The sequence below is a fragment of the Danio aesculapii genome, chromosome 9, assembly GCF_903798145.1.
Source record: "Danio aesculapii chromosome 9, fDanAes4.1, whole genome shotgun sequence".
NCBI lineage: Eukaryota > Metazoa > Chordata > Actinopteri > Cypriniformes > Danionidae > Danio > Danio aesculapii.
Window position 1 is genome coordinate 45,378,938 of NC_079443.1, and position 144,179 is coordinate 45,523,116.

The 144,179-nt window shown below is 36.1% G+C and overlaps 2 protein-coding genes across 2 annotated transcripts; both read right to left on the reverse strand.

Annotated features, from left to right (window-relative positions):
• Positions 1-1,501: 1,501 nt before the first annotated feature.
• On the reverse strand, positions 1,502-87,369 carry LOC130235487 (ceramide kinase-like protein). Its single transcript, XM_056466077.1, has 6 exons — positions 87,123-87,369; positions 57,396-57,527; positions 41,961-42,024; positions 24,553-24,695; positions 4,486-4,560; positions 1,502-1,689 (listed from the first exon to the last, which is right to left on the reverse strand). The coding sequence occupies exons 1-6, from the start codon at positions 87,367-87,369 to the stop codon at positions 1,502-1,504; spliced, it is 849 nt and encodes a 282-aa protein (XP_056322052.1).
• Positions 87,370-131,777: 44,408 nt separating this feature from the next.
• On the reverse strand, positions 131,778-134,921 carry neurod1 (neuronal differentiation 1). The gene is made up of 2 exons (XM_056466111.1): positions 134,821-134,921; positions 131,778-133,880 (listed from the first exon to the last, which is right to left on the reverse strand). The coding sequence occupies exon 2, from the start codon at positions 133,869-133,871 to the stop codon at positions 132,816-132,818; it is 1,056 nt and encodes a 351-aa protein (XP_056322086.1). The 5' UTR covers positions 133,872-133,880; positions 134,821-134,921; the 3' UTR covers positions 131,778-132,815.
• Positions 134,922-144,179: the final 9,258 nt, after the last annotated feature.

The following is a 144,179-nucleotide window of genomic DNA, read 5'->3' on the forward strand; positions in this document are numbered from 1 at the left end:
TTTTGTTTCAACAGATAGACACTATATGAAGACCCCCTGAATTTTTCCACACATAACTAATCTGCAAGCAGAATTCTGGAAAAACTGGTGAGTACATTTTAAAAATATATTTCAAGGTGATTTCTCACTTTTTTTTTTTTTTTTTTTTGTCTTCCACTGGCCTATTTGATAAAAGTAATCTTAATTTTTTTGCTTTACGGCGCTAAAAAAAACAGCATGGAGATTTCAGGAAGGACATGAGGTGAGTAAATGGTGATAAGACAAAGTATGACTTGGAATCTAATGCCATCTCATCTAATTTTGTGGTGTTTTTAACTGTTACTAGAAAGATGTATGTAAATCTCCATTTGTTATCTACAGATGTAAATTAAATTGTACGGTTTTGTAGAATGACATAAGGATAAGTAAATCCTGCTTTTAAAGGGGTAGTTCACCCAAAAATGAAAATTTACTCACACTCAAGTGATTCCATACCTTTATAGGTTTTGTTTTACTGTTGAACACAAAAGAAGATAATTTGAAGAATGTTAGATACCATAGAAGTAAAAACAAATACTATAGAAGTCAACAGTTATAGTTCTCCAACATTTTTTTTATTCTTTTGTGTTCAACTGAGAAAAAAAATCCCTTAAAATTTGATTGATAAGATTTGTGACAAACGAAGTTTGAGTAAACGATGATAGAATTATCAGTTTTGGGTTAACTATCACTTTAATGCTGTTTTTGCACATTTGAAAGTCTAGAAAAAACTGATATATTATGTAGAAGTAAATAAGAGCATACAGCATTCTAGAGAAAGGCATGAAGATGACTAAATAATGCCAGGATTTAGCCTTTGGAATGTTTCTTTAACCAAATAAGGAACACTGTAAAAATGCTGGGTTCCAAGTGACCCCTTCATGTTGTCCTAACTCAAATCAAGTAAGTTAACTTAATGGCTTAACTTAAAGGTGAATGAACATAAAACAGTTAAACTGTCCCCCCAAAAATTCAGGAATTGTGTTGCTTCAGCTCATTATCAATAAGTAGTTAGAACAAGCAGCAAATATCTTTAATGAACCTTATATGAACCCTTGTTATTACAAAAAGAATATCACCACATAATAGCGTTCCACATACAGTAGAACAATCAGTGCCAACAAAGAACATCATTACATGATTCAGTTATTCTGTTGTGTGCTTCTGATTGTCTTCATCCCAATCCTAATTCAGCTGTAAAGCAGAATTTTTGCCAGTACGTGTTTTTTTTTTTTTTTTTTTTTTTTTTGTGGAGGATGCGAGCTTAGCTTGTGCGTGTAATCCCCTGACACAAGCCAAATCCGCTTGTCTGTTAAGCTAAGCCCAGGAGAGCTTGCACAGTCGACACAATGGCCCAGACATATTGGTGTAAACTTAAAAAAAAACGGACTGACAGACAGACAGACATAGAACATGCAGCACTAAAGCCAAAGAGAACAGTGCCAGCCAGAAGTAACACTTCCAGCGACGGCCCGAAGCCACGTCAAGAAAAAGCTCTGCGTTTGCGGCGGTGACCGTACGGGTGATCGACGACAGACGCATCTCCACCTCTCCCGGGACCGTCTCTCGTTCCATGGGACCTGTTAACCATGATCTCCAAAGCTGGAGAGGCAGAGCCCGCGTGGGGGGTTTGTCTTCTCTCTCGGCCCCCATAACAACAGCCTGTGCACTCTAATTAAACAACAGATTACAAATAGCCACCAATGCATTCGCTATTGGGATACGTGATAAAGAGAGAGAGAGGCTTCCATAGGGTGATAATGAAACCATTTTGCATTGCACACATAACTCGATGGAATTGAAATGTAAATATGAATTTCATTTACATGTTATTATCATGTATATCGGTACTCTATTGAGTCATAAGTAGTTTCTCAAGGCTTTGCTGTTAGTGTCTTAAAGGGAGCGTTCGTGCAAAAAATATTCAAATCATTTACTCAACAGTTTTACCTGTTTGAGTTTCGTTCTCTGTTGAACACAAATGATGTACTGAAGTATACTGAAAAAAAACAGCCATTAACTTCAATTACAGTGGCCAGGATGTTCAAACAACAGTACAAAGTGTGAAACACTTCAGCTACTGTACGTTCACACTGCAGCCAAATGTGGCCCGAATCTGATTTTTTTGCCAACATGTGACTCAGGTGATGACAGTGTGAACAACCCAAACCGCATGGAATCTGATCTTTTCAGGTCAGATCTGTGTCACTTTCAGATGTAGTCTTAAATCAGACAAAGATCTGATGTTTTGCAATGCGACTGCAGTGTGAACGGTTATGTCAAATTTCATGTGACTTTTACATAATCTTTGAGCGACATCATTCTGTGCTGCAAGCATCATCTACTCCTCAGCATCACAGTAGAATGGGACACATGGTGATTACTTTACCACATAAAGTTGGTTGTTTATTTTGAAAAAGATTTTGAACTGGTGCTTGTTAACGATTGGTGCACGGGTTGGAGGGAGAACTTTCTCTCAGAGAGAAAAAAGGGCAGGTGCTCGAGCACCCAAACCCTTCTGCACATGTCTCCTTTTTATAACGAAGTAAACTTAAAAGCAAACGGAGATAAAACAACTCCACCTTCACAGTTCAGTCTGTGGCTGCTCATTAACCCTTTGAGTTCACTACACCGGTGGACAAACAAACGCGCGCCGTGGATGTCATAAATCGCAAATGATCAGTGTTTTCAATCACAAGTGACTTATTTTAAATTTCAAATGCCGAAATACACATTATTATGTTCCTGATATGGATGGATGTTAATGGCTGCTTTTTCTTCAACATTCTTCAGAATATCTTGTTTTGTGTTTTACATAAAAATTTATAAAGCTTTAGAGCTACATGGGTAAATTTTCGTTTTTGAAACTTCTGTCATTTGTGTTTCAAGCCTGCTTGAGTTTCTTTTTTTCTGTTGAACACAAAAGAAGATATTCTGAAGAATGTTGTAAACCTGTTGACTTCCATGGTATTTGTTGTTCTTACTATTGAAGTCAATGTTTACAATTTTATTCTAAATATCTAAAGGTTATTGCATACTAAAATTTTGATTTGTAATTTTCGCACGTTAAAGAATAAATATGATGACGTGTTGGCGCAGTGGGTAGCACGATTGCCTCACACCAAGAAGGTCGCTGGTTCGAGCCCCGGCTGGGTCAGTTGGCATTTCTGTGTGGAGTTTGCATGTTTTCCCCGTGTTCGTGTGAGTTTCCTCCAGGTGCTCCGATTTCCCCCACAAGTCCAAAGACATGCGCTATAGGTAAATTGACTAGTTGAAAAACATCTGAACTTTCCTGAATGCCGTGAGTGCCGTGAGTGCACCGCGATTCAGGTGGGTAGAACTAACCAATCTGCTTCACACTTTGTATGAAACCTACACATTTCACTAACGGCAGACTAATTACCTCAGACAAACACAGCGTATCCAAACACTGCTGCACTATTGACTTATCTCCATAAATTTGCATCGGGGCTGCAGAAATTTGTCAGATTGTCATCCTCTGAGAAAACGGTTGATGGTCGCCTAGTTATGAGAGACGCCTTAGAAAATGGTGAAGCAAAGCACATGCACGCTTGTCACTTGCGAAAACAAGTGTCGTATAGCACCAGTGAAGAAATTGTCAATAAAAAAGGATGTAAGGATGTCGCCAGAGTGGCTTTTTGGTTTCTTTTCTTGTGCATCTCAGCCACTAGCTCCCCATCTAAAAGGGTTTTTTAGCAAAGGGGGTAATGTAGTCATTCAACATCAAAATGTGTAATGTTGCACAGCCATAGTGTGTCCATACATTTGGCATGCTCCGCTTTCATTCCATTGCTTCGACACGTCAACCACCATCTATTATAATGTCTATTTGTACTGCCAGTCTATGTTCAGGATTTGTTTACATACGTGAATGTGTGAGGTATCACAAGCAATGTATAAAAATTGCACTGATTTCTTGAAATAAACTCTGCATTTGGGGATAATCCAACACAGCTTTTTGATAGTGATCTGAAATCTTTCTGGCTATGCAGTATTGGATGAACACAACATGCAGCCTATTCCTCTTACTTTTTATAAAATGTCTCCAAAATGTTTTGCGTATTTTCGTAATGGATTAATTAATACGCATCTGACTCAGTGTGCAAGGTTTGTTTACTTGATGAATTTTTCGTATATGAATACAAAAAAAACGCATAGAAAAATTTTAGACTTAAGTGTGCAAAGACCTTAAAGAACCCTGTTAAGCTTTAGAACAATTTGAGGGTGAGTGCATTTTCATTTTTGAGTGAACTATCCCTTTAAAAGTGCAATCAGGAGGTTTTGCCTGTTTGTCGCTTCTCTGTTTAAAACCTGCAAATTCTGCCTGATTATGCTTGTGCTCAAAACTTCAATTAGGATCAAATTTAAGCCAAAAAAGTTACATACTGCAGCTTTAAGAATGGCTTGGGGTTAATGCATTTAAAAGAGAAAGACTGATGGACGTACCCATGATGATGTGCAAGGCCGCAGTCACAGCACGTCGTATTCCATGAAGTGAACATGCCACTACATCTGTAGAACCTGCGGAGGGAGAATAAAAAACGTCTTAATGAATATTTTGACAAGATTATAGTGATCAGGTTCTAAAGGAAACACACACACACACACACACACACACACACACACGCATACACACACACACACACACACACACACACACAAAAGGAACTAAAAAAAATTGGACTGTCTTCTACATGTAACATACTGTAAAATGTGCTATATTTTGAGACTAGTGAACAAAGATATTAATGCTGGTCTGTTTGACACAAATTGTATAGTGCAAGTTTGGAAGCTTCATACCTGTGGGCCATATTTGGCGAATTTTATTATCAAGAAAACATCCTATATTATATTATATTATATTATATTATATTATATTATATTATATTATATTATATTATATTATATTATATTATATTAAACTATTATATTATATTATATTATATTATATTATATTATATTAAACTATTATATTATATTATATATGCACAATCATCATGAAAATATTGTTAATACTGATAATGTGAAATGCACTTTATTCTAAGTCTTTTGAATGTTCTCTACATTAGTTTGTGTGATTATCAATAAAGAACAATCTGTTTTTCACAAAAGCTTATCATATGGCTTCTGAAGACTTGGAAAGTAGTGCATATCTTATTTATAGCACAAGGAGTGTTGCCAAAACTACTAAGACAGTCATGTTTTTCCCAATATATATATATATATATATATATATATATATATATATATATATGTATTAAAATGCATTGTGCTTTACGCAATCAGCACACTAATTTGGATTTGTATTATATGCGAACTATTTCTTTTCTTTAAATGAATGTTTGCATTTCATAAAGATGCAGCCTCTGTATTTGGATAAATGTTGTTCTCTGCACAGGTGATTTTGTGATAAAGCTTCCTCTCGTTAGACACACACTGATGCTGATGTTATGAGACCATCTGAATGCTGTGGCATATGGTCCCATGATGTTTGCTATAGTGTGTATCTCTGCACAGACACTGTTTACTCTCAGTGAGTGATGAGATTCCATTAAGAATGGCTACAGAAACGTGAAAAAATGTAGCTTTGCTTTATTATAGTAGACTCTCTTCCCTGCATATCAATGTTCTCCAGCACCTGCTGCAGGAGACAGAACGGGAACCTGTCCATTCAATTTCTCTTTGACCAATCACAGCTCACGTAAAGTCGTCAATAATTTATGTGCTGTATATGCTCTAATTGCACACAATTCTCTTTGTTTAGGATGTTTGCTTTTCAGAGCATAACAATATTATAATTTCAGTTTCAGTTTTGCATTAAATTGGCGGTTATGTTAAATCACTAAAACTCTGTATGTCAGGAATCCGCTTACTTATGAGTGTGCTGTGAGACAGTAAATACACCACTGTTGTGATATATTGAAAAATGGCCACTTTATTAGGTACACTTGTTTAACTGCTTGTTTCAAATACAGTATCTTATCGGCCAATGACACAGCAGTTATGTATATAGCATGGTTGTTGGTTCCAGTCAAGCTGGTTTGAGTAATTCAGGAATAGGATTTTAAACCACAGCCTTATCTAGGGTTTACAAAAAAAATAAATAAATAACTGGTAGTTTATAAGCACAAATGCATTGCTTTATTTTTATTGTCAGAAGTCAGAGGAGTCTGATTTAAAGACAACAGTAACTCAAATAACCACTTGTTACAACCAAAAGATGCAGAGGAACATCTCCAAAAATACAAGACATTGAACCTTGATGCACATGCCTTTTGAAAAAAAAACAAACAAACAGCATATGCTGGTAAGGTAGGTTTTGACACTTGCTTGCAAGTTTAAACTGGTTCTTGCCAACACAATCTCACGGCAATTCGTAACTTTTTGATTTAGTGGCTAATTCGTACGAATTCGTACGATCTAATTCGTACAATATGGTACGAATTGCTCATCCTCCAATGACGGTAGGGTTTAGGGGTGGGGTTAGGTGCCACGCCTCCTTTTTAAAATCGTACAATTTCCTACGACTGAACACGTACGAATTCGTACGAATTAGCCACTAAACTGTCAAAACGTAAAATACTTACGTTTTCTCGTGAGATCAGGCTGTTCTTGCTGATTCTTTCTGTTTATGAAGGTGCCTTCACATCTGTTGTTCGGTTCATTTGGTCCAGACCAAGGGCAACAATTGATACATCGTAGCATTTTTCTGCCATTTTTGCGTCCTTTCATACCACACTGATTGCTTTTGAGTTGAAAAGAACCAAAATGCAGTCATGTGACAAAATCCACATCACTCATTGGCCAGATGTTATTGAACGTATTTCCTGAACTGCTTTTCGATTTGGTCCAAATTAACGTGCTGGTAAATGACAGTGGAACTCCCACAAGTAAACAAACCGGCGGACACAAAATGTCACTTTTTACAATGGAGGGATGACTGCACTGGCTGGTTGTATCCCTAGTCATAGTATACTATATAGTTTATATACATCACTTTAGACAAACTATATATTTCAAAAATGAAGTGCGGCTGGAAAACAATGTTTTAATGCATTTCAAATGGCAAAGATGCATCGCATGTAACTTCAGGAAGAGGCGTGAATTAATTTAGCTAAACTGCGACATAGTCATCTACTGGAAATATTACCAACGATCCATCAGGTAATGCTTTTCCTTGGTACCGTTGTGTTATAGTAGGTATCCTTTGGAAAGGATGCCAAAAAAAAAAGGTTAGCTTTTTTAGTACCTTTTTTCCTTGGAAACATGCAAAAATGTGTACTGTACTGCACCGAACCGTACAGCTCAGTGGAAATGGGCCATAAATGGCAACTGGTTTCCAACATTCTTCTAAATATTCTTTTTTTGTGTTCAAATGAAACAAAGGATTTTGAATAAAAAGATCCCTTGAAATTAAAATAAAAAAGGTCGATGTTAGTTTCAGTCTGTTAGTTTTAAGGACATCTACAGTATATGTTGGTGTGCACCAAAACAGTGACAAAATTCGCCTTTAGGAGATATAAAGCTAATAAAAACATGTAAAGCGTCTGAATGGATCAATGGTTTTTTCACATCCACTCATACTTCAGTTTCTCATTAAAGCTTGACCAATCAAACCAAAGCCAATTTAAAGCAATTAAATTGTGAAAATTATTCCACTTGGCGGCCATCTTTAAAACGCCTTTTGGGCAGTATGCTCGGGCATTCTGTTTGAACGGGGAAGCATCAAATTCTCCAAAACTGCTTGCCAAGCTTATGATTGAATTTCATATTAGGAATCACCGATAAAATTAAACAACAACAGTCTCTTTAGTTTCATTTCTAAACGTCCGAATCACACAAAATCTGCAGAAACTCACGTCTGGTCTGAGCCCCTCCCCCAGAGTACTGTCAGTCTATATCGATCGATTATTGGCTCCTGTACTAGAAGGCAGGCTTTTTTAACCATATAGCGATCGATGTTTGGCTCCTGTCCTAGTGGGCGGGGTTTTATTCACCATATTGACAGTTAGGCTGCGTCCGAAACCGCATACTTCCATACTATACAGTATTCTAAAATCAGTATGCGAGCCGAGTAGTATGTCCGAATTCATTGTAGCCTTCCGAGATCTATACTTTTATTTAAATTTATTCTAATTTTCTCTAATGTACATTGCTCCTTTTTCATAAAAGAGCGGACATGTCTCCTTTTATATCTTGTATGCACCGTTGCTTCTCCCTGCTCTGCTGTTATTAGTTGTCCTTTTATCATGTGACTCAGTGGCGCCAAATCGCAAGCACTTTTGGCTGTTCAGAGATGACGGAAGAAAGAGGAGTGCTGTTTGGAGTTATTTTACTGCAGTAAACGAAAATATTTCAAACTGCGATGTTTGTTGAAAGTCTATTCGATACTGTGGTAACACTACAAATCTACACAAACACATAAAACAACACAAAAAAGAGAACTCCGAGCTGCAAAAAAGGAGAAAAGAGGAGGCAAATCTTCCAGACAGACCCCCAGCAGTGCCAGCTGGCACGTGTCGTTTAGGAGAGGCAATGAATATCCAGGTAGCTAGCTACAGTGGTGAAATTAATAATTCAGTAATATAGGACATTTAGTATTAGGTCATGCCAATTTAAAAAAATAATAAATAAATAAAATTAACTTTTACTTGGTCATATTTAAACTTTTTACTTTCATCATCAGGCTAACTAAATATCGCCTATATAGTCAGCATATATACTTGCTATTCATATGAACTATTTTGAAATTTAAAAATATACAGCGGTGGCCAAAATTATTAGAACAGTAGTTTTTTCACCAGCTATGAAAAAATGGTTTTACATCAGTTTTCTTTTGCTGTAGTGTTTTAGTAGGAAATAGCAAAAAAAAAAAAAAAACATTTAAAAACACTTAAAACATTTTTAGCTGGTGGGAATACAGGTGTTCAAATAATTCTGGCCACCTCTGTATACCATAAAGCTAAAATATGAAAATGTCAGAATATTCCTCATTATATACAAGCAACTGTTTGCACTTTGTTTATAAAATAAGGCAATGTTTAGTGTCTAATGAAAGAGAAACACTTTATTTTGTTATTTTGAACAAAACTGAAAAAAGTTTTAAAACACTTGATCACCAGTAATAATTTTGTGGTCTTTGTTTATTAAAAATGTATTTGAAATGCATATTTGTTTTACATTTATTTGTTTAAAGACATTGAAGAAGTGCTAAAAGAGAAATGGATTTGTTATTATATTGTTTCTGAACAAAAACCCCAGACTGAAGGAAAGTTAAAAAAAAATCATTGTTCTCTTGTAATAAATTTGTGTTTGCAAATCCAAATTAAAATTTGTCCTGGGTTTTAACAAATACATTTAATTATAGCTGCTTTGAGAGCATTCAACTCATAAATCATCACACACTGTTCTCCCTACAGAAAAGTACATTTACTGTAGGTTCAAGTGCATGCTTTTCAAAGTAAAAGTATCAGTATCGGTGATACTGGCCTTGTATTTATTTGGTATCTGATCAATACCAAATTTTGCAGTATTCCCCAGACCTAATGCCCAGCCCGCTTGAAGACGCCCTCTTTGCTTTTCATTTGATGCCTTTGAGCTCAGTCACTCTCACTGGCAGAGCTGAGATAAAAACAAAACACTATTGGCTACTTATTAAAAAGAGGAGGGGCTACTCTGTGTCCACCTTCTCTTCATTTTTCAGTTAAGATCATGTCAAACATCGAATAAAAATGCACATTTCTAAGCACCTCACGGGATCTTTAATGTTGAGTAAATGGTGCGCATATGTTCAGTTTTGGGCTAACAATTCATTTAAAACTCCCCCATAAGAAAATATCAACTGTAATATACTATTTCCAATGTTCTCTGATTTGAAACACACTCCCCTGCACGCTATTTAGACAACACTGTGATAGTTAAGAAGCAGCGCTGATTTAAAAATGGCAGCTGCTTCGCCTTTCTGATGAGTGAGGTAAAGTTAATCATTACAGGATGAGGACTTTGTTAAAGGACATTAATTTAAGTTAATATCACCTCATGCCAATTAAGGCGGTTTACCTTGCTGGCAGCGTGCGCGGGGAGAACAGGTGTGTGTATTTGTACTGATTACTAGCAGAGACAAACAGCAGAGAGAGGCTTGTCCTTGTCGGGTGAGTAGGCATTTCCTTTCATGCAGTTTATCTGGCCAGTGTGTTTGCTCAGATCAACAGGGTATGAAAGCAAATGTCTGTAAATGAGAACAGGACGGAGGTGTTGGATGAAAGCGTTCCCTCCCTTTTTTCCTGACAGTGCTGGACACAAACTCGCACTCCGACTGAATTTGGCTGCGAGTAAACTTGCCTCTTCCCACCTACCAGGTCACTGGTAATGCAGCCCTGCTTCTCAAACACATCCATGACGCTTCCTGGCCTCTCTGGGAGTTTCCATATGTTGTGATGATTTTAACACCAGAGCCAGGATCTCCTCAGTAAAGGTAACAGCGTCTGGTGGAGCAGCTTCCAAAACGAGTGAGCTTGCCTTGCTATCTGAAAGCTGCTAGAAGAGGCCCTTTTTGTTTGAGCACATATAAATCACATCGGTTTGGTATGGTGACATTCTGCTTTATGTTGTTATTAATGCACACTGTAAAAAAAATGCTGGGTTCCACACAATAGATTTGTGTTGGGACAACATGAAGAAATTAAGTTAAACAAAATATTTAAGTTGATCTAACATAAACAATGAAGTTGTTCCAAAAAAACCCCTCAAGAATTGTGTTGTTTCAGCTAATTTTTTAGAAGTAGTTTGAACAAACACCAAACGTCATTTTTTTTCTAAAGTGTATACTGCCATGAAGTAAAAACAATTCTTTATAAGGATTGGTATAATGTATAAACAAATATATATTTAGCCTATATTAAATTAATAAACATTTTCTATTTTATTGCTGTTCAAACAATGTTCATGGATAACTGTGGAAACGTGTCATGGTTATGACATTAACTTGATTTAATTATTAATGTTTATGATTTTCCATGACAACTAGGTTAGTTTTTATGTTGCCATTTTTTTTCTTAAGCTTTCATTGTTTAATTACATTGTCTGTATGAATGACTTATTCCAATTGCAATTATAAATAATAATTTTTAATAACTTTTTTAAATTATTTGTTTTATTTGATAATGTTTATTATATAATGTTTTATTTAATTTTATTCCATTCTGTGTATGAAGGACAACTATCCCAGTTGTTATTATTATTATTATTATTATTATTATTATTATTATTAGTAGTAGTAGTAGTAGTAGTCAGAGTCAACTTTATTATCCCGTTTAGGGAAACTAAAATTGCAGCAAGGTGCCGTATCACAGATGAAGTTCCATGTACACATTAACAAAATATTACCAAACAACATACAATGCATAATTTTGTAGGTGCATCTCCCTCCCCTCTGGACTCATGTAATGACCTAATGGCCACCATTACAAAATAATTTGTCCTGCAAATAAGAACTCTAAAACGACATCCTGATGGCAGCAGCTGAAATGCAGAGTACAATGGGTGATCCGGGGTGCATAGGATACCCTGAGCTCTCTTTAAAACATAATTATAGTAAATTACCATTGGACCAGTTTGGTTAAAACCGATGATCTTGTCCGCCACCTTCACCAGGCTACTCAACCTGTTCTTATTTGACACAGTAGTAGGAGGATTATTATTATATTATCATTAGTTATAGTAGTAGTAGTAGGATGATGATTCTTCTTATTATTAGTAGTAGTAGTAGTAGTAGGATGATTGATGATGACTATTATTAGAAGTAGTTGTAGGATAATGATTATTACTATTAGTAGGATGATGATGAATATTATTATTATTATTATTAGTAGTAGTAGTAGTATTAGGGTGATGATGATGATGATGATGATGATGATTATTATTAGTAGTAGTAGGATGGTTGTGATGATGATTATTATTAGTAGTAGTGGTGGTAGTAGGATGATGATGATGATTATTATTATTATTAGTAGTAGGATGGTTGTGATGATGATGATTATTATTAGTAGTAGTGGTGGTAGTAGGATGATGATGATTATTATTATTAGTAGTAGTAGTAGTAGTAGGATGATGATGATTATTTTTATTTAGTAGTAGGAGGAGGATGATAATTATTATTATTATTATTATTATTATTAGTAGTAGTAGTAGTAGTAGTAGTAGTAGGATGAGGATTATTATTAGTAGTAGTAGAAGGGTGATGGTTATTATTGTTATAAGTAGTAATAGTAGTAGTAGTATGATGATGATTATTACATTTATTATAACATGATAGGGCAGCATGTTCGCCTTACAGCAAGAAGGTCGCTGGTTTGAGCCTCGGCTGGGTCAGTTGGCATTTCTGTGTGTAGTTTGCATGTTCTCCCTATGTTCGCGTGGGTATCCTCCAGGTGCTCCGGCTTCCACCACCGTCCAAAGACATGCGCTCTACGTGAATTGGGTAAGCTAAATTGGCCATAGTGTATGTGTGTGAATGAGTGTACGGGTGTTTCCCAGTGTTGAGTTGCAGCTGGAAGGGCATTTACTGCGTTAAACATATGCTAGATAAGTTGGTGGTTTATTCATTCATTTTCTTTTCGGCTTAGTCCCTTTATTAATCCGGGGTCGCCACAGCGGAATGAACTGAAGTTGGTGGTTCAGGAAACAATAATAATAATAATAACATTAATGGATGAAACAATAATAGTAAATTGAACAGTTTTACATTTAATAAATGTTGGACTGTTGTTACTGTATTGAGCAAATTATATTTTACAGTGTAAAAACCTACTGATTTCCTTCTATGTTTAATTTGAATCAACTTCACCTTTTGTTTTATTTTAACTTAAAATACGTTAACCTGGCTTAAAACAGCTTGCATAATATAAAAAATAGCTGAAACATGATTAACTTAAGTTGGAGTAAACATAAAAACATATGTTGTCATGACTTTTTGATCAGATTTTTTCCACTGAGCTCATCACAAGCCATTAATCTTAATAATGCTTCAGAATTTTGCCAAAGCACATACAGCATCTTTCCTTTTGAAAAGCAGCCTTCTCCTCAGGAGTGTGCTTATCATACCTAAAAAATACTGCCTATGTAGGCAGCTTACTAGGTTTTGGAACAGAGCCGATATCACTCACCATTGTAAACGACAAGCTGTGGCTTTGCTGTGTAGTACATAGAAAGAGAGTCCTACAGGGATACAAATTGGTGACAAACTGTAATATAAGTGAATTATTAGTCTAACACATTAAAAGAAATTTAATTAATGCGGTTACTTAAGGCAAGAAAAGTAAAAAAAAAAAAAAAAAAAATTTTTCTACTAATGTTTTGCTCTTAGACTTTTACACACCTGAAACTTGTCTATAGCGCTTGTTCACTGCTGCTCTTATAGTTGTGTAAATTGCTTCCTTGTCCTCATTTGTAAGTCGCTTTGGATAAAAGCGTCTACTAAATGTAAATGTAAATGTAAACTAATCGTTTTCAGCATACTTTCCCAGTTGATTGATTTACGTTAATAATTGCAGACACTTTTTGTATTTTATATTTTATTTTAAAAGTTTTTTTTAAATGTTATGGAAATATGCAAATGACGCATAGTTTAGTTATCTACGGGGTACTTTGCATATTTGTAGCACCAAAATCTGAACATTGGATGAACTCATCTTCCTATTTTTTATTTCTGAGTCAAAGGTTTTAACAAAGGGGGTTTTGGAAATCTCTTTTAAAGCTCAACAATCCTGCAAATACAGTAAACAACCAGAAAATATAAATATTCACTTTTTTTGTTGTTGAATGAAAGGTTTTATTTAACCAGGCAAATTATGTATGAACAAATCCCTGTATTTTGTGGATCATCTGTTCATCAAACTGAAATGAAACCACTTTATGGAAACCTAAAAAGCTCAAAATCCTCAAAATTGAGAAGCACATGAAAAAAAAGCGCCTCTCGCCTTAACAGTCTCAGTGGGTGTGATATTAAAAACTCATTATCTGAAAGCTAAAATTACCATTTATTGCACAGATCTGATGAAGCTGGCTTGAGTTGCGTCAGTGCATGTGTATGTTATTCAATAGTTGTTGGTCAGTAATGGTGTTATTTTGTTGTGTGCTGATGTCTGTGGCACTACAACACTTTTAAACCCTGCTTTTCTGCCTCTCCTGCAAGAGAAAATTACTTATGAATTATAATTAATTAATTATTGACATTTTTATCATTTATTCACTCATTTTCATTTGACTTAGTCTCTGATTTATCAGAGGTCGCCACAGCAGAATGAACCGCCAACTATTCCAGCATATGTTTGTCGCAGTGGATGCTCTTACATACATTCTCGCATTCACACACACATACACTACGGCCAATTTAGTTAATCTAATGCACCTATAGCGCATGTCTTTTGGACTGGGGGAAACTGGAGCACCCAGAGGAATGGGGAGAACATGCAAGCTCAACACAGAAATGCCAACTGGCCCAGCCGGGACTCGAAGCAGTGACCTCCTTGCTGTAAGTGCTAACCACTGAGCCACCGTGCTGTCCGACATTTTTGACGATACATCATAATCAGTTATAGGATTCTTTTCATTTAAATTCCAATTTATAATATTTATTTTATTATTTATTGCAGTTGTTGGTTCATGTTTTTTTAAGGACTTCTGTACTTCACTCTCTAATAACCAAATTTTTTTTATGTATTAATTGAAGAATTTCTTAATTCATTTAATTTTATGAGTTTATTACATTATTTTTGTAAAAATTGTGAGAATAAAATAGTATTTGATATAATATACAATTAGACCAGAAACAGAAATTGTTTATTATTATTATTATTATTATTATTTGTCTATTTCTTTTTTGTTTGGTTGTAACTGAAGCACTACAAGCACTAACTGAACAAGTGCTATAATAGAAAACTATATGAAAGTGTTATTTGTTTAAATATATATATATATATATATATATATATATATATATATATATATATATATATATATATATATATATATATATATATATATATATATATATATATATATATATATATATATATATATATATATATATATAATAGATATATATATAATAGATAGATAGATAGATCTAAATAAATAAAAGCACAAGAATTGGGTTATATATTTTGCTTCCATTATGAAATTAAATTTTTTCTAGTGATTCAGACCTCAACATCAAAATACTTTCAATATGTTGTCTGTTATAATAGACTGCAAAGAGCAACATTATAACAGAAGCCTAAAATGTATTTATTATGAAAAATTAATACATTGGTGATTAACAGAAAAAAAAGTGAAATTATGCTGTTACTTAATAAATAACTTGAAACACTCAAAAGTGATGAATTAATTTTTTCTGTTATTGGACCGGGACAGCCCACGAAAATTTAGGTTGTGTAGATGTGATTTGTGATGTAGCAAAATGACCAGTGAACTGCCTGAAGATTCAGAAAATGAAAGGTGAGATGAGCTAACTTAAACTGAATAGCCTGAAGATGTAGATAAACAATTAACTAATTTTTAATGTCTCTTATAATTTCATAGTTTGCGATCTGTTTTTGTGTTTCCAAACTTCCCACCACTATACGAAGTAATTTCTCATTTTTTTTCCCTTTGGAGTTATGCTTGCGTCTTGATAATATCCCTTGCAGACCTTTTATATATGCTTCTGTCTAAAATCAGTACATAATTTTTTTTTCCAGAAATCATTCACTATTTCCCTAGGGGAGCACCTTGGCTGATACTGAACGCTTGTCTGACAGAGAGATGCATGGTGTTGCTTTGCGAATGGTCAATTGCTTTAGTGATCTCATTTCGATTGAATGGCTATCAGCCTTTCAGTGCGTAAATAGACACATCAAATTCACTGCACAATAGACGCATATTTGACACGCCCGGTGACTCTAGCTTCCTTGCTAATTGGCTAACATGGATTTTGAGATAGTAGCTGTGCTTTAGGTAGGCTGAAAAACAGGATAGATTAGTTCAGCGCCATGTCTGAGTCCACTAGATCCTTTCAGAAGTGCACCTAGCTCTGTGAGTTCATCAACTCCTCCAGAAACTATACCTGGATGATGGAGGCCTTCAGCAGTAAGCCGAGCCCAGTTTGATAAACTGTTGCCCGGTGTCAGCAGGAGGATTTCCCCTCAGGCCACCAAATGCAGGCGCTACATCATAATCATGCCCCTACAGGAGAAAGCTCCTGGCTGGTTAATGTGGCACGAATATTCGCTTAACTTCAGATTTTCCAACTAGAGCGCATCGCGTGATTCGCACTGCCTCATTTCTGCAGGAGTCCCTTAGAATATACTGAAGACCACAACTCCCATGATTCCACACTCAGTCACTGCATCATCAAACTACACCTTTGTTTGTTGCAAATATCTTCCCTCTAGAGGCTAAAGCTGCACATTGTGCCTTTAAAGATCTCAAATACTATGATATTAAAAACCCTTAATCCAAAATTTCTAACAATGCCAATTTGTTTATGCTAAAATGACCATTTATCGCACAGAACTGATGCATCCGGCTTGAGTTTCGTCAATGCGTATGTTGTCTACGTTATACAATGGTTGCTGGGCATTGTTGGTTTTGTTCTTTTGTTGTTCGCTGGTGTCTGTGGCACTGCAACACTATATTTCAAGCGTGCATCTGCTTCTCCTGCAAGGCTCAGAGCAACAGCCTGTGCCAACATCACCGGGACTTCCATATATTACCATCTCCATTCCAGAAGCGGGTGACGAATGGTGCCCGCGCCCACATATTAGAGCGGGGGGTGGGCGAATGGGAAGGAAGAAGGGGGCTTTTGAAAGGGGGAGAGAGAGAGAGAGAGAGAGAAAAAAATTGTCCTTGGAAGTGCGAGCACTTCTGCAGAACAATTAACTTAATTAAGCAGACAGCATGAATATTCATAAGGCAGTTAATGTCTCCCTCATCCAGGCAGATGAATGTGATGCAATGACTCGCTAGTCAAGCATGTCTAAGAGTCTCATGGAAACTGCACCAACATTTTGGTTCTTTGCCTGGAATATCAAAGAAATTAACAGTCCCCCTGAAACCCTTAAAAGCAGGCAAATTAATTAGAAGGCTGCAATTTATATGCTATACGTACCGAGGAGTATATACTGGAGGAAGCCTTTAATTGGGCAGTGGATGTTTATCCTGCTTCGTGTAAATAAGCTATACGAAACACTCTTTGTAATTAGAGTTTTCGTATTGTGTTATGAATATTGACAAATTAATGCGGTAAAAGAAACTATTGTAGGATAATTGGGGGTTGACGTAGCTAACATGTCATGTATATTTTATGATGTGTACATGGTAATTACTTTTTGGTTTTTTTTGTTTTAGTTTTTTGGTCTACGTCTGCTTTGAACACAGCTGTATGTTACTGTACTCTCATCAAAATGTTTCATTGATTGATTGGTTGATAGATTTGAAATATTTTTTTATGAAAAGTCAAAATTGGTTTCAAACTAATAATAAAATAAAATTAAATAAAATAGATTAATATGTTTTCTCTAGTATATTTTTCAGCTGTGGCAGCAGACTCTATTGGGCCTTTTGCACAGATCTACCAAATACTTGTGGCGTTATTTCATTGACAAATGTTGTGAGCGCAGTAATACAAGTCGAGATCGCATTCATGTAATACAAGCGTGTAAATCTCTGTCCTCGAGCTCGGATTTCCTCTGTTTGTGCACAACTTCTTGCAGGCCGTCAAATACACGTTGCTCAAGTGCAGATTTACTTGTGCGCTCTCAAATAAACGCTGCTGAAGTGTGATTTAGTGTGTTTAAGCAACGAGTATGTCTCCAACATTTATTAGATTTGCTAGGAATATTTGTGAATATCTCCAATAGACCTACCGAGCGGTATTAATGCATCCTGAAGTAAACTCCAGCAAGATAGTCATTGTATGTAGAGCCATAGACCTTTATCTATAAATAAAATATAATGATGGAAACTGTTACATCGTGTTTGCTGGTCTCACGATTCAGACACCTGTCAGTCAGTCAGTCAGCACGTCACCTTAAAGTGTTAAACAAATAATGCACAGCACTACTACGATTACAAAAAAGTTTGCGCTGTTATAATTCACTTGTCTTATACTTGTCTAATACGTTTTGGTGCTATTATAACCCGCTATTAAAAAAAACTGGCAGAGTGTTTTGAATGAGAAGCTGTAATGTGGCGGGATGAATTTTGGTGTGGCGCCCCGCCATGGAAGAATGAATGTAGCGGAAACCATAATATAATATAATATAATATAATATAATATAATATAATATAATATAATATAATATAATATAATATAATATACATACAATTACATCAAAACTAGTTTGTTCTATTATAAATATTATATTAAACATAAAATACACAAAAAGGATTTTATAAGATATTATCTTTGAACTAAAAGCTAAAAAAACAATGTATTGTATTCGTCCATTTATAAATTTTAAACAATGATATTATAATAAATGAAATAATAAGGGCATAGTAATCCATTGCATGGTAATGCATGGTAATTGTGTGCAGTAAATCACAGCAGTTGATGCAGTGCATGGCTGTTTTTGTGCAGCTCTAACAAAGAGAGTGATTTGACTCCATTTCCTCCGTCCCAAAGGATCAACCTGGATCACCAAATGACACATCCAGACCTGCTCTGGGACACGGCAGAGGCGGGGGGTCGTTTTTCCCCCCTCTGCGTTTGTGACAGGAAACTGTTTACAAATACTCCAGCGGGATTCGGCACTAATGAAGAGGAAGCGTGACCCCGGTACGGTCAGTTTGCAGCGGGTGCGGAGTTGGAGGGCTTCCATTGCTCCTAACAACAGCACTCCATTTTGCTGCGCCTGAAATGACAAGTGAAGGTCAATCTCTTGGCTGAAAAACTAGAGGCCGCTTCCGTCCCCTCCTCTTCCCGCCCCGCTTTGGCAGCTCTTTGGGGTTGGTTTGTGCCACAAAAAATATCGGATTTAGGCAGTACAATACGCAGGGCTCCAGGTAGGCACGGGTGATACGGACGTAAAACAATAGTTTGGGTTATTTTTTGCAGTAACAATACTAATGATGGTCATTTATATGTGTACATTGAGATACAAAAAAAAGTCCTTGAAGTAATATCACTTTCATTCATACTTGAAGCAAGGGGGCAAAACCACACGCAAACGTTACATACAAGTAAATGCATCACTGTAGCTCCTTAAAAAGATTGCTTCGTATGATATCCTTTAAATATATGCTAAAGATGAGCTTAAACTCCAGACACATTCTTATCAACACTCAGTGTTTCTGGGAAAACATCTTGCAATTATTAATGTGCTTCACTCAGGTGATTGGGCTTGACAAACCACCTGCAGATGACCCTTTATTACCCTGCATATGTTCTTGAAAAACAACCCACATAGCAAAATATCTCTGGCCCAGCTCTTGCCCACTTAATCAGCTTTTGCTTGGCCCACATGCCGCAGTGAATTACGGTACATTACTGGACTAAAAGGCATCGCACACTGGATGCGCTGCTCAGCGTTGCGACACGGCACGCATATGACAGTTGGAAGTATCGCACACCAGATGCACACATTCGCATGCTATTTAAAACGAAACCATTCAGATGCCGCTCTGTGGCGCGGCAGAAACCTATGTTTGGAATTTTAAAATGCATGGCACGACGCTGTGCGTCGCCAAGCGGCGCTTCTGGTGTGTGACCCCCTTAAGTCTGGCTTCCAGACAAGGGCCAAACATGGACTAAGTCTCAAGTTATTAAACCATAACTGGGCCAGATATGTTGGTGTGGCACGACTGCTATGAAACTGATACACCCATGAATCATTGTCCTGTAGACGTGCTATGGGCAAGCTTTTTCTCGAAGGTACTTGATTGGTAGATCTTTTTTTTTTTTTGAAAATAATAAAAATGTGTTTTAAATGTGGGTCAAGATAGGCCAAACTCACATGACCACATCAGTTATTAACATCTGGGCCAAATACTACATTTTACATTTGACCCAAGTATTGTGTGCCGCTTTAAAGACCAAACCAGGGCCATATTTGGCCCACATGCTGTATACCAGTGCCGGATAAATGCCTGCTGTACCAGATTTATGCCAAATCTGAGCCAGAATTCTATGCTAGCTGGGTGCAATTCTGAGTGTGCTCCACTCATTTTAATAAAATAAGTTAAAAAATTAAAATAAATTAGACTTGGCATTTTAACATCCTGTTCAAACTTGCCCACTCTCCTCTGTCCATCATGGCCTCCTAACCATCTTCAAATCAGCCAAATTCATCACTCGGTCTCCTGTCCACCAATTAGCTGTGTGTGGTAGTGTTGTCACGATTCTGGAATTAGGTACCAATCGATACTGAAATTTTCAAAACATCCATTTCCCGCTAACATTTGAGCACTGTCGAGCAAGTTCTTTAACACTGCTGATTTGCCATTGTGTTCACTTGCTCAACAGAAATGACTGTGATTGGCCATCAAGTTCATCAATTTACTGATCTCACTGCTGTTTACTGAGTGCAACCACAGATACAGAAACAATGGAGTGTTTCAAAGTCACATCAATCATCTGGTTTGTCTATAAGCTGACATACGAGCGATCCACTGATGAATCGTGGCTTTTAAACACTCTATACAAACGGTCACACTTTATTTTGATTGTTCGTTTGTTGAATATAAGTTACATTGCGTCTACATGCCAACTAATTCTCATTAGATTATAAGTAGACTTTTAGTTTGGGGCTTGTGTAAGTTGACATGTACTTGCAAAGTTTCCTATAGTCAGTTAAATGTCTGTTTAAGGAGCAGTATCAACAGATATTAAGCAGACAGTCTACTAATACTCAAATAAACCATCAAAATAAAGTGTTACCATATATATATATATATATATATATATATATATATATATATATATATATATATATATATATATATATATATATATATATATATATATATATATATATATATATATATATATATATATAAAATATATATATATATATATATACACCTGTAAGGTTACAGGTTTCCTGCTTTCTTCAAAATATTTTCTTTAGTGTTCAACAGAAGCAAGAAACTCAAAGGTTTGCAACCACTGTGTGAGTAAATAGTGCGTAAATTTCTATTTTTGAGGTGAATTCTCCCTTTAAATCGTGCAGTGTAAGATCAGCAATTAAAAAAAGAAAAGACATTGTTGCTTTTTGTTTTTCATTTTTGAGCCAAATCTGAAAACTGTCCTGCGCTGTGACAGTCTCAATCCTAGTTTAGTCAATTACAGCTCTTATAAATTAAAATTAAATCATTAAATCATTAATAAATACCACAGACCTGATTTTACAAGTGGCTATTTTGGTAAATGACAATAATGCGTTTTATCCATATATTTTTTTAAAAACATAAAATTAATTTTTGATATGTCACACCTTTATTTATGGTACAAAAAATTTAGTTATCGACCCGATACATACACTCAAAAATGACTCTTGCTGCTTGTTCAAACTACTTATTAAAAATTTGTTGAAGCAACACCATTCTTAAGGTTTTTTTTTTTTTATTATTATTTATTTTTATTTTTTAGGGGGGTTGGGGGGGGGGTAAAACTTAATTTATGTCTATTAAACATAATTTATGTTCAATCCACTTCCGTTTGCAAAAACAATTAAATTAACTAACTTGTGTTGGGAAAGAGAGCTTGAAGGAATTGTGTGCAACCCAGCATTTTCTACAGTGTAGATCAAACCTGGGCATTTTACAGCTCACTGGACTTTTTTTGATTGGCCCGCGTGAAGTATTTATTTAATTTTAAAGGGGACTTTCACATATAGCATATTTTGCGCGCTCAGTTTCGTTATTTCAAATGGAGATGCACGGGTTCAGCACGCAAATATGAAGGGATGCACATGCGGTATGCGTTAAGTTTTCCAGGCACTGCAAGTTGAAAAAAATCTAAACCTTTTAGAGTGCTGTGAGCGAATGACGAGTCATGTGACAGAAACCAACCAGGCAGCTTCACACTTTGTATGGAATTAATCCTGGAGGAGCTGAACAGTATTTATTCTGATTTCTTTTGGTCTCGCTGTACATTTCTGACCACACCAGCTCCAGATTGTAGATGCAGATTCCAGATTGCAGGTTTAATCATTATTATTGCTGGCAGAATTATTAGCGGTATATCACAAAACCGTATCAACCATCTTTACCTCCGGGCCACTGATCCAAGGCCAGCGAAGCCTGTTTCAAAGGCAAATGGAGAGAATGCTCTGTTTCAGACACTCTTGAAGGCAATTAACTGTGTGTAAGAGAGGGCCATTCAGAGGCCTGACTGTGATTAAATCAATTTGATAATGATACACTCGCTTGCTGCTGTTATGAGCTGCCTGTTTGTTTTCGCTAGAGGAGTTTCAGAACACAATCAAACTAAATCATTCTGACAGCGCAGAAACTAGAGACCCAAATTACTACAGGGTTCGATTTTTTTTTTTTTTAATTGGCAGCACGCCTCTGATTGTTTTAGTGCCGGGATGAAGCATTAAAAAGTCGCGCTGTTTACCCACAAGCCTGTTGTGGTACACTGTCACGTTTTACCACTAGTCATATTTTGACATGCTGTGATTATCAGTTAAAGGTTTTATTGTTTCGTCTTGTAAAAATACCTCTTGAAGTCAAAATTGTTTTGTGGTTTTTGACACGTCTATCCAATGTGTTACACTACTCTCTAATTAACATGTTGGTTTTTATGTAGTTATTTTGATTGGTTGATTGATTTATTGGTTGATTGGTTTTTATGTAGTTATATTGGTTTGTTGGTTGGTTAATTGATTGGTTGGTTTGCTTTTAATTGGTTAATTGGTTGGTTGGTTGATTAATTTGATTGATTGGTTGGTTGATTGGTTTTTATGTAGTTATTTTGATTGATTGGTTGATTGACTGGTTGGTTGGTTGGTTGGTTGATTTGGTTTTAATTTAGTTATTTTGGTTGGTTTGATTTGACCGATTGATTAATTAGTTGGTTGGTTTATGTAGTTATTTTGGTTGGTTGGTTGATTGGTTGAGTAATTTCAGTGATTGATTAGTTGGTTGATTTGGTTTTTATGTAGTTATGTTGATTGGTTAATTGACTGGTTGTTTGATTTGATTGATTGATTTGGTTGGTTGGTTTATTGGTTTTTATGTTTTGATTTGGATAATTGACTGGTTGATTGATTGGTTGGTTGATTGTTTTTTATGTAGTTATTTTGGTTGGTTGGTTGGTTGGTTTGATTTGATTGGTTGGTTCATCGGTTTTTATGTAGTTATGTTGGTTGGTTGGTTGGTTGATTGGTTTTTACGTAGTTATTTTGATTGATTGGTTAGTTTATTGGTTGATTGACTGGTTGCTTGGTTGGTTGGTTGATTGTTTTTTATGTAGTTATTTTGGTTGGTTGGTTGGTTGGTTGGTTTGATTTGATTGGTTGGTTCATTGGTTTTTATGTAGTTATGTTGGTTGGTTGGTTGATTGGTTTTTACGTAGGTATTTTGATTGATTGGTTAGTTTATCAGTTGATTGACTGGTTGCTTGGTTGGTTGGTTGATTGGTTTTTATGTAGTTATTTTGGTTGGTTGGTTGGTTGGTTGGTTGGTTGGTTGGATTTTATTTAGTTATTTTGGTTGGTTGGTTGGTTGGTTGGTTGATTGTTTTATGTAGTTCTTTTGGTTGGTTTGATTTGATCGATTGATTAAATAGTTGGTTAATTTATGTCGTTATTTTGATTGATTGGTTGAGTGATTGATTGGTTGATTGGTTGGTTGATTTGGTTTTTATGTAGTTATTTTGATTGATTGGTTAATTCACTTTGTTTTGATTTGGCTGGTTTGTTTATTGGTATTTATGTTTTGATTAGGTTGGTTGGTTGATTGATTGATTTGGTTGATTGATTGGTTGGTTGATTGGTTTTCATGTAGTTATTTTGATTGACTGGTTGGTTGGTAGGTTGGTTTTTATGTAGGTATTTTGATTACTTTATTGATTCGTTGATTGGTTTTTATATGTAGTCATTTTGATTGGTTGGTTGATTGGATTTTATTTAGTTATTTAGATTTTTTTAATTGATTGATTTGATTGGTTGATTGGTTTATTGGTTTTCATGTAGTTATTTTGATTGGTTGGTTGACTGGTTGCTTGGTTGATTGATTTTGGTTGGTCGATTGGTTTTTATGTAGTTATTTTGATTCGATTGATTGAATGATTGGTTGGTTGATTGGTTTTTGGGTGGATTGGTTATTTATTTATATATATATATATATATATTCGGAGAACTTGCCACAAAACAACCAAAAAGCATATAATAAATATAAACTGGGTCAATAGTGTAATCGCATTGACTCAGCGAGGACTAAACTCTCACTCTCACACACAGGATCTGGACTTTAGGCTGATCTGGGAACAGCTGCAGGAGAAAGAGACGCACCACCCCTGATCCTCACCTGCTGGTATTACGCCGAGAGGAAGTGCTGCTTGGACAGGCGTGAAGATGGAGTCTGTGTCCCTCCCAGCGTCCATCTGGGCCCGGAGAAGCAACCCGTGGGCCACCTCAGAAACAGAGCCGTCTCCCCCAACACACACCACACTGCGGAGAGAGATGGAGGATGGCGGTGAGTCGGGCATGGCCAACGGCTGGAGAACACACATCTAACAATCAGACTGTTGTTCACTCAGATGAGGATAAACGCAAGTCCATATGGACCAGTATTTGTGTGAATATACAGATTACACATGGCCAGAAAAAAGACACGTTATCACTTAACCCGCATAGTGCTTTCGTCTGTTTTGAACTGCATAAAATGTAATAATAATAATAACGCATAGTTTTTTATAAGGGAATGAAATGTCAAAACAAAAAGGTTTTTAGGAAATTTTTGATATACATTTCTAATAATATTTTATTAATGAATTGTTGTTGAGTAATCATGAGTTTAATTCAATAAATTTTAACTGTTGCTGAGCAATCATGAGTTATTAATTCAAATAATTTATTTAAATTACAAGTATTTTAAAGGGGTTATTATTGGTGCTCAAATTGCTCTTATACATTTACATACATGAAATATAAATTACATATACAATTATTAGCCCCCCTTAGATTTTTTTTATTTTATTTATTTTTTTATTTCCCAAATGATGTTTAGCAGAGCAAGGAAATTTTCCCAGTATGTCTGATAATATTTTTTCTTTTGGAGAAAGTCTTAGTTGTTTTATGTCGGCTAGAATAAAAGCAGTTTTTAATTTTTTAAAAACATTTTAAGGTCAAAATTATTAAGCTTTATTTTTTTTTTCAATAGTCTACAGAACAAACCATTGTTATACAATAACTTGCCTAATTACCCTAACCTGCCTAGTTAACCTGATTAACCTAGTTAAGCCTTTAAATGTCACTTTAAGCTGTATAGAAGTGTCTTGAAAAATATCTAGTCAAATATTATTTACTGTCATCATGGCAAAGAGAAAATAAATCAGTTATTAGAAATGAGTTATTAAAACTATTACGTTTAGAAATGTGTTGAAAAAAATCTTCTCTCCGTTAAGCAGAAAACAAAAAAAAAAATAAAGAGGGCTTATTCAGGGGGACTAACAATTCTTCAACTGTATGTATATATACAGTTGAAAATATGGATCATAATTATTAAACATTTTATCATTGTTATTGTTTTATTATTTACCATGTGTTGTATTTTATTATTATCATAGTATTTTATTATGTGTATTTTTATATTTCGAAGAATTATTATTTCTAATTAATACATTAGTGGTAAACACAATAATGCTTTATTTTCTTAGGAATCCCACCAGTTTATATAGACATGTTTTCATTTATATGTATTTATTTACAGTGCTCAGCATAATTGAGTACAGCCCATTTTAAAAACGAATATTTTATCCATTTCTCAGTGAATATAGTCAATGTATATTTACAATTTTTATTTATATATACTTATTTATTAAGTCTCTGGAAAAGTTTTGTGTTGTCAAATGATGTTACCGATTCACATAAATTTTGTTTAAGTACACCCCATTTTAAAAACAAATATTTTGATCCATTTCTCTGTGAATATAGGCAATGTATGTTGGTGCATTTACACAAAACTGATTTATTAAACAGATATATTTATTAAAACAATATTTTAGTCACCAAACATTTAGAAATTGAAGGATAATACAATTAAATTCAAGCAAAGAGTTGGAAAAATATAAATACAACATACAAAATGTCAACTAAATTGTTCAAATTTTTTGCTTCTTGATTTTTTTTATTTTTTACTTTTATTTTTTTATTTTTTTTATTTGTATTTAATATTTTTCTATAACCTATAAATTTTTGCTGTACTAGTTTTTGGACCGTTATTGTAAGTTATTTTGTTAGATGAGCTCCAGATTTGGCTTCAGCACTGACTAATCTAATATGCACAAATATAATATTGTATAGCTTCCTATGAAAAATATGAATTTAAAAGGGGTGTACTTATATATGCTGAGCACTGTATTAGGGTGTTCTTCATGTTTTAACAATTAAACAAATGTCTCTTTTTGATTATAAAAAAATCTATTAACAGTAATAACATGATACATGCATGCTAACATTTAATCCTTCTTTCACACTCCTAATAAAAAAGGTTGCAGATTCAATATAGTTTTTGTTAAAAATGTCATCTTCTGACAGTTTTTTAAAATACCAGATCATCCCCCCTAAATAGCATCCAGATATTAAATGATTATGAAGGTTAAATATGATTAAAAATTCCTGGCAAACCTTTATTAGAGGAATCCATTTCAATTAATGAAAATGATAATTCCCATCGAACAATAGATTAAACCATGGAAGTGTTGAGCGGGAGGCATGTATTCTAATTGGGAAATGTCCTTTTTTTTTTGTTTTTTTTTCAAGAATAGCGGAAAATCTGTCAGATCTCAGCAGCAAAATAAATCATTAAAAACGGCTGAGCCCACTAATCTGCTTTAAGCACATTACTAATAAATGAACACAGCCCAGTAAAGCTGATTACATTTAATTCAGAAATGCCCTTTAGCAATACTGTACAATCTCACAAATAGATTTGTTTAGCGGACACGGCCGCCACTAATAAGCAAGTAGTCATGCCACTCACAAAATGAGTTCTGTGACCTTGCAGTCGCAGGTGTTTGGGATAAATCTGCCCGCAATGTTTTGATCCGCCATATATGTTAAGCCTCGAAGGACGCTGCGAATCTGCCAAATCGGGATAGTAAATATTAAGCGATACATCTAAGTTCACCTATTCACCTCTTATGAAGGAGTGGGTCCGTGTTTAAATGGTTCTGCAGGTGTCAGAGACTGTGCCTTATCTTCATCTGCAGAGGTTAAAGCCTCAACCCAGAGGCCTCACCAAACACACTCACACATACACACAATGCACAGCTTTATGCCGATGATGGATGGGTCGAGATGAGCCTCATTTCACATTAACTAGGGTTTAGTGTTAAAGTGTTGCATACATTCCCGAACAGGCATCTCAGTGCTAAAGTAGTTGCAAGATTAACAGACTTCGAACTCAAAGAAACAATTATATTTAATATCAACTGATGTAAAAAATATAAGTATAAAACAGGTTACATAAAACACACTTTGTTTAAAAAGTCAACAGTAAGCTGTTTAATACATTCATGTCCATTTTGACAAAAAACAAGAGAGCTTTTGAGTGTTTTTGTGATGTTTTATAAACAAATTTCGGGAGGAGCACGCGCAGAAGTTTCAGTATCAAATACGTCATTGACAATTATTCTATTATCCAATCAGTTCTTGACCAAACCCCTATATATACCAAAGCTGTCTTACCTGCAGCATCTTACGACTTTAGCATCCCTCCACCACCCCGTCACCTCACCTCTTAAGCATTACAATCCCGGGGGGAGCGTTCTGGGGCCGGGCTAGATACTTCGCTCGAATCCCTATTCCTCTCTGTTTCCTGATAAGAGGAATAACTTGAGTTTGGGTGTTTTCCCCGAGCTCAGAGCCCTCTCCCCGGACAGCACGCCAAATACGCTTTATTCTGAAACTATTGCAAGTGTGAACTCGTGAAAGTGCTTTTACCCTCAAAGAAGGCATACGTTCATTTTTAATGCACCCTTTTCACAATTCTGGGTCTCAGCAATGGAAGTCGTCATAGTTGGATTAACTCAGAGTGCAGTGATGAGAGTACATTTTTTTTTTTTTTTTACAATCCCATTTACTGAAATAATAAAAGAAAAACTCAATGATGGTCTTCTCAGGACTTTCAGAAAAAGGAAAAAAAAATTGTGTGAGACTGATAACGACAGCCAGAAGAGAAAACAACAAAAAATGTATGGTATATAGCACATGTGTCAAAGCCAGTTCCTGGAGGCCCACAGCTCTGCACAGTTTAGTTCCAACCCTGCTTCAACGCACTTACCTTTAGGTTTCAAACAAGCCTGAAGAACGCAATTAGTTTTATCGGGTGTTTTTAATTAGGGTTGAAACTAAACTGTGCAAGCTGTGGCCCTCCAGGAATTGGCTTTGACACCTGTAGTACATGGTGTTAACACTGTATTGACCTAATCTGCGGAGAGAAAAAAAAAAGGTTACTTTAACAGGTATAATAACAGAAGATACTTACTGTTTTTTTTTTCTTAATTGTGTATAGAAATTCAAACTAAAATGTTTCAAACATATGAAAGAGATTACAAAAATTACAATTCTGTCATCATTTACCCGTTTGATTTATAATTTTTTTAAATTAATTTATTTATTTTTAACACAAAAGATGATATTTTGAAAAATGTTGGAAACCTGTAACCATCGACTTCCTTAGTATTTGTTTTTCCTACTATGAACTTTTCTTCCATTAGAGAAACTTTTTCATAGTTCAGAACTATTTGCAGAAATGCACAATTGCTGGCATGCTTGCACTACAGATGCAAATTAATTTAGTTTTAGGAATGACTTTTGGGGAAATAATTAGCTACTTAAAAACTACAGTAACATGAATGTACGGTAAATAAATGCCAAAGCACTGTACCAGTATTTTAAAGGTAAAACAACCCCCCCACACACCCCCTCGGACCATACACAAACATCACACGTTTTAGGGGAAGACATGTCAGATGAGAAGTAGCTTTTAGAAAGAGGAAATAAGATATATTAGGGAAGAGGGAGATGAAAAAATCCCCTCTCAGACTGACGTTGAAGTAGGGCAGTGTGAGATCATGGGGAAAAAAAGCCCCAGCACAAGCACATAAACACATAGACATAACATCGCAACAGGGAATGGGAACAGGGGATGTGGATATATGTGACGATAATATGCATTAGAGATGGCTCGGCTTGATTTTGTCATCAATATAATGTGGAAACCGCTTTCAACAGATGTAGATTAAGGTGTTTTGATAGAGTAAAAATGGTGTTAATTTAAACTACCATTGAGAAATTGAACCAAAGTAAGTTATAGACTTTTCATTAAGACTCACAAAGAATAATATCAACTTCTGTAAAATGGGCATCCAATATCACCTTTAAATCCAGGATTGATATTGCTGTCGCTATCTTGCATCCCTTTAGAGTTTCTAGTGATGGTACAAATGTTAAAAACTGTCATTGGGGAACCAGGAATTATGGCTAGTTCCTATAGCAATTTTTTTATTGCAACAACCCAGTGTGAAAGCCCCTAAAATGGACCAAAATCTTTGAGTAATACTTCCAGCAGCTTATTGAATGAACTCTACACTACCTTACAAAAGTCTTGTCACCTATCCAAGTTTAAGAAACAACAAATAATAGCTTGACTTTGTTGATCATTTGCTATCAAAAGTGGCTTATAAGACAAAGGCCTCTAGATTACGCTTATTTTACCTAAATAAAACATGATCATGCCTTGATAATTAATTATATAATTAGTACAGTAAGGTCTGACTTTGCTTAGACAAAAGTCTTGCCACTTAACAGAAATAATGTACAGTATAGAATATAAAGTTATGGTAAAAAATAATTAATATTGTGTATGACTCCTATCTTGGACAACTGCATCCATACATCTCTGCAATGACTCAAATCACTTATTAATAAAGTCATCTGGAATGGCAAAGACAGCATTACCCCAGACATGCTCAATGTTCACATCTGGGGACTGGGCTGGCCAATCGTGAAGCACCTTGACCTTCTTTGCTTTCAGGAACATTGATGTGGAGGCTGAAGTATGAAAAGGAGCGCTATCCTGCTGAAGAATTTGCCCTCTCCTGTGGTTTGTAATGTAACGGGAAGCACAAATGTCTTGATACCTCAAGCTGTTGATGTTGTCGTCCACTCTGCAGATCTCTCGCACACCCCCTACTGAATGTAACCCTAAACCATGATTTTTCCTTCACCAAACTTGCCTGATTTTAAGAGAATCTTGGGTCCATGCGGGTTCCAATATGTCTTCTGCAGTATTTGTGATGATTGAGATGCAGTTTAACAGATGATTCGTCTGAAAAATCTACCTTCTGCGACTTGTCTAAATGATCAACTAGAAGTCGAGTTATTATTTGTTGCTCTTACAACTGGGATTGACAACAAGACTTTTGTCAGGTAGTGTATTGTATGTCACAAAAAAAATGTATAAAATAAGCTAGTTATGAAGGCAAAGGGTGATCCAAGCCAGTACTAGCAAATCTGCCTAATAAATGTTTATCAGAGACTATAGCAAACCATGTAATGTCTTGTTTTCAACTCTAAATAAGAGTCTCTTTGAGCTGACAGTATAACAATGTAATGTAAAAATAACCTGACAAACTTCGTAACATTCCCCTACGTCTCATATTGTGGCACTTATCTCACTTGCTGTCTATCAGCAGTCAATGTGATGGTAGTAAAAATTGCACAAATAAGCTCTTTACATTCAGAGTGCTAATAATTAGCATAAATGTGCGAGGTGAATAATTGCATCCGTGGCTGACGTGCCATCACTTTAACGTCTATTTTGTGTGGCACATGCCGTGACTTCATGAGAGACGTAACCGAAATAGCACCGCTCCGTTTAAACTGGAGGAAGCATCAGTTGTTGGAGTAATTAATGAGTGATGATCTATTAATGAAAAACGTGTGATTAGTATTACCTTTGTGGAATTAATTCTTCAGAGGTTAATTAATGAAGTTCAGAGGAATGAGGACAGGGGACTGAGTTTAGAGCGCGATAACACGTTTTCTTTGACAGGAGAAAAATGAAGGAAAAAAAAGTGGAATTATGAAAGTCTCCTTTCTTTTGCTTTTGCTGAGGTGTTGATGGTGTTTTAACATTTCTTTCTAATAAAACACCCTACGGATCGTTCTCGACAAGCTGTCAGCTATTTAATGTAAAATCAGGAGCAGTGGGTTTTTTTATCACCACTTTAAAAAAGACTACTGAGGTTTACTGATGTATTAAAGTCACCGTTATTGTGTCGAACAATAAATTAAAACAAAAATTCATATAATTTATTTTATTTCACTTAATTGACTTTCACTTATTTACTTTACACACTGCATTTGTAACTAAACAACTAAAACTGAAATAAAATGTTGTACAATATGAACATTAAAAATCAACATCGGAACCAATTGGAATAGAAAAATAATTCTGATTTTAAAAATTAATATAAAAACTGATTTAAATGTTGATATAAAAATGTCTTGTGTAAGAATTAATTTTTATTACAACTTAATAAATACATTTCAATTATTAACACTGAATTTTAAATCTTTTTTTATATATTTTATTTAATTTTGACATTTAGGTATGTTACTATGTTTCTTAATTAAAAAGGCTGATATATAATCTATCTGATATAAATAAAAAAATCAATCAATCAATAAAACATCATTTTTTACCTTTGGTTTTAGGCCAAGTACATCCAAAATTTTGGTTAATTTCAACCCATTATTTTAATATATATAAATTAAATGTATATTCAAGCAGTTGGACAGGCCGGCCACTATATTAGGTACACCTGTCCAACTGCTCGTTAATGCAAATTTTTAATCAGCCAATCACATGGCAGCAACTCAATGCATTTAGGCATGTAGACATGGTCAACACAATCTGCTGCAATTCAAACCGAGCATCAAAATAGGGAAGAAAAGTGATTTCGGTGACTGAGTATGGCATGGTTGTTGGTGCCAGACAGGCTGGTCTGAGTATTTCAGAAACTGCTGATCTACTGGGATTTTCATGCACAACCATCTCTAGGGTTTACAGAGAATGGTCCAAAAAAGAGAAAATATACAGTGAACGACAGTGCATGCTAGAGGTCAGAGGAAAATGGCCAGATGACAAATCTGCAGCAACTGCAAGATGCTATCATATCAATATGGACCAAAATCTCTGAGGAATTATCCCAGTACCCTCTAAATCCATCTGACCTCTTTTCTTGTAAATGAGAATTTTCTAGGCTCCTCTGATTAGGTTTGGAAGTTTCATTTTATATAATGAAAAGGTTATTAGCTAGTAAATAACTTTTTTTTTTCACAAAAATGTCACTTTAGACAATTCTTTGGATTTTAACAAGGTAAATTTTCTTTTGCGTCAAAACCAGCTAAATCCACTTCTGCTTTCTATGCAAAACCCTCTAAATCCACCTATTGGGACAAGATAGTGTAATAAATTGAAAAATACCTAAAGACGCAATTAGAAATTATTTCACCGGGCATAAAACACATTACACAAACCACCTAAAATACATAAATCTGTCAAGTAAGTGGCGGTTCGTTCCACTGTGATTAAACCAGGGAAAAAGCAGAAGGAAAATGAATGAATGAAATCTGTCAAGTGCATTAATCAATAACATCAAAACTGACATTAATTAAATCTTAATATGTTGTCATTTCTGATATTAGGGATTTAGATTTAATGTAGGTAGAACAATGTAAACATTGTAAACTAAGCTTGGTAAATTCAAATAATGTAGTGTAAAAACATTGTGAAACATCAAAATCTGTGCATTGTCCATTAATAGAAAAAGCTTATCAGACGTATAGGTATTAGGAAGTATTATATATAATGTATAGTTTTATACATTATATTTATGTTTTAAAAAAATAGCTTAAATTATCAAATAAAACACAAGGTAGGTCTACTGGGCAAAAAGGGGATGTCTTTTAGACAATTTTAGAAGCATTCATCATTCATTCATTCTCACCATTCTCGAGGTCTTGGTCTCTTGTTTATCCTCATAGCATCGACGTGGTATAAAAGAATGGCATCTCATTCAATGTAGTGTCGCTGCACCAAAATTTGTTATGAATGCATGTTACACTTCCGACCAGGGCTGGCGCGTCCATAGAGGCGACCAAGAATGGTGAGAGCGGCGCCTGCGACACCTTACCGCCCCCCTGGTCCTCACTTTTGTCCGCGACACCTGCCACTTCAACCCCCAAATTATATATATAATTTTTTTTATTTCAATATATTTATTTAATTTGAAAAATTTCTTTCTAAAAAAATTGCGTTTTTATTTGTTGTGTGCGTCTCTGTGCACTTCATGCGATTTGAAATGTCCCCCATGAGGCTGTTACAGTACTGACACAAATTCCCTGCTTGAAGATTATCCTGTTTAGCAAACAACAGAAAGAGTGATCATTTTTTTCTCTCTTTTTTTATTTTTTTTGTTCACTGTCGGGTTAAGTAGCTTAGATACCCTCAGTGATTTGTCATGCCGAAAATTAAATTTCAACAAAATCATCAGAGCATCATTTCTATAATCCAGGCTAAAGAATAAGCTTTGTGAAATTGGAATATGCAGACAGATCATGACTGATGTCGAGATTGCACACAGACATTATCCTCAGTGTTAGGTCTGCAGAATTACTGCCGCAATATACAGGAGGAGAAATCTATTATCTCTAATCAAATTGATTAGCTTAAGTGCAGCGATGTAAGATGCCACTTTTTGATATTAAAATAATTTCTCTCATTCCAGATTTATAGATTCAGACTCTAATCTAAATATGAGCTCATTAGATGAATTACTGTATATTTAGTCACGTATAGTTTAGTAACTGCATTTTTTTTAGTAGCATGTGTCATTAACTAATAATTATGTACATCATTTTTACTTAAAAATGCATTCAAACTATCGAAAATGGTTCATTTTTCACTTTTTTGGATGTTTTTGATGATGGGGCTTTGGCTTTATATATACAGTGAAACAAAAACATCCCCACAGCATGATGCTGCCACCACCATGCTTCACTGTAGGGATGGTATTAGCCTGGTGATGAGCAGTGCCTGGTTTTCTCCAAATGTAACTCCTGGCATTCACTCCAAAGAGTTCAATTTTAGTCTCATCAGACCAGAGAATTTAGTTTCTTATGGTCTGAGAGTCCTTCAGATGCCTTTTGGCAAATTCAGGCAGGTAGTGGCTTCCATCTGACCAGTCTACACTCTCAAAAATGAAGGTACGCGAGCTGTCACTGGGGTGGTACCTTTTCAAAAGGTACACATTTGTACTTAAAGGGTCTATATTTGCACCTGAAAAAGTATATATTAGTACCTAAAAAAATTAAGAGGAACACTTTTGTACTTTGTAGGTGGCTAATATTTACCCTTGAAGTATTAATATGGACCTTTTAGGTACAAATTTGTACCTTTTGAAAAGGTACCACCGCAGTGACAGCTTGCGTACCTTTATTTCTGAGAGTGTACCATTGCTTGGTTTGTGCTTTGACATGCACTGTCAACCCTGGGACCTTATATAGACAGGTGTATACCTTTTGAAATCATCTCCAATCAACTGAATTTACCACAGGTGAACTCAATTAAGCTACTGAAACATCTCAGAATGATCAGTGGAATCAGAATGTACCTGAGTTCAATTTAGAGCTTTACGGCAAAGGCTGTGAATATTTCTGTACAAGTGATTTTTCAGGTAATTTTTCATAAATTTGCAACAATTTCAAAAAATCTTTTTTTCACATTGTCATTTTGGGGTATTGTGTGGAAATAAATCAGTTTAATCCATTTTGGAATAAGGCTGTAACATAAAAAATGTAGAAAAAGTGAAGCACTTTAAGTACTTTCCAGATGCACTGTATTTATATTTATACAACAGTTCTGTCTGGTTCTGGAATCTGATTGGCTGATAGCTGTGTGATATTTAGCTAGTAACAGCACACAAAGGCCTCTTCACCCTCCACCTTTGTGTATTACTCCGCCCACATACAGCAACAAGCAGATAGACACTCTACAGTTTGACAAATATTACTGCTGTTAGACAACTTAATGTACTTTTGAGGCTTTTTTTTAATCGACAATGTAGTTGTTTAAATTGCAACTATGCAGTTTATTTATAAGGATAGTGCCTATTTTAAAATATTTACAATTTCTGAGACCGGCGGCCATTAGCCTGCCATACTGAGGTGACCAAAGACGGTTGAAGTTTTCAGAATCAGAATCAGAATCAGTTTTATTGCCAAGTGTGCTTCACACACACAAGGAATTTGTTTTGGCTACAGAAGCTTCCAGTGTACATAAAGTGACAAGTGACAACACAAAATAATAACAAAACAAAAAAATAAAATAAAATAATAATAAAAAAATGAACATTAAACAGATGCGGTTAGTGAAGAAACCTGGATGTTGAGTTGTATGTACAGATTGTTATAAATATACAGGTTATAAGGTGCTGTGTACAAGTGCCAATGTAGAGAGTATTGCATTGTATATTGATATAAGGTGCTGTGTACAAGTGCGTATGAGAAAGTATTGCACATATTTATTGCACAGTAGGGGAATATTTAACTGTTCATAAGGTAGACAGCCTGAGGAAAGAAACTTTTCCTGTGTCTGGCTGTTTTTGTGCTTGGTGCTCTGAAGCGCCGACCAGACGATAACAGTTCGAACAGGTAGTGTGCTGGGTGTGAGGCGTCCAGAGTGATTTTGCGAGCCCTTTTACTCACTCTGGAAGAGTACAGTTCTTGAAGTGTAGGAAGGGTTGTGCCAGTGATTCGTTCAGCAGTCCGGACTATTCGCTGTAGTCTACGGAGGTCGGTTTTGGCAGCTGAGCCGAACCAGACGGTGATTGAAGTGCAGAGGATGGATTGGATGACAGCTGAGTAGAACTGTACGAGCAGCTCCTGTGGCAGGTTGAACTTCCTCAGCTGACGAAGGAAGTACAGTCTCTGCTGGGCTTTCTTCACAATAGAGTCTATGTGAGTGTCCCACTTCAGATCCTGAGAGATGGTGGTGCCCAGGAACCTGAATGACTCTACTGCAGCCACAGTGCTGTTCATGATGGTGAGTGGGGGGAGTGCAGGGGGGTTTCTCCTGAAGTCCACTATCATCTCCACTGTTTTGAGCGTGTTCAGCTCCAGGTTGTTGTATCTGCACCATAACGCCAGCCGCTACACCTCCTGTCTGTATGCAGACTCGTCACCGTTCTAGATGAGGCCGATAACAGTAGTGTCGTCTGCAAACTTAATGAGTTTGATGGAGGGGTCTTTTGCAGTGCAGTCGTTGGTGTACAGGGAGAAGAGCAGTGGAGAAAGAACACATCCCTGGGGGGCACCAGTGCTGATGGTGCGGCTGTCGGATGTGATTTTGCCCGTTCTGACTAGCTGTTGTCTATCTGTCAGAAAGCTGGTGATCCATTGACAGACAGAGCTAGGAACAGAGAGCTGGGCCAGTTTGTACTCAAGCAGTGATGGGACGATGGTGTTAAAGGCAGAACTGAAGTCCACAAACAGAATCCTTGCGTAGTTCCCTGGTTTGTCCAGATGTTGTAGGGTATAATGCAGTCCCATGTTGACTGCATCATCCACAGACCGGTTTGCTCTACAGGCGAACTGCAGGGGGTCCAGCAGGGGTCCAGTGATGTCCTTCAGATATGCTAGCACCAGTCTTTCGAATGACTTCATGGCCACAGATGTTAAGGCCACAGGTCTGTAGTCATTGAGTCCTGTGATCTTTGGCTTCTTCGGGATTGGGATGATGGTGGAGCGCTTAAAGCAGGATGGAACTTTGCGCTGTTCCAGTGATCTATTGAAGATATGGGAGAAAATGGGGGCCAGCTGGTCAGCGCAGGTTCTCAGACAGGCTGGTGAGACACCATCTGGCCCTGGTGCTTTCCTTCTCTTCTGTTTACTGAAGATCTGACGCACATGATCCTCACTGATCTGAAGAGCAGGGGGGGGGGGAGAGGAAGATGGCTGGAGGTGTTGATGGCTGTGTAAGGCGATGGTCCGGGCTGTGTTGATGTGGTATTGATGGCCGTGTAGGGAGACGGTCCGGGCTGTGTTGATGTGGTGTTGATGGCTGTGTAGGGAGATGGTCCAGGCTGTGTTGATGTGGTGTTGATGGCTGTGTAGGGAGATGATCCGGGCGGGTGTGAGGTGTCTGGTCATAGGTGTCAAACCTACAGTAGAACATATTCAGCTCGTTTGCAATATGTTTATTGCTGTCGATACTGGGGGACGGTGTCTTGTAATTAGTGAAATCTTTTAAGCCTCTCCACACTGATGCAGGGTCGTTAGCTGAAAACTGGTTTTGCAGCTTTTTGGCATAGCTTTTCTTAGCCACACCAATCTCCTTTGTCAATGTGTTCCTGGCCTGATTGTACAGGATCCTGTCACCACTCCTGTAAGCATCCTCTTTGGCCTGACGAAGCTGTCTGAGTTTTGGTGTGAACCATGGTTTATCATTGTTAAATGACAAGTAGGTCCTGGTAGGGATGCATAACTCCTCACAGAAACTGATGTATGATGTTACAGTCTCTGTGAGCTCGTCCAGATCTGTGGCTGCAGCTTCAAAAACATTCCAGTCAGTGCATTCAAAACAGGCTTGTAAGACCTGCTCTGTGTCGTTGGTCAATCTCTTGACAGTCCTTAATACTGGCTTAGTAGTTTTAAGTTTTTGCCTGTACGTTGGTATAAGATGAACCAGGCAGTGATCGGAGAGTCCTAGAGCTGCTCTGGCGACGGAGCGATATGCATCCTTTATTGTAGTGTAGCAATGGTCCAAAATGTTATTGTCTCTGGTGGGGCATGTAATGTGCTGTTTGAATTTAGGCAGCTCATGTGTGAGTTTTGCCTGATTAAAATCCCCAAGTATGATAAAAGCAGAGTCCGGGTGTTGTTGTTCTGTCTCTGTGATCAGATCAGCCAGCTGTTGCAGTGCAGTACTCACGTGTGCTTGCGGTGGAATGTAAACACAGACGAGAATGAACGAGGAAAACTCTCTTGGTGAATAAAAAGGCTTACAGTTAATAAAAAGCACTTCCACATCAGGACAGCACATCTTCTTTAACACAGTTACATCCGTACACCACCTTCTGTTGATGTAAAAGCATGTCCCACCACCGCGCGTTTTGCCCGTTGACTCCGTATCGCGATCTGCTCTGTACAGCTGAAAGTCCGGTAGGTTTAATGCACTGTCCGGAATGGCTTCGTTTAGCCAGGTTTCCGTGAAACACAGGACAGCAGAGTTGTTAAAGTTCTTGTTTTTGCATGTGAGCAGAAGTAGTTCGTCCACAAGATGGCGACAGAACCGCATAATAGGCCCTTAGGTTTAGAAGATTTTAACAGTCTGATTTCTAACTACAGCTGATCAAATCATTATTAAACTGGTAAGCATACCTGCCAACATTTTTTTTTTTCAATATTTTAATGGACTCAATCCAAAAAGTCTGGCATAAGTGCAAGAATGGCTTCAGGTGAATTAAACTAAATATTAATGCTGCTCCAAAATTATAAAGCATAAAATCTGCTCCATTTTTTTTAAATGTCAGCTACTTTCCTCATTCACTTCTCTACCATCAGTCTCTTCATTGTATTTTTCTAATTATTTAAGTGTTGTTACATCTTGTCACAATGTGTCTTGTTATGCTAATTGCAACTATATTTATACACTCTTCAAAAAAGTGACAAGAAGAACCAAAGCTTTTTCATCACAGTAATGCCATAGAAAAACGTTTTGGTTTCCCTAATAACATTTCAGTGAAATGTTTTACAATAAACCCTTTTCATTGTCTAATAACTTTCATTGCAAATAACTTTTCCATAATCTAAACACCCTTTTTTCAGTGATGAATCTTTTATGGAATGAAAATGTTCCTTGGAAAGATTCTCGATTGAACCATTGCTGCTAATGAAGAACATTAAATCTAAATCTTTAGGAAATATTTTTGGTACATCAAAAACTGTGGTTATGATGACCATCCAACTAGCTGATCCAGCTAAAGAGGTTCTTAAAATGTGACTGAACTGCAGTATTTAAAGCTCATAATTAAATATAAAATGAGGCAAATAACTGCAAAAAGGTCCACTTTTTGAGGAAAAAAACCCCCACCCTTTTCACCAGGCTGGCTACAGGCCTGTTCTATCACAATCTATGCATCGAGTCTATGTATAGAAAAATTAGAAAATTGACCCCCATGACTGGTTTTGTGGTCACGGGTCACACATCGTCTACATATGAAGATCATCAGTCTGATCTGATCTCTTTATTTGTATATTCTCAAGAAGGCCGCCGCTCTTAATTCCCACCTTCATATGTAGCCCAGATTAATCACCGTTCACCGTGAACGTGTTCTCCGCTCGGCGCGTGCCCTTGTCCCTTTGTCACAGCCGTGAACCCGCACGCTGTGTTTTTAATCAAAGAGCACCGCGCCAGACCCAGCACGAGCCTCCCGCCGAGCCCAGAGGATGCAGCCGAGCAGTGGGGCGGCGGTAACGGATGAGCGTTAAGCCGGGGCCGGAGATATTTAAGAGGAGCTAATTGTGAGAAGTACTGGAGCACGCGGAGAGAGACCGAGCGATGCCCCGCGCCCGCGGTCGGCTGGATGGCGGTACTTCATCACTGCTTCCAGAACAGGTAATTAAGGAGCCACCTGCCGAGCCGCACCGGAGAGACCTGATCTACCGGAGAGCCGCGCACTGGGCCCTGCGGCACGCCGCTCCAATCAAAGTATTATCACTCATTTTGCAGAAATCCACCTCTCCTCCCTCCGTCCAGAACACTAGGCCTGCTTTATTTATTAAGACTAAATGTCACCTCGAGAGAGAGAGGCGGGATTACTCTGTCATCTCGCTTTGAATCCACGCCATCTTTAGTCGCATTTTAAAGAGACGCTTAAAATGAAAGTAGGCAAGTCTTCCTTGTGTGTTTCTGCCAAGACAGCAATTCACCAATCCATTCCAAGACACCAATCCTGACATTCCACTAAAGGGCAAAAAACAGATGCAAAGACTACCTATTATAAATCACGCGTCACAGAAAAGAAATGTTTTGCGTACGCTCAAAATGATGTTTGCTTTTTGTTCAACAAGTTCAATAAGTTTGCAACTTATTTAAAATGAGGTAAACAACACAATACTTGAGTTTTTTGGGGGGACAACTTAAATGTTTAATGTTCAATCCACCTAAATTAGTCAAAACTGTGCTAACTTAATTCCTTCATGTTGCTTCAACACAAACGGATTGTGTGGAACCCAGCATTTCTTTACAATGTACACTGAAAAAAACATTTTCAGTGGATTCAAGGTAACTTGAAAACAATTAATATGGGCTGAATTTAAACATACTAATAAAATTTAGTCCTGTTCATCTTAATTTTTTAAATTCAGCCCATATAAATTGTTTGCAACCCCTTACCTTGGTTGATATGAATTATGAATCATATTTTTCAGTGTACCTAAATATAGCCTTTTCTGATTTGGTTAATGGTTGTTTATTAAAATTAGGTCTTTCTTTAGCCTCTTAAATTACATGTTAAGTAAATTCATATAATCCCAATACAATCTAAACAATGTAAAGGTAAATTAATGAATGCATTCATTAACTTAATTGTATTGACATCATAAGAATTTACTTAACATGTAATTGTATTTATATATCTGGCTCTATGGCCGGTTTTAAAAAGAGAAGTTGCTTCCATCTAAGTGTCAGGTTATACAGATCAGTGGTTTTTGCCCTCATTTAATGGAATGTCCATCTTGGTAAGGAAGTGAAACTTATGTTGATGTAACGCGTACACTATTGTGCAGTTGTCTGTGAAGAAGGGACTGAAATGCATTTGTTAATCTTGCTTGACAGTGATTGCATCATTCACTGTCAGTATGAAAAACAGCGCTTTGATTTTTCTATTATAAAACAATTCCCAAAATGGCTAAAAGCAATGGGCTTCACAAAATATCTATCTATCTATCTATCTATCTATCTATCTATCTATCTATCTATCTATCTATCTATCTATCTATCTATCTATCTATCTATCTATCTATCTATCTATCTATCTATCTATCTATCTATCTATTTATCGATCTATCTATCTATCTATCTAATTGTCTAATTTATTTATTATTTTTATTCTTATAGTTTATCTTAAGAATGTTTCATTGTTTGTATTTTCTCTTTGTTAATGTTTTCCAATGCAGAATATAGGGCTACAGCTTTTTATTAGTTTTTAGTTTAAGCTAAATAAATATAGTGCTCAGTTAATGTAAAATATCATTTCTATTTTTATTTATTTTTGTTAGTAATTTATTTAGTTTATTTTTTGTCAATGTGCATACATAGTTATAACTATTAAAGTTTTGTACATTTTAAATAATGTATTTTACTGCAGTTTTTTTATCATATCATAATTTAAATTAATTAATATTATTAATTAATATTATATTTTTTAAATAGTTAATTTAATTATTTCATAATTTATCAGTATTGTATTTTTAGTGTTATGGATGGATGGATGGATGGATGGATGGATGGATGGATGGATAGATAGATAGATAGATAGATAGATGCTTGTAAAACAGTGTGGACTGTTTTAGTGAACTGATTAGATAATTGATTGAGTTGTTGTCATTTAACCACCAGTACAAATCATGATGTGTACATACCCATCATAGTCTTCCAAGCTGCAGTCTTTCAGAATGGACAGAGCATGGCCCTTCCTTTCAGTGACTGTGGAAAAGAAAGAGTTAATGTTTTCTTTTTTTTCTTTTTTTTAACCACTCCAAACTGCCTTTAGTACCCTTTTCCAGGCATTGGCAAATGGCTTAAGCCGAACATATGGTCCTGGCTGTAAAGCAGAATTTATACTTGCATGCTGTTTGCATTTTTAATCAAGAATATGAGTTGTGACCGTTCTTGTCCTCGGCCTGCTCAGGCTGCACAAAACAAGGTCAAGACTTTCCCCAGTGTTCACTATATGCTGTGTAGTTTACATTACAGTGCAGTGATGTAATTTTGATATCATTTGCAAAAAAAATTCCCACAATCAGAATTAGTTTTGCTGTGATAACAACAACAAAACCTACAATCTGGAATCTGCCTCTACAATCTGGTACTGGTTTATCCAGGGCTATACAGCGAGACAGAAAATCAGTCCGTGCAAAGAATAAATGTAGTACAGTAGCATGTGTGTGATACAGCTTTGCATGTTTACAAAGAGATTTACTGACATCTATTCCAAATTCACTTCATAACATCAGTGTTTGAAATAACTTCATTATTTCATGACGTGGTTTCATATCACAGATTAAGGAAGAAATCAAACTATTTTATTACAGTCTATATACTGATAAACATTTGATTATGATTATCTTTCCATTATCTTAGACATATGCTGATATTCAATAATTTATCATGATAATGCATATGCACAATATTGATATTGTGGCCACTTCAAAATAGTGTAAATAATAATTATTTTAAGGGCGACGTGGTGGCACAATCGCCTCACAGCAAGAAGTTCGCTGTTTCGAGCCTCGGCTGGGTCAGTTGGCCAGATGGAGTTTGCATGTTCTCACTGTGTTTGCATGGGTTTCCTCCGGGTGCTCCAGTTACACCCACAAGTCCAAAGACATGCGCTATAGGTGAATTGGGTAAGGCCACAAGCTTGGCACACCTGTCTTTGGGAATTTTTGCTCATTTTTCTTTGCAGTACCTCTCAAGCTCTATCAGGTTGATGAGAAATGATGGTGTTCATTCAGGATGTCTCTGTACATCGCTGCATTCATCTTTCCCTCAATCCTGACTCGTCTTCCAGTTCCTGCTGCTGAAAAACATCCCCACAGCATGATGCTGCCATCACCATGCTTCACTGTAGGGATGGTATTAGCCTAGTGATGAGCTGTGTCTGGTATTCCCCAAACGTAACTCCTGACATTCACTTCAAAGAGTTCAATTTGAGTCTCATCAGACCAGAGAATTTTGTTTCTTATGGTCTGAGAGTCCTTCAGATGCCTTTTGGCAAATTCCAGGTGGAAAGGGGCTTCTGTCTGGCCACTCTACCATACAGGCCTGATTGGTGGATTGCTGCACAGATGGTTGTCCTTCTGTAAGGTTCTCCTTTCTCCACAGAAGAATACTGGAGCTCAGACAGAGTGACCATCGGGTTATTGATCACCTTCCTGACTAAGGCCCTTCACCCCCGATCACTCAGCTTAGATGGTTGGCCAGCTCTAGGAAGAGTCCTGGTGGTTCTAACATCTTCCACTTACTGATGATGGAGGCCACTGTGCTCATTGGCACTTTCAGAGCAGCAGAAATTTTTCTGTAACCATCCCCAGTCTTGTGCCTCGAGACAATCCTGTCTCAGAGGTCTACAGACAATTCCTTTGTCTTCATGCTTGGTTTGTGCCTTGACATGCACTATCAACCCTGGGACCTTATATAGACAGGTGTATGCTTTTTTAAATCATGTCCAATCAACTGAATTTATCACAGGTGAACTCCAATTAACCTGCTGGAACATTTCAAGAATGAACAGTGGAAACAGAATGTACCAATACAATCTCACGGCAATTCATAACTTTATTTAGTGGCTAATTCGTATGAATTCATACGATCTAATTTGTACAATATAGGACGATTTGCTCATCCACTAATGATGGTTGGGTTTAGGGGTGGGATTAGGTGCCACGCCTCCTTTTTAAAATCATACAATTTCGTACGACTGAACTCTTACTTACGTTTTCTCGTGAGATCAGGCTGAATGTACCTGAGCTCAATTTAGAGCTTCTCGGCAAAGGCTGTGAATATTTCTGTACATGTGATTTTTCAGCTTTTTTAATTTTAATAAATTTGCAACAATTAAAAAAAATCTTTTTCACATTGTCATTATGGGGTATTGTGTGTAGAATTTTGAGGAAATAAATCAATTTAATCCATTTTAAAATTCAGTAGCATTAAAAAATGTGAAAAAGTGAAGCGCTATCAATACTTTCCGGATGCACTGTATCTTATTGTTAACCAGGTTACAATTTTTTTTTTACTGTAAATTTTTTATACTGTTGTAATCAAAGCCATTTTTTACAGTAAGTTACTCCAGGGAAAACGTAAACTGTACTTTTTGTTAAATTGTACTCCCAACATCCTACTTTTTGTTAAAAAAATAAAAATATACACTGTAAAAACTGTAATGTCACATAGTCAACAAATATTTTATGTTGCTTTAAACGTATTTTTAACAAGTTAATCAGGTTTAACGAAATTAAGTTTTACAAAGTTTAACTTAATATTTTTAATCAGTTTGATGTTGAAATGACTAGAAAAGTTTATTTGATTCAACTAAAAAATGTAAGGCATCAAGATTTTTTTACAGTGTAAATAATGCTTCTCTCTAAAGAAGCAGGAGTTTTTGTCTCTCAGTGGATACATATGAATTATCCTCATTGATATCGTTATTACAAAAATACCATAAAATATTGTGATATAGTTTTACAGGCTTTTTGGCCATTCCTATTTCAGGGTTGCAGGTCAGAAAGGAGAGGGTCAGATGTGGTCAGCAGGGAGTCTGTTGGATACAGTACTGTAGGCTTCATCCAGCAGAATTGTGGATTCAGGTCTGGTACTGCAAAAACCTCTGGCCTGTGTTGATGAAGAAATGCCAGTGAATGCGGGGGGAAGAGGGCTGGCACGCCGCAGATGGCATTGTGCGCTCCCGTGCCCCACTTAGCATTTTCTGGGGCACCTCCACCACAGAGCGGGTCCCAGCTGTGACCACCCATCAAAGGGCTCACCGAGGCTGATGTGACACTTGCAGATGGGTGTTTTTTTGTGTGTGCGTGTGTGTGTTGTTGTTGTTTCACGATGCACTCAGAGATGCGAGTGCTGAGTCTGCTCATTATGATATGCCTGGCTTTCTCTGGTACCAGCTCTAACTACTGATGAACCTGCACAGCATTGTGTTTTAAATCAGGCTTTTTTAAAAAAAAATTTTTTTAAATTTCTGATTTCTGAAAAGGACGGCATGGTGGCTCAGTGGTTAGCACTGTTGTCTTACAGCAAGAAGGTCGCTGATTCGAGTACCGGCTGGGCTAGTTAGCTTTTCTGTGTGGAATTTGCATGCGCTATAGATGAATTGGATATACTAAATTGTCCTTTGTGTGAATGTGAGTGTGTGTAGGTTTTTCTAGTACCGGATTGTGACTGGAAGGGCATCCGCTGCGTAAAACATATGCTGGAATAGTTGGTGGTTCATTCCACTGTGGTGATCCCTGATAAACAAGGGACTAAGCCAAAGGAAAATGAATGAATATTTCTGAAACACATGATGTGTGTGTGTTATCACTCCAGTCTTCATTGTCACATGATCCTTCAGAAACCATTCTGAAAATATATTTCTTCTTAATACCTTTGTGAAAAACTGAATATTTGTCAATTTTTTTTAACTATGATCATTTAATGTGACACTGATAAGTAAAAGCATTCGATTTTTTTTTAAAAGAAAAAAATAATAATAATGCAAAAAAGTCTTACTGACCAAAAAGTCTTACTGACCATACTCAAATGTAGTTTAGATTTCACTCATAAAAATGTGTTCTGTTTATTTATCTATTTATTTATCTGTATATTCATTTATTATTTATTTTTAAAAGACTACTGTATATTTAAGACTTAAAATTAATTACTAAATAATTGAAATTCTTTTTTCTTTGCTGCCATCCTCCAGACCAAGGTTTAACCAGTTTGTCAGCAAGAAGTGTTTGTAATGAAATTAAAATCATTCAAAATATAATACAATTTTGGACGATCACATATTCTTCTATATATTTTAAATGCAGGTGAAAATAAACGTGTTGTTTGATTTTTACATAACTAGGGGAGAGCAGGAATGTATGTAACATGGTATGAAAGTAACTTTTCTCGAATCCCTGACAACATTTGCTTTCCAGGCTATAACAGCACATTCAGCATGCAACTCTTGTTGGGGATGCCAAATATCAGCTGATTTTTGGGCTGTGTCCTGCGGTTAGCTGCTAATTTCAGTTTTTTTAAGAGTAGAGGTCATTTGTAGAGGTACTTTTTTCCGTATTACTTTTTTCCGTATTACTTTTTTCTGTGTTTCTCATGCATCACAGTAATGATCAATCTACAGGTTATGTAGTGCAATAACACATCCTTGAGTTTGAAATGTCTGAGTCTTTCAGTTTAAAAGTAAATCAGGTGTAAACGGCAAGTGTTTCTGTGGTGACAAAACAGTAATGTATTTAGGCATGGGCAATATGGGCAATCGCCCTGGGTGGCATCTTGCTGGGGACGGCAAAAAAAAAGTGCCCCATAAAAATCAACTGTGCGTCAGTAAAAGCTTCGAGATACGATTTACTTCATGTAAGTGTATTAATTTAGGATGGTAATCGTAGATTAAAGTCTTTAGGGGTTATTCACATTTGGCATCTTTTGCACGCACAAGTTTGTTATTCTCTATGTGCAACCGAAACAACTCTGGTCAAAACAAATTGACGCATGCGCGCAGAAAACCATTCCCCCAATCCCGGTTGTTTACATGCACGCTGATAAAATACCGCTCATGCACTGTGAAACCGGAGTAACAGCCTGTTATGTAGAGGTGTTGGCATGCAGTGAGTTTTGCAAGTCAACAAAACTAAAATTTATATATGATGATGATGATGATGATCTCGTGCTATGAAGCAGAAAGGAGAGATGATGAGTCAGGGAGGTAATACTTAATAACATTAATTCTCGGCCATGAGTCGAGTCTAAGACAACAGATAATGCTATAAAACATACTTTTTGTATTCTATAGAATTATCATAATTAATATTCATGCAGAAGATTTTGTAGGCGATCTTAGCAAATCACTGCAGTTTTGTCTTTAAATTTTTGATTTGTGTTTGGGGTGGTTCGCCCCGGGTGACATTTAAACTGCCACTGGGACGAAAGTAACACTGTTATTTATGTCCCACTACTAATATTCAGACCTCATTTTTCACTTCGACATTAGTTTTTAGTATTTTGACTCATGATTTATACAGGGTTCATGCAGTCATGGAAAACCTGGAAAAGTCATTGAATTTGTACATGGCATTTTCCAGGCCTGGAAAAATTTTGGAAGAACAGAAAAACCCACAAAGTTTTGGAAAAGTCGTGGAAATTAGTTTAACAAATATATATAAACTTGAATATAGGTTAGTTGTCTTCTTTTCTGTCTTCTTTTCTAACTATGCAACACGGTGTTGCATAGTTAGTTAATCATTATCTTGAGTTTAATTAGTGTAATGTGTTCATTTATACAAATAATAATTAAAGAGCGCAGGTCACTTTAAGTGTTCGGAAAATGTGTGATGACGTGAATGTTAGACAGGATCACGGGGTTTTAGTGAGTGTGAGTGTTGTGAGGAGAAAAGCGAAGGACACCAATAAAAGTATATAAGTTCTATGACATTTCGAGTCATCTTAACGGACATAACACATGGTTCCACATTATGAATGCTGTGTAAGCATTCATTCAATCATTTTCCTTCAGCTTAGTCTCCATTTCAGAGGTGGCACAGTGGGAACGAACCACCATGTGTAAGCATCTAAATAAATCTTACATACAATAGATATAAAAAATAAATAGATTGTTGTGTGTTTTCTGATATGCTATAATACATTTAAACGTGCAAATTTTATTATTTACCATGTATACACAGTAATTACATTAAACTTTAGGTCGTAACATTTACTTGAATGTCCTGGAAAAGTCATGGAAACATCATGGAATTTTAGTAGTAAAAATGTGTATGAACCCTGTTTATAAGATTAATGCATGTTACCAATAATAATAAAAAACATTCCAAAATTGTAGAAAATGGTAACATCTTGCATTGTTTGATTGCTTCGAAACATTTGATGAAAGTGAAATTTAAAATGAAAATGCAGTTTAATGTTTATTTGCAAAAATAAATGACAAAATATGTTTGTAGTCAACATTAACAAGGTCATAGTCAGATATATTTAAAATAAACACGATTAAACCAGCAAATGTTGTTACTTTTGACCCACCAGTGTGTGACAGGGTCAAAAGTAACAATGTGCAACTTTTGTTTAAAGTGAAGTTAAATTGGAATTGTTCTATATTGATACAAAATAACACCTGATTTTGATAGACCACTGTTATGAGTTAGTAACCAGAGCAAAAATATATTTCTGATAAAAACATTATCTTTTACAATTAGGTTTTTATGAAAAATGTTACTTTCGTCCCCGCTTTCCTCTATATTAGTTATGCTGAAAGACCGTGGGGCATTATTTTTTATGTTTTAATTACCGAAATCAGTATAGCTGATACGTATTTCCAGTTAATATGATTTCTTTGTATATAAAATCATTGGGGAATCTCATCTTTGATGTATCATTATCAAAGGGTGCACCAACAATTTTCCAGTTCATTGGTCACATTTCTTTGTAAGAGATACTGAGTTCTGTGCATGATACTTTGCATGCACATTAGGCTGAGCACATTCTTAAACTGCATGTTAGTGCTATTCCAGACTCCTCTCAGAGCGGACCTGTAGGGGGAGCACTTGCAAATCAGATTGGTCTTTAAAGTATCATGTGGCTCTGACCTTGTCAAATAAACCTACAACCCAGGCACCTTTTCTCAGATCTCGCTGAGTGGCTGAACATCTACCATTCATTTTATATAAAAAAAAAAAAACAACAACAATAGTAACAAACAGTGCCAAATCTACAGAGCACCACATACAATCCCAGATTTGAGTGTTTCCATGCACCTGTCAATTTTGATATTTTGAACTTTTTGGCTTTTCATAATCTAATTCTAATTAAAAATCTAATAAAACACACTTATAATGGAGTAGTTCACTCAAAAATAAAGCTTCTGTCATCATTTTCTCACACTTGATTCAATCCTTTCTTCTGCTAAACACAAAAGAAGATATTTTGAAGAAAGCTGGGCACCTGTAACCAATGACTTGCATAGCAGTTCTTTTTTCTAACTATAAAAGTCAAAGGTTACAGGTTTTCAGCTTTCTTCAAAATATCTTCTTTTTGTGGTTAAATGAAATTACAATTAATTTAAAAATAATTACAAAGAATTTTCACTTTAGTTAATTTTCACACAGAATTATGAGTTTGTGTTGGCTCATTTCATTTGCAATATCGAGGGACACGATTCATACTTATTTTGACTAATGTTAAAATGCTACAACTATACATGTTTTATTCTACTAAAAAATGTGAAAGTTTTTTTCCCCTCTGGATATTTACCATATTTTCAGGATTATGGATCTAGGCCCAATCCCAATTCTACCCCTTAGCTCTTCCCCTTACCCCTACCCCTCGTTTTGTCCCACTTCTTATTAGCTTGAAGGCGTAGAGCTAAGGGGAAGGGGTGAATAGCCCTTCGAACAGAGATTTTTCAGGACCACACTCAAAACCAAGGGGTAAGAAATTTCCCATAATAAACTAGCTACAACGACAGGATAGCTGCACCCGGAAGGAAATCCACAAATGAGTATTTTTTGTCATTATTACGAATTTTTACAACAAACAAACACATGTTTTAATATATTCATAACCGTGTTCGTGTTTTACCATCATGCTTTAAAAAAAAACGCAAAAAAAAAAATTATAATAACTCCTGTATAGTAGACCCACAACATTCTGTCACTCGATGACACTGGAATACCCTGTCAGAAAAGTCTAGTGGCTGAGAATGAGCTTTTTACAGTGTCTGCCCCCCTTTGATTTTTTTTTTTTTATATTTTCCAAATGATGTTTAACAGAGCAAGGAAATTTTCACAGTATGTCTGATAATATATATATTTTTTCTGGAGAAAGTCTTATTTGTTTTATTTCGGCTAGAATAAAAGCAGTTTTAAATTTTTTAATAACCATTTTAAGGTCAAAATTATTAGCCCCTTTAAGCTATTTTTTTTTCGATAGTCTACAGAACAAACCATCATTACACAATAACTTGCCTAATTACCCTAACCTGCTTAGTTAACCTAATTAACCTAGTTAAGCCTTTAAATGTTACTTTAAGCTGTATAGAAGTGTCTTGAAAAATATCTAGTCAAATATTATTTACTGTCATCATGGCAAAGATAAAATGAATCAGTTATTATAAATGAGTTATTAAAACCATTATGTTTTGAAATGTGTTGAAAAAAATCTTCTCTCCGTTAAACAAAAATTGGAGAAAAAATAAACAGGGGGGTCTAATAATTTGGGGGCTAATAATTCTGACTTCAACTGTATATGCCTTAATAATATATATGCCATAATATATGCCTTCAGTGATTTCCTGAAGATAAATACCAAAAAATAACACAACTGGAATAACTACAGCAGTCACGACTTCATGATCTCATATATGAAGCAAGATCGCGATGACATATGATGACTTGTGCAGGTGCTGTAGTGCTGTCCCATTTCTTAGGGGTAAAATTTGAAGCCCTTTACCTTCACACTCGGTTTTAAGGGCCAAGGGGAAGGGGAAGGAGTAGGGGTACAAAAGTAGAATTAGGATGGGGCCACAGATTATTATAAAAAATGTTTTTACCCTATTCACCTGCAACATCTAGCATTAAAGCAGTGCTACTCAATTCCGGTCCTCAGGCCCCCCTGCCTTGCACATTTTGTATATCTTCCTACTTAACACACCTGATTCAGATCATCAACTCGTTAGAGAGAGATCACACGAGGACTGGAACTGAGAACCACTGCATTAAAGAGATAGTTCACCCTGCCTTTTGCTTGCAAAAAAAATCTGTTTGAGTTTCATTTTTTTATGTTAAACACAAAAGAGTTTTTTTTATAAGCCTATAAAGTACTATTTTCCCTACTTTGGAAGTCAATGGTTACAGGTTTCCAACATTCTTCAAAATATCTTCATTTGTTCATTTCATTTTCCTTTGGCTTAGTCTCTTTAATTATCAGGAGAATGAACTGCCAACTTATCAAGCATGTTTTACGCAGCAGATGCCCTTCCAGCTGCAACCCAGTACTGGGAAACATCCATACACTCTCGCATTCGCTAAGGCCAATTTAGCTTATTCAATTCACCTATAGAGCATGTCTTCGGGCTGTGGGGGAAAACGGAGCACCCGGAATAAACTCACGCAAACACAGGCCCCCCCAGCCGGGGCTCGAACCAGTGACCTTCTTGATGTGAGGCAATAGTGCTAACCACTGAGCCACTGTGCCGCCATCTTCTTTTGTGTTCAACAAAAAATAAAGATTTGGAACAAGTGAAGGGTGAGTAAATTTTCATTTTGGCGTTAATTATCCCATGTACAGGAAGGATTTTTCTTGCAAGACTTTTGATTACCAGTGAATAGCAGCACATTACACACATTGTAAGTGCTTCTCTTGCAAATATCACCCTGTGTATCTCTCACAAAGTCTATACTGAGTTAATTCGATCATGGATATTCTCAAAGCTCTGCTTCGTGAGCGGCAGAATGAGATATTTAATTTCTATTAGGTAAAATGTTGTTTAATGGCACCACCTCGAGCTCTCAGCCTCTGCCCTCGGGAGCAAATCATCAGGAAACGGATTCTATTACTGTTCAAATGGCTTCTGGAATCAGGTAGACACATTCATTAGAGCACAGATTGTGGAGTCCCCTTCCCAAAAGCAGGGGGCGCCTGGTGTGTGCTTCAGTGTGTGTGTGTGTGTGTGTGGTTGTCTGTGCATGTATAGTACGGGGTCCTGTGTGAGTGTGTGTGTGTGTGTGTGTGTGAGGAGGTGGGTAAAGGGGTGGAGAGGGGGGCGTCCCGCACTGTGTTGGAACAGATGGGTGCAGTCCCTCCCCCTGGGTCGGGTTACTGACGGAGGATACACTTCTCCTGTCATTATGAGTGTGAGATGCATTTAGAATCATCCACAGCAGTGTTGTACAGCTGCTACTTCCAGTACGAGCGCACACACACACACACACACACACAACCTCAAGCCCACAAACACACTGCTGACAAATAGATAGTGAGAGGTGGAGGAATGAAAGAAGAGGAGAGCTTGGTTATAGACAGATTGTATGAAATGTTTGTGCATATTCATAAGCAGCACATTTACATTTGGTACATTTTCTTAGTTTGTGCGTTTGCTGGGAATAAGTCGCAAGTGTGCGCTACTGTTTGAGTTGCAGCAAGTCATATTTTAAAGAGCAAACACACTAGATGAGGCGTTTACATAACAGTGTTTTCAATTAAAACTGTGCTTTTTAATGCTTTCTGGCTGTTCTTTTACAAGACAGTGAAATTTTGAGGGTCTGAAAGCACAATCTTTTTACAAATGCATGATATTGAATACAATATCATCATTGTATTGTGGTATAAACTACAAAATTGCTATTTTATTGGAGAAAATGATGACTTCATACACTATAAATTAGCAGTTTTCCATATTTTGTGATTTATGTTTTAATTTATTTATGATTTTGAATTGCGTTATGAGACCTTGGTCTTTCTTCCAACAACTTTTAACCTTGAAAAGTTTGAAAAAGTGACTTTTTTTGATATTTGTAATAGTTGAAAGTGATATATTGTCTGGGTTGGTGTTGTACATTACGGTACAAAAACTAGTAATTAACTGGCAGTACATGTTCTGTTATTTTAACATTATATTATTTAAAACTACTAAAATGTCAATAAAAGTCATTTTGTTATAGTGTAGAGTTGAATTTTCAACATCAAAAGTCGACAGAGCAGAGCAATTAACATATTTTTTACAATGTATGCATGCATGTTAAGCCTAGGACAAACTAAGCTTATGTCAAATAACTAGCACATACAGTACCTGTCAACATTGGGATGTTGACAGGTACTGTATGTGAACCCCCCACCCCCCCCAAAAAATCCCCAAATTAATAAATTAGTTCATCTAGAGCTAAAAACATAACAAAAAAGCTGTTGAAACAGTCAGTAATATGGTATTATTAATTATTATTTACAAAGGATTGAATAGCATACATTTAGAAAAAGCTGCAAATAAATTAGTTTAGCTTATATAGCTGTTATAAAGAAATTTAATTAAGTTATCAAATCTCATTCACCCTTTCTTCACTGTATACCTTAAACATTGTGATTAAAGAGCAGCAAATGAATTTCTCATGTAGATTTTTTTTGTTTTATCGCATTAAATAACAGGGGTGTCACTTTAAAAAGCACACATCTATAATGAAAGCATTGGATTGCTTTCCTAACTTTTTATGCTTATTTAAGGTCAAATTTGTTGTGTAAAAAAACACACCAAGATCGACATGTTTAGATGTTGTTGTTGTTGTTGTTATTGTTATTATTGTTATTATTATTATTATTATTATTATTATGTGTATATATCTGTTCAAACACACACCCAAAACCCAGAGTGTCTACTTTTGCTCCACTACAAATCGTGTATAACATAACAGAATCCATTTTGGAAACAGCGTCTTGCCTGTAATGGAAATGAAGGGAATCCTGTCTTTTTATATTTATTTCAAAGTTTTTTCATGCCTAAATAATATGAAAGCATAGAACAGATTTAAATTTAAGAGCAAGGGGCATCCCCTGGTGGTTCGGTGGTATGGGTTGCATATAGGGATGATCGGCTCTTTAATGTTTTTTGCCACCCTTCATAGAAAGATAAAATACGGGAGAAATATGGGAAAATACCTTTACGGGATAATAGCATGATACATTAGTAAAATACAGGAGAATCCCAGGAAAAATGGAAGCGTTGACCGGCTTTGTCCATTCACATTTGGACCAAAAAGCATGCGTGAACATCAAACAGACGCCAGACGACTAAAATGAGAACGTATAGTGTGTGGCAGCAGGTGGCAGTATCGGTATTATCACTCCACAAAGGGAACCCGGAACTAGTGCTGCACACATACAAAGTGTAAACAAAGCAGCATTTATGAAACATTTTCACAGTACTTCTCGCTCAGCACAGAGAGATTCGCTAGTGCAAATATGTCTGATAATCGGATAATCCATATTACTTGCAAATATTAAAAAAATGTGAGGAAATGACAGCCCGATTTTTATTTATTTATTTTTTCTTGTGTTTGTTCCATCTAGACTCTTGCGCTATTTGCTTGATTTCGTCACTTATTTTGTCACATGTTTGTCCTCCTGCTTTGATTCGTAACTGAACAGCCAATCAGAGTGAACTTTTTTATCTTTACACTCTTCGATGGCCAACACTGATTCTACATGCTGAAAAGGGGGTTAACTACCATTGGCTTGGTGTGTCCCTGTCTTCTTTACATGGTCAAATCTATAGGCATGATGAGCAAGTACTTGACAACCAATAAAAACAAATCTGTTAGACGATAGAACCATATGCAGACATGCCACATCTCCCAGAAGCTCCAGGAGTCTCGCGCATATTGATAGTGGCTCCCTTATGCCCACAAATTAGATACAATATCCAGGAAAGAGGGAGCAATCAAAAGGAAGAATGTTTATCAAATGTAGTGATATAGTTAGCCTTAACTTACACAAATAGCACAGTAAAGTACATCTAGTGCAGTGTTTCTCAACCACGTTCCTGCATGTATTGGATGTCTCCTTTGTCTGTCACACCCATTACAGTTTTTTTCAGTCTCTGCTAATGAGCTGATGATCTGATTCAGGTGTGTTTGGTTGAGGAGACATGGGCCGTGTCCGAAATCACCTACTACTCAGTAGATACTGCATTTGAATTTAAATGTACTACTCGACCGTTAAAAAAGTACATTCTATACAGAATGAATGTGAGTAGTATAAATGAAACGTACTACATCCACCTTTTTGTCATGGTCACGTGACCTGCCTGCATCAAATGCATCACTTCACTCCCATTCATGAGTTCTCTAGCAGGGCATTATGGGATAGTGTAGCGTGCATCGGATGCGCACTTCAGAATCTCGCCAGAAATAGTAAGTCATCCGGGTACTTCCACACACTGTTTTTAGTGTACTATATAGTATGGAATTATGAGATTTTGGAAAATGCCATGGAGCCATGGAAAATGTACATAGCTGGTGGTCCTTCAGGAAAGTGGTTGAGAAATACTGCTCTCGTACAAATCATCACAGTCATTGGAGCTGCCTTGAGGCTTGAACACAAATCACTTGTCAGGAATATCTGCTCAAGCCATCTAATTCCACATCACTTTATTAGATAAAGATATGCAGGTATTGATAGTTGGGCATGAATACTATTTGAAGGAACTTATTTTTTAAAATTATTTATATATATTTATTTTATATTTGTTTTAAGACTTTGAAAAAGTTTTGAGTAGTTAAATGATATTACAACTTTACAGAAATTTTGGCAAAAATAGTAGGGAAATAAATTGAAAGGTCATGTATTTCTAAAAAGAAAAAGGGAAAAATAGATAAATAAATAAAAAAAAATCATATATATATATATATATATATATATATATATATATATATATATATAGATCGCTGGTTCGGCTGGGTCAGCTGGCATTTCTGTGTGGAGTTTGCATGTTCTTCCTGCGTTCTTGTGGGTTTCCTCCGGGTGCTCCAGTTTCCCCCACAGTCCAAAGACATGCCGTACAGGTGAATTGGGTAGGCAAAATTGTCCGTAGTGTATGATTGTGAATGAGTGTATGGATGTTTCCAGAGATGGGTTGCAGCTGGAAGGGCATGCGCTGCGTAAAACATATGCTGGATAAGTTGGCGGTTCATTCCGCTGTTCAAACTCTTTATTTAAAACGAGCTGAAGCCTCACATTTTTGTAGTATTTTTTGGGACAACTTAATTGTTTTAATCCATTTATGTTAAGACAACATGAAAGAATTGTGTGGAAAGTTTTTACAGTGTATATGCCTCCTGGAAATTACTTTTTGCAGGGTGGGATATTTGCATATGTGCGCAGATGCATAGTGTTTCTTTAAAAAGTGGTATCACTAACTGCTTGCCTGCCAAGCATGACTTATTTTAGTCATTTTAGGAACTTTTCTACATACTTTGCTCTGCACATTTTCAATTATGTAACCCCCAACTCAACCCAAAAAAATTGTGAATTTTGTGATTTTGTGAGCACGGTGGCTCAGTGGTTAGCACTGTCACCTTACAGCAAGAATGTTGCTGGTCAGAGTCCCGACTGGGCCAGCTGCCATTTCTGTGTGGAACTTGCATGTTCTTCCTGTGTTCGCGTGGGTTTCCTCCAGGCGCTCCGGTTTCCCCCACAGTCCAAAGACATGTGCTATAGGTGAATTGAATAAACTAAATTGGCCGTAGTGTATGAGTGTGTTTATGAATGAGTGCTTCCCAATAATGGGTTGTGGCTGGGAGGGCATCCTCTGCATAAAACATATGAAGGAATAGTTGGTGGTTCATTCCGCTGTGGTGAGCCCTGATAATCAGGGACTAAACTGAAGGAAAATGAATGAATGATTGAATGTAACATTTCTTTTATAGCACTTAAGTTTTTGTTAGTAGATTTCAATTGCAAAATCCCCTTTGTAAAAACCTTTGAATTGACAATGATTTGTCAAAAAGTAAAACAGAAATTTTGAACCTGAAATATATGGACATTGGCATGTATTTAATTAAATAATGAATAATTAGCATATTTTAACATAATATTTTACATAACCCATAATGCATAAATGAATAAATCAATCAACTGGAGAAGTATGGTGATTTGAGTATGGCAGTTTCTATGATAACAAGTTGTAATATCTTTCACAGTGTTGCTACTGCAGTACAGCTTATTCTATTATTATTTTTCCCTCTAAACCTTAGTGTTTAGATGCATCCAGAGATGGCAGCTCAAATAGCAAACATGATTAATTTTGCCTTTAAGTGTGTATTCAAATGATGCATTAACATAGGGACCTTGACATTCCTCACCCTAAAATATTGATTTCCTATGATCCGCTGCCAATGCCTAATGGCGTAAAGCAGCAGCTTGTTAGCATACAGGGAATTGTTGAGCACCGAGGGATGAACAGACCCTGAGGGCAGACGCTAATGCACTTCGACCTCGAGTGAGGCCTGAGGGGACCCCAAATCACCTGTGCATGAAGATTTAAGCTTAACCTGAGACTGAAACCTGTGTGTGAGACTTACTGGTGACATCCACTTGTATATCAGCGAGTTTGAAGAGCGGAGCAACTTCATCTAGGTAGATTTGGTGTGCCTCTTTCTTATGGCTGATGGGGTTCACGAAGACTTTGAGAGACTTGGGACGATTCTTGAAACCTGCAGTGTGAAGAAAAAAACAAAAACAATGAAGAGTGTGAAGATGCATCAATCCCCTCGTGTCAGGAATCCCACAGGCTTTGATTTAAGTGCTTGATACTCCTCCAGTTTAGAGAAGTGCACATCTGTTAATGTGAGCCAGAGCCCCTGTCCTACATAATAACGATTTCTTGTCGTGAGTTCAGCTTTTGTCTGCCACCCTTTGCTTCAGGACAGCTCTCACACAGCGTGAGTTCAGTCTCCACCAATTGAAAAGGTCAGATCAGTGTCTGTTGTTTACAGCGGCTGAACGGCTGCCAAGAATGAGGAGAAGACTTGAATAAATACACCACAGAGGCTCTTCTCCCTTTCTCTCTGTTAGATTGCTGTTTTGGAATTGTGTGTGTGTTTGTTTTTTTGCTTTTGGTTTTTTTTTTTTTGTTGTTGCTTTTTTGTAGTTGGAAGTGGTCAATTGATTATGGATTTTCCATTGTCTATGGACAGCAATCACTGTGGAGTGGTCAGTGAAATGCATTTTATGTTATATATATATATATATATATATATATATATATATATATATATATATATATATATATATATATATATATATATATATATATATATATATATATATATATATATATATATATAACATTGCTCTAAAGTGACATTGGTGAATTAGTAAGTTTCTGGTGTTCTGACCGTGAGCTGAACGGCGGAAGAAAGTAGTTCCTCATACAAACGGGTTTTTGAGACTCTCCGTGTTTGATTTTCTTTTTTATATACACGATAATGTCAAGTAACAGTGCGATATGTCTGTAATCCGTCACTGGTGGGACACTAAGGCACTCGTTCGGTGGCCTCGAGCCAACGCACACCTCCCACCAGTGCCGATATACAGTCGTATTGCACTGCTACTTGTGTGATATTGCTCATATATTTAATATATACCTATTTACTAAAATAGCAATACAGTTATATGTTGCAGCTGTTTAAGACTTTTTTTTTTTTTGCTGTGCAGTTATTTTTAAATTAAATATGTATTTATTCATTAGACTGTGTAAATGTGTGTGTGCAAGTGCATGTGTGTGTGTGCACAATGTTTTACTGTGCTTTTATTATATGCAGGTTTTTAAAGAAATATGTGACACATTCTACTGTTTAATTAAATATATTGTAAAATATAATTTATTCCTGTGATGGCAAAGCAGAATTTTGAAACATATCTTATTATTATCAGTGCTTACATGCTACTTCATATTTTTTTGTGAACTTTGTTTCAATATTCTTTGATGGATAAAAATAAATAAATTATATCTATAAATGTTTTTACTGTCACTTTTGATTGCTATAATTTAAAGTTTAAAACAAACGACCCCCCAAATGACCCCATATATATTGCTATTCGACTATTGTGTAATATCCTCACCTCTCCATCTGTCTTTCTTATAGTGCCTATATTGCTTTGTTTTCTGAAGGATTCCAGTATTGACTAGCAGTAGATCATAATTAGCAGAATTAGGTAGCCGGCTCCTCTCATGGTCTTGCTGGAGCGCCTGAAACTGATGTGAAGCTCAACACACTCTCTCCTTCCTCCGCAGTCCCTATCATTACTCTAATCCTGCCCCTGAAGCCCTCAACCCATCCACCTGCTAAAGAGCCGCTACCCTCAGCCTGACCTCCGCCAAACCCCTGCTGCCAACACAGCGCCCATGGTAAGGATGGACAATATCTTATCAAATGCAATATACAGTTGAAGTCAAAATTAGTAGCCTTCCTGTGATTTTTTTTTTTTTTTTTTTTTTTTTTCCCAAATGATATTTAACAAAGCAAGGGCATTTTCACAGCATGTCTGATAATATTTTTTCTTCTGGAGAAAGTCTTATTTGTTTTATTTCGGCTAGAATAAAAACAGTTTTGAATTTTTTTAAAGGCCATTTTAAGGTCAAAATGATTAGCCCCTTTAAGCTATATATATTTTTTTATAGTCTACAGAACAAACCATTGTTATACAATCACTTGCATAATTACCCTATCCTGCCTAGTTAACCTCCATCAATCTCCATCATTGTAAACTGCTTGCTTTTCTGTCTGTCCCATTGCTTCGTTTGTTAGATGTTTGCTCCTACTTTTTTTTTTCAATCTGAAGCGCGTGTTTGACAAAAACGCCCAATTTGCACCACAGGATGTCTAATCCCATCTTTGCATTGACTTCATATGTAAATAACTTGCACTTCATCCGCATCTGCTTACTGCATGCTGCAAAACAACCCCCCCCCCCAACACCTTCAATGTAATGTAATGGTTGTGACTATGCAGGTGAGACGTCATTTTTCGATAGACGCTCAAATACATCACGTGCGCTGCGTATACAACGTCATGTAAACAATTAATTGAAAACTGAAATAAATATTATTTGATTATATGGTTCAGAATTGAATGTTTTATGAGATTATTTACATTTTTTGTGATCATTTTGAATTTAAATTAAGAATTTTGCTGGATTGCAAAAATTTTTGACTTTTTGTGGATTTCGCATTGGATTTAAGCAATCACAGAATCATGAGAAACTAGAGGATCTAGTTATTTAAGTTAAATAATGTTAGTTCATATTAACCCAGAATGCATTAACTAATGTTAACAAGCACAATTTAGTATTTTAATAATGCATTAGGTAATGTTAGTGTTAGGAAAAGTGTTATTAAATACATTAACTAATGGACCATTACTCTAAAGTGTTACCCATTATGTGCACTGTCCATTTTAGGTATACAACAACCCTCGGTGATCGCCCATACCTATCTTAAGGTCACAGTTCAGCTAGACACAAAACATGTGCCAGAGTAGCTGCAGGATGTGAGCCGGGGAGTCTGGGGGGGATTTGGGATCTTGAAAGAAGCTTGCGATGATCCCATCTCCCACTATGTGGCTCTTGGGGGCCGCAGAGCCGGGACGTCAGGGTCCTCGTGGGGAGCAGGTGCACCACCGCTGCTCTTATAGCGCTGAATGGGGCTCAGGAGGCTCAGCAAACCTCATCCTCACAGCGGGGGCTCCAGGCCCACCACACGGCACATGAAAACAATGATCTGATCTATTGCATCAGATTTGATGTGTGCACATTTGCGTCAGCACTAGATCAAAATGCCCACACACAAAAAAATAGATGCAGTTTATAAGGAGTCCTTGGTTTCCCAAAGATACACTGGCTTTGGTACAAATGTATCTTCTGTGCTGCCTATATAGACAGCACTGTGGTATGCAGAAAAACTGTACTGCCTTCTATGGTACGTAATTTAGACCTCCCATATATACTACATAAGAAAATAGATGTTTATTATAAATGCATATAGGAGTATTTCTATTGGACAATTTTTTTTGCCATTATTTGTTTGCTTTTGTTTGTTTACTCTATTTATATTCATTTAGTTATATTATGATAACATTTATCTTTACCATAATATATTATGATAAAATAAAATAAATGTTATAATTACATAACTAAGCGGCATGGTGGCTCAGTGGTCTCACAGCAAGAAGGTCACTGGCTCTAGTCCTGGCTGGTCAGTTGGCTTTTCTGTGTGATGTTTGCATGTTCTCCCTGTGTTGGCAAGGGTTTCCTCCTGGTGCTCCGGTTTCCCCCACAGTCCAAAGACATGCGCTATAGGTGAATTGAGTAAACTAAATTTGCCGTAGTGTATGAGTGTCTGTGAATGTAAGAGTGTATGGGTGTTTCCCAGTACTGGGTTGCAGCTGGAAGGGCATCCATATGCTGTAATAGTTGCTAAAACATATGCAGGAATAGTTGGCGGTTCATTCCGTTGTGATGACTCCTGATATATAAGGGACTAAGCTGAAGGAAAATGAATGAATAAATGCATTTAACTAAATAAATTGTTATGTATAACATTTTAATTATTTTAATTATTTATTTAATTTACTTTCTTATGATTATTTATTTATTTGATTATAAATTACAGTTGTAGTCAGAATTATCAGCTCCCCTTTGAATTTTTTGCCTTTTTTGAAATATATCCCAAATTATATTTAACAGAGTAAGGACATTTTCACAGTATGTCTGATAATATTTTTTCTTCTGGAGAAAGTCTTATTTGTTTTATTTCGGCTAGAATGAAAGCAGTTTTTAATTTTTTAAAAGCCATTTTGAGGACAAAATTATTAGCCCCTTTAAGCTATTTTTTTTTCGATAGTCTACAGAACAAACTATCATTATACAAAAACTTGCCTAATTACCCTAACTTGCCTAGGTAACCTAATTAACCTAGTTAAGCCTTTAGATGTCACTTTAAGCTATATAGAAGTGTTCTGAAAAATATTTAGTCAAATATTATTTACTGCCATCATGGAAAGAGAAAATAAATCAGTTATTAGAAATGAGTTATTAAAACTATTATGTTTAGAAATGTGTTAAAAAAAATCTTCTCTCCATTAAACACAAATTGGGGGGAAAAATAGACAGGGGGGCTAATAATTCTGACTACAACTGTATATAAAATTTTATTTTATTTTTTTTAATATTTATTTATTGGTCAGTGTTATGAAATATTTTATGTATTTTTATTTTTTTTATATCTATTTTATTTTTATTTAAGCACCCTTGGTTTTGGTTAATTAGTTTATAATTTTTTTTTATTACATATGAGTTTGTTACATGAATGCACATTTTTAGTTTATTTGTCATTTATTATATTGTCAAATAATCGAATGTTACAGTTTTAACTTAGCAACAAGCTGATACCGAGCTTATATGTGCATAGCATTCCAAATCACTGATATTCTACTCCAGTTATGATTTCAAGGTATTGCTGCCTTAGCACACAGCACTGTAGGCTTTGAAACAGAGCCCCCGTCTCTCATTAATTCATTACACAGAAATAGGAAACTGTGTTTATCTTGTTTAAATGATCATATCTGAGCTAAAGTTCAGCATAAATCTAAACAGCGCAGAGAAGAGAAGGAGGACTCAGCCTGTCTGCATGTGCGAAACCGTGTTACTATGGCACATAATCCCATGTTTGTGTGAGCGATGCGCAGAAGCTCCCAGGAGCTGAAAGACAATCCAGACGAAGAGGCCACACTCAGGTTTCACCTCCACCAGCTCTGTTTGTGCTCCTGCAAAAGGCCACTGTGATTAGAGACTTCAGAGAACCTGCGTTCACACGTTAGCCATAACCTTTAGGGGATGCCAAACACTGCATCTAAATATTGTGACTTAAACTATGACGTTAATCACTTGGGTAGTCTGTTCTGAGGTAAAGCTTTAAGGCATTTATTCATGTTTTCAGTTAAGTGGGTGATTTAACATGTATGTACAGGGTCGCATTTCAAATAAGTAAATAAAATATTACTAATAATATAATTTTATACTAAAATTAAATAATACTTTAATTAATCATTTAAATTTTCTAATTCATTTGACATTTCTATAGATGTTTCTTTGGATGTATATGACTTAAAATGTTAACATTTATTAAATATTAAGTCTGATAGCATCTTCCAAACTTTTTAATTTAGAGCTTTTTAATGCACGAAGTAATAAAGAAATGTACCTTAATATTTATACTGACCAATTGTCTTTGTTTCTAATTTTGTTTCTAACGTTTTCACTTGCTGTGATATATTCCACTAAATATTGGTTTATAGTATCTTATTCATTCATCCATTCATTCATTTTCCTTCGGCTTAGTCCTTTATTTATCAGGGGTCACCACAGCGGAATGAACTGCCAACTTATCCAGCATATGTTTTACACAGTGGATGCCCTTCCAGCTGCAACCCAGTTCTGAGAAACACCCATACACTCACACATTCAGACAGATACACTACGGCCAATTTAGTTTATTCAATCCACCTATAGCGCATGTCTTTGGAATGTGGAGGAAACCAGAGCACCCGGAGAAAACTGACCCAGCCTGGACTCGAACCAGCGACCTTCTTGCTGTGAGGTGACAGTGCTAACCACTGAGCCATTTTACTGCCCCAAGTTTCTTAATAAATAATGATATTAATTATTAGGGTAAATTTTGTATTCATGAAACATAAAGTGCTCTAAATGACAAAATAAACTAAAAAAAAAAATTTTCGTTATGTAAACAAACTGCTGATGACATTTCTTCCAAATTAAAAAAATATATATATTGTCTTGTTAAGCCTTTTTTGCATAGAATAGCAAAAAAGGTGCCATGGTTTCCAACATAAAATACCAATGTTTTAATTTTTAAAAAAGTTTTAAAAATCAATTATTATTTTATTTTATTAAAACATTTGCTATTCTGACAAAATATTTGCTATTCTCTCTAAATGACAATATTTATTTTTAAAATTTAAAATAGGTGGTAAAACCTGGGGTCTGATTTCGAAAAATTGCATAGAAATCATCCTAGAAGTCCATGTACACCTAAGGCCCAATCCCAATTCTACCCCTTAGCCCTTTCCCTACCCCCTACCCGTCGTTTTGCACATTCACGTCAAGGGGTAGGGGTGTACCAATTCTCTTTAACTTGAAGGCACCTTCCCCTTATATAATAGGTGAATAGCCCTTCGAATGAAGATTTTTCAGGACCACAAAGAAAATTTCCCAGAATACACCAGCCACAATGGCAGTATTGCTGAACCCGGAAGTAAGGGTTCAGCAAAAGTAATCCACAAATTAGAAATAAAAACCGCTAAATTTCGATATCTATAATCCATAATAATAACTCCTGTACAGCAGTCCCACAACATTCTGACACTCGAATACCCTGTCAGAAAAGTCTAGTGGCTGAGAATGAGCTTTTTACAGTGTCTGCTGTAATTTTAATGTTGTTTTTGGGGTGTTTACATAGATGAATATGGCCACTGTGTTAAATGCACAGTATTACGATCTTATTACCATATTGATTTCTTGAAGATAAATACCAAAAAATAAAGCAGTTGGAGTAACTACAGCAGTCACAATCGTCTGATCTCATATGAAGCAAGAGATCCCGATGACATGTGTGCAGGGGCTGTAGGGATGTCCCATTTCTTAGGGGTAAATTTTGAAGCCCTTCCCCTTTACACTTGGTTTTAAGGGTTAAGGGGAAGGCGTAGGGGTACAAAAATAGAATTGGGATTGGGCCAAAATAAATATAATTTATTTATTGATGATTATGGCTCATATGGTGATTTAAAGTGGTTCAATTAAGTTAATATGTGGGTTGCAGTTCAGATGCTCTGGTTTCCTCCACAGTCCAAAGACATGCGCTATAGGTGAATTGAATAAACTAAATTGGCTGTAGTGTTTGTGTGTGAATGAGTGTGTATGGACGTTTCCCAGTACTGGGTTGCGGGAGGAAAGGCATCCGCTGTGTAAAACATATGCTGGATAAACATATGCTGTGGCGACCCCTGATGAATAAAGGGACTAAGCCAAAGGAAAATGAATCAATGTTTACCTGGTCACACTTTATAATAAGGTTTCCTTAGTTAATGTTAGTTCATGTATTTACTAACCTGAACTAATAATGATAATAATTGGAAGATGGATGGATGAAAATTGAAACATCGATAGATGAATGAACAATACTTGTATAGCATTTATTAATGATAGTTCAACATTTACTATAGTGCATTATTAAAATCCAAATTCTTGATTGTTAACATTAGTTAATGCACTGAGTTAACATGAACTAAGTGAACAACTCTATTTTCATTAACTAACATTAACAAACATGAATAAATACTGTAATAAATGTATTGTTCAATGTCTGTTCATGTTAGTAAGTGCTCATGGGAAGTTACGCACATTTCCGCTCCTGTTTTGTGCATACGCCACATTTTTAAATGAGACTCCTGTACATGTATTAGTGAAATTTAGCCTCATGCATTATACCCTTTATGTAAACAAGTCTGTTGTGTTTGTCCTGTCAATATCTCAGCAGTGACGTCCACATATCAGACACATGTCCTGCCACCTGTGGACATTCCATGAGGTCAGCAGATCTACAGCCATGCATGCAGACGCTGACTGACTCACAGGCTTAAGGTTGTTTTACCCCTGAGGGCTATCAAGAGCGGCTAATGTCACCCAACACAGCGCCTACATCTGTCCCTGTCCAGCCCCCGTCTCAGTGCACAGAGGGTGCTGATGGGAAAGGTGAGGAGCATCTGAATGGTGTGGCTGAGGGTCTCCCTGCGGAGATGATGATTCGGCACAAGGGAGCGCTTTTCCCATAATCAGGGGTAAATTACCTGAAAGCTGGGTCAGGTTACACATTGATTTCAGAGGCAAACAAAAGCCCCAGGACTGCCCGTAAACACTCGCTCGCTGCGCTAATGAGAGGACTGAGATTGTTGTCCAGTGGTAGTTTGATATGCGAGGCATTGGTGCTTCATGTTACAGCGCAGTGGTGTTTGTGTCGTTTAGAATTCAGAATTAAATTGGCTTTTGAAATTTGAATTCTAAATAATTTTTGGAATTTGATTTGAGGATGCCGAGTTGCAGATTTACATGCATGAAAGTATACTAACAAAGTAAAATTCAAAGACATGAATAGATAGATGGATGGATGGATGGATGGATGGATGGATGGATGGGTTGGTGAGTGAGTGGGTATGTGGGTGGATGGGTTTATGGATGGATGGATGAAAAAAATAAATGGGTGGATAGAAATAGATAGATGTATGTAAATGGATGGATAAAAAAGATAGATGATGGATGGAAATGTATAGATAGATATGGATGGATGGATGGATGGATGGATGGATGGATGAATGGATTGGTGGGTTGGTGAGTGGGTATGTGGGTAGATGAATGTATGGATGGATGGATGAAAAATATATATGGATGAATGGATGGATGTATGGAAACAGACAAATGGATGGATGAAAAAATAGATGGGTGGTTGAATGAATGGATAGATATGGATGGATGGATAAAATGATAGAAGGAAGGATTAAAAAGAAAGATGGATGGATGGGTTTGTGAGTGAGTGGGTATGTGGGTGGATGGGTTTATGGATGCATGGATGAAAAAGATAAATGAATGGATAGAAATAGATAGATGTATGTAAATGGATGGATGAAAAAGATAGATGATGGATGGAAATGTATAGATAGATATGGATGGATGGATGGATGGATGGATGAATGGATTGGTGGGTTGGTGAGTGGGTATGTGGGTGGATGAATGTATGGATGGATGGATGAAAAATATATATGGATGAATGGATGGATGTATGGAAACAGACAAATGGATGGATGGATGGATGGATGAAAAAATAGATGGGTGGTTGAATGGGTGGATAGAAATGGATGGATGGGTGAAAAAGATAGATATATGGATGGATGGGTGGGTGGATGGAAATGGATGGAAATAGATGGATAGATGGATGGATGGATGGATGGTTGGGTGGATAGATTGTTGGGTTGTTGAGTTGGTGGATTGGTATATGGATGGATGGGTGTATGGAAATGGATAGATGGATGAAAAAATAGATGGATGGTAGAATGGATGGATGGATGGATGGAATTGGATAGATAGATAGATAGATAGATAGATAGATAGATAGATAGATAGATAGATAGATAGATAGATAGATAGATAGATAGATAGATAGATAGATAGATAGATAGATAGATAGATAGATAGATAGATAGATAGATAGATAGATAGATGGATGGATGGATGGATGGATGGATGGAAATGTGAGTCATATCTAATGTTTATGACAGATATAAATGGAAGTACTTCAGAGAAATGTAAAAAGTAGTTTTGGTCATTAACAGTATGTTGACTTGGCCTTGCCCCTCTTAAAGAGGCACGTAGAGGACAAGAGAGTCGCAACATACATAACAGAGCCATCAAACTGCACTTAAGTAACCCACAGACCGTTGCACTCACTGAGCCCACAATACCCAAACAGGCTTTCTGGGGTGCACGGAATATTTGCTAATCCTCAAGAACAGATGTCTTATTTTTGCCCTGAAATCCCTGGCTGGCTGGCTGGCTGGCTGGCAAGGGGAGTGAGCCCTCCAACAGATAAGCCCAGATTGGGGCCTTGCAGTGGGAAAGGTCAGGATGGGAGAGAAGCTGGATCCGGCAGGCCCGAGGGGAGGTACGAGATCTGGGGGCCATACAGGAGATGGAATGGGTGAGAGAAAAAGAGCGTCACTGTCCTACGCCTGCTTTCCTACCGGCCGTGAGATCTCCATACGGGGGACGAGTGCTTCGACATTTCCTTAGATCCTTTGCCAAGAGCGGAGCATCTGGCATGGTGTCAGGGACTGGCATTAGCGCGCATTAGCAGTGGGGGAGACCCAGCCCTCTCCAGATTTGTCCCCTCCAGCAGGGGCATCACCAGGCAGGAGCTGCTCCAACCGCTAGACGAGGCGGGGAACTGCGGTGGAGGTTCGGGCTTCAAATCAATACACTTGCTTTCATTGGAACAATTAATTCACACAGGCGCCATATAATGAGAAGTACCAAGTGGAGGCTTGGAGAATAAAATTAGGCGTCCTATTAATTATTCCATGTTAAAACACGGGACACACATGCATATTGTTCAATTAGAGCCATTGTAGTTCTCAGTGTGGACAATAACACCTTTCTTAATATTAACCAGAGAGGGGAAAAAAACAGCACCATGTGTTTGGAGCCTCCATTATGTCTGCGTTCACGTCTATCCGGGGGCGGGTGTGACAGACAGAGAGATGGGGAAGCTCCATTGGGAATATGCGGGAAAAAATCCACAAGCAGCAATGGGTGAAAGTGATACTGCAGTCATACCTACAGCAGAGCTCATAGGAGCATCTGTCCACCCTGAGAGGTCCCACAGAAGCACCAGATAGCCCTCACTGTGGCTTATAGGGGTGGGAGTCTTTAGGTGCTTAAAATTTTGATTTGTTGTTGATGCTTCCAAAAAATGTAGGCAAAATCATCAGGTAAAGTCTGATAAGAATATTCATAAATGCGCAAGTATTAACTGTTGTTGCAAACACAGTCAACTTTTCCTTGAGTAATCGGTCAACTGGCTTTGACCATTTCAGTATGGCAGATGGCTTACATACAGCACATATACATAGAGAGGCTCCAGGTGAGGCATCTGTCTGTCTACAATATTTAACCCTAAATGATTCATGGTAGTACCTTAAAGGTAGAACTTTACACCATTTTAAGGGTATAAGGTACAAAGTTGTCCCTTTAAAGGGCACCTATTTTACCTCTTTTTCAAGATTTAAGAGAAGTCTTTTGTGTCCCCAGAATGTGTCTATAAAGTTTCATCTCAAAACATCCATCAGATTATTTATTATAGCTTTCAGAATATTGGAATTTTCTGCACTGTACGCAATGTAGCTGTTTTTGTTGCCTGTGCCTAGTTCTCCCTGCTCACCATTCCCACGTGCCTTTCAGTGTGTCTCAGTCAGATAAACAGCAGAGTGACAGACATAAAGCAAGCATATCTCATGTAAAGCTTGTGAGATATACTACAGTAAGAACTTTCCCAATGATCATTTGATGTATTTGTTGTGAAGTTAACTCTTCACAAGTTAAGCCTTTCTGCGATGAGTCACACGCAATGTCGTTACAAAGTTCACGCACACACAGCGGACACAGCGCGCACGTTTAACTTTGCACTGTTTTTGCACGGCAAATGTGACAGGATACATGTTAATATCCACTACTGTATGGATATCCGTTATCTTAATGTACAAAATAAACCTGATTTAACGTCCACAAACCAGGATTGAAGTGCCTTATTTTATAATTGTACTGACACGCAGCTGTGGTGATAAAGTGAAGACGGTAAAATCGCTGTAATTCATTATAAACATGCACTGTTTAAAAAGTGTTTTAAGCTTGTAAAACTCATTCTTGATCACATTTGATGATGATTGATGATCACAGAGAGTTGAACAGATCTTTTAATACCAGTTGCTTTGCGCACGTCCTGTCTTGCTGATATGATTATACGCGTTACTACGGAGACATGTTAATACGTGGCTGTCAATCAATTCAGTAGGCGGGGAAACCACACTCTTACATCACGTTGCAGTGGGCCTCAAAATGGGAGGGATCTGGATTCTATTTTAACATCAGGAAATTTGAAAAAAGAGACTTATTGTGTTTCTATCACTCCAGTATGACTGTGGACACACTATACCTACACACAGATCTGTTCAAACAGCTTGCAAAAAATAATTTTCATGATAGGTGCCCTTTAAAGTTACTGGCCCAGTGACAAATGTAAGCTGTTTCTGAATAACATTCACTACAGCAATTAAATTACTTATTCTAATTGTAATAATTGTTATTAATTAGGCCTGAACTTTAAACAAACGGCGATACAGCGCTGCACAATATATTTAGCAAATATATTCTCATATATGCACCTACATCTCATAGATGCACCTACATCTCATAGGTGCACCTACATGCACCTGGATCCATTTATCCACCTACATTGGACTTTTGTCTTTGTTTTATTTAGCTAAAAGAAAAAAGAATATTAAGACTAGATGAACTGCATGCATATTTTATATATGATAGATCTTAAATAATTTAAGTGTAAAATAAGACAAAAATCATGCTTTTGTTTGTGTAGCTGCCCATGGCAAGGGTCAACTTTAAAACAGTAATTCTGCAAGAAACTATTTAAGATACAGATAATATAGCAATCTCTCTAAATGGCCTGATTTGGTCATAAACAATAATAGATATTGTACACTTAGCTTTTAATAATGAAATTAAACTACGATTCTATTAAGCTCTGTTGCTAATCAGACACAGAAAAGCTTGTTTCTCTTCCACAGAAGGAATAAAATCAAAGTTTACAATTATAATTGCAAGTGAATTATTCCTTTAACCCTGCTACAGTAGACTTTAACTCCTGAATAATCTTGTGTTTTTTTTTTTTTAGCTTTTATCTGAAACAGGATTAAAGTAAACAACTCTTAACAGGCATATAAACACAGTTTGGGCGGTCAGAAAACATCCCAGAAGTCCGAGCGCTCCAGTCAATAAGACGCACAGACTGATCCATTTCCAAAGAGCCAAGGGGAAAGAGTCGCCATGGATACGCAGGTTGACTTAATGGAAAACCTGTTAATGTGTAACATTATCCACTCGGCTATCGAGCTATTGTACATGGGCTCATGTAAATGCCTCCCGCGCTCAGCCAAAGGCCCAGCTTCCTTCAAATGCCTTAAAATCGCGTTCCGAGGGAGATTTCGCTTCCCCATTATCTTGTTAAACAACTCAAAGCAATTTCATGCACGGTGCACAATAGCGACTCTTGCGCTTTATACCAAATGCACATATGAATTCAGATGGGTCACAAAAGCCTTTGGAGGAATGAGATGGACCCGGTGCTTGACCCTTGAGTTCTCTTCACTCTCTGTTTGTCTTTTCTCCTCGCAACAATAAAGTCCAGCTTGACGCAGGAGTGTGACCACGCGCTTTGACAAGAGCACCAAGGGCACATTATGTGTCCGGAGCCCAGCTCAAAGGGCTTCCCGGGCTCTGATTGACCTGCCTAGACTAATCTTTCAAAAGAGGGTTTAAGGGCACAAGGAGTCTATTCCAGTTCAACTGCACAACTACGTCGGACCCGAGTAGACTGTAGTACAGGTGCTACTATTGTTGCGGGTTGTTTCCACACACACACGTTTGGTCTGTGGCCTGGCCGCTCTCCGACTGCGGGGTTTAATCTGTCAGCTGGGCGGCCGTACCTCATGTGTCAGCACACATCACATGGCTTGTCAGAAAAGCACCACGATGCTGCGTAAGGCATTCAGAGCTCACCTTGAATAAATTCACACCGGGGATTGAGGGGGTTTTCGGGGACCGTTCACCTTTTGTGTTGAGTGTCAGCTGGGACACACCCTCCATTGTGCCTCCTCCCTGGGAAACACCAGGCTGGGATCCACTGGGCCGCTATATCAGGTGAGCACTGCTGTAATTCAGCATGCCCGCGCCACATTCCCCCCATTGGACCCAATGATTCGGCAGTGCTCCCTTAAGTCAAGGGGGGGTAAAATGTGAGATTTTGAGATATTTGGCTTTTCATAGAGTGTTGATTCAGAGTAGTGGATAGGGAATTACTTAGAATAAATAATGAATTGTTTGCTTTATTGCACATTGGGTCAAAAGCAGGACGTTCCATTTTTATGCCCAATCAAATGGATTTTTAAAAGTATTTTACTTGCATTAACTAACATGAGCAAACATTGAACAATACATTTGTTATAGTTAACATTTGTTAATGTTAGTAGTTAATTAGTAGTAATTAACTGCATTAGCTAGTTTTTCTTAGTGCCTTTGGTGCATTTCTCACACTATTTAAATTTGCACAACATTCATCCATTAATTTTCTTTTCGGCTTAGTCCCTTTATTAATCCGGGGTCGCCACAGCAGAATGAACCGCCAACTTATTCAGCACATGTTTTACGCAGCAGATGCCCTACCAGCCGCAACCCATCCCTTGGAAACATCCATACAGACTCATTCACACTCATAAACTACGGAGAATTTATCCTACCCAATTCACCTGTACCGCATGTCTTTGGACTGTGGGGGAAACCGGAGCACCCGGAGGAAACCCACGCGAACGCAGGGAGAACATTCAAACTCCACACAGAAATGCCAGCTGACCCAGCCAAGGCTCGAACCAGCAACCTTCTTGCTGTGAGGCGACAGCACTACCTACTGCACCCACTAATTATACTCAATTAGTCATTTGTGTACATCATAGTAGCAGTTTCTCATTCCTTCCAACAATTTGCAAATGCTTTTGGTAATGCATCAATTGCTCTCTGCTGTGTTATAACATTATCATCAGCTTATGTCATGTCAGTCAAAATTAACTAAACTTGTGAATGCTGAATAGTCATTCCATAAAAAACTAATAGTCCTCATTTCATTTCTTGAGTCATTACATACAAAAATGTTAAACTAGTTGTCAAAATCTGTCAAGCTCATTTTATAAAAGCATTTTTTTTTATAACTGAAAATGTCTTCTAAATTGAGAATTTTCATGAATGATTTCAGACCTGTGTATGTTGCAGGTTCAGTTCAAATATGTACTGCAATATATATATAACCTATTGTTATTACATATACATTTTGATTGTCATAAATCATTGTTTTTAATACATTGTAAAAAGTGATTAGTCGACTTAAAAAAACTGTAAACCTTCTTATTTAAAGTTATTAGTTGACTTTACTTTAAAAAAAGTAAACAATTGACTTAAAATTATTAAGTAAATGAAGTATGTGCATATAAAATTAAGTCAACTTAACAGTTCAAAGTTAGAACTAATTTACTTTTTTTTAATAAAGTCTTGTCGCTTGTAAGGCTGTATTTAATGCTGTTTTTAATAGGTTAATGGGTTTACTCACATTTTTTTATGTAAATTTTTTTGATAGTTTCTGCTTTAATGTTTTAGTATAAAATGTCTAATAATATAGGTGAGATAATGTACCAGATATGTGTAAAGTAAAACAACAAACTTATTCTGACCTATACTTAATTAATAAAATTAACAAGAAAGTGATGGTACCAAATTCTGCTCTATTTATCTTCTTGCTAACAGATAAAAGGTATTTGGTATTATGAATGTGTGCCTAGTAATATTTTTTGCTACCGTATATAAACTATTCTTAGACTGAATAAGATTTTAGAGAGTGTAAAAATGTATAATAAAAAAGCAAAGTGGTATTACTGTACACTTTCATTGTTTTAATGCTTGAAAACCTCTTTTTAATCTTGACTCGTACTCTGTAAAAAATTATATGATCATTTAGTCCTGACAGCATATGTTTTAGGTCATTGCAACTTATTAAACTAAGTTAATCATGTTCTAAGTTATTTTGATAAGTTATGCAAGCTGTTTTAAATCAGTTTAACATAATGTAAGTTCAATGGACTCATAAGATTAATTTGATTCAGCTTAAAAATTTAAAGCAACTGGGATTTTTTCACAATGTAAATATATTTAAATTTCTTCTACATAGAATTATTTGCCTTGTTTAATGTAACATTTTTTTCCGACAAATTATGACAAATTATTTGTGTGGATTTTGTCTATTTAAAATTCCCCTTGGCAAAAATAGTAAATTTTTAAGTCAACAAAATAAAACCAGATTTGTGGATCTGTCTTTATCCAGTGTTCCAGACCTCAGTTGGGGAACTGCATGCAAATCAGTGTGTATTTATTTAGATAATGCCTCATTTGCATATCTAAACATAACATTTTAGAAAACGTCCAATGCAAAAAAAAATGTTTGCAGCTCTTCATGAAATGAATCAGTGTGATCATTATTATTTTATTCCAGCCACGTGAGGTGTCTTGCCTTTACAGCCAATAAATCAGCAGAGATAATCTGTCTATGGAAATCATGTGTCTGTATGCGTGTGAGAGCATGTGCACGGAGGTGGAGGTTTCCACGAGGACCAAAGCAAACTGCCATGCTTTATTAGCATCTGTAGGAGTTTGTTTGTGAAGATAAAACTTTAGCAGGTGATCATGAAGCATGAATAGTGTACGAAGACAATTATCAAAACCTGGAAATAACACAGACATGAAGAGCCCTCATAAAAGATTGCTAAAAGACTGTAAATGCATTTACTTTTAGATGAACTAACAACAAACAATACGATTATGACAGTGTTTATTCATCTTTGTTAACATTAGTTAATGGAAATAACATTGTTCATTAGTAGTTCATGTTATCTCACAGTGCATTAGCTAATGTTAACAAGTATGAATTTGGATTTTAATAATGCATTAGTAAATGATGATTTATGAATTATGAATTTATGAATTATAATTAATAAATGCTGTACAAGCATTGTTCATTATTAATGTTAGTAAATACAACTTTTTTTTGTAAAATATGACTAAAAGATCCTTTTTAGCATCACTAAGAAAGACAATTTACTGAAATTTAGTCTAATTAATCATGCAAACAAATCTTTACAACACTTAACATTTATAGATCATTATAATAATACTATTTAATCCAAATTTAACTAAAAGGTTTCTTACGTCGCTTAATTTAAAGATATATTTTTGACATAAGAATCTAAATTCATTGTGATTTTATCATTTTAGATTAATCAAGGTGCTTTCATGGTAATTTTAGTGTGTAGCAAAACATTCATTCATTCATTCATTCATTCATTTTCCTTCGGCTTAGTCCCTTCATTAGCATGTTTTACGCAGCGGATGCCCTTTCAGCTGCAACTCAGTACTTGGAAACATCCATATACACTCATTCACACACATACACTACGGCCAATTTAGTTCACCCAATTCACCTATAGCGCATGTCTTTGGACTGTGGGGGAAACCGGAGCATCAGGAGGAAACCCACGCCAACACAGGGAGAACAGGAAAACTCCACACAGAAATGCCAACTGAACCAGCCGGGACTCGAACCAGTGACCTTCTTGCTGTGAGGCAACAGTGCTAACCACTGAGCCACCATGTCACCGGTATAGCAAAACATTATTTTGTATTTTAAGCATGCTAACGTACTATGCTAACATTGCAAAATTACAAAACTGAATCTGATTTTCCAGTTGAAATACCTAAAAATCGAAATAAGTATTTACTTTCAAAGCAATGTGGCACCCTAGATCTTATTTCCAAAGAGTGTGATTTAATAATAAAGTGTCAGTAAAACATTAACATTTAGGATACAAACTATGAAAACAAACTAATGCTAAAGGTATAGTTCACCCAAAACTGCAAACTTATCATTTACTCATCCTCCACTGTCCCAAACCTGTTTGATTGTTTTTTTCTTCTGTTTAACTCAAAAGAAGATAATATGAAGAATGTTGGATTGCAGCAGCCATTGACTATATTTTAAATACATTTTGTCAAAACGTTCTTTAAAACGTATTGTGTTCGAAAGAAGAGAGACATTCATGAAAGTTTATAATTACTTAAGTCTGAGTAAATGGTGAGAATTTTTGGATGGACATTTTGGGTGAACCATCCCTTTAATATTAATAAGTAAAAGTCCTTCAGTTTTTCAGTGTAACGTGTGTCTTCTTATAAAGACAGAAGAGCATCTAAATTGCTCACAAAATCACAATGTTTACCACAAAGATAGAAAAACTGATGTAACTTTACACAGTCTGTAAGTCATGCTCATTCATACACTGTATAAAAATTATTCAATTCAATTCACCTTTATTTGTATAGCGCTTATACAATGTAGATTGTGTCAAAGCAGCTTCACATAAAAGGTCACAGTAAATAGGAACAGTGTAGTTCAGTTTGTAGTGTTTAAGTTCAGTTCAGTTTAGCTCAGTTCAGTGTGGTTTAATAATCACTACTGAGAGTCCAAATATTGAAGAGCAAATCCAACGATGCGCAGCTCTACAGATCCTGAACCATGCAAGCCAGTGGCGACAGCGGAGAAGGAAAAAAAACTTCACTAATGGCGGAAGTGAAGAAAAAAAACCTTGAGAGAAATCAGGCTCAGTTGGGCACGATCATTTTAATATCTCCGCTGGCCAAACGTATATGAACAATAGGTCATGACAGCATATGTTTTTAGTTCATTGTAACTTATTGAACTAAGTTAATCATTTTCTAACTTAATTTTATAAGTTTTACAAGCTGTTTTAAGTCACTAGGTTTCCTCCGGGTCCCCACAGTCCAAAGACACCCGCTATAGGTAATATGGATGAACAAAATTGGCCGTATTGTATGAGTGTGTGTTTGAATGAGTGTGTATGGGTGTTTCCCAGTACTGGAAATCTTATTCCCAGTACTTATTCTTATTCTGGAAGGGCATCCGCTGTGTAACACATATGCAGGAATAGTTGGCGGTTCATTCCGCTGTGGCAACCTCTGAAATAGAGACTAAGCCGAAGGAGAATGAATGAATGAATGAAATAATAAATAGTGAGAAATAAGTCAGAAAATGTGCTGGGAGTTGATCACAAGGGTTTAGTAGCGCAATATACAACACCATCCCAGACAATATATCACTTTAAACTATTAAAAATGTCAATAAAAGTCACTTTTTCCAACTTACCAGGGTTAAAAGTTGCAATTCAAAAGCACAAATAAATGGAGAAAAATAAAAACATTAATCACAAAAACAAGAAACCTGCTAATTTACGGATATTTTTACAGGCTATACTTGTGAAACAGTGTATATGAATGGTTCTGGAATGTCTTACTGCACCCCCATTGTTAACAAAACTCATCTTTGTATATTAATTTTTCCTCCTCGCAGCACTAAATAAGCATGTCCTCTCTCCTCCAGGCTCCCTCAAGGCATGTTTTTTAATTATGTTAATTAATTCATGCTCTGCCCAAAGTACATGCAGCCCTCACTCACAATTATCTGCAAAAAGCCAGCATTTCAATCTTTAAAGGGCTACACTTCCTCGCATAAAGAAGTTACATGGCTGGAGTCTTAGTGAGGATTGACCAAAGAGGGGGAAGGGTTTGATAGTGTAAATTTGTGAGTCCTGGACAATCCCTGCCTAATTCCCAGTGAGTAATGCGCCTCCTCAGCCCTGCGGTTACATCACCTCTTATTCAGTGCTGTAACTGAAATTCCAGGGATTAGTTGACGTTAATACAGCATTATGACGAAGCCCTCATTGGACAAAAACACTTTCCAGAGATTTCCCCCCCACACCATTATCTAGTCCCGAACTCCTATTTCATGTATTCAATCCGGTTTTAAGTACAGCATGCTACTTGTGCCGGCTTGAGTATTTTGTGCTGGGCACACAGCGGACAAAGAAGGATTGCTGAAATTGAAATTTCAGCCTAATTGTGATGCTAGATTAAAACGGTGATAATGTGCAGCGCTGCATTCTCTGCAGACTGGGATTAACAGAGATTACACATGCTCATTTTCACAAAGGCAGCATCTGAATGCTCAATACTCATTTAGCTGATGAAGGACGTTTATACTAAAGCTTCTGAAAGAAGAAATTAGGTTTTGGTCCTTGAGAGAGTCTTAAACAGAAATGAAGTGTGACTTGATTTGACTCTGTGACCAAAAAACCAGTCATAAAGGTCAGTTTTAGAAGCTGACATTTATACATCATCTGAAAGCTGAATAAATAATGGCCCGTTTCCACTGTCAAAGGGTACCTAAAAATGAACCGTACCATATTACTTTTTGGCCAAACACGCCAAAAGGGTACCAAAAGATGGAGCTGGACACGCAGCTGAATGCTATTGGTTTACTGAGAAACGTCATCCACAAACAGGAGAATGAAAACAAAGAAACCGCCATTTTTAAATAGACTGCCGAGATATTAAATTATAATACTATATGCATATAATAACAAGCCATGGTTGACCAGAGCTCAAACAAACCTTGTCGTTGTTTTGATGTACAGCCACAAAGCCAAGAAGAACAAAATCTGCTGTGTCCTGTTTTTGTTTTACGAGGCCGTCTGTAAGCGTGAGTGGTTTCATTTTCTCAAGGGAGCTCGCGATCGCTCGGCGTGCATCTATATTTGAAATAGCAAACTTCTTGAGCTGATGATAATAGCTCGCATGTGATTATTGATGTCCTTTTGACCTCCAATCCTTTCAGAAACAGACAAACTCGAGAGTGAAGTGTGAAAAAACAAAGGAGAAGCTCAAAAAAGCATTCTTTCAGCAACCTAAAACATGAACAAACTGCCATGTTTATCATCGCCTTTTGGACTATTATGAACTCGGAATGACAAAATTACTTTCTAACAAGAGGGTACATGTGCTGGTGAAGATTAAAGATACATATGAGAGGTTTGCTCTGACTGTGGGCTATATGTTGCCTGTTATTTTTGAACCCAAATAAGGACTAAATGTTTGCTGTGTGTGGTTTTTCTGTAATTGGTAACATATCAGAGACTGTAAGGGGCTGTATGTGTTCATAGATGTTGCATTTATTTATTTATTTTATATAACTGCAGACGTTACAGTAGGCTATTTCACACTATCATTGATCTGCAGTTATAATCAAATCATGTTCATAGAAAAGTTAGTAATGAACATTTATACACAAGTATTTATGTGTATAAAGCATCTGTTTTGTGAAGTGCTTCTCGTATGATATGTGAATGACCCGTACAGCTTTACTTTAAGCGAGAATGATGTTGACTGAAACTATCTGGTACCCTTTAGGCAGTGGAAACGCAAGACTGATAATAGTGACCCATACCCTACTATACTGTACCAGTCAGTGAAAACAGGCCATAAGTGTTAAATTTTTGTATGGTTTGATAGTACAATATTTGGCAGATAAACAACTATTTGAAATCCTGATTCTAACACTGAGGTCTTTTTTCCCATGTTAAAAGGAGATTTTGTCCTAACCATCCATGACGGTGATGTGCAACATTTCTATTTTAGAAATGGTGTATATTTCTGCAATGTCACGGCTGAACAACAACATAAACTATGGCAGTGATCACCTTATGTATTGGTTTATTTGCTTTATTCAGTGTCAATGATACCTGTATGAATTTGATTGTGCTTTTACTTGACATTTAGGGTGCTTTAACACTAGCACTTTTGATGCGCACCCTGGTTCATTTGACATCAGCGTACGGTATTTTTAGCAAATGTGAATGTTGTCTCCTGAACTCGGGTTTGCACACAAACTGTACCCCAGTCCGCCTGGAAGAGGTGGTCTGGGGTACGGTTTGTGCGAACTCGGTACAGTTCACTTCTGATATGAATGCAATCGTACCAAATAACAGAAGTGAACTGCCAACTGTACAACAAACTTTAGTTTTCATAAAGTCCATTCGTGTGTGTATGTCTGTGTATCACCTACCTTGGAGACAAGCCGGACTGACTACAACACCACACTCACACATCTTAATTGTGGGATATTGTTCATTTATGTTTTGGACTTTGTGGTAACTGTCTGCTTAATATCTGTTGATACTGCTCCTTCAACAGACATTTAACTGACTATAAAAAAACTTTGCAGGTACATGTTGACTTACACTAACCCTAACAGTCTACTTATAATCTAATTTGAATTAGTTGGTATGTAGATGCACTGTAACTTAATTCAGCAAACGAACCCTTAAAGTGTGACCGACTTTGCAAATGTTTCATGTCTTTGTGTTTTGATTTTTGGACTGTTTGCTTTATGATTGTTTGCCACCTGCCCTGACTATTAGCCCTTTTGATGCTGTTTTGTTCCTGTTTGACCCCTGCCTGCTGACCATTTTTTATTAATAAGAGCTGCACTTGGAACTACACCTCTTCATAATAGTACTTGTTAACTTGGTAATATATTTTACTGTAGCATTTTTAGAGTTTTTTTTTTTTACTGTTAAAACCGCTGCCATTCTTTGTGTATATATGGAAGGAAATTTACAAAATGCTTTCATGGAAGATGATCTTTACTTAATATTTTAATAATTTTTGTCATAAATACTATTTTAATTTTTGTCATGATACTTTTGACTCATACGATGCATTTTTGGCTAAACCCAAAAAATACCCCTGCAACATAAGACTGATTTTGTGGTACATATAGCACTTTATACAATACAGATCATTTCAAAGCAGCAGGTAAACGATAGAATATTCATCAAATAAGAGATTGTTTCTTAAATAAATTCTGCAGTAAAGCAGCTCTTCAAAAACAAGTGTCATTTTTTTTCAGTCTGATCAGTGTTGATTCTGTTTAGCTAAATCGACTTTATTTCATAACTGACAATTTTTGCAGCATTGACATGAATTTTGAAACAACACTGAATAACAACACTATTGTCTTCTGTTGAGCTGCTTATGCAACACATTCTCTCACTCCTACTGTGCATCACATTTTAATGCTTGGTCAGGACCCACTGGCATCACTTTTTTAATGCACTGGGTTCTCCTTTTGGTGTCATGTTTTGCCTTTTGCATTATGCCCCTTTTTACAGGATGTGCTTTTTAATTCTTAAAAGAGAAGGGTTGTGCTTTAAAGGAAGTTGAAAATATAAAATGCATAATAGGACCCCTTCATAGCACAGTTATCTCCATTAGGAACTCCAACACTGCCTGTTTAGCTTTTCCCACCAATAAATAAGTAAACATGGTATAACAATACCTTAGACCAAATAGACACAATGTACTTTTTAGCACTGCCATTTGGCCCCTTTAAATAAATTCCAGACTGCATTAGTAGGAACTTAATCTATTGTTCACATAATTTTTATTGTGTATCCACATTAATGGGATGGCCGTTGATCCTGTCTCATCCTTCAAGTTCCTGGGGACCCACATCTCAAAGGACCTTTCCTGGACCACCAACACCTCCAGCCTGGTCAAGAAGGCTCACCAGCGCCTATTCTTCTTGAGGCAACTTAAGAAGAACCAGCTTTCATCAGCCGTCTTGGTGAACTTCTACCGCTGCACAATAGAAAGCATCCTGACCAACTGCGTCACAGTCTGGTATGGAAGCTGCTCTGTTGCTGAGCGTAAGGCACTGCAGCGGGTGGTGAAAACTGCCCAACGCATCACAGGGACTACACTGCCAGCCATTGAGGACATCCAGAAGAAACACTGTCTGCGCCGAGCACGCAGTATTCTTAAGGACACCTCTCACCCTGCTCACAGACTGTTTTCTCTCCTGCCTTCCGGCAGGCGCTTCAGGCTCCCCCGGACAAAAACCAGCAGACTGAGGAACAGCTTTTTCCCCAGAGCTGTCTTCCTTTTGAACTCTGCCCCTCACTGACTCTTTTGCCCCCCCCAATACACCCCCCACACTCCTCTAACTTATACTCCTCACAATCACTGCACTATTTAACATTTGCACATTTAAAGTTTGCACATATTCATTGCACTGATTCATTTACTTGAACTGTACATACCCATTGCACATGGACATTTGTAATTTGTAATTATGTTTATCTATCTGCCACTCCTGATTATTAATAGCATCATGTACATATATTCATTTATGCAAATCTCTGTTCATAGCTAATACAACCTGTATATAATGTTGATAGTACATCCATCTGTAAATATCACCATAGTTTTTCTATAACTGCACTTTATAACTTATACCTGTATCCTGCACTTGCTGCTATTGCACTCCTGGTTAGACCTAAACTGCATTTCGTTGCCTTGTACTTGTACATGTGTAATGACAATAAAGTTGAATCTAATCTAATCTAATCTTTACAAACAAGGAACAATGGGGTTTATGCACAGGGACTTTTAATTTTCAGTAAGCCAGGTCAAGCGCTTTCAGTAAACTGTTACGCCATTATAAAATCACAGCGTTTAAGATCTAGTTTCATTCAAAATCAATGATCTTCACTACCTGATTGATATACAATATAAAGTGGGTCTCAGACTGGACAAGAAGCACTGTATTAAATTCCCTTCTTTAATATATGGAAATTTATTTTACCACAGTATTCTTAATGGAGTTTCTGCACTCAGCTGCTACTCCTAACAGCACTTGCGTTTAAACAGTCTTTCATCTCGTTTTACGTTTGAACAACTAAATTATTGCTTAAATTTATTTAATTGATTATATTTTAATCAGATTGCATTATTAAGGAACCTTACTAAATTGAAAAATAGTCAAATTAAACATTTCACCGGAAGTGGATCGGTAGCTGAAAAACATTGTACATATTGCCCATACAGCACTGGATTTTAAAAGTGCTGTATGTACGTTTGACACCCAGTGGTTGAACTAAGTATTGCATGCAAAACACACGCAAGCGCAGGTTGCCAGATGATTTCTTGCAGTTGAACAACAGAAAACTATGACAATGATCACCTCAGGTACACCTCATGTGCTTTATTCACTGTTAAATTCTAATAACGTGAGTTTGAATGCCATTTTACATGACATTTATTGCCATACTACTGAAAGCAGCAGCAGATAGTTCACCTCAGATCTTGAAAATAAAAAAACATTTGGAATTGTACGTTTAGAACTGTGGCTCAGTGCAAGCCAACACATATCAGTGATTCAGTATGTACATTTAATAATGTTAAAGAGGTTTAATATATATTAATTAGATTATAAACCTTGCCATTTCGTTGGAGTGCAGTAAGTGCACTTTTCTGTGCTTATGAATGGCTGTATTTAAATTTCTGTCATGTGCAAACAGCCCAATCGCTTATCATTGTGTATCTCGTCATATAGCATGTTGTTAGGACATGGGGTTACAATGTAACCTGCTCAGCTAATGTTTACGTTCATAATATTTATATTATTTGCTAATTAATAACCACCTAATATGGAACTCTGAATCTGCGTCTCATTTGAAGTCTGCCACTGTACACCTGAGGTCACAATTGCTGGACGCACATTTTAAAAGCCTTCATGACTGAATGAATAAAGTGAGCTGTTTTCCACCAAGGCGACCTGAAATATAACTGCTGAAATTTAATTGGCTAAACTTGCAAAGGGACCACAACAAAGACAGACCTTCAGACAAGTAACAGACTTTTTCAAAGCTGAATATCTGACTTTAGAATTGTTTTCCAGATAAACAAGTATGTTCACTTAGCATGTTTCTTTACAAGAGTCAAAAACTTACATACAGCACCTGTAAGAAAGGCTAGAAGAAAGCTGAGGCCTAAGGTCAAAACAGAACTACAGAAATGACTTCTAAATTACTGTTTCGTGATTATTTCAAATTTTCTAAGTCAAATTCAAGCACGTTTTAAGTTTGTCCTCAAATTACCAATTTACAAACAAATAACACATACTTCATGACATTATATCAGATCCAATTTGTTTATTTATTTAGTATTCTGTAGAAAAGTGTAGTATGTTCCAATTATTTTTCCGCCAAACACAGCATTGAATTACTGTTATTTACTCAACACCTTAAATTGTGTGTAATTTATGTTAATTTCATGCATTGTTCATTCATGAAGTGGTAATCTCCATGCATTTTGTCTTTGTCTCCTACTGCTTAATCAAACGGCATATAAAAAAAAGACAGTCAAATCATGTTACAGGCATATTTTATTTATTTCATTATATATTATGCAAGTTTTCATATTATGCAAAAGCTAAAAATATATATGTTTAATTTAATATAAATACTTAATTATTTTTATCTATTTAGTAAGATAAATAGTTATAAATCCAATACAACGGCAGGTTTCAAGCCCTTCTTTCAACATCTAAGTACTTTTCAAACCTTGAAAACACTACACTACACTTCAAGCATTTTAAGGATGCTGCATGAACTCTGTATGTTTTCAGATGTAAAAAACGATTATGAGTAGACCTCAAAGAGCTTTACAAAATAAAAAAAAGGCAGTTCATGACCCCTCAAACCCTAAATAAAACAGCCAAAGACTTGTCTTTTACTGAATCTCCTCTTGCATTGCTCCCCCAGGTTTTCTGCAGACTGGAGAACGAAGCGTTCTGACGCATTTGGAAGGACACCTGTCTCCCGTGCAGCACAGCGAAGCGCTAGGCAGGCCGCTAGCCTGTCTTGGCAGTGAACACTAGCGAGAGGAGCACAGATAATTACAAACTCCAGGGAGGCCGTAGAACCAACCTGTTCCTCCAGTCTGATCCAGCAGGTCCTTGCGGCCAAAACCACCTCTTTCAAGACCCCCTCCGACCCCCCCCTCCCATCAAGCACAACACACAATGATAAGGTCATCACACAAAGGAGATGGTGCCCCTCGGCTCCCGCAACAAGCCTTTCTTATAATCCGGTGCGTGGAGTTTATTCATGACTTCTCTGTGTTACTGACACACCAAGAGCATCATTTCACATCATACTTGTAGGTCTGATGCATGCTTTAATTGTGATACAAGGGCTCTGTTCCAAAATCAAGTGAGCTGACTTGCTGTCTCATTACAAAGCGTTCTTATACAAATAGAACACTCTTCAAATGAGTTATTCAAAATCATTCCTCATGCAAAAGACTAACTAAGTGTTTAGTGTTCACAAATTACTAAGATAATAAACATCACTACATTTCCATTCAAAAGTTTGGGGTCAATATTTAAATTGGCTTTCTGAAAAAAATGGTATTTTGTGTTTTATTCTATAATCTACTGACTATATTAATATATTTTATAATAAAGAATATTATTAATAATAAATAAGTAATATAATTTATTCCCCTGATTACAAATCTAAATTCTTTGGCAGTAAGTCATATAATATTGTTAATAATTTATTATTTTCAGTGTTATAAACAGGTGTGCTAATATATATATATATATATATATATATATATATATATATATATATATATATATATATATATATATATATATATATATATATATATATATATTACATATTTATTTTTTTTGTTACATGTTTTATTCATAATTTGTTTAGAAGTAAAACATTCAGAAGAACAGTATTTATTTTAAACTGATATTTTGTAACAACGTAAAATTATTTACAATCATATTTTAACCAGAGAGACTTAAAATATATTATGATATACTATACTCAAACTATCACAATAGTGTACTGTAAGTTTAATTACCTCATTATTAGTCAGAATGAACTGCAGATTGAACATATCCATGTCACTGTGATTCAGATCTGGGGTGCATTTCCCAAACAACGACGTAACTCGCGGCTGAACTATTATAATACGATGCATCGTTTGGGAAAAGAAGGATGTAGTGACGAGTGTTTCCCAAAACCTCTAGTTTCTATGTCGCAGATCCATCGCTTGAACCACGTTAGTTATAGCGTAAAACTCCCATAATGATGCTCTAAACGGGGTGGAGTAACAACTTCTTTAGAGAAGAACCCCATCGTTTCTTCTAAAATCCAATATTAGTTTTGGTAAAAACATGCACTCGTTTTCCATATTAATTGAAATATATGTAAACGGCACATATAGGGCCTATGTTTGCTTTATTAATAATATTGAGAAGTTGAACATTACATATTCTATTCTAAAACATAAAATCACTCACAAAAGCTAACACGTATTCTAATATCATATATAAATCATATAAATAAATAAATAATGAGGCTATTTATTATAAATGAAATTTATTTTTATTATTAGGAAATTTTAAAAAATCCTACTTTAATAATAATATTAATTAATTGATGATGATGATGATGAAACCACAGCAGAAAGTTCTAACCAACAGGCCCATGTCATATACAGTACAGATACTTAAATAACCCACCATAAATTAAAAGAATTAACTTATGCTATTATTTTTGTTTGCACAAGCTTTGGAGACGTAACAAATTTCGCTTTCAAATAATATGTCACCTATAGCTTTCTCCATGAGGCTGCGTTCAAAATGACATCAATGTTTTCAAAATGCACTGCGAAGGAAGCGCAACTGTAAACATGAAGATTGCTAAAACTGAAGTGTAAAAATAGCTTGAAAGCAAATTACGCCTAAGAGAGATGATCTTAATGCTTTTTTATTTTTAATCATTCCAACTTTGAATGTTAGAATGTTCTAAATGAATAGGGCATAGGGGAGATAAGTGGGAATAGAACACAGCCAGGAACTATGTTTCTAACTACAGCCTTGGAGATGTAGTTTTAAGTGCACAAATTTGCGACGCAGTTTGCAAATGTTTGTTGGAACGATGGAATTGGGAAACGGCAAATCAACGAACTATGTTTGTAACGACGAAACCTGCGACCTTAGTTGGCTAACGAGGGTTTTGGGAAATGCAACCCAGATCAAGAGGAATGAGCACAGCACATATTTCATATGTATGTGGGACTCTTATTTTGAAAACTGGACAGGCATTAGCTCTCAGGTAAGTCAGTCCAACAGTATTTTATCTGTGTACAGCTCGTCAGAATACACAATTTGGGGAAAACAAATTATCAATTGATTCCGTGCCACCCCAAAGATGCATAAGGTCTAAGTTTATTGTGTATATTGTGAAATTTTCAGTGTACTGTATGTTTGTAATGAGTTTGTAGTATACACTATTAAATGAGTGTTTAGTGCATGTTTATGCATTGTGTCATATCAGTCAGCTCTTACTAGGATTTCTCATGAGTGAAAAGATTCAAAAATATTTAAAACTCATCTGTTTATGCAGAGGTTGATATTAATTCCTGCCTATGTTTTAATACACATTAAACCCACAAAATAAAACTCTAAATACTTTGCTATTAGTCTCTTTTGTCAGAAATAATTATAATTTAGCCTATATTTCATTCACAATGCATAACACATGAGTTGTTGTCATAAGCATTTCTCTCACTTCATCAGTCATTTTGGATATTCAGTTTTTGTTTTTCTCTCGCCAGGCTTACATGCTGCCACCTAACTCAGGAAAAAATAAAGTACAAGTGACTTAGAGGTATAATACAATATATACTTAGTATAATATAATAATGTTGCCTAACATCATGAGGTTTCCTTGCATTAAGAGCGCACTTAAAATGCTACACTCACTAGTTTCAGGAACAGAGTAATTGTGTCCGACTCATTACTGGGTTGGGCAATCTTTATTCAATAAATGTCAGCAAACACAATAAAATATAAAGTGAGCCAAATGTTGACCAGGTTAATGTTTGCACGTCATAAATGTGTATCATAAAATTCACTGAAGCTCCAAGCTGATAAAATAATGCTAAAATGCCTGTTTTGTGGCCTGTTCTGCAGTGTCTGGTGGATGTCCATCTGCTGTGATGTGTGAACGTACCGTTGAGGAGCTCTTTGAGGGTTTTGAACCAGATCTCACAGTGGTCCACGCTCAAGTTGTTGAGATGGATGGCATGATCCTTCAGTTTGAGACCTTTCTTCTTGCATTGGAACAGTGTGATGCCCAGAAGGGTCCCACCAGACTGCTGTCCCGCGGACCGCCGCCGCTTTACCTTCACTGCAAACACGTCCTTAAGCTCCACATATTCCTCCTGCTTCTTCAGATCACGGTCAGCTAAAGCAAACATGCAAGAGGTATTTAAAAGTCATATTATATATTAATAATATTAATATATTCCATTAAACCCCCCCATTCCATTAAACAATAAACATTCTATATAACACATAACAATAACACATAACAATAACACATAAGTAAAACAGCTATAAAACGTCTTGTTAAATTATTTAAAGACTATAAGATTCATATACAGTTGAAGTCAGAATTATTAGCCCCCCTTTGATTTTTTTTTTTTTCTTTTTTAAATAATGTTTAACAGAGTAAAGAAATTTTTACAGTATGTCTGCTAATATTTTTTCTTCTTGAGAAATTCTCATTTGTTTTATTTTGGCTAGAATAAAAGCAGTTTTAAATTATTTAAACCCTCTTTTAAGGACAAAATTATTTGCCACTTTAAGCAATTTTTTTTCGATAGTCTACAGAACAAACCATCATTATACAATAACTTGCCTAGTACAAGTTACAATAAATTACCCTAACCAGCCTAGTTAACCCAATTAACCTCAATTAGGCCATTAAATGTCTCTTTAAGCTGTATAGAAGTGTCTTGAAAAATATCTAGTCAAATATTGTTTACTGTCATCATGGCAAAGATAAAATAAATCAGTTATTAGAAATGAGTTATTAAAACTATTATGTTTAGAAATGTGTTGAAAACATCTTCTCTATGTTAAACAAAAAATAAACATTAAAAAAAAAAATAATAATAATATATATATATATATATATTAATATTTTTTTAGACAATTCGATATCAGTTCAGTAATAGATCATAACCGGTTATTACGTACTGTAATATCTCCTATGTATCTCCTATGCACTATGTTGCGGTCGAATACTTTGGCAAAGGAGGCAAGGGCGACTAAATAAAACGCTCCAACTACTTAAAAAGCAGATAATTGTGAGCAATTCACTGATTGAGAGTTTGCTGGACAGTCTTTTACTGACATTGAAGAAGGTACCGCACAAGCCACTATTTCACTACTAGGGAGAAAATAAAAGCTGTAAAACTCCATCTCTGCCTCTCTTTCACTTTGGACATTTGACCCGCTGGCCTGTTTGTGAGGTAACTTTTCTTATGCTCTCAGCTGTTAAATCGATACTTGTGGATACATACGCGAGCGTGTCTGTAGTGAAAGTTTTCATCACTGCATTTATTACTGATTACCTGTGATAACTGTGCGTTCGCATATAGACTGAAGCGGGATAATATTTACAGTAGTTTATTTGCTATAAATGCTCATGTTCTTCTGTGCATTTATTTGAGTTCTATTTAAAATATTAAAAAACAGATTGATGGGTTGGTTGGTTGGTTAGGTGATTTGATTGATTGATTGATTGATTGATTGATTGATTGATTGATTGATTGATTGATTGATTTGATTTGATTTGATTTGATTGATTGATTGATTGATTTAATTTGATTGATTGATTGATTGATTGATTGATTGATTGATTGATTGATTGATTGATTGATTGATTGATTGATTGATTGATTGATTGATTGATTTGGTTGGGCGGTTGGTTGATTGATTGGTTGATTGTTTGATACAAATCTGTTACACTGCTCCTTAATATCTGGGATAATTTTTTTATATTGTTTTTGATCATTGTTCATGCTCACCGAGCCTGCATTTCTTTGATACAAAAAATGGTAAAAATTGGTAATATTATGACATTTTGTTATCATTTAAAAACTGTTTCGTATATAAATATACTTTTATATTATTTTTTTCCTTTGATTATTTGACTTTACTGTAGTCCAAAGTATAACATGATCCTTTAGAACTTATTTTGTCATCCAGATTTTATTATTTTATTAGATATATATATATATATATATATATATATATATATATATATATATATATATATATATATATATATATATATATATATATATATATATATATATGCATATATATAATTAATATATATATATATGCATTTTTTGTTTAACAGTTGGGTTTGTCATTTAACCTAAATTGGGTTTTAGTTCATTTATATATAAAAGTTTAGAATATTATATTGTTTAAATATATTTTTTTAAATATTAATATCTAAATTAATCAATTAAAAAAGCTTTCAGTTTTGAAGTGCTTTTGCCAAACAATAAATATAATTGAGGTCCAATTGTTTGGACCAAAATATGTTCTTCATTGTTCAAGAAATTAATTACTGCAAATTTTTAACAACACAATAATGAACAATTTAATTGAAGTCAACTATCCTCGTAAATCTTTCACCAAAGGTTTTTTAATGGTTGCAAATCCAGACTTTTTAACAGCACCTGATACACCACCATTACTTTATTCAGTGAGCGTCCCATTTCTCACCTGACCTCCTCCTATAAATGATTACCCACAGGCAAACTCCAATTAAACCGTACTCAAATCTGTCTGGCTTCAAAATGGGCCGAGTTGTGTATATCTGAGTCTCTCTCTCTCCTCGTGTGAAAGCTTTTCTTCATTAGGAGCACCTCTGCGTTTCAGAACATTAACTACCCTCTCACATTACTGCGCAGGACACCCGTCGCCATCTGTTCCTGCTCCGGCTTCTGCTCCAACCTCTCTTACACCTCCACCACTCCATTTATTTAACTCCGGAGCTTCGTTTCATTGTGGTCGCTCGACAAAAACCCCGAGTCAATTGAATTAGTGGGAATAGGAGATAATCTCTCCCGGCAGAGCTTTCCGAGAGCAGGGAAAAATGACAAAGTGGCCTGTGTTAACGCTTGTGTACCGGAAGATTCCTCCAAGGGAGCGAATGGGACGAGGCCGAGGAAAAAAAAGGGGGGCTTTCTGCTCTCCCCTGCTACATTACAGTAAGCCGGAGCCCTGTCCGAATCAATCTTGGCACATCTGCCTGATGCCGACCGTAAACAGGATTAGAGAAGGACTTATCTGCTTGATGCTAATTGTGTTGCAGTTTTTGCACATGTCCACCCTTTTAATAGAGAGACTCCAAAAAGCTGCCCTTTTCAGGCTGTTTGTCAGCATGTGAACTGCACTGGTCTGGGCTCTGATGTTCGGAGACTTTGGCAATGGGACCTAATTAGTCGCCTCAATTAAAATTGAGTTTAAATGAGCGGCCTGCTAAGTAAAAGCGATGTGGATTGAGACGCTACACCTGCCGAAGCACTGACTGCTATTTCCTGCTGATCTGATCATTAGAGCTCCATTAAGATATTTCGTCTCTTTAATTCCGATTGTCAATTGACAAGTTTTGGAGTTTAAACTCAAGTTTGATATGTTTTTCAAAGATTAAATGTAATGTAAGGCTTTGTATTGACTGTACTGACAGGCAGCTAGCTCTCTGTAACACATGGTCACCCACTGAAGCTAAGCAGGGCTGCGCCTGGTCAGTACTTGGATGGGAGACCACATGGGAAAGCTAGGTTGCTGCCGGAAGTGGTGTTAGTGAGACCAGCGGGGGGCGCTCAACCTGCGCTCTGTGTGGGTCCTAACGCCCCAGTACATTGATGGGGACTCTATACTGCTCAGTGAGACGTTAAACCGAGGTCCCGACTCTCTGTGGTCATTAAAAATCCCAGAATGTCCTTTGAAAAAGAGTAGGGGTTTAACCCCGGCATCCTGGTCAAATTTTCCCACTGGCCTCCGTCCATCATGGCCTCCTAACCATCCCCATATCATAACTGGCTTCATCACTCTTTCTCCTCTCCACCAATAAACTGATGTCTGGTGTGCGGTCTGGCGCAATATGGCTGTCATCGCGTCATCCAGATGCTGCACACTGGTGGTGAATGAGGAGATCTCCCCCCCCCCCAAAAAAAAAAATGTGTAAAGCACTTTAAGTGTCCAGAAAAGCGCTATATAAATGTAAGGAATTATTACTGTGAGGTGAAACAATAGTTATCTTCAAGTTAAATCTACTTATGTTTAGTTCTGTTAACTCTTGTTTATAAGGCAGCATGTGAAAGTTTAAATAAAACATTTTAAAAATAGGCCATACAAGCTTTACTTTTTGCAAATATATTTTGTCCTCTCTATTTGGGAGAGGTTTGAATTACATTTAAATACCTAGAGATTTTGAATTCAGGAAAAGTTTTATTTGATGAGACCAAGCAAATCTGACTTACTCAAAATATATAAATAAATAAATAAATGTTTGAGGTAAAATGTATTGTGTTTAGTCCAACAATTATTCACGATTCATTTCATTCAAGATAAAAGTTTGTACTTACATCATATTTGTGTGTATAGTATATTTACTATATATATATATATATTATATATATATATATATATATATATATATATATATATATATATATATATATATATATATATATATATATATATATATATATATATATATATATATATATTTATATATATATTATAGGTGGGCATAGATAAATTTTTTTAATCTAGATTAATCTCGAAATTAGTCTAGATTAAAATGGCTCATTTGAACTCTGCCGAAGATATTCAGAATATGTGTGCTACCCAAATAATAAGTCTTTGAGAACGGGTTTCTCAAGCCAGGTGGCACATTAGACGCTTTTATGTGAAGCTGCTTTGACACAATCTACATTGTAAAAGCGCTATGCAAATAAAGGTGAACTGAATTGAATTGAATTGAATTTGACCAGGGGCTCATCTCCTGTTTCCAAAATGCATCACGAACTGCTTGAGAAACTGTTCTACTATGATAATTGGTGATGAAAATAAATGATGTTCAATAAGATGTACTTGTGTTTACTAACTGTTTATTCAGTTAAACATGAATGTTGAACTGTAGCTCTACATAAGCTCCAAACAGCGATTTCATACTTGCTTTTGATAAACGTACATACTTCTCAATGCCAAGTTCACAGAGCCCCGACGGTGTGTCAAACATCAGCAACATGGGCAACAATACTCTAATACGATTTTAATATGATTAAAACAATACTCTGATTAAGAGTCTACCTTGTAAACAGTGATTTTTGATCATCTTAATGCGACTAAAATCATAACTGAACTAAACAGAAATGGAATCAAGACATGTGGAGTATGCATATATTAGTGGCATTACTGAAGTAAACACTGCAATCAAACTATTACCGTCATGTAGGACTTTTCGCCATATTTTCTGACAAGATCCACACAGGCGGCTGTCAGTAAAGGACCGCACACACACACACAACACACACACACACCGCGAAATGCAGAAGTTTTTTTTTTCTTTCCGTTTGGCGAGCCTTATTACATTCTTTAACACTATCACCAGTCCTTGCTCCTTTTTTGCGTTTAATACCCCAGTTTGTCACGGCGTATGAATGAAATGTTCATGAGTTAAAGTGAAACTGCCAAACTGCAGTTAAAGTCAGGCATCCTGCTGATTTGATTCTGAAGGGCACTTTTTTGTCAGACCGCTCACCGGTCAGGTATACATCCATGCTAAAATATCAAGGTGAAAGTCATCATAGCTTGCATAGAATAGACCCAGCTCCCAAATTTGAGGACAGATTAACGCCAATATTTTTTTATGGCACGATAAGAGTCTCGCGTTAACGAAGCACCACTAATATATATATATATATATATATATATATATATATATATATATATATATATATATATATATATACTGTATATTAGTTGAACTCAGAATTATTAGCCCCCCTGAATTATTAGCCCCTCTGTTTATTTTTTCCCCAATTTCTGTTTAACGGAGAGAAGATTTTCAACACATTTCTAAACATAACAGTTTTAATAACTCATTTCTAATATCTGATTTATTTTATCTTTGCCATGATGACAGTAAATAATAATTTACTAGATATTTTTCAAGACACTTCTATACATCTTAAAGTGACATTTAAAGGCTTAACTAGTTTAATTAGGTTAACTAAGCAGGTTAGGGTAATTCGGCAAGTTATTGTATAACGATAGTTTTGGTTTTTAAAAAATTTAAAAATGCTTTAATTCTAGCCGAAATAAAACAAATAAGACTTTTTCCAGAAGAAAAAATATTATCAGACATACTGTGAAAATTTCATATATATATAATATTTCCCCCACAGTCCAAAAATGTGCGGTATAAGTGGATTGAATAAACTAAATTGGATGTAGTGTATAAGTGTGTGTGTGTAAATGAGAGATTGTATGAATGTTTCCCAGTACTGGGTTGCCGCTGGAAGAGCATCTGCTGTGTAAAACATATGGCAGAATAGTTGGGGGTTCATAGCATAAATATTTTATACATAAATACAAATATAAACTCAAATATACACATGCATGTGTACATTCATATATGAAAAAGGACACACATATATGGATGTAAATACAAACTTTTATTTTGGATATGATTAATTGTGAATAATCTTATTAATCTTTCTTTTGATCGAAAATACAATAACAACAGTAATATTGAGTAATATTACCGTTTTATTTTTTAATAAAACTTTAAATTATTTATTACTGTGATTGTTTCAGCAGCCATTACTGTCAGTGTGACATGATCCTTCAGAAATCATTCTAATATGCTAATTTTATCATAAATTTTGTAAATATTTGTGTTGCTTTATTATATATTTTTAATCATATCTACACTCTAAAAATGCTGGATTGTTTCCAATAAATTATAAACCAAATAAATTAGTCAATATTTTACCAAAATTGGGTTGTAACAACTCAGCATTTTAGACAGTGTTTTTATATAATAATATATTTTGTTTAAGTTTTGATCAATGTGTCCTTGCTGTTTAATAGTAACCAATGCATTTAACAGAGAGACTCCACAGGCTAAGCAGAAGTGATGTAGATTGAGACACTGAAGCACTGACTGCTGTTTCCTGCTGATCCGCTCAAAAAAACAGGCCACACAATTGGAACTTTACTTTTTGCTAATACTGTGCTCTCTCTATTTTTGGGAGCCCATAAATTCTTGCTTACACCAACTTTTTTTCTGTATCTCTATTGTATTTTACAGCTCCACACTTGCTAATCTATTTTTAAGGGGAATAATGATGCAACTTTAACAACTACATTAAAATTGGCAGCCAAATTAATCTCTTGACGTGGCTTTGCTGATGCAATTAGAAAGTTAAGGCAAGTATTACAAAGCTGACGTAAGTTAAAATTATGCTAGAAAGAAAGAATAAAAGTAAAAGGTCGTGTACTCATGACTGATTGTTCCAGTTTTGTTTGCGATTAAAACTTAAATTGTCATAAAGTTGCAAAATGAAACCCACAAACTGTTCACAGGTTTACATTGTGGATTGTGTGCTGTATGCAACATGTTTAAATTATTGGTTACACTTTATTTTAAGGTGACATTTAGTTACAATGCAACTATTCATTTAACTACTGAGTAACATTAATTAATTACATGTATGGTTGTGGTTAGAATGAGTTGGATTTATAGGGTTTGTTACATGTAATTATGCATAATTCATTGTAATTACGATAGCTACACTTTAATTTAAGGTAATTTAAGGCTATGTTTCCATCCACCTATATTTCTGCGTATTTTGGAATTGCATATAATAAATGTTCTTTCTTTCTTTCTTTCTTTCTTTCTTTCTTTCTTTCTTTCTTTCTTTCTTTCTTTGTGAGCGAGTGAGTAAGTGAGTGAGTTGGGGTGGTGTGTATGGGGATGTTTTCTGTGTGATGAACGAATATAGTCTGGATACCCATTCATTTCCTATGGCGGTCAGTTTTGACTGGGAACATCACAGATATAACAAGGTTGATTAAAACACTCAAAATTCAATGAAAGAGGTGATCATCACTTTTATATGTTCAAGTGCATAGTGTGCAGTGTATCATAGTGTATTATAAGGCCTTGAGGAAATTAGATGTGAAACACAATATTTATGAGTGTTTTAAGCTGTAAATCGGTCAGATTTGACCCGAACTCGACAGAAAGTAGAGTTGGGCCGATAGACGACGCCATCACAATGCAGAAACCCGCTGGCAAAAAATACACACCCCATTTACACTACATTTAGTCATTTAGCAGACGCTATTATCCAAAGCGACTTACAAATGAGGACAAGGAAGCAATTTACACAACTGTAAGAGCAGCAGTGAACAAGTGCTATAGACAAGTTTCAGGTGTGTAAAGTCTAAGAAGCAGAACATTAGTAAAAATTTTTTTTTTTTTTTTTTTTTTTTTTTTTTTTTTTTTTTTAGAGAGAGAGAGAGAGAGAGGGCACAGTTAGTGGTATAGCCAGAGAGGCAGTTGCAGATTAGGAAGGAAAGTGGAGACTAAACAGTTGCGTTTTTAGTCGTTTCTTGAAGACAGCAAGTGACTCTGCTGTTCTGATGTAGTTAGGGAGTTCATTCCACCAACTGGGCAGATTGAATGTGAGAGTTCGGGAAAGAGGGATTTCTTCCCTCTTTGGGATGGAACAACGAGGCGACGTTCATTCACAGAACGCAAGTTTCTGGAGGGCACATATATCTTCAGAAGTGAGAGCAGATACGAAGGAGCAAAGCTATAGGTCACTTTGTAAGCAAACATCAGAGCTTTGAATTTGATGCGGGCAGCAACTGGCAGCCAGTGCAAACGGGTGAGTAGCGGAGTGAGACACTAATACGTCTTAGTTTTAAAATGGCATTTTAGAAGGAAAACAATCCACATCCACACTGGGGTTTCACCTAGCATTTCTGAAAAGCCCTCCTTCCACACTATACCGCTGAAAATGCTCATCACATGCCCCCCCCCCCCACACACACACACACACACACATACACACACACATACACACACACTCTGTCATATGCTGCAGCATCTGAGATTTCAAGCAGTCAGCCCAGAGTGCAGTGAACTTCGGACAGTTTATCAAGGATGTCACGCTGGATCGCGTGTCACTATAGTTGTTAAACATGATATTTAATTAATCTTGTCTCTATCTAACGACTCTTCGGTCTTTTGAATCTATCAGGTAACGTGTCACAGCGTCAGTACACTGCTTCAATCTTTCGCTTTCACGCTTGTAGTAATTTTAGCGAAAACCTCATGTACTGTTGGTTGGTTGCAGTTGGTTGTGCACCTTTTTTACCAACCAAGTTTGTGGATGCCATTATAACGACAAAGATTGCTCTGCCTATTCATGCCAGAGTCCCGCAGAAAAAGTGATTGACAGGTGGCAATTTGTTTGTAACTTATTTTTATTTATTTATGATTTGGTTATGGGTAAAACTAAGACCATGCGGTCAGGTACTTAAACAGTAGGCTACAAATAATTAATTTGTTATTAATTAATTAATTAATCATTTATAAATAATTAATTCACTGCCGCCTACGACGACAATGCCATCGTCCATCGCGATGTTTCACATTAGACATTGTACTATGCCAAATTGGTCGACATTCGCCCAACCCTAACAGAAAGGTTCAAATGAGTTGTAAACACAATTCTTAAGTTGTTTTTGGAACAACCTAATTGTTTTGTTTAATCTGCTTAAAATTGTAAAAAACTATTGAGTTAACTTAATCAATTTGTGTTGGGACAACATAAAGGGATTCTGTGGTAAAACAGTATTTTTTACAGTGTATACATTATTCCACACGGCATACAGAGTTCCACACAACTGATTTGTGTTAGGAAAACATGAAGGAATTAAGTTAGCTTATTAGTTTGTAAAATTGTAAACATGCTGTAAAAAGATATAAAAAATAATGCATAGATACATTTTATTTATCAATTAACTTATATTAACTAAGTCAAATCAACATCTGGGATGACCACACTTTGCATTTAAAACACTTGGTACACTTGCCCATAGTTTTTCAAGTAGCTTTGCAATTAGGTTTTTTTAAAGCATCTTAAAGATGATTATCAAAGATCTTCTGGATTTAGTTTGTCTCAGTTTGTTCTGTTTCTTCATGTCATTCCAGACAGATTGGATGATGATCAGATCAGATCTCTGTGTGGAGCACTGGCTGTTGTCACACTCCTTGTGCAGACAATAATCTCACTGTAGAATTACAAACAATTCATGACAAAAATGTTTGGAAATGTAAATTGATATTTCAAACTGACATGCTACAGAAAAATGTAGAAAACCAATTTTAAATGAATTTTGATGAAAATACTAGTGGCCTAAGACTTTTCCACAGTACATTCTTCAAAAGTTCTTCTTTTACGTTCTAGAGAAGCAAACAGAATGCCAGCTTTGAACAACACAAGGGTGAGTTCATATATAAATTCCTAAATTTTGGGGTGAACTATGCTTTTTTTCATTGAAAAACGTGATGTCTAAATGCTACTGGTGATTACCTGTGGCATACGTATACACTTATAGTTTATAACCTGAAAGATTGCATATTGCAGTTATCAAAAAGGCAGAACGCTCCTTTAAGATGCTCAGACAGAATATGCAGATTTGTCATGAAAGCCGTCACACTTCTTTTGTGTGATCTAAACGGGATTTGAACGTAATCCATGGCAAATCTCAAAGCCCGGGGTTTGAGCAGAGTTTTGCCGCTGGTGCCTCTGCTGCAGGGCACAAGTTCACAAATAAGAAGAGCCATATGTTCAGGGTCATTGGTCTAAAGGGGCTGCGAAGGGCCAAATCAATATGACACGTCTGCTGACACACCAGGTCATATAACACACAGGCCCACTCAAGACTCACTATGGATCCGCCGTCTCCGGAGAGCTCATCTCTCTCATTGACAATTACACGAGTCTCTGCTTGTAGACACCACTCATAGCCAGTGCTGACACACACACACACACACACACACACACACACACACACACACACACACACACACACACACACACACACTCACACACACACACTCACACACACACACTCACACACACTGGTGATGCTATCTTCATGGGGACTTCCTATAAATGTAATAATTTTATACTTTACAGACTGTATTCGTTCTAGCCCCCTACCCTAGCCCTAAACTCTAACCTTGTGGTTTGTGCACTGAGGTGCAAATATCCACTACTTTTTCCACTAAGAATAGCATCTAAATTTAGTTAATCATGCTATTATTACATATAGCATTAACCTTTGTGTGCTGTTGGGGATGTTTTCATCCACTCTGGGGTGATTTTGAGTCTTAATCTGACCACCATTTTCTCTGCATTTCAGCAAATGGAATGTTTTTGGCGACAAATCTTATTTTTATACATATTTTGATAAAATTCTTTGACCTTTGTCAAAAACTCAATAATACTCTCTGGGACAATTGACTACCCTTTCGTTATGTTGGTGGCTGTTTTTGCCCCATTGACTTCCATTATAACAACATGTTTTATTGCAAAGCTATGACACCATATAATCATGCATTCTTGATTATTGCTGGTTTTCCCTGTTGGGAAAGAGGTACGATTTGTCATTATTAACTGTTGATAATCAGTTGCAGTGCAACAAAAAGCCTAGTTTCTGGCTGTTATATTGAGTTGTGTGGAGTATAGTGTGTGTGTGAGAAAAAAAAATATCCAGTGAGTGGCAGTTCTGTGGGCGCAAATGCCTTGTTAATGCCAGAGGTCAGAGGAGAATGGCCAGACTGGTTCCAGCTGATAGAAAGGCAACAGTAACTCAAATAATCACTCGTTACAAACTAAGATAGCATCTCTGAACACACAACACGTCCAACCTTAAGAGAGACAGGCTACAGCAGCAGAAGACCACACCGGGTGCCACTCCTGTCAGCTAAGAACAGGAAACTGAGGCTACAATTCACACAGACTCACCAAAATTGGACAATAGAAGATTGGGAAAACGTTGCCTGGTCTGATGAGTCTCGATTTCTGCTGCAACATTCGGATGGTAGGGTCAGAATTTGGCATCAACAACATGAAAGCATGGATCCATCCTGCCTTGTAACAATGGTTCTGGTGTCTGGTGTTGGTGGTGTAATAATGTGGGGGATATATTCTTGGCACACTTTGGGCCCATTAGTACCAATTGAGCATCATGTCAATGCCACAGCCTACCTGAGTATTGTTGCTGACCATGTCCATCCCTTTATGATCACAGCTGCACCCATCTTCTGATGGCTACTTCCAGCAGGATAATGCACCATTTCATAAAGCGTGAATCATCTCAGACTGGTTTCTTGAACATGACAATGAGTTTACTGAACTCAAATGATCTCCACAGTCACCAGATCATAATCCAGTAGAGCACCTTTGGGATGTGGTGGAATATTTGGATATCCGTGTGGATATCTGCAGCAACTGCGTGATACTATCATGTCAATATGGACCAAAATCTCTGAGGAATATTTCCAGTACCTTGTTGAATCTATGCCAAGAAGGATTAAGGCAGTTCTGAAGGCAAAAGGGGGTCCAACCCAGTACTAGTAAGGTATACCTAATAAAGTGGCCGGTTAGTCTGGTAAGTGTATTTATCCACACACACTATAATTTGCTGTTTTTCCTCTTCCCAACAAACAAAACCACCAACAATCAAGAATGATTATATGCTGTCATAGCTTTGCAATCAAAAAATGCCGTTATAATGGAAGTCAATGGAGCAAAAATAGCCACCAACATAACGAAATGTCGTCGATTTTAACAATACACATGGGTCAATATAATATATCGCTATTTGTGCTTAGTTAAAAAAAGTTAGTTTAAACTGATTAATTAAAAGAAAATACTGCTATTTCTTCCTTTATTTACTATTCACGTTTAGTGTATAAAGGTATTTGGTGTAAATAATATCTACCTCTAAGAAAATGAAACCTCTGCTTCCATTTTTTGTCACATGTACAATTATTTATTTAATTTTTTTTTAATTAGCTAGACTATTTCCTTAACAAATTGCACCTTGTCATAAAAGCTTTGCATGATAGGACATTTTTTTTTCAAAAATAGCCTTTCTGCTGAACCTTACAAGGTGGATTTCCAGAAAGCAGAAAACAAAGCAGGGAAGGACGTGTCTGTGGCCCCCAGCGTGCCAAGTGTCATATTCTGGCGCACATGAGGCTGATTTCAGATGACAAGATGGGAACAGCCCTTCATTTGAGGCACAGTAAGACACTGGGAGATTAAATAAAACTGTGCACTCTTCTAGAAAACTTTATTGCTTCCAGATGGATACAAGCTTCCTCTCAGCAGCGCTCCGGCAAAAGAGAGACGCAGGGGGCCCGACGTCATGTCATCATGCCACTAATGTATGGACAGAAAGAGTCAATTCAACACCGGCAGCGAAATGAGCTGCTAGACTTCGTTACAGTGAGATTTCAATATGCTGTCTGATACAAATGCATTGGTTGTATTAGTGGTGTTGGAAGAATCACTTTTAGTATAACTCATAGTTAGTTTTAGTGGTTTGAAGAAACCCCTGTGAACCGTTAGTTTTAATTTTCATAACTAAATAAAATGCATAAATCATACATGGGGCTGTAGTTAAAGGGTTAGTTCACCCAAAAATGAAAATTTACTCATTTACTAATCCTAAGTGTTCTAAACCTTTGAGTTTGTTTCTTTTGTTGAACACTGAAGAAGATATTTTGAAGAGAGCTGGAAATCTGTACCCATATACTTCCATAGAAGGAAAAACAAATATTATGGAAATCAATGGTTACAGGTTTCCAGCTTTATTTATTTTTTTTGTTTATCAGAAGACATAAATGCAAAAAGGTGAATAAATGATGACAGAATTTTCATTATTGTGTAAACTATCCCTTTAAGGAAAACTGTTTTGTTAGTTTTCTAAGTGTGTGTGTATTAAAAAAAAAAGTAACATTCTTTATGTAATAAATCCCTTACTCAAAAGTGTTTTGGGGGTTGGAAAAAGTGTAAATTTTTAAATACTATATTGTCATTTAAACTATTAGAGCATATTTGGTCAAAATACAGTTCTTTCAATCATTTTCATGTTTAAAAACATTGTCATAATTTCAAGAAACATTTTTTTGAAAAATCTTCTAGAACAATCACAGCTGATAAGAGCTTTATTTTAATGTTATCTGTCCATTAAGAATTGTTTTTTTTTTTTTATATTGATTATATATAGTCATTTGATCCACTATAACATGATATAATGTCAAGCAAAGAAACAGAAAAACTTTGGTGCTTCCTGGAGATATGCTTTAAAAATTAAATAGGATGTTCACTGTATTTGTTTGTTTTGAATATATATTAAAAACATTTGTATTTTTGGCCTATTATTGATTGTCAACTTACAAATAAGTTATCAAGTTATAAGTATCTGTATCAGCCAAAATATCCATATCTCTTTATATCTTCTTTCAAGGATATTTTAAATAATACAAAAAACACTCATAATTGTTTAAAGTGCTGACACTTAAATTTGGTCTCTTCAAACACTCAAAACACCTCAGAAATACCAGTGCAAAATTTATCACTGTGCTTTTCACTGGTACATTATAGCTTTTGTACCTTTATTTCTGAGACTAATGATCCCCGCAAAAATCTCTAAACAACCTAGCAACAGCATGGCAGCACCCGTAACCATCTGGGACCATGTCAGAATTTGTTGTTACCTTTTCAAAACATGCATGTTTATAACATGTGTGCCTTTATTTCTGAGACTTCTTACGCTAAACACCTTAGCAACTGCACAGCAACACCCTAGTAACAATCTGCAACATCCTGGCACTGTGTATGATATTTTGCAACCTTTTCAAACCATACATGCTTATAGCATTTGTAACTTTATTTCTGAGACTAATGACCCAAACAAATCTCTAAACATCCTAGCAACTGCACAGCAACACCCTAGTAACCATCGAAAACACTCTGGCACTATGTAAGAATTTTTGGCTACCTTTTTAAAAAGATACATGTTTATAGCATTTAGGGATTTAGGGATGTCCCGATCAGGTTTTTTGCCCTCGAGTCCAAGTCTAAGTCATTTGATTTTGAGTATCTACCGAAACCCATTACGATACTTTTATAATACATTAAAAAAGAATAAAGAAGAGTGAAGAAACAGATCCAAAATGTTCCTTTTTTTATTTAATTCATCTTATTTTAACATTTAACAACTCTGTTAACAAACAGGGAAATTCTGTGGGGTAGCTTGAACAATCAAGTAATAAATAACAGCATTCGTCACTTTTGAACTTTAGTGCAACAGTAAATATAAAAAATATATATAATATAAAAACAAACAGCACCTCAACTTAAAATACCCAACAGGCAATCTCAAGTTTACATATCTCACAGTTTGCTATGACAATGTTGTCATCATCAGCTTTATAATATCTCCAGATCGCAGACATACTCGCGCTTTCAGCTTCAAGCTGCTTCCATGTTCTACTTTGCCGGCATTTAACCAAAAGTGTGCATAGCTGTTTCTGTGTGAAGTCAAGAAAGAGGTCTAACTCTGTGCCACCACATAACTATAGATGTGTTAAAAAAATAATGACATATATGACATATATATATAATTATATATATATATATATATATATATATATATATATATATATATATATATATATATATATATATATATATATATATATATATATATATATATATACACACACACACACACGCACACACACACACACACACAGATGAGTCTTGATCGGGAGGTAACGTCCGATTCCTATCAAGTCTAAAACCACGTGATTGGGCCCGATCTCACACCTTAGCAACTGCATAGCAACACCCTTGTAACAATCTGCAACACCCTGGCACCATGTCAGTTTTGCTTCTTCTCATCAACACCCTAGAAACCATCAGCAACACCCTGGCACCATGTCAGATTTTTGGCTACCTTTTTTTACCTAGCATGTATACCTTTAATTCTGAGAGTAATGACCCCCCCCCCACCCCCACCCAAAAAAAAATATCTCTAAACACCTTAGCAACAGCACAGCAGCCCCCTAGTAACCATCAAAAACACCCAGGCACCATGTCATGATGTTTTGCTTCTTTTTCAAAAGGTATGTTTATAGTGTAATAGTGTTATATAGTGTATAGTGTTATAGTCCTGTATTTCTGCGACTAATGACCCCTCAAACAATCTCTAAACAAACACCCTAGCGACTGCACAGCAACACCATAGTAACCATATGCAACAGCCTGGCACCATGTCTCTTTGCTACCATTTGAAACCATACATGTTTATCATGTTTATGTACTTTTGTACTTTTTTGAGGCCATACTTCTGTACTTTTACTTAAGTACAAAAGTGTAGTGAGTTGTTTTAAACATGAGTATCTGTACTTCTACTTAGGTAAAGGATGTGTGTACTTTTGCTATCTCTGCTTCACGACCAATCACAGTCATTTCTGTTGAGCACTTGTGAATACTACGGCAAATCAGTGATGTTTAAGAACGCTTTTAAATATTAGCGGGAAATAGGTGTTTTTCAAATGTCAGTACCGTGACAACACTATTTCAGACAACAGGAGGGTATGCTACAGAGGACTGCATTGTTTTATCACTCACCGGGATGCATAGGCTGAAGCAGGGAAGCGTCCCCATAGTGTTTAGCTAGTGCCATGAAATGAAGCCTAGGTGGACACTTAAGCGTATTACTCTTAAAGAGATTGTGATTTAGTTTGATGCCTAATATGCTTTTAATTATTCAAATTAATCTTAACTGAATGATATTGAAGGCGACGCAGTGGTGCAGGAGGTAGTGCTGTCACCTCATAGCAAGAAGGTTGCCAGTTCGAGCCTCGGGTGGGTCGGTTGACGTTTTTGTGTGGAGTTTGCGTGTTCTCCCGGCGTTCGCTTGGGTTTCCTCCGGGTGCTCTGGTTTCCCCCACAGTCCAAAGACATGCAGTACAGGTGAATTGGTATGCTAAAATTGTCTATAGTGTATGAGTGTGGGTGAGTGTGTATGGATGTTTCCCAGAGATGGGTTGTGGCTGGAAAGGCATCCGCTGCGTAAAACGTGCTGGATAAGTCGGTGGTTCATTCTGCTGTGGCGACCCCGGATTAATAAAGGGACTAAGCCGAAAAGAAAATGAATGAATGATATTGAAGTGATGTTTACACCATATCTGCACTTTGAAATTGCGACAGCAGCTGGAGGTTTGTAGTCCACAGCATGTTGTTGAAACGTTTACAGTGCTGATCCTATACTTCCAGGTTTCTTCCCACCGCAGCCTCGCTTTCGTTTTTTAAAATGGCGGCCACGTGAAATAAGCATATAGCATTTGCACCTTTATTTCTAAAACTAATGACTCCCCCAAAAATCTCTAAACATCCCCTAGCAACTGCACTGCAACAGCAGTAACATCGGCAATACCTTGGCTCCATGTCAGAATTTTTTGCTACCTTTTCAAAAGGTACACGTTTATACCATAAGAAAAATCCCCATAAAAAAAATCTCTAAACACCCTAGCAACCATTGACAACACCCTGGCAGCATGTCAGATTTTTTTTTGCAAAGGCAAGCGCTACTCCTTCCTTTATCAAATGTGTAGATCTAGCTGTTTGTCCATATGGAAAAGACCCCTGGATATGCTGTCTGTTCACCTGCACAGAGCCTGGCAGAGGGTCTCTTTGTCTCATCTTCTCCTGCTTGTTGTCGATACGTGCAGTGCTCTCACAGATGAAACTAATGCCGTGGTTTGAAAAGGGTCCAACTGCGGAAAGCCTGTGCCAGGTCAGCAAGCCACTCTTTGCCCCCATGTTGTGTGGGGCCATGTGGTTCCCAGCGTGGCTTCCGAGAGCATATTTTCCACCTGTGCCTGTGGAAGCCTGTGTGCCCAGACCCACACACCAAAACCCAATATTTACATTTTTATATTGCCGTTTTCAAGCCCCCAGGATGCAAACAAAGGAGACGGCGTCTGTTTGTTCCCTGTGTGCAATTACACTGTGACACTGTATATGCCTACTGCAATACAGAGGGGTCACACACTTGAACTTTTGACTGTGTTCGCTACATAAGCCAGCTGATTGGCGTACACGGGACAGTCTGTTTGGTGAATGGGCTTTTAAAGAATCTATGAAGCACAAACAAGCTTTGTATGCACATGCAGTGTATTACTGTTTAATTGTTGGGTTTGTTGCATGTGTGAGTGCTGATTTCCTTATTTTTACACACCCCTTGCACTATGCATGATTGTTAATTAAATTAAATATAGTTTGGTTGATTAATGTGTGCTTCTATTGTGCAATGAGTATTATGGTTCACTGTTTAAATACATTTTTTGGATTTATTTTAAAATAAATTCATCAAGGCATGTTAACCGTTGATGGTTGTGTGTTGTCAGTGGGGTCAAGTCTTGTTTTTAATTTAATTATTTTAACACATTTTGGCAAAGTATGCACTCAACTACACCGTAAAAAAATTGTTGCTGCTTTGCGTTTTAAGTTAAATTAAATCAACCCCGGCTCATTCTGAAAACGTACCCCTATATACATTTCTGGAGAGAGCAAAATATGTTCCAGGAGCTACGTTTTTGTTTTTGCAAATCCACCAGAGGCCGCTGTGTATGCTTTTTTGAATCTTAAATTTTTCTCGCGAGTGCCATTCGCACCTGCTGTTCTCGCGTAAATCCACCAGAGGCCTCTGTCGACTGATTGACTTACTGACTGACCAACCGACTGATCCCCTCCTCCTTCCCTAAACCCAACCAATAGTGTTTTCAAAAGCACTGATTGACCCACCCACCCACTTCCCTAAACCCAACTGACAGTTTTAAAAAGCAATCCAGAAAAAGAAAAGCCCCCTCATTTTTATCACGTTTTCAGATTTTACCACATTCTCACCCTGTTATTTACTTACTTAGCTTTTAGCTTTTGTTTTTTGTCTTACCTGCTTTCCAGTCTTCACCGGACTCTAACCCCATGGTCGCGTTCAACTCCGCTCTGCGTCTCAAGTCCGTCGACATACATGTCGAGCTACCGGACAAACTGGTAACAGCGGGAAAGCTGTTCATATGGGGGTAAGCAGTTAGCTGGTAAGCACGAAAAGGAACAGCATTAAACCACCATGTAGCATTGGTTTTAAAGATGAGATGCAGCCATACGTACCTCTGGCTACATAATTTGCGATCTCCAGAAATGTATTCAGGGCTACGTTTTTAGAATGAGCATATATCGAAGACTTTTGTGGTTCAGGCCTGGTTTATGGTTGTGTTTAGTTTTGTCAGTGGGGTCAAGTGTTGTTTTTGTTAATTCAATTGATATAATTTGGCAAACGCGTGCACTCAACTACTAAGTTAAAATTTGGTTAACCTAAAAAGAAAAGTTGAAACTTGATTACCTTTATTAAAATAAGCCAAATCAACATAATAATATTAATCATGACAAGTTTTTTTACAGTATACCATTAATAGTGTAATATAATTTCCTGTTTAAATACATTACAAAATATTTATAAATTTATATTAACATATTTATTGTTTTTACTAGAGTTACAATTATTTTATTATTATTATTATTATTATTATTATTGTTATTATTATTATTATTATTATTATTATTATTATTATTATTGTTATTATTATTATTATTATTATTATTATTATTATTATTATTATTATTATTATTATTATTATTATTATTATTATTATTATTATTATCATTCATTTTCCTTTGGCTTAGTCCCTTTATTAATCAGGGGTCATTACAACGGAATGAACCGCCAACTTATCCAGTATATGTTATATACAGCGAATGCCCTTCGAGCTGCAACCAAGTACTGGGAAACATCCATACACACTCGTTCACTATGCCCAATTTAGCTTACCCAATTCATTATAGCGCATGTCTTTGGACTATGGGGGAAACCAGACCATCAGGAGGAAACCCACGCCAACACAGGGAGAACTTGCAAACTCCACACAGAAATGCCAACTGATCCAGCCAGGATTCGAACCAGTGACCTTCTTACTATGAGGCGACAGTGCTAACCACTGAGCCATCGTGTCACCCTAAATATGTACAATGATTATTTATTAATTTACTGGTCTATTTATTTGTCAATGTTTATGCAGAAGATGCTATTTAAATTAATTACACTCAAATTTGTTTTCTTGCTGGTTCAAACTACTTATTTAAAATGAGTTGAAACAACCCAGTTCTTGAGATTTTTGGGGGACACCTTCATTGTTTTATGTTCAATCAACTTAAATTTGACTGATTTGTGTTTGGACTAAATGAAGGAATTATGTGGAACCCTGCATGTTTTTTACAGTGTACTACCATAACATAATGTCTGTGGTCCTGGTTGGGCGTATGAAATAATAACATCCATGTTTAATTTATTTTAATTATTAATTTTTTAAGAGTTAGTGCAGAAAGTGGAAAAACCATGGGTCCATTTTTGCGGTCCTGGGGTGCATTTCCCAAACAATGACGTAACTCGCGGCTGAACTATCATAGTACGATGCATCATTTGGGAAAAGAAGGATGTAGTGACGAGTGTTTCCCAAAACCTCTTGTTTCTCTGTCGCAGATCCATCACTTGAACCACGTTAGTTATAATGTAAAACACCCATAATGAAGCTCTAAATGGGGTGGAGTAACAACTTTAGAGAAGAAACCCATAATTTTTTTGTGCAAATTAAATTGTTTTACATGCACATGCATTAAAAACAAAATCCAATATTAGCTTTGGTAAAAACATGCACTCGGTTTTTTTTATATTAGTTGAAATATACAGTATGTAAACGGCACATATAGGGCCAATGTTTCCTTTACAAATATTATTGAGAACAATCCACATTCTATTCTAAATAAACTTAAAATCACTTACTAAGCTAACACGTATTCTAATCTCAAATATAAATCACATAAATAAATAATTAGGCTATTTATTAAAAAATGAAATTCAATATTTATTAGGAAATGAAAAAAGCCATACTTTAATAATAATATTAATGATTATCGAACTGTTACTGTCTGGTTGGCGCTTCAGAGCACCAAGCACAAAAACAGCCAGACACAGGAAAAGTTTCTTTCCTCAGGCCATCCACCTCATGAACAGTTAAATATTCCCCTTCTGTGCAATAAACGTGCAATACTTTCCCATACGCCCTTGTACACAGTACCTTATATCAATATACAATGCAATACTTTCTCCATACACATTTGTACACAACACTATATAACCTGTATATTTATAACAAATCTGTACATACAATATAACCTCAGGATTTCTTGACTAACTGCATCTGTATAACGTTTATCGTATTTCTTTTTTCATATTTATTTTGTGTTGTCACTTGTCACTTTATGTACACTGGAAGCTCCTGTAGCCAAAACAAATTCCTTGTGTGTGTGAAGCACACTTGGCAATAAAACTGATTCTGATTCTATTATTATTATTATTATTATTATTATTATTATTATTATTATTATTATTAAGTTGGATATTGTTTATTTTTTTATTTTTGGAAAAATCTACTTTTACAATTTGGCACATGTAAAGCACAGCAGAAATGTACATCTAACCAACAGGCCCTTGTCATATAGAGTACAGATACTTCATAAATAACTTAAATAAATTAAAAGCATTAACGTATGCTATGTTTTTTGTTTTCACAAGCTTTAGAGACATAACATAAAGAGAAGTTTAGAGATGCTTTTAAATAATAGTCCACCTATAGCTTTCCTCATGAGCCACGGCTGTGTTCAAAATGACATCAAAGTTTTTAAAGTGCACAGCGAAGGGAGCGCAATTGTAAAGATGAAGATCGCTAAAACTGAACTTTGAAATACTTACAAATTACACAGAGTGATAACGTTAAGGTTTTTTTTTTTAATCATTCCAAGTTTAAATGTTAGAATGTTCTAAACAAACAGGGCATGGGGGAATAAATGGGAATAGAACACAGCCAGAAACTATGTTTCTAACTACAGCTCTAGACATGTAGTTGCAAGCATAGAAGTTTGCGATGCAGTTTATGAATATTCGTTGGAACGATGGATTTGAGAAACACTAAATGAACGAACTATGTTTGTAATGACACAACTTGCGACCTTAGTTGGCTAACGATGGTTTTCAGAAACGCACCCCTGGTTGGGTGTAATTGTTTTTTTAGTCATTGTGGTGAAGAAATGTGTTTGTAAATGTAATATGTTGAATAATTTACTGTATGGTATCTAATTATATTACCAATAAGTAAGTACTTTACACAGCTTTACTGTTTAAAGAAATTCCACATTTTTGTTTTGCTTCCTTTCAGTGGTGCTTATACTCAAGCATTCTTTAAAATATCATAATCTGTGTTTTTCATACAAATTTGGAACAACACATCGTGCTTTATTTGTCATTTTGGCAAAAACATACTATAGTAATTTCATTAAAAACCTCAAGTATACGTTTCCTGCGGAAAAATTAAATATTCATTCATTCATTTTCCTTCGGTTTAGTCCTTTATATGTCAGGGGTCACCACAGCGGAATGAACCACCAACTATTCCAGCATATGTTTTACGCAAAGGATGCCCTTCCAGCTGCAACCCATTACTAAGAAACACTCATAGACTCACACACATACTCATACACTACGGCCAATTTAGCTCATTTAATTCACCTATAGCGCATGTCTTTGGACTGTGAGGGAAACTGGAGCACCCAGAGGAAACCCACGTCAACACAGGGAGAACATGCAAACTCCACACAGAAATGCCAACTGGCCCAGACCGGACTCAAACAAGTGACCTTCTTGCTGTGAAGCAACAGTGCTAACTACTGAGCCACCGTAAAAAATGCAATATAATATAATTTTTTGCGAACATTTGGCGAGATGCATTTGATGTGATGTAAAACTGTTCTTATGCTCATTCTGATGTTGTCATGCAGTTTTGGACACGTGTTCGTCTCTCTCTCTCTGCGGGTCTGTAACCAGAGGCTCCTACTCGAGTCTCAGGTGTTAGTAGAAGAGCTGAGCATGTCTCAGCATAATGACTCATTATTGATGCTAATGATGTTCTGCTCATTATTTTTAAACAGGCTCTAGAAATAAACAATTATCGTCACCTACTTTTCATTACGCTCCCGGCCAAAATAATTTGCTCATATGAAGTGGAAAAAAAATGCGATCTGTAAGACTGGATAGCCTAAATAAAGAACATAACTTCATTAATGGGGCTAAATTGCAAAATTAACATTACTTATCGTCATATCTGAAGTTGCAGAACATGTTTCGTGTTTGTTGATTGATGTTATTTAAGGTTATACAGTTATTAAGCCTTGGCTTTGACTGATGTGACACTGTTTAATAATCGCAATTTTAACCTGCTTTAACCTGGAGAGTAGAGAATGTGTCTGGTCTAAAATATATCCAATTCACTAATTACAAACCCATAGTTTCATATCTTTTTATTTTTTAAATTTCACGTCAAGTGGCACGGTGGCTCAGTGGTTATCAATAACTATGTTTACATGACATCAGTAATCAAATTATTTGCCTTAATCTGAATAAAACAAAATTAAGATTAACTCGTTTACATGAGTTGCTTTTTGAATGTTCCTTTCATGATCCCGTTTTACATGTTATAGCACATAGATCGATTAATGTCATTGCGTCATCACACTATCCATGTTTCCTCCAGGGTTTAATGTAATTTTGGGTGTTTCGTTTTTAATTTGTTGACTTTAACTGCAGTTTGGCACTTTCGCTTTCATTCAGGAACATTTCATGCATGCCCCTTGTGACAAACAAGATATTGGATGCAACTGTGAACTGCTGGAAGAGTTTGGTTTTAATAGAAATTCATACCGCTGAATGGGAGAGAAAAACCTCCGCATTTCGCAATGCAGGTGTCTGTGGTCCTCACTGACTCGGTAGGTGTAGATAATAGTGTTAGACAGGCGTGTGTCGCAAAACGCAGCGAAAAGTCCTATATGACGGTAATAGTTTGATTGCGGTGTTTACATGACTATACAGCGCTAGTCATGTAATGCGACTAAAATCGGCATACTCTACATGTCTTATTCTGATTTCTTTAGTTCGATTATGACCTTAATTGGATTAAATTAATCAAAAATCGCTGTTTACATGGTAGACTCTTAATCAGAGTATTGTCTTAATCGCAACACAGGCTCATTCTGAAAACTTAGCCCTACAGACGTTTCTGGAGACCGCATATTATAGTAGCTTAGCCAGAGGTAAGTATGGGTCAATCGATAAAATTGGTTGGGTTTAGGGAAGGAGGAGGGTGGGTCAGTCGATCATTCGCTCAGTCAGTCAAAAAGTCAGTCGACAGCGGCCTCTGGTGGGTTTACGTGAGAACAGCAGGCACGAATTGCAGTCGCGAGAGAAATTTGAGATCTCAAAAAGCGTACACAGCGGCCTCTCGTGGATTTGCGAAAACAAAAACTGCAGAAAAACATGCCGCCGGGATGTATTTTGCTGTCTCCAGAAACATCTGTAGAGGTACGTTTTCAGAATGGCCTGGGTTGCTTAATTATATTGAAATCGGATTATTGGTGTCCATCTAAATGTACTCACTGTCGCTTTACAAAAAGAAAGGTCACTGGTTCAAGTCCCGGCTGAGCCTGTTGGCATTTCCGTGTGGAGTTTGCATGTTCTCTCAGTGTTGGCGTGGGTTTCCTCCGGGTGCTCCAGTTTCCCCCACAGTCCAAAGACATGCGCTATAGGTAGACTGGATGAACTAAATTGCCCATAGTGTAAAACTGTGTGTAAATGTGGGAGTGTATTGGTGTTTCCCAGTACTGGGTTGCAGGTGGAAGGGCATCCGCTGCGTAAAAAATATGCTGGAATAGTTGGTGGCTCATTCCGCTGTGGCAACCCCTGATAAATAAGGGACTAAGCTGAAGGAAAATTAATGAATGAAATTTCTTGTCTTGTCTAATCTTGATTAATTTCTTAAGATGTGAACAGTATTATACAGTATCTCACAGTCTTTTACAGCTTTTACAGGTCTTTCAAACATATATAAAAACCTTTATAATGTGTTTATCATAACATGGTAACACTTTACTATGACTAGTATGTTGGCCTTTTATCAGTATTTATTCATGCTTTATCCTGCATGACCATACTACATCCCTTAACTAAACTACATATTAACTAAACTGCTACTGTACAACTGCATTGCTAACTACATTAATGAGCATGATAATATTTATAAGCGGTCTTTGTGTGCTTGAGGTAAGATAAGATATTAAATATAATTAATCATTTGATCCCAATAGTTTTAATTGTGATCGTGTCTTTTTTTTCTTATTTCTGGAATCTCAAAAAGTGATACTGGCTTCGAGCAACAAATTCAACTGTTAAAATGTTGATTAAAATATTTTATCAGTGGGATCAGATCAGTTTACATACTTCCAGCTTGCACATCTACAAAATTATAAGGGATGGTAATTTTGACTGGCAGACCACAATTTCCTGTAGAATCTACAGTAACTTACTGGCATCAGTTCACAGGGAACTTACTGTAAATCAATTACAGCAAAAATACTGTATTTACATGTACAGCACCATTTATCTTCTATATGTATTTACAATATTGTATATCTTTACTGTCAAATATACAGTTATTTTCACAATGCAACTTTAAAATACAGTAACATACTGCATAACTGCCCTACCGTAAAATACAGTTCATATTACAGTTAAATATTGTCATTTTTAAAAAATCACTAACAGTGTACATTTTTATCTTTAAGCTGTGTCTCATTTCAGAGGCTGCATCCTCTGAAGGATAAAATAAAAATGTAAACTGTCTAAAAAAATCACTTTTTAGTAAGACATTCCATACTCTTTTTGTTTATTAACACGTGCTTAGTCTTCGAGTTTTTTTTTTTTTATGAGACGGTCTTCGATGACGCAGTGCCATTCGAATGCATCCTTCGGAGGATGCAGATTCTGAAAACGCAGCTACATATTAATACGCTTGAGCTCAACTACTCTCACTGGCAGAGCTGTGATAAAATGAAAAGGGGAGGAGCTATTCTATGTCCTGCCCTGTCTTCAGTTGAGTTTACATCAAACATCAAATATAAAGTGCACGTTTCAAAGCACTTCACGGGACATTTAAAAGTGACAAGTTGACTAAAAACAGTGAATAAACCCATTAAGACTTGAGTATGTATAATTATCCACATAGTTAATTTGCTAATTTTAAGACAACAAGTTTAATCACTTTTTAAAATAAAGTCAATCGCTTTTTACATTGAATTTAAGGCAAGTCAGACTGGGTAATGTATTATAATGATAATTATAAAAAGAATGTGGTTAAATTGCTAATTTAACATTATTTATTATCATCATATCTGAAGTTGCAAACGATTGTCGACTTATGCGGTGACACTGCGCAACAATCGCGTCTCTGTCCAGCATTTTTCCATGCAGAGTGTACGGTGAATGTGTCAGGACTAAAAAATGTCCCCCTTCTGTCCCTCGGCACTGTGAAATGGGATCAGATAACCTCAGTGGTGCAATTAGCTTCAGAAATCTGAGGCTGAGCCAGTCAGTCCAGTTCCAGAAAGCTACTCTTGGGCAGATGCTCCACGCTGACCGCAATGGTCAACCAAAGTCCTCAGAGTTCTGGGAAAAACAGGTCATCCTCAAAGACCTAATAGCACCGCAGCTTGTTTATGGTAAACCATCTAGCATTTACTTGCATTGCACGACATGCTCGTTTAGTTCAGCGCACATATAAATGGCTAAAGTGATCAATGAAACAAAAGCTGAGAACTAAAGTCAATATGTCAGGATATAATCTGAAACAAAATCATTTTAAAACGCATATACTCTGGAAGAAGAATGGCGTTGTGCATCCATCATCAAAAGTATTACTGCCTCTCGGAGATAAGAGAGCATGCATACAGGATATACTCTATAAAGTAATTAGATTCGCTGAGTGTAGAAAGGAAAATCCCTATAATGGACATGTCTGATTATGGACTTAAAAATAGCAGTTTAATCCAGTCCTCTTCTTTTTTTATTGTTCTTCATAGCTAAGAAGACTTAAAGGATGAGTTCATGCCAGAATGAGAATTTTGCTCATGTCCAAACCACTTTGTCAATGGATAAACTGATTTTTAAACAACTTCATTTAGTTTTTTTTTTTAATCTTCTGGGTGAAAGTTGTAAAAACCAGGCTGTTAATTATGGTTTTATCAACTTGCTGCATTTATAATTATGACTAGGGCTGCACAACATTGGAAAAATGTGACATTACGATATTTTATTTTTCTGCAATATATTATGTGATATGAATACAGTTTCAAAAGATAGATTAAATAGCACTATTTGGTGGTTTTCTAATCAGTCTTATAGTATTCAGCTACAGAAACTGAATAATCACAATGAGACCTTCAGAAGAAGTCAAAATCAAGAATTTTTCTTTAAAACAAGTAAAATTATCTGCCAATGTGTTAAGTAAAATAAACTTGTTTTCGCTTTGAAATGTAGATATTTGGACCAGAAACATGAATGCATGAAATGTTCCTGAATGAAAGTGAAAGTGCCAAACTGCAGTAAAAGTTGACAAATTAAAAATTAAACACCCGAAATTACATGAAATTCCAGAGGAAATGTGGATAGTGTGATGACGCAATGACATTAATCGATTTATATCGTCATGAAAGGATCATTTAAAAAAGCAACTCATGTAAACACCTTAATAATATTATTGTCTTATTCAGATTAAGGCAAAGAATTCAATTACTAATGTCCATGTAAACGTAGTCGCTGACTAATTTCTTACTTAATTCATTGGTTCTTAGGCATATATAATTGTCTTAATAAATGTAACCTTCAGTTTTAAAAATAGAATTATTCAGCAAACTATATTTATATAACATGAAATAAAACTTTAATGCAATTTAAACATTTGGACTAGAAACAACACAATAAAAATTATATAATATATATATATATATATATATATATATATATATATATATATATATATATATATATATATATATATATATATTTATTTATTTATTTATTTATTTATTCATTTATTCATTATAATTTTTTTAAAATATATTATTTTATTTTTTTTATTTAATTTATTATTATTTTTTTAATAAATCAAATAAATTTTATATAAATACAGTAATTAAATACAATTCCGTAGCTCCTGGATAACTATTGACCAGCAAACTAACTCAGACTAAACATTGCATATCTTGAGATGTGACAATTGAGGCTGCGCACATTGCGATATCGATGCTGAAACGATATATTGTGAAGCCCTAATTAGAACATTAAAAGTGCTGACCAAACAGCTGAACAGTTCACAAATTCATATTATGGTTGGCTATAATTAATTACTAATTGCATCATTAAAGTTGTACTTTGTTGTACTTAAAATTTTTCTAATTATTATTTCTGGAAAGTAATTGAATAACTCAATAAGGAATTGAATTATTTGACTTATATTTAAATGTCCTAGAAATCTCAACACAATAAAAATTAAAATCTTATTATGCTTTAAAATGGAGCCAAACATGTGCCTTAGCTTTTAATAATGAATAACATTCTTTAGCTGTAACAAATAGGATTGCTCAGCTTTAAAACATTAAATGTTTTAATCGAATGTTTAACTTTTAATTTTTTTACAATGACACCATGAAAAATACACAATTTACTGACTAATTTCTTACTTAAGCATGCATAATTGTCTTAATAAATGTAACCCTCAGTAAAAAATTTTATCATTCAGCAAACTATATTTGTATAACATAAATAAAATGACTCTACTTGTCTGTATTTATTTATATGGAACTGTTCAATTCCTTAATGGTATTTAAGGCAAAACATTTTAAAAGTAGCTGTAAATAAATTACCAAAACACTTAAAGTAATCCCTTATTTTAAAGCTCATCACACTCAACACTGCTTTTATTTACTGCAGAAACAATTGACCTATTAAAGAAATCTCCCGTTTTGTTTCCTATAGGTTAGTCCCCATAAAATAATCCATTGTTAACTAGATTTCAATGCATGCAAACATTTTAAAAGCTTTTGACAGATGGATTTCAACAGTGTTTATATGCAACATGCATCTCTTACTTAAACTGTTGCCTTTTGTATTGAGTTCTATGATTAAAAAAAATGAAAGCATTTGCAATCTCTGTCCCGCGTGCTTTGTTTGTATACGTCTACAGAGCCAGAGGTAAAAGCAGCGCACACATGGCATGAACCCACTAGAGCGATCTAAATGAACTGCGTGGACTGGAGGCGTGAACTGCTCTGGCACCCAGATCAAATCACAGTGTTTGTATATTCAACAGACAAACTGAAGTAAAGCCAAGGCCAATGCTAAGCAAATTCAGGGTTCAAAAAGTCAAATCCAGATCCCTTTGGCAAACAATCCCAGTCTCCCGCGCGCTTCTGTGGCCGTGGCTGAATATGAGGCCAATTCGGCGAGCTCTACTTATTTGTTGAAGGTGAGCTAACTGGCATGTTTATTCTAGATGTGCTGTAGGTGAGGCCATCAGAGACTTGGTGGTATTTTTACAACATACAGTAGAAATAGTGCTGACTTCTAAAAAAGGAACTCAATATATTATTTACAGTGTGTCCTGTTGTCAGCTGTGAGCTGAAAAAATATGAAAGTTCTGTCAACACTTACTCACCCTCATGTCATTCCTATCTTTTTTCAGACAAATAATAAAGCATCACAAAAGTTACTGGGGAAGGACAAACCCAATGATGCCATATTTGAGTGAAAGCTATTTTTTAGTAAAATAATAACTAAGATTAGATTTGGCTCCGAAACCCTTAAAGGGCACCTATTGTACCCCTTTTCCAGATTTAGGAGAAGTCTTTTGTGTCTCCAGAATGTGTCTGTAAAGTTTCAGCTCAAAACACCCATCAGATTATTTATTATAGCTTTCAGAATATTAGGATTTTCTACTCCAAACAGAATGTATCTGTTTTTGTTGCCTGTGCCTTTAATGTTGGTCTTCGCCGCCCACCGTTCTCACGTGCCTGTCAGAGTGTGCCTCAATCTCCACCTCAGTTGCGTTAGATAAACAGCACAGTGACAGACATGAAGAAAGCAGATCTCACGTGACATTTGTGAGAAATACTACAGTAAGAACTTTCCCAATGATTATTTGATGTATTTGTTGTGGAGTTAATGAGTCAATGAGAACGATGAGTCACAATGTCGTTACAAAGTTCATGCGCACACACACACACACACACACACACTGCATACACATTTAACTTTGAACTGTTTTTGCATGCAAATGTGACAAGATACACATTAATATCCACTCCTGTATGGATATCCATTATCTTATTATACAAAATAAACCTGATTTAATGTCCACAAACTGGGATTGAAGTACCTTATTTTATAATTGTACTGACACGCAGCTGTGGTGATAAAGTAAAGATGGTAAAATCGCTGTAATTCATTATAAACATGCACTGTTTTAAAAAGTTTTAAGCTTGTAAAACTCATTCTTGATCACATTTGATGATGATTGATGATCACAGAGAGCTGAACAGATCTTTTAATCCCAGTTGCTTTGCACACATCCTGTCTTGTTGATATGATTATACGAGTTACTACGGAGACATGTTAATACGTGGCTGTCATTTAATTTGGTGGGCGGGGAAACCTCACTCCTACATCATGTTGCGGTGGGCCTCAAATGGGAGGGATTTAGGTCCCATTTTAACATCACGAAATTTTAAGAGCCTTTTTGTGTTTCTATCACTCCAATATGACAGTGCACACACTATACCTGCACACAGTTCTGTCCAAACAGCTTACAAAAGATGATTTTCATCATAGGTGCCCTTTAAAATACAGCAATGTTACGTCTATAACTTTCATTGTGGATCTAAATCATTTTGTAGATTAACAGCTCTTTTATTTGTTCACTTTGATTATATGAACAGCCAGGATATTGTGTGTGTGTGTGTGCGTGCGTGCGTGCGTGCGTGCGTGCGTGCGTGTGTGTGTGTGTACTGCTAAAAAAAATACCAAGTGTTCCCTTTATTTTTTGAGCAGTGTATATATCCTGCCATATACACATTACACACACGTATCTTACCATATACAGTAGGTTGCTTGAATGAATAAATGAATAGTAGTTATCCAGTAATTATAACATTTTAGTTTAAATTAAGCAGTAATATTTTTTTTAATTATTTAAATAAAATAGTTGTAATTCGAGTATATTTTAATGATTTTTATTTAAATATTTATTCAATAATTCATATTTTACTGAAATTATTTGAATATTTAGTATTATAACATTAACAATAGTAATATTACTAATATATTACAATATTATTGTATTTAAATATTTACTAATATTGGGCGTCATGTTGGCACAGTGGGTAGCACGATCGCCTCACAGCAAGGTCGCTGGTTCGAGCCCCAACTTGCTCCGGTTTCCCACAGTCCAAAGACATGTAGTATAGATGAATTGAATAAACTAAATTGGCTGTAGTGTATGTGTGTGAATGAGTGTGTATGGATGTTTCCCAGTACTGGGTTGCAGCTTGAAAGGCATGCGCTGTGTAAAACACATGCTGGATAAGTTGGTGATTCATTCGCTGTGGTAAATAAAGAGACTAAGCCGAAGGAAAATGAATGAATTAATATATATATATATATATATATATATATATATATATATATATATATATATACTGCTAAAAAATAAAGAGAACACATGAACAACACAATGTAACTCCAAGTGTTCACTTAATTTTTTTTGAGCAGTATACACAGTTGATGTCAGAATTATTAGCCCCTCTGAATTATTAGCCCCCCTGTTTATTTTTCCCCAATTTCTGTTTAACGGAGAGAAGATTTTTCCAACACATTTCTAAACATACTACTTTAATAACTCATTTCTAATAACTGATTTATTTCATCTTTTCCATGATGACAGTAAATAATATTTGACTAGATATTTTTCAAGACACTTCTATACAGCTTAAAGTGACATTTAAAGGCTTAACTAGGTTAATAAGGTTAACTAGGCAGGTTAGGGTAATTAGGCAAGTTATTGTATAACGATGGTTTGTTCTGTAGACAGTCGAAGAAAATATAGCTTGAAGGGGCTAATAATGTTGACCTTAAAAAAATTAAAACTGCTTTTATTCTAGCCGGAAAAAAACAAATAAGACTTTTTTCAGGAGAAAAAATATTATCAGACACACTGTGAAAATTTCTTTGCTCTGTAAAACATAATTTGTGAAATATTTAAAAAAGAAAAAAAAATTCAAAGGGGGCTAATAATTCTGACCACAACTGTATATCTTATCATATATATCACACACACACATACCTTACCATATACAGTAGGTTGCTTGAATGAATGAATGAATGAATAGTAGTTATTCAGTAATTATAATATTTATTATAAAGTATATAGTAGTATATAATAGTAAAATTATTGTATAGTATAATATTATATTATAATATTAGTTTAAAAAGTATATAATATTTATAATATACTTTAATATTACTTGAATATGTTAATAACGTTAATACGTTTTTAATATTTTTCGTGAAATTTTGAATATTTAGTATTATAACATTTACAGTTATAAAATTACTAATATATTGCAATATTCATTCATTCATTGATTTTCTTTTCGGCTTAGTCTCTTTATTAATCTGGGGTCGCCACAGCGGAATGAACCGCCAACTTATCCAGCATTTGTTTTATGCAGCGGATGCTCTTCCAGCTGCAACCCATTACTGGGAAACACATATGCACGTATTCACACACACATACAAATACACTACGGAAAATGTAGCCTATTCACCTGTACCAAATGTCTTTGGACTGTGAGGGAAACCGGAGCACCTGGAGGAAACCCACGCGAACGCAGGGAGAACATGCAAACTCCACACAGAAACGCCAACTGACCCTGCCGAGGCTCGAACCAGCGACCTTCTTGCTGTAAGGGCACAGCACTACCTACTGCGCCACTGAGTCGCCCCTATTGCATTATTATTTTAATTCATGAAACAGTTATTTTACATTGCGATATAAAGAATATTTAAATTATTCAATAATTTATGCTGATTTATTCATATTCAGTTCTACATTAACTATTAGGATTTAGTAAAAACATGTTTGGTTCTCAAAATGATCTCTGAGTTTCCCTGTAGAAACCTCCGCTCGAGATTGTGTTTGACTAGGAAACTTACAACAGTTTAGTTTGCACATGTTTGCAACATTAATGCTTTTTGCTAATTTTGTACATGTTTGGAGGCCCACTGAGGCATTAGATGTAAGAGATAAGTAGCTAGCACATCTATATTTGTTGTGTGAATCAATATGGTTTGCAAAATATATATACTGCATATTTTGTGATATGGCATACAAAACATTGGATGGAAAGGCCATCATACAGTATGCATAAAATGTTAATTTGATTGTTTTTTATATGGCAAAACAAGTAAAGCGTTCTCAGTGCAAAAAAAAACAACATGTTATTTAATTTTATTTTGTTCATCACACATTGAGCTGTTTACTTTGTAGGTGACAATGCAAATAAACTGCATAATCACAAATTAAACACAGATATCAAATCAAGTCTGAAATCCAACGCACACTGTTGTCATAGAAACAGGCACAGAAATGCCACATTGCAATCATGTAATTTGATATTGTGTTTGTCCGCCGGTTAATGTCCTCCAATCTCTCTCTCGCTTGCCTGTTTTGAGGGATCAGGGGCAATATTCTGTTATCTGTTATCCCTCGGCAGAAAAAAAGCACACAAGCGTCAAATAGAGAACCCCAGCATATCGGGATCTTGCTGTCATTTTTTGGCATTTTCAAGAGAACATTTGGTAAAGGCCATAGGGGGTTATTAGATGAATGCTTTCTGTGTAATGAGAGCTCTGGCTTAATAACATTAGCTTGGATCACAGATGAAAAGTACTGTCTATAAAGCTTACGCTGACTGAAAGTCTCTCTTGCACTCGGCAGCGATCACACTTTGAAGTGCATGCGCAAAACAACAGCCAAAGACAGCAAGTACATGCCTCAGCTTCAAACTGCTGGGCGTGTTTCAAAAAATTGTTTCATTTTTTCCCCCATTTGGTTTGGTTTGCTGATCAATCAAACGATGTAAATCAGGAATCCGCTCTTGAAGGGCTTTTTTTAATGATTTCCTTTAGCTTAAATAGCAATTCCAAGGTCGTGGGTTCGATTCCCAGATAAAGTGTGAACTGATAAAATGTGAACCTTGAAGTTGCTTTGGATAAAAGCGTCTGCCAAATGCGTAACTGTACATGTAACAAATACCTTAAAGGAGCACTCCACTTTTTTTGGAGGCTCATAAATGGAGATTTAATGGAGTACAGTGGCCGAGAGAGCTTAACATGCTGCAATTTAAGAAAACACATGCAATTGAATACCTTAAAGGAACGCTCCACTTTTTTTGGAGGCTCATAAATGGAGATTTAATGGAGTACAGTGGCCGAGAGAGCTTAACATGCTGCAATTTGAGAAAACACATGCAATTGAGAAATTATCTTTATCCGTTTCACAGCACATGTGCAGCAAATAAACAATTTATGAAAACACTCTGCATTTTTTCACAGCGCAAACAATTTACAAAAACGGCTGTATTTTCTCACTGCGCAAACAATTTACAAAAACGGCTGTATTTTCTCACTGCGCAAACAATTTACAAAAACGGCTGTATTTTCTCACAGGGTAAAAAATTTATGAAAACGCACTGCATTTTCTCACAGCGCAAACAATTTATGAAAACGCCAGCATTTTCTCAGAGGGTAAATAATTTTCGAAAACGCCTGCATGTTATCACAGTGCAAACAATTTATGAAAATGCACTGCATTTTCTCACAGCCCAAACAATTAACGAAAATGGCTAATATTTCTCACAATCCAAAACAATTTACAAAAGCGTCTGCATTTCCTCACAGCGCAAACAATTTACAAAAAAATGCCTGCATTTTCACAAAAGCCAAAACAATTTATGAAATTGCCTATATTTTCTCACAACATAAAACAATTGGCGAGAACGCCTGCATTTTCTCACAATGCAAAACAATTGATGAAGACGCCAGCATTTTCTCACGACGCAAACAATTTACGAAAATGCCTGCATTTTCTCACCGCGCAATTTGTAATTGCATGTGTTTTGTTAAATTGCAGCATGTTAAGCTCTATCGGCCACCGTAAACATTTAGCTTAGCATAAATCATTTAATCGGATTAGACCATTAGCATTTTGCTCAAAAAATATATATTTTTGATAATTTTCCTATTTAAAGCTTGACTCTTTTGTTATTACATTGTGTACTAAAACCAACAGAAAATGAAAAGTTTCTATTTTCTTGGTCGAAAGGTCTGGGAACTATACTCTCATTCCGGCGTAATAATCAAGGAACTTTGCTGCCGTACCATGGCTGAAGCAGGCACAATTATATATACTGTATTATACTCCACACAAACAGTGTTGCTTTAAAGGTGACAGTAAACCAAAATAAGGTGGTCAGACATTCATCTATTCACGTATGCACCTCATACAGTCAAAATTATTAGCCCTCTTGTAAATTTTTTTGTATTCAAATATTTCCCAAATGATGTTTAACAGAGCAAGGAATTTTTCACAGTATTTCCAATAATATTTTTTCTTCTTGAAAAAGTTTTATTTGATTTATTTCGACTAAAATAAATGCAGTTTTAGTTTTTTAAAAACATTTTAATGTCAATATTGTTAAGCAATAAATATATTTTTGTCTACAGAACAAACCAGTTATACTTGCCTAATTACCCTAACTTTCCTAATTAACCTAATAAGCTTTTAAATTGCACTTTAGGCTGAATACTAGCATCTTGAAAATATGTAGTGAAATATTATGTACTGTCATCATGGCAAAGATAAAAGAAATCAGTTATTAGTTTTTAGAAATGATTGAGTTACTAAAACTATTCCATTCCATTAAACAAACATTGGGCAAAAATATACAGGGGAGCTAATAATTCTGACTTCAACTCTATATATTGCTCCCAGTTTCCACATTAATATAAAAAATATATCTTTACATCTAGCCACAGAAATTTCCCTAGAAGAGAAAACAACATGGGCTTAGAATTTCAGAAGTATTGAATGAAATCAAATCCTCCTAAAAAAAAGTCGTATGGTTATCTTCTTAGGGTAATGATGCAGATGGTAGTTTTGAGTATCATTTACTTGGACATTTGCTAACTGTCCACAAGACTGACAGATGCCCTACTTTAGGTGGTCACAAAAGTCAGCCGGGGTCCATTACCAACACAGCTGTTACACATGAGTTTCTGGCAGAATCCACGTTACCCCCTTTTTCCCCCCTTTTTTATTTGGATTGCTATGTTGTTGTAGCTCTCTTTTTCTTGTTTAGTTATTACTGTAGGGAACAACACCACACTGGGCTTATTTCTGGTTCTAATGTTTAAGGCGATCAAAAATATGTATGGAATAATTGATGATGGGGTTGCTGAGGAAATATAAAATATTGCACATTTGAGGTGGTGCATTATTTTCTGATAATTAAATGGCCCAATGTCAATAATTCCACTTACTGTATCTGTGTGGTTCTAACGTGATCAAAACTATGTATGGAATAGATGATTGATTGCTGAATTAATATAAAAAATGCACACATGAGGTTGTGCGTTCTTTTCTTATAACTAAATGGCTCAAGGTCACTAATTCCACTTATTTTGTCTGTCTGCATTTGTGTTTCTGTGTTTGTGAGTGTGTGTGTGGCTGTACTCTATATGTGCGAGTATGAGAGAGAGAGCAGAAGAAATAGTGTGTGTTTTCTGTCGTCATTCATTCATTCATTTTCCTTCGGCTCTGTCACTTTATTCATCAGGGGTTGCCACAGCGGAATGAACCACCAACTTATCCAGCATATGTTTTACACAGCGGATGCCCTTCCAGCTGCAACCCACTATTGGGAAACATCCATACACACTTATTCACACTCAAACACTACAGCCAATTTAGTTTATTCAATTCACCTATAGCGCTAATCTTTGGACTGTGGGGGAAACCGGATCACCCGGAGGAAACCCACAGCAATACAGGGAGAGAAAGGGAACACCACACAGAAATGCTAACTGACCTAGCCAGGACTCGAAGCAGTGACCTTCTTGTTGTGAGGCGACAGTGCTAACCACTGAGCCACTGTGTCACCTTTCTGTAGTCAATATGATCTAATTTTGTGTTTAAAAACATTTTAAAGTCTGTAATCCTATAATTACAGTGCTGTGTAGTAAATGATTAAAGGGATAGTTCACCTAAAATGAATATATCCTCATAAATTCCTCACACTCAAGTGGTTCTTATGTTTTATACATTCTTTTCTAGGGTTAAATACAAAACAAGATATTCTGAAAAATGTAAAATGCAGCCATTGACGTCTATAGTAGGAACAAAAAAATACTTTAGAAGTCAATAGCTGTTTTTTCCAACATTTTTCAGTAAACAGGTTTGAAACGAGTGGAGGATGAGCAAATGATGACAGAAGTTTAATTTTAGGGTGAACTAACTCTTTAAATGTAATATGAATCATTCCAAAAGTTTAAACACTCAGAAAAAAATGGTACAATGTTGTATCAAAGAAGGTACAAACCCTTGTCACTAGGGCAGTACCTTTTATGGAACAGAATTGTACCTTATGACAAAGAAACTAATTTGGACCATTGCAGTTTGTACCTTTAAGGACATGATTTGTACCATAGGAAACCAAAATGTACCTTTTTTAAAACCTGCAAATACAATAATGTACCTTCATCAAAGGTTCAAATCTGATCTATGAAGGCACCACCACAGTGACAAGACACTTTGTACCTTAACAGTGCCAAATGTCTTCCTTCAAGAACTATTTAAAGGCATTTTGCTCTATCCAAAATGTCAATTTATTTTCAGTAAAAATAAAACATCGAATACATTTTTAAACAATGTTTTTAAAAAAGTTTCTTTTTGTGTAAATGAACCTTTTTCACTTACAATAAAGAATAAAAAATACTTTAAAATGCACAATGTTTGATTAGTCTTACAATACTTTGCGTACGCAGGACTTTTGCCAGCTCCTGTGCGTAGTGGAAAGCAAACGCCAAAAGGTGCGAATATCAATAATGAAAATGTATTTATCAGAAAATACGTACCAAATATTTATATATAAAAATAGAATATATAATTTATATATAATATATAAAAATGCCTTAAATGTTTAGTTTACAATACCTTTAGTTTTGTTTTACCAGTTGTTTTGTATTAAAGAACTTAATAATGAATGTTCATGGGTTTCTTTAAACATATGCTTTTAAATGATGATTCATGGTTTAATATGGAAATTATTCATAAATCACTTTGCCTTTCCACTAATATTTATTTTCATAGATATTGTAATAAAGGAGTTGTCCAACACCTTTTTATTGAGAACAATTGTGTACCCTCACTTCAGTTGTACCATAAACAGTACAGAACAGTACCGTAAGAGGTATTTTCTGTACTAAAAAAGGTACAACTTTTACAAATGTACAAAACTGTTCCTCACAGAACATTATTTGTACCACAGTGTACTTTTTTTCTGAGAGTGTATAATTACTTATATATATTACATAACATTTTTAAAATGCTCATACGTTAGGATCAGACTATACAGTTACCTACGCTGTAAAAAAAAAAAGGAATTTACCATAAAATAACAGACATTAAATTACAGAAATTTCCCTAAATTTCTGGTAAATTTCTGTAATTCAACCTCTATTATTTCACAGTAAATTTCTGTATTTAACGGCCAATATTTTACTTTTTTTTCCGGCACCCCAGCTGCCGGAAATAAACCGTAAAAATACAGATTTTTTACAGTGTACATTATTACAAATTATTCATAATATGGCAATAAATTATTCATAATGTATTGATTCTCTCATTTCTCTCCCATTCTCTCTTAAATTTGTGTTTCTAAAAAATCTGCTGTATGACTTATTGTTTAGCTATTGAATATTCACGATATGGGATAGTTGAATGATAGTGTAAATGTGATTAAAACAACTAATTTGAGATTGAAATTTGTGATAATTTGCCTGTGGGTTGCAGCTGGAAGGGCATCCACTGCATAAACATATGCTGGATAAGTTGGCGGTTCATTCCACTGTGCAACCCCTGATAAATAAGGGACTAAACCGAAGGAAAATGAATGAATGAATGAATTTGTGATAAATGGTTCTGAATTCGGGAACCAATTAAAAAGTGGCCTTTACTATTGATTTATTTCAATATAAATCTGTTTTGTCCTTTTGTTTATGCTCTTGTATGCAGGACATATTATTTAAAATGATTATTTCATGTTAACCCCATGGCTTCACTGTTGATATGAGAGAGCCCACTGTAACCTTTGATTTGGCCCGCCATCCCATCTGAGAAGTATGGGAGAATTTTGGGGAGGGTTGGGGTTATTGGTTTTAATACACGTTGTCATTTCCAATTTAATGTGACTTGTTAGTTTAATCTTTAAGCTACAAAAAAAACTTTAATTAAATGTTTTGATTAAATGTTGTAAATAAACAGCTGCAGCTGCAGCTTGAATCATGTATTCGGTATTAAACTGTATGTTAGAAATTGAATTCTTATGTTTTCATTTGATCAGGTTCGTTATAAAATGTAAAAAAATATACAATGGACTATTTAATGTTCATTCATTCATTTTCATTTCGGCTTAGTCCCTTCAGGGGTCGCCACAGCAGAATGAACCCCCAACTAGGCATGGGATGATAACAGTCTTAAAGGTATACCGTGGTTTTGAAAAGTTAAGGTTGTAAACCGTCAAAATTTTCTGTAATACCATTCCTAAGGTGTGTGTAAGATTTTTTTACTTACATTTTTTGTTTGTTTTTTAGGACAACAGTATCTCCAGCTGAAAAAAATATCCAACGATGCTGTTTTAAATTGTAAAGGAATCAGTGTTTTTTAAACTAATGAAGACAGCAGAAGTCAATGATTCATTTGAAATATATAGCCTGGTGTGTTTACTCTTCCTAAATATTACAAATGTTTCAAAAGATAAAATATATTGTGTTCAAAGGGGAAACAAAGTTGTTTTTTACCCAGACATTTAATATATTTTAGAGCAGTCATCACAATACCATGATACCATGAAACCGTGATATTTTTATCCAAGGTTATCATACTGTCAGGGCCCATGACCGTCAGTCAAGTTTGTATTTTGGTCCTTTATAAGAAACATGTCTCTACTAATGGTGCTAATAAAGTGCAAGTTTCAAACAGCACTGTTACTACAATGTCATTCAGAAATGTCATGTATCTTTTCTGTTGTTATGCTGTTTTAATGCTAAATTCATGGACGGCACTGACATAACATTTCTGTTCATGTGAAGTTACACTTGCGCGAGTGTGTCTCTACATGTCTACATTTGTTTTGGAGAGAGAGCAAGAGAAAGAGAGTATGTGCTTTCCATAAATAATAAAACAATTTCATGAGGAAAACAAGGAAATAGTTTGTCGTTTTTATCCTACTGTTTAAATCATTCATTGCTCAGTGTCTTTGTGGGTTTTGGCCCTTTTGTTGTTGGCTGTAAGAATCTTTATAATAAAAATCTACTGTTGAAGCAATATGGAATATTATCAAGATTTGCTTTGTACTTCGCTCCTGAAAATTACTGCACATAAGTTAGAATGTTCATCAACCAATCAAAATCAAGCACTGTAGCATAATTTTACTGAATATTACTGAAGAAGCAGCCCAATTTTTGTTAAAAGGATATATTTTTTTAAACATTTAAATTAGCTTCTGTAACAGTAAACTATTTGTAACATCATTTTTCCTACCCCATATACTGAACAATTATAGATTTATACATTATCTATATATTGTATTATATTATATTATATATCAATGATAAATGAAATTTAAATCACTGAGGGAAAAAGTGTCTTATTTCAAATGCTTCTTGTTTCAAAAGTCTTGTTTCTTCTTCTTCTTCCAATTAGCACTGCAAGCTTTACTTTTAAATGTGTTCAAAGATTAAATTCTGCCATAGTTGATGAAATAACTGGTGTATAGGGTAATAAAGTCTATATACAAGTCTATATATACAACTTTTTTGATGCAGAAAAAGGTTTGTGTATAAAGGCCTGTGTGTGCAGCAGTGTTTTTGTACAAAACAGAAGGTAACACTTTAGTTTAATTTTCACAGAAACTTAGTGGATCATCACTTGCTTATTAATAAGATATTGGCTGTTTCTGTCTACATATAAAGTACATATTGTGCAGTCTACATCCTAAACCTAATAACTGAGCAATTCCAGCATTATGGATGTGACGTTTGCAGTAAAAACTCAAAACATAAATTCAGAGAGAAAAAATTTTAACGTTATATTGAAACTTCTGTTTATGCATTCCAGAACAACTAACCACAGAGTTACTGGATCAGAAAAATATCAGCCTGTAAACATGTTTTGTACTTTAAATGAGGGAAATAAACACGTGTTATGAATGTTATGTGTTATGTTATGTGTAATAAAAAAAGTCTGTGAGTTTACAATATACATCACACTTTGTAGAAATTCTGTGAATTAAACTGCACTATTCAAAATAATAATGCATTGACGAGACATTTTTGAGTATTTCTAAAGTACTGTAAAATACTTGCTGACAAAAAAAACATTTCATGGCAAGGTTGACATTTGCATGGAATTGCTTAACTGTTAATGTGCAGCAAATTAAGAGATTGTTGAGCTAGAATTAAATTAATGGTTTGTTAACAGCGAGAATTGTACCTTAAAATAAAGTGTGACCAAACAGAAATACAGAGAAAATAAATTATATTTCTAAAATGTATCATTCTAACATTGTAATTTAGACAGTGTTTGCTTGTTTACTTTGTCATAATCTCAGCGAGTCATTTTATCCATAGCTGAGATTGCATTTGCCTTGTACACGAGCCGTAATCGTGTCTATAAACATGATAAATTAAGACAGTGTTTGCTAAGATGACTTTGAGCGCCACACACACACACACACACACACAAACACACGCACACACACAGGAAGTAAACACAAGTGTACAGTCTCCCTGGAAACGGGTGTAAACAGGGCGCATCGCTGCTCACCTGTAGGGGTCTCGGGCTGAATGGGGGTCCATGTTACCCGCGTCGCCGTAAGAACCACGTCGTGGCTCTTTTTTTCAATTTGGAAGATTCCTCGTACAATCGGTTCGTCCGGTCTGTATTTAGTTTCTACTCGCTCCTTGTCGTCGTCTTCGGGGCATAATTGAGGGGCCGAAACGGAGCGTTTCTGACTTTGCTTCTGTTTTCTCCTTTTCTTTTTTGTCTTGACTCGTTTTTCCGTCCCGTGAGGAGACACCGGTTGCGTCTCGCGCAACTCTTCCTGACTCTCCGACCACGCGTTTAGTACATTTATCGATTTACACGGGGATTCAAACATAGTGTGTATGTTTTGCTGGGCAAACTCGCCTGTCTGTATTAATTTACCGCTCCCTGTCGCTAGGCTCTTGAGGAAGTTCCTCGCGTCTCCATGCACCTCTACAGCGCGCGTTCACGCCGGGCTTTCTCAGCCGAGCACGCGCGCTGCCCTCACTGTTATTAGGCTACTATTGAAACTAGCCATTCAAAAATGTGTAAATACGTGAAATCATCCGTTTTATATACTTGTAGGCTAGTAACAAATTGTTTGATTTCTTATCAATAGTTAGCCTACTAGTGACAATATAGTGGCTTATATTTTCAGCAAACCCTTCTAGAAGTATGTAAAAATGGACAGAATACATAAGCCTATAGAAAATATGCTTACCTGGTCTAAATCCGGGCATGGCAAAAAAGTCATTATAGACCATTTCAATGTGGTGATGTCATTGGCCCATGGACATTTCCTGCTTGTTGTCAAACTATTTCATAACTGTAACAAAAGTCAATTCAATCCTAACTTAACGTTTAATTCACTGTCATAACATTGGGATTCTCTAAAGCTATGACCATTAAAAATAAAAAGTAAAACAGGAAATACGTTAGGACCATTGTTATTGTTTACATCCCTCAAAATGGTCTATTGGATGACTTATTAATATTATTAGTTTTAAAAGTATGCTGCTAGAGATAGATACAATTGGATAGATACTAATTTTAGAGTATATATAAGGCAAGACCAAACATATGTTTAATTTATTTTAATTTTTAATATTCATTCATTTTTGCGGACTAGAGTTTACAGTGTTATTAAATGCATTGATACAATATGAATGTAATATCTTAAAGAATGGAGACCTGATCTGCTATAAGCTTTAAGCCATATTAGCCTACTATGTCATGTGGTGTGTAAATCTTCCCTAAAACAGCACCTTGGACAGTTCCTGGATGTACAAAAATCTTCTGAAACTGCTAACCGTTACTAAATCCCTATAGATTTCCCCTTTTTATTTGGCAGATTGTTTTTTATTGTTTTGTTTATAAATACATCAGTTTCAGTGTTGAAGTCGTATTAATTCGTAATCATTTTGCTCCATCTATCCTCCAAAAATCGCTCAGCCTGCGCAAATACCTTATTTACGGGAATTTACGAGATGGATTCGTTTTATATTATTAATATCATACTTTTTGATCTGTAAAAACTTTAATCCCCAGCATAGAACTTGAGCACGTAATGAATTGTTTCTGTGCACACAAAGCTGTGCTTGTCCAAAATATGCGGGAATTTCAATGACTCTTTTTACACCTCTAGCTTCTTATCTTCATTGTAATCTCTATTTTGCGTGTGTGACAACATGGGCGTAATTTAATAAATGACAAAGGCTTTTCTGCTCTTCAAACAAGCACAAATTCTACTACATTTTAAGAAGATTTTGTTTGCTCGAACAGATTATAGACAACTCCGGGACAAATTCATAGCTGCACGGAAACACTGTATGGTGTTTTTATTATAATTTATTGCATACTAGTCATACATTAGGTATTAAATGTTACAAATGTATTTTATAGATGAATTTAGACAGTCTAAAAGGTATGGTGACACGTTTATTTTTCGTATTGCTGAATGTCATTGGCGTAATAATGGCATCTTATTCTAAAGTGACCATCTGTTTATAAATATAGGATACCTATAAACAATATAGCCATTATTTATATTATGGCTGTTCAGCATCTGTCTTGATTTAATATTTATTTTAGCTCCAGGCAATGCATTCAGGTGAGAAACACCATTACTGCACACTAGAGAATCAAATCGATAAAGCAGCTTACCTGATAGTGAATATCCTATAGGACAGAGTACGATGTGTTTTTATTAATATTCAAGAGTATAAATTCACATGACCTTGAGAATTCATATTAATACTTTCAAAATATAGAGTCGGACGTTTAAGTTATATAATAGTTTCAAAATATAGTGTCGGGCGTTTAAGTTATGTATCATCACACAAAAATTGTATAGGCTAAATTTTCGACTTCCTTTATTTGTTGTGTATTTAAATAAATTAGAAATCGTAAGGTGTAAAGGTAAATAAATTCTAAGGGTGGCGTAATGCACGCGCCACCATGAAGAGTTTTACAGAAATGACTATAAAGATGTTAAATTCAAAACCATTTGTTTTATTTCATAAATCTCCATCATGAACTGATACACACATACAACAGTCTCAAAACTAGAATGACTTTTAAATCAACCTCTTTTTGGTTGCATCTTCATCGTTTGTTCCTTCATCACAACCAATTCACATTTCAGTCGAAAATACCCGAATAGTTTGAGCAGACTAATTCAGTCCAATATTTATTCTCCGTCTTAGAAAGACAGGCCTCTCGATCAGCTTTTTTACACAGGGTGAATTAAAAAGGTGATAGTCAAGCTTTTATTTACAACACTGAGACTTCTAACACCGATTTGTTTTCTTTTCTTTTCCTCTTTCCCAGCATTCAAGCAATTCGGATTTCTACAAAGGATCACTGATTGAACAAAACATTAGACGGGATCCAGAGGACGGGAATTGTGCAACTCTGCATGATTTTACAGTAATTCATTGCTAAGGCAACATTACAGATTTTGAAGCACTTGCCTGCTGGTTATTACTAGATTGAGTACTGTTTTGTATATAAACGAGAGATAAATCAGTTTTTATAAAACATTAACATGGAGGGGTTGCATGGAATGACGCAGGGATCTGACTTTATAAAAATTAACAATTCTATACAAAATCACAACAAAATAATTCAGTATGGGATAGATAAGTAGTAAAATGTAATAGGTTGAAAAATATATCAATCTCTATTAATTTCTATAATTGGCCCAGTATTGGATTAAAAATTGCATAGTTTCCAAATTATTGCTTGTGAGATTTTGTAGCATGGATAATTAACACATTCTGAACAAGGTCACGCCTATTCCCACCTGTGTTTGTTTGTGTGTGTGTCTGTGTGTGTGTGTGACCGCAACGTAGAAGCGCTATAGAATACAATACATAAGGTGAACGAGAATAAACCAATTCTCTTTTCTCCTAAAGGCAGTAACAACAATAAATACGTACATAAGATTAAGCATATAATGTTGTTGCTCTTTTTGCATCAGCCATAACAGAATACCGTGTCGAGCAGTCTCACAAAAGTCCATTAGGATCACGAGTCGTGAAATATCGCGTTCAGCTGGGCGTTCATGACCCGCTCGTGATGCGAGTGCCCGTCGTACGACATAATGTTCTCCATCGGTATATCACAGCGCTGCGTCGAGCCCGCGTAAAGAGACGCGGCGTGTCCCTGCGCGCCGGCTAGACCCGCCGCCTGATAGTGCATTGTAAACGCGTAGTTCTTCTCGAATTCCGAAGAAGGCTCGTGTTTGAACGAAAAGTTCCCGTTGACGCTCAAAGGTGGGCTAAGGGGTCCGTCAAACGAGGGACTGGTGCAGTCTGTGAGCGTGGTGTCAAAGAACGGCTCCAGTGCGCTCCCGTACGCGTGCGGCTTGACGTGAAAGATGTGAGAGCTGTCCATTGTACCGTACGGAGGGCTGGGAAGACCGGGCGTCTGGTAGGAGTAGGGAAGAGCGGAAAAGGAAGCACTTGCTGTTTGCATATGAGGGGGCATCTCCTGGCTCTGCTCGGGCAGAAAAGTTCTGGGGTTCAGTTGGAGGCATCCTGCGACCAAGTTGGTCGTGGGTTGGGACAAGCCCTTGCACAAGGCCTGCACAAAAGACATCAGGTCGGGGCTTTTGCCCGACCTCAGGATCTCCGAAAGAGCCCAGATGTAGTTCTTGGCCAGTCGGAGCGTCTCGATCTTGGAGAGCTTCTGCGTTTTGGAGTAGCACGGCACAACTTTGCGCAGGCTCTCGAGCGCGTCGTTGAGACCGTGCATGCGGTTCCTCTCCCGGGCGTTCGCCTTCATGCGCCGCATCTTGAACCTCTGCATACGCGCCTTGGTCATCTTCTTCTTCTTGGGACCCCGTCTTTTCGGCTTGGTGTCGTCGCCGTCTTCTTCCTCCTCTTCTTCTTCCTCGTCGTCCTCATCTTCGAGTCGGTTGAGTCCGGCATCATCATCGTCGTCATCCATATCGTTGAGCATGGGCTCGCTGGTCTTGTCCACGTCTCGCTCGTCTTGGGAGCTGCTGTGACACTTGTCGGTCCAGTTCGAGCTGCTCTGAGACTCCAGCATCATGGTTTCCTCGCTGTATGACTTCGTCATGTTGGAACTCTGCAAAGCGATAAAGCAGACCTTTACACATTCATTCAGTGGCATTTTCTTTAATATTTGAGACAGTGATGAAATGCACTACATGCAGCGCACCTCCGAAATGCAACAACACATGACCTGTGGATGAATCATAGCTGCTTACTTTATGCAGCTTTATTATGTAACATCATCAGCCTTCACTAATCAGATAGAGCTCTCGTTTTATTGTTCATTTTGAAATAATGAAGGAATTTAAATGTAGCCTATGTCTGAATAGTTCATGAGGATACAGTTAGACATAAAGAAATAAACTTTTTTAATATAAAAGACTTTTTTAAAAGGCTCTTTATACAAAAAAAAGAATTTTTATTTCATTTAGGGGAATAAATTGCACCGTACATTAGTCTGTGATATTGTGATAAGTACACTCTCACAAGTACATTGGAATTGCTGATTGGAAAAGCTATTTAAGAGTAAAATATAACTAGTTTTCATGAACTTATTGATACTTGATGTATGATATGAAACAGTATTAGGCTATAACAGATAAACATTTAGACAATTTTAATTGAAGTAGGTCTATATTTTATCAAACCTTATTTCTTTATGTATAATTGCAATGAGAAAAAAATCACATTTCCTTATATTTCATAACCTTTTTTTCAGTTAAGTGGCTGAAATGTGCAATTAACTTATCAGTTAGCAGGTTAACACTACATTTTAAGCTAACAGTTATTTGAATTTTACCTTTGATTTAACATTTATTTTAAATCCTCTATCATAAAGCATTAGCTTACTAAATTTAAACAAATTTACAATTCGTTAAACTGAGTTTAAAGCTGTCACCATCACCATTTAAATGATCTGTATGATTTCAATCTACACCTGTCTAAATAGTTCAACACTAATGATTAAAACACAGTAGGCATAGCATTAATAAAAGACAGAACAAATCACATACCTAGGGTGTGTTGAAAGCTTGTTATGATAGTTTCATGCCCTTCGTGGTGTAGGAAGTCCTGCGGATTGAAGCCTAATGTGGCTTGCGCTGATGGGATGCTCTGGTTATATAGCGGTGCTGCTGATGCTGGGAGATGCGCGTGGATGTGTGTCTGCGGCTGCCTCTACAGTCCCACCCTGCGCCCGTGATTGACATCTGGCCCCGCCCCTTCCCCCGGCACGCGCCATATGGCCGACTACGTCAGGAAAACGGCCTCAAGCGTCACGTGATCTCTTCCATTTGTATTCGCCAGAGCTCCGTATTCCGTCCCTTTGTGGCCGAAAGAAAGTGGCCATCTGTCGCCAGTTAGAGACTCCGTGGACCTGTTTGTACCCGCAGGATGGATTAACCCTTTCAAGCGTGGGACACATTCAATCACGACCGGCTCTTTCTTTAGCCACATCCCGTTGTCTTTACGCGGACAATTCTTTATGCGTGTCCATAAATTAGCTCGTAATCACTGAGTAGGTTTTGTCACTAATTATCAGCCCGGTTAACAAGAATATAAATACGTCTAAATTACTGTTATTATTGTGTTTTCATTATTATTTCTAGGTTTTATTAGTTCTATTTATAAAAAATAATAAATGTTGACCTTTCCAAATAATAACATTTTTAATTTTTGCAGATTTTCTGGTTATGGTAGATGAGGTATTTGCTGATTATCTTTTACAAATATCTCGTGATGTTGATTGTAAACAGTAATTGCAAAGTCTGGCTGAGACCCCGGTAATGAGTGCCCCTCTTTTCAACGCCGGTCGGTCGGCACGCGAGTCGCACGCGCACTGACAAAAAGCCTGTTTCACGGCTCACTAACCTGATCCAACGTCCGAAATCTGCTGTTTTCTATTCAATTTAATATCATTGCCCCTCAAACCCCCCTAAAAAAGAGACCAATGTGATGACCGTTGAAAAGGCGAGTGCAGAAATGAGGGAATAACTATAGACAATAGCTTTTAAACGCACCAGCGTGCAAAGAATAGACTTTTCTTTAATGTTTTAATATAATTTGGAAGACGTCACACAACAAAACATTTCCCACTTGATCTTATCATGCCTTGAATAAATAATGACCTCATTCGTTTAATAATCGAATTTAATGCGATTAATTATTGCATGTGAATCCACTCAAACACTTTAAAACCAGACCGGTAATTATTATAATTTAGGTTTGCTCAGCTTTAAATTAAGCAACTTTTCAGCCAGCACACAACACATTTTGTGCTTATTTCATCTAAGTAGTGCAATTATTTTTATCCAACTCTGAGTTGAATATCTCGGCTCAATCCCTCCTTGCTGTTTGCTCATGCGTGCAAAATATTTCATTTCCATTGTTTGCTTATCTCTGTTTATCTCTCCTGACATCTGTTAATGGCCTACCGCAGACATTTGATAACCAGGTAACCGTGAAGTGTCCACGGACCCTCCTGGACTCTGAGTGCTGCTAATCTTTCTCATAAAAATCGACAAGTTTGTGCCGGTCAAAGGTCCGAAAGCAAGCCGTCTGTTTGCCTGCGTGTGTCTCTCCTGTTGCCATGCAAACCCAGAGATGTGAGGAGAGTGATTTCAGCACCACTGACAGCAACTCGTTGGACTTTTGTGTCGCATTTAGTTCATGCTTTTCACGCTTTTCTTCGACGTCCCACACATTGGCACTCTTTATTTTATGTGATATTATAGTAGTCCATAAATTACAGGCGTATAAAAATATACAGGCTCTGTATGATGTCAGCCTACTACACTCATGCCAGGTTTATTTGCACTAGCCTGTCTATTATCTAGAGAAGATTAAACAAAGGGACAAGATTTTAAAGAAATGCCTACTTGAATAATTAAAGCATTAGTTAGCATATTAAACTTTTTTTTTTTAATAAATGTCTGGCATTTTTCTGCGACTTTGAGTTGATCGACTAATCGACGTAATCATTGCATCGTGACATATTAGCAAAACATCTCAAAAAGTTTTAAATTGACGATTTTTAAAAATTAATATTAAAATATTAAAAATCTGTCATTTGTTAATCATCATTGAATCTGAATCAGAAAGAGCTTTACTGCCAGGTGTGTTCACACATACAAGGAATTTGTTTTCGTAACAAAGCTTCCACAGGGCAACAGAATTACAGAGACAGGGCAAAAACAGATAATAAATATATTTAAAAATTAGAAGTAAGTAGTAAATGCAAATATACAGATTGACAAGTGTATGTACATGTTTATTACTATATACAACGTTATAAGTGCAGGCTGTTATGTGCAAATCGGCATGTAAAGTATGTTGTTAAATAAGTGTATAACAAGTAGTGATGTTTGTTTCACAAATGTTTGTTGCATCGTTTCATCGATGTAGCGTCCGAAACAAACAGCGATGAAGTATTGTTATTTTGTTCGCGATGCATTTAGGGCAAGAACTGCTAAGCTAACTGTTTCCAAGAGTTTATTTTATTTTATTTTGTTAGCCTACTCTTATTCACATTGATTTAGAGCATAATAAATTTGAACTAAAAGCGAACAATACATTGTTACACTCGTTTGTTGACGTTTGTTGTTTGTTCAAACTACTTATTTAAAATGAGTTAAACAACACCATTTCTAAGGGATTTTTTGGGACAACTTAATCTTTTTATGTTCAATCCACTTAAGTTTATAACAGATAATAAGTTAACTTAATTCCTTCATGTTGTCCCAACTCAAATCGATTGTGTGGAACCCAGCATTTTTACAGTGTACGAATAGCCTATTATTTTGGGCTCCACACAACATAGGGACAAAATGAAGGAATTAAGTTACCTTATTAGTTTTTACACATTTAAGTGGACTGAACATAAAACAATTAAGACTTAATTAAAACAACTTTTATTTTATTTAAAATTTATAACAGATGACAAGTTAACTTAATTCCTTCATATTGTCCCAACTCAAATCCATTGTTTGGAACCCACTGTTTTTACAGTGTACGAATAGCCTGCACTGTAAACTATTTTGGGTTCCACTCAATCGGTTTGTGTTGGGACAACATGAAAGATTTAAGCTTATTCGTTTTCACAAATTTGTGGACTGAACATAAAACAATTAAGTTGTCCCCCTTCCCCCAAAAAATAATAATTCTGTTAGCTCATATTAAATAATTAGTTTGAACAAACAGCAAACACATTTTTGGATTGTTTATCCAATTATTGATGCACAAATATGACCATTTGTTTTAAAGAAAACAATAACGAAGGTTATTGAAAAATCGTACATTACTATTTTTAATTAATGCATTAATGTTTAAAATATAATCCTCATTGCTGTATTTTAAGTTGTGTAGCCTATTAGCTAGCCTGTATATTTTTCCTCCCATCGCATTTATTATACAGAACAAATGCAAAAAAAAAAAAAAAAAAACAGAAGTAGGTCGCTTCCTAAACGCTTTCTTTAACATTAATGGTCCCTCTCAGCACAACACAATATGAGGTCACACCAATGATATTTATTAATTATTTGACCTTTAACACCCTCTGCTAGAACCAACAGACCTTTCCTCCGCCCGCAACTCTGAATCCAAACCAATCTCTCTCTCTGCTTGAATGATTCTCCCGACTGAATAACCCCCTATCTCTTATTTCATCGCGTGTTTCGTGCCTCTAATTACTTATGCAAAAATGCAGATTTGTATTAATTAGTTTGTCCGCTGATTAGTTCTGTGGTATTTTGGCGCAATAAATCATGCAGGGGCTTTCATTTTGGCTGGTGACCCATCTGTGGCTCTCTGTGGATTCGGTGTTTTTCTGTAGTTCAAGGGCTCGTTCGGGTTGCAGGTAAGGCCACCTGCTGCATATGGGGCCAGTGCGGCCTCTCGAGGCGGTTTGATGCCGGCTTCAGCTTCATTTCCATCAAATCATGCTTTCATTCAGACACGCCCGACAATGCAATAAAATACACGTAAAATAGCTTGATTTGCAGTAACAAATCGTTAACATTTAATTATAGTGAAATAAAACGCATCAATAGAGTATGTACATTAGTATATTATCAATTAATCTTTTTATTTGAATTAATTATCTGTATTAAAGTAATGCTCGTTGGTGTTTATGGAATTAAAAAGCAGATGCGAATATAACGTCCATTTTAACAGTTTTATTTTAACAAAGTTATTTACAAATTATGTTACAGTGAATAATTTAGCAAGTAATTTTTTTACGTTTTTTATTATAGTAGGCCTATGATTTGCTAAACATTGAACTTTTCAATTGAACATTTTACGTTTGATATAAAGATTTTCACCTAAAATGCATTGGAACCATGCGAGAGAGAGAGAGAGAAAGAGAGAGAGAGAGAGAGAGAGAGAGAGAGAGAGAGAGAGAGAGAGAGAGAGAGAGAGAGAGAGAGAGAGAGAGCGAGAAAGAGAGAAATCTGAAGCCTCGATCTCTGATTCTAAATAGTTTAATGATGGTCACGAGCGACATCTTCTGGTTAAAAAGTGTAATGACGCCTTTTTTCCTGACTTATTGGATTTATTAGGCCTCATTTTAAGTAAATTGTTAACATTAGTTTTATTCAGTAGGAGTCTGTTTCAGAAACCAATTTCTTTCAAATATTCTTTTTCTTAACATTTCTCCCAGAAAACGACTAGAAGTACCTCTTAAAACATTGATTTTGTGTTGACCAAAAATAAATATAAACGTCTAAAACATGACACACTTTATTTTATGGAAAAGTGCTTTAAATTAGATTGGTTTCGTTTTAAATTAGAAATAAATGTCATTAGTAATGTAACTACAACAACAAAAAACCTTACTCAGAATAAAGTTTTACAATAAATTTTAAATACAGACAAAATGATAATTTCCAGTGGTCTCTCAATAAGCATAAAAATAAAATATTTATAAATATATATTAACATATTTATTTTTTTTACCAGTGTCACATTATTATTATTATTATTATTATTATTATTATTATTATTATTATTATTATTATTATTATTATTATTATTATTATTATTATTATTATAATTATTATTAATTTGTTTCATATTTTCCTGCAACACAGTTTTTGGTTGCAGACTTCATTGCCGCTTATCACAATGCTGTTTTTAATACTTTGAAGGGAAAAATTCACACGATTATTGAAATTTAGGACATTTACAAGGATTAATAAAAATAGTTTTTTGGCTCAATACCTGAAATACCCCTAACCTAATTTCACCAAGTAGGACATCTTCCTGGATCAACATCTATGTTGATCTTGGAACAACATTCCAATCAGCCTATCAGAAGTAAGGGATACGTTAGCTGTTTATATTAAGGCTTACGGTTAGGTTTATGCACTTCATGACTGTTATCCAACAATTATTCCTCTTTGATTTGGGGAATAATTTACAGTCATGGTTGAGTTTTGGGGTAGGGAATAGGTATGGATTACATTTTTGAGTAAAAATGATGTTCTAGGATCAACATAGATGTTAATCCAGGATCGCATCAAAATCATGACATGGCTTACAATACAGACCTATGTTAGTGACAACCAACTTTATCCTCCTTTTCTCCAATAAAATAAAATAAAAATAATAAATGAAGTTCATCATCATTCTTTAGGTAGTCCAAAAATGCTACTGAACTCACAGCTCTGCAGTTTTTCTGCAGGCTGCTTTTTCCATACGTTATCCTGCCAAACAGCGCTGCAAGTCCTGCTTATCAAATGATGAAGGCATATATTATGCTTCTAAGGGGGCCAGATGATATGTTCCACTCATATTTCATATTTGGAAACATTTAGGATTCATAATATGGAAGGGGATAACCATTGTGCCATGCCTCTGAGATATATTACTTCAGAAATACTGACAGTGGTCCATAAATCAAGTTGTAACCAACCACTGGGTAATAACATGAACACAATACCTCTTCCCATCTGTTTTATGGCAAAAGAACAGTAATTAAGATTCCACTGAGAAATGCTGGCAATACAGTTCAATCGAATTAGCAATTGCTTCAATTTTCCTGAAACAAACAGGCAAGCAAGTTTTTTTTCTGGAGCATGTAACATTGAATCGCTATTACAGATGTTTTGATGTTTGTATTTTTACAGATTATTTTGTTTTCTTCATTTGATGATTTGAAGGTTCACTGTAAAAATGTTGGGTTCCACACAATTTCATCATGTTGTCCCAACAGAAATCAATTAAGTTAACTTGATATATATATTTTTTTTACAAATTTAAGTGGATTGAACATAAAACAATTCCATTGTCCCAAAAAATCTCCATAATTGTGTTGTAATGTAATGTGTATTTATATAGTGCATTTATCATGTATGGACATACACCCAAAGCGCTTCACAATAATAAGGAGGTTCTTCGCACTCCACCACCAGTGTGCAGCATCCACTTGAATGATGCGACGGCAACCACAGGACAACGATGCCAGTGCGCTTACCACACTCCAGCTATAGGTGGAGTGGAGAGACAGTGATAGTCAATGGGGCTATATGCACATGGACTTTTAAATTCAGTCTGCCAGCCTCAGGGCTTCCGGTTAATTGTCATCCCTTATAAAATTGCTGCGTTTAAGGTCTGATTTCTTTACAAAACAGCGATCTTTACTGCCTGGCTGAGATACGATATGAAGTGGGTGTTAGACCAAACAAGAAGCACTGCATTAAATTATATTTTTCCCGGCCATGTCTTTAAAATATGGAAATTAATTTTACCCCAGTATTTTCAATCGACTTTTTTCAACGCTAGTTACGACATGTGTTTAAACCGTCTTTCATCTCTTTTTACGATTTAACAACCAAATGGATGCTTAAGTCTATTTACTGATTACATTTGAATTACATTACAGCATCAATGCTGTAAAAAACCTTATGAAATTGAAAATAGTCACATACAACTTTCACCGGAAGTTCATCATTGGCTGAAAAACACTAGCTGTGCATATAGCCCATTTGGTGGATGAGGATGATTGAGAGGCCATGATCGGCAAGAGCTGATTGAGAGAATTTTGGCCAGGACACCGGGGTTACACCCATACTCTTTATGAGAATGCCATGAGATTTTTAATGACCACAGAATCAGAACCTCAGTTTAACGTCTCATCCGAAAGATGGTGCTCACTGACAATTTAGTGTCCCCTTCACTATACTAGGGTATTAGGACTCACACAGACCACAGGTTGAGCGCCCCCCTGCTGGCCTCACTAACACCACTTCCAACAGCAACCTAGTTTTCCCATGTGGTCTCCCATCCAGGTACTGACCAGGCTCAGCCCTGCTTAGCTTCAGTGAGTATTCATTTCAATTCAATTCAATTCAATTCACCTTTATTTGCATAGCGCTTTTACAATGTAGATTGTGTCAAAGCAGCTTCACACAGAAGATCATAGTAAATTGAAACAGTGTCAGTTCAGTTTTTAGTGTTTAAGTTCAGTTTTGTTTAGCTCGGTTCAGTGTGATTCACTGCTGAGAGTCCAAACACTGAAGAGCAAATCCATTGATGCACAGCTCTACTGGTCCCAAACCATGCAAGCCAGTGGTGACAGAGGCGAGGAAAAAACTTCACCAACTGGCAAAAGTGAAAAATTAAAAAACCTAGAGAGAAACCAGACTCAGTTGGGCACGCCCATTTCTCCTATGGCCAAACGACTTGTACAGAGCTGCAGTCTAGGCGCTGGAGAAGCTGGACGTCAGCGACACTCATGTGGAGTCCGGAGCGTCACAGGTATCAGTTTCATGCTCTCCACCCCTTCATGACCACCACAGCAGCTGCTCAGGATATGGCCTGGTCCAGGATTATGGAAATCTTGGGATCATCTTATTGCTGGTCTTAGATCGAATCAGTGGTGCTGCATAGTCTCTGAGGGCCTCGGGATGAGTATCCCCAGGTGGAAATAGAGAATAAAGAGAATAATTCAATAATAATAATAAGAATAATCTGGGGTACCTCAGGGCTCTGTTCTTGGGCCACTTCTCTTCTCTATCTACACGGCATCTTTAGGAACAGTCATCCAGAAACATGGTTTTTCCTACCACTGCTATGCTGATGACACCCAGCTATACCTCTCTTTTCACCCTGACGATCCCTCGGTTCCAGCTCGCATTTCAGCCTGCCTGTCAGACATTTCACTCTGGATGAAAGATCATCATCTCCAGCTTAACCTCACGAAAACGGAAATGCTTGAAGTTTCTGCCAACCCGACTCTTCACCATAACTTTTCAATCCAGATGGACGGAGCAACCATCACTGCATCCAAAATGGTAAAAAGCCTTGGAGTAACAATTGATGACCAACTGAACTTCTCTGACCACATTTCTAGAACTGCTCGATCTTGCAGATTCGCACTCTACAACATCAGAAAGGTCCGACCCTTCCTATCTGACCATACAGCTCAACTCATTGTTCAAGCTCTTGTTCTCTCCAAACTGGACTATTGCAACTCTCTGCTAGCCGGGCTACCAGCTAGTTCTATCAAACCTCTTCAGCTGCTTCAGAACGCAGCAGCACGAGTGGTCTTTGATGAACCCAAAAGAGCACATGTCACTCCGCTACTCACCCGTTTGCACTGGCTGCCAGTTGCTGCCCGCATCAAATTCAAAGCTCTGATGTTTGCTTACAAAAAGTGACCTCTAGCTTGGCTCCTTCATATCTGCTCTCACTTCTGCAGATATATGTGCCCTCCAGAAACTTGCGTTCTGTGAATGAACGTCGCCTCGTTGTTCCATCCCAAAGAGGGAAGAAATCACTTTCCCGAACTCTCACATTCCATCTGCCCAGTTGGTGGAATGAACTCCCTAACTACATCAGAACAGCAGAGTCACTTGCTGTCTTCAAGAAACGAATAAAAACCCAACTGTTTAGTCTCCACTTTCCTTCCTAATCTGCAACTGCCTCTCTGGCTATACCACTAACTGTGCTCTCTCTCTCTCTCTCTCTCTCTCTCTCTCTCTCTCTCTCTCTCTCTCTCTCTCTCTCTCTCTCTCTCTCTCTCTCTCTCATAAAAAAAAAAAAAAAAAATTTTACTAATGCTTTGCTTCTTAGACTTTACACACCTGAAACTTGTCTATAGCACTTGTTCACTGCTGCTCTTATAGTGTGAATTGCTTCCTTGTCCTCATTTGTAAGTCGCTTTGGATAAAAGCGTCTGCTAAATGACTAAATGTAAATGTAAATGTAAATGTAATTAGCATAGCTGCTGTTCATAGTGTTTATAAACGAGAGGCAAAAACTTGCGTGGGGCACATTCATGTATCATTTAGCTAAGTGATGCACTGAGTGGATGCTTTACTAAAAAGATAGGTCTTTAATCTAGTTTTGAACTGAGTGTCTGAGTGTCTAGTGT

What these genes read in the sequence shown, in the direction of transcription:
- LOC130235487 (XM_056466077.1), bottom strand. Translation starts at nt 87,369, where the DNA reads ATGTTTGCTTTAGCTGACCGTGATCTGAAGAAGCAGGAGGAATATGTG. An exon ending in AGCTTGGAAGACTATGATGG is followed by an intron (nt 24,696 to 41,960) that starts GTATGTACACAT and finishes CTCTCTCCGCAG; the next exon opens with TGTGGTGTGTGTTGGGGGAG. An exon ending in GGCCTTGCACATCATCATGG is followed by an intron (nt 1,690 to 4,485) that starts GTACGTCCATCA and finishes TTGTTTAATTAG; the next exon opens with AGTGCACAGGCTGTTGTTAT.
- neurod1 (XM_056466111.1), bottom strand. Translation starts at nt 133,871, where the DNA reads ATGACGAAGTCATACAGCGAGGAAACCATGATGCTGGAGTCTCAGAGC.